The sequence below is a fragment of the Staurois parvus genome, unplaced genomic scaffold (assembly GCF_062004578.1).
Source record: "Staurois parvus isolate SC_StPar_1 unplaced genomic scaffold, SC_StPar_1.0 ptg000184l, whole genome shotgun sequence".
Lineage (NCBI taxonomy): Eukaryota > Metazoa > Chordata > Amphibia > Anura > Ranidae > Staurois > Staurois parvus.
The window spans coordinates 4,187,203-4,331,381 of record NW_028317980.1 but is presented as its reverse complement, the minus strand read 5'-3'; the positions used below and the strand labels follow the sequence as shown (position 1 = coordinate 4,331,381).

Sequence of the window (144,179 nt, the reverse complement as noted above, 5' to 3'; positions counted from 1 at the left end):
GGCTGACAGAAGCTTTATAATGCTGAATAGGGTGCCCCTAGAATATGATAGAAAACAGGAGGATAGAATAGAATAAAATAGAAAGAATATAACCATTTTCCAAAATCTGAATTTTGAATGGAATAAATTCAATATTAAATGCCGATACTTTTCGATTCGGTCAAATTTTATTCAACTAGACCGAACTCGAAAAATGTAAATTGAATTTGAATAAATGAAAGAAAACGCAATGAATTCCAAAAACAAATAAACAAATTTAACTAACTGAAATTGTTTAAAGACTGAAACAAAACACATTTTTTCATTCTGCACATGTTTATTTATCACAGTGCTATGGCATATTTTGTATGCACACTACACATCCCAAAGTCCAACTTGGTAGCAAACAAGAGAGGGTGGCTATGTTCCTACATACAGCAAGTCCACGGAAAACAAACAAAGCCACCCTTATAAAATGTGTTAATATAAGCTATATCACTATCTGTAATAAAATATGTACATTTCCAGCCTTGACTGTGTGTCTTGGCTCAGCTAGAGAGAAGGGCTGACAGAAGCTTTATAATGCTGAATAGGGTGCCCCTAGAATATTATAGAAAACAGGAGGCTAGAATAGAATAAAATAGAAAGAATATAACCATTTTCCGAAATCTGAATTTTGAATGGAATAAATTCAATATTAAATGCTGATACTTTTCGATTCGGTCAAATTTAATTCAACTAGACCGAATTCGAAAAATGTAAATTGAATTTGAATAAATGAAACAAAACGCAATGAATTCCAAAAACAAATAAACAAATTTAACTAACTGTATGTCTTGGCTCAGCTAGAGAGAAGGGCTGACAAAAGCTTTATAATGCTGAATAGGGTGCCCCCAGAATATGATAGAAAATAGGAGGATAGAATAGAATAAAATAGAAAGAATATAACCATTTTCCGAAATCTGAATTTTGAATGGAATAAATTAAATATTAAATGCCGATACTTTTCGATTTGGTCGAATTTAATTCAACTAGACCGAACTCGAAAAATGTAAATTGAATTTGAATAAATGAAACAAAACGCAATGAATTCCAAAAACAAATAAACAAATTTAACTAACTGAAATTGTTTAAAGACTGAAACAAAACACATTTTTTCATTCTGCCCATGTCTATTTATCACAGTGCTATGGCATATTTTTTATGCACACTACACATCCCAAAGTCCAACTTGGTAGCAAACAAGAGAGGGTGGCTATGTTCCTACATACAGCAAGTCCATGGAAAACAAACAAAGCCACCCTTCTAAAAATGTGTTAATATAAGTTATATCAGGTCTGTTTTATTTTCACCTCTTTACCAATTTAGCTCATTCTTTCGGCTTATTTATGGATATGAAACATAAAAAAGGTTTCCATCTTCTAAATAAACAACAAATACATTACCTGAACAATATGTACTTTGATTGCTGCAAAAAATAGCCCTGTCACATCACAGGCACCATCTATGCCCTGCTATTTTCAGGAGGAAAAAAGAAAGAAAAATTACCAGTAAAATAACACACAGCCTACATGTCAATTACTGTGCGGTACATTATACAGTATAAAGATTTATGCCAGACGTCCAGTGGTTGTTTTCTGCTGAGGAATCTCTTTTATGCTTCCTACAAAAATATAATTTATTGTGTACAGTTGTGTACTGTACATCCGTTCCTCGCCTATTGCATAAGGCACTTTACTTTAAATTGTTTCAAATAACTGCCAACTGCCAATTATGTGTTCTTTTTTTTCCAAGAAGTAAAAATAAGCCATAAAGAAAAAAGAGAAAATTGATACTAATCAGAAACAGGTTAATAATGTTTGCAGCAATATTACAGAAGAGCACCTAAACATGCGTCACTCATTTTGCTGCAGTTTGGAATTTACAAGCAGAATCATGCCAATTCTGCCCCATGATTCCAAATTGCGGCAAACCACCTGACAGATGTTTGGGTGCCATTCATTGGCAAAATTGTACTGCATTTTGGGTGCCTTTGATCTTGAATTGTACCCCAAATGCAGCACGATTTTGCCACGACTGTCACATGACAAAACGCTCGAGAATCGTGGCAAAATGACCATGTAAAATTATCTGGCTCAGGACCAAAATTTGGACCCTGAGCTTCTTTGGTAAGACAAATGCACACAGGGTAGCCTATTTAAGTGAATGGGCTGCCTCATGCGGGACACAAAGAAATGAGTGGGAATTGCTCTTTTAAAACCGCGAGTAAGAACCTGTGATATGTAAATGGGGCCATATTGAGAGCTTTATCAGGAACACTACAGTACAAGGGTGGACTGATCATTTGGAAACTCGGGCACTGTCCGAGGGCCCGGGGTCAGTAGGGGGCCCCATGAGATGCCCCTGGTACCTTTTTCATAGGCTTTTTTGAGTTTGGGCAAGGACACAGGGGCCCCATGATCCCCTATTGCCCGGGGCCCCATGAGTTGTCAGTCCACCCCTGCTACAGTATTAGTATTATACAAAATACATACTGTATGAAGCCTTAGAAGCCACCTTCCTTGTGGCAATGATCCAATATAGTGGTATAATGGAGTGGAGAATGATGTTTTCTTGGCACACTTTGTGACTGTTAACCAATCAATATTCAAGTGATAATAAAGGCAATGTTTTGATTTTTTTTAATAACAAACATGTCATATTTACCGGCTTTGTGCCATTATTTTGCACAGAGCAGCCCCTATCCTCCTCCACTGGTGCTTCTGGCTCCTCCCTCCTGTTGAGTGTCCCCAGAGCAAGCAGTTTGCTATGGGGGCACCCAAGTAGGCTCACTCCAGAGCCTCTGCTCTGCCTGTCCATTCACACACAGAGTCATGGCTCGGTACTCTCGTTATCGGCTCACTGGCTGTGAATGACAGCAGCGGGAGCCAGTGTCTCCCGCTGCTGTCTCAGCCAATGAGGAGGGGGAGTCCCCAGAGAAACAAAGCTCTCATGCACATCCCTGGATCACGATAGGGCTCAGGTAAGTATTTTGGGGGGGGGGGGCCTGCTGCACACAGAAGATTTTTTTACCTTAATGCATAGAATGCATGAAGTTAAAAACCTTGAGCCTTTACAACCACTTTCAGTTCAATGCTGTTGACCATGTACATCCTTTTCTGGCCACAATTTAGGGGTCTCTTAGCAATGCATTCACCCAAGATTCAAAAAACTGTTATCTAAGACGTATGCATTTATCTAATTGAACCTTATGTGAAAAATGTGTGAATCTGGGGAAAACATTGACAAATGGACCTCTTATATATATTATATTGTACTAATATACTGTATACTCATATACACGAGGGCTGTATCGAAAGTAATGGAAAAGTAGCCATCATTTTTTTATCATGTGTATTTTCAGAAATTCGAACAACTGCACTCCATGAGAATCCATCTTTATTCGGTCATAAAAGCAACCTACACAGCAGCAAAACACTGTGGGGCATAAGGAAAGTCTACACATTTTTTGCTACATCAACCCTTAATCATGATGTAGTGTGAAACGCGTAGACTTTCCTTGACTGAATAAAGATGGATTCTCATGGAATGCAGCTGTCCAAATGTAAGTAAATACATATTCTTTAGTTTGACGAGCTGAGCTAGCACCCATCTGGAGTATTATGTGCAAGACCGTGATAGCAGACCAACCTGAAGCAAGATTACAGGACTGAACTTTTTTATCATCTTGCATAGGTCGTTGAAATATCACATGTTGGTAGAGTAATGATGGATTCCAAACAGAAGCAATGCGCCATCATTGAGCTCTTGACAAAGGTATACAGGCTGTCTGACATCCACAGAAGGCTACAGAATATTTACGGAGATGACACCATTGACAAGAGCAATGTGCATAGATGGATGGAAAAGTTAAAAGAAAGGGAAACCAGCACTGAAGACAAACCATGCAGTGGGAAACCGTCAACTGAAACCACTCTCTGCACCCCTCCTTCATCAAGAACTCAATGATGGCACATTGCTTATGCTTGGAATCCATGATTTACCTGCAATGAAAAAGAAGGAGAAGAGTTAATATAGAGCAAAAGTTATTCTATTAATATGTGAAATTTGAACAACCTATGTAAGTTGAAAAAGTTATTCTCGTGATCAATGTTTTCGGGGTTGTGGCCATCGTGGTGATGTATTGCATATCTGGTGGTCATGCCCGAGACTGTTTTGTTTTGGTCTCGTGTGTTTGGCCTGCTTTTCACCTTGTTCCATCTCTCCATACGCCGGGATGCTCAGTATGCTTTGCTTCATTGCCCCATACCAGGTCTCTTGGCTCACCAGCAGAAGTTGGCTTCCTATCTGTTTTTATCCACCACTAGAACAATTGCTCAGGCCTGGAAGAGTCCGTTTGTCCCTCTTCAGGTAGTGCGGGATCGTATGACCACTATGATGCTCAACGAACAGATGTTGAGTATCCGCAAAGACTCCCAACGTAAATTTTTGAAAATATAGGAGCCGTGGCTGCAATATGCCTTTCCCTCACTCCCCCCGGCTAGTCTGGGGATGTAATGGCGTTCGGTATTGGCGCTCTTGGACCCCTGCTCTTTGCCCCCCCCCTTTTTTTTTTTTTCTCCTCTTTCTTCCTTTTTCTTTCTCTCTCTGTTTTTGGTGTGACTGGACAGCTGCATTTAGTTGTTATAGTAAGTTACATTAATGTTTTGTAACTTATGTGCCATTGATAGCCCCTGCGTGGGCGTACCTTTTGCCCTGTTGGCGTTAGAGCACTGTTTTTCCCTTTTTTTTAATTTTGCATTTTGTTTGCATCTGTGCAATTGATAGCCCCTGCGTGGGCGTGTTTTATTGCCTCTGTTTTATACTGTTTAAAAAAATTAATAAAAACCATTGAAATAGAAAAAGTTATTCTCATTTTTGCATTACTTTTGGTACAGCTCTTGCATATATTAGTATATATAGTATAGATTAGAGGGCTATTTATCAATCAATTTAATTAGATAAATGTTTGAATCTTAGGTAACAATAGTATACATCATGGGTGAAAACATTCCCTTGGCCTCCATGACTCTGTTCTGTTCCGGTTCTCCTCTTACTTATCTCAGCGCACTTTCAATGTTACAACACCATCTACACTGCTCCCCTCCCTCTTTCTGTTAGGGTACCCCAGGGCTCTGTCCTTGGGCCCCTCCTATTTTCACTCTACACTTCTTCCCTGGGCTAGTTGATAACCTTCCATGGCTTTCAGTACCACTTCCATGCCGACGACTCACAGATCTATCTCTCTACTTCCCAACTCACCCCCTCGAACTCCTCCTGTATCACCAATTTACTGAGCGACATATTAGTATGGATGTCACACTACTTTCTCAAAGTCAATATTTCTAAAACTGAGCTTGTAATATTTCCTCCTCCCTAATCCCTCCCTCATGACTTTACCATTGAGATCAACAGAACAACCATTAGTCCCTCAGCACATGCCAGGGTGGTAGGTGTAATCCTAGACTTTGACCTCTCCTTCTGGTCACACATCCAATCACTGGATCTTGCCACCTCAACCTCATCAACATTTCCAGAATTCTGGAATTCTGTATAAAACTTGTATAATAATAATAATAATAATAAAAAAGAGATCCCTAAATTGTGGCCATAAGGGATGCACATGGCCAACACTATGTAGATATGCTCTGATATTGAACAGATTATTGATTGATTAACCATCACAAAGTGTGCCAAGAAACCATTCCCCACACCGTTATACCAGCAGACCGTACCATTGACTCAAGGAACGTGGTTTCCATGGATCCATGTTACGCGTGCCTTAGCATAAATTGAGGTTCATCAGACCAGATCACTTTTTTTTTCCAGTCGTCAACTATCCAGCTTCGATGAAACTAGAAACAACATCCAGTTTTGCTGAGCCTGTGCCCACTGCAGCCTCAGCTCTCTATTCTTGGCTGACAGAAGTGGACCTGAAGTGGTCTTCAGATGTTATAGTTCATCTACCACAAATTGCAAAGTTTGTGTATTTGGAAATGCATTTCTGGTCCACACAGTTGTAAAGAGTGATTATTTGAGGTACCATAGCCTTTGTATTAGCCCAAACCAGTTTGGCCATTACCCCCCTGACATCTGGGGGTTTATTTACTAAAGCTGGAGAGTCCAAAATCAGACTCCCTTCTGCATAGAAACAAATCAGCTTCCAGGTTTCATTGCCAAAGCTTCATTGAACAAGCTGAGGTTAGAAGCTGATTGGTTTCTATGCAGAAGGGAGTCTGATTTTGGACTCTCCAGCTTTAGTAAATAAACCCCCTGGTGTCAAGGCATTGGCATCAAATAACTACCATTCACTGAGTGTTTCTGTTTTTTTCAGAGTAAAATTGCAGGAGATCCGCAGTCCTATAGACACAACATCAAGTTAAAGCAAATTTCCCCAAAGTGAACTAAATTTTCTATTAGACAGTTGTCACTGGAACAGATGTTGAAAGTCTTCCCTCTCTATTTCTGTTTTGGTGCCAACTCAAATCTTACATTTTTAATCACTTTCAGTCCCAATAACAATGGTCGCCAGGATTAAAAGAGAAAATGAAACTTACCCACAAGGACACAAACAGCAATATCAACCTAACTGGAGTTCTAATCCTTTCACACCCTATCCAAGATAAGCTTTGTCCTTAGTTATATTTTAACAGTACATGTACCTGCTACAGGCTAGGTGACGGACCTGTAAGTCGCTGCCCGTTTCCTTGTTTTTGTGCATACATGCTTACCTGTGCTGTGATTGGACAAGTGATTTTGGCTGTATACCTGCTGATCTGCTGTGGCTAATCACAGCACAGAGTTCTGAGTTTACCAACACACAAAACTCTGTACACAGAACAGTGATCTGGCTGTTTCTTCACCGTGAAATCAAATCAGGGAGGTAAAGCAGCCAGATCTGTGAGTAAAATCAGCACACATTGCACTTGTTAGACACACAGTTAACCCCTTGATTGCCCCTAGATGTTAGCCCCTTCCCAGCCAGTGTCATTAGTACAGTGTACAGTGCCATATCTGATCACTGTATTAGTGTCACTAGCAAAATCAGTGATAGTCAGTTAGTGTTTCACCCAGCCAGTGTCTGTTAGCGTCAGATTGCCCACCACCAGGGGCGGACTGACCATTTGGAAAATCGGGCACTGCCCGAGGGCCCGGGGTCAGTAGGGGGCCCCATGAGATGCCCCTGGTACCTTTTTCATAGGCTTTTTTGAGTTTGGGCAAGGACACAGGGGCCCCATAATCCCCTATTGCCCGGGTCCCCATGAGTTGTCAGTCCGCCCCTGCCCACCACACTATCACAATCACACTATAAGTCGCTTATAACTGCCATTGCAAGTATAACGTCTATAGTGGTGTAAATTCCAGTATATATACCATAGTTTGTAGATACTATAACTTTCACATAAACTAATTAATATTCCCCTTTTGAGATTTTTTTTTATTGGAAATGTTTTAGAACAGAAATTAGGAATTTAATTTACATTTTTTTTTCTCGTTTATATGACACTAAATAAAAAACCTGTGGTGATCAAATACAACCAAAAGAAAGCTCTATTTGTGTGAAAAAGATATATATATATATATATTTCATTTGGGTATAGTGTTGCTTGACCGCACAATTACCAGTTAAACATGCTCTGGTCATGGAGGGGGTAAAACCTTCCAGAGGTCACGTGGTACATGAATGTATTATTATATTTATTTTATTAAATGTATTATTGTTATATTATATCTTATTATATTAATTATTAAATATGATTACGTCTATTATTATACACTAGAAAAAAAAACTATGTTGAAGGGCCTTGAAGGAACCCCCTCCTTAGGGAAACATTGCCATGTTTTTCGATGCACTTCAATTGATGTAAAATACATTAGGGAGTAAAAAATGCTTAGCAGATATTATAAAGTTATTGTGTGTTATGTATATATTACTTCATTTGTTTGTATTGCATGTTTTATTATATCATTAAGACTGTCTATTTAAAAAGACACTTGGAATACGCAGCCCCCAAGAACAGTAGAGCATTAGACAGATGTCCCCTTTGCCCATATGTTAAATTCATGACTAGTTCTAGTGTTTATTTGTATTTTAAGACAGACACTCCTAGAATACGTTTCCAGATGGACTACTTACCGCACACAAGAAACACTCACCATTTGCTGCCTTTAGATTAGACCAAATTGCTGCAGCCAAGATGAGCTGAAACAGGACAGCGTCTGAATACTAAAGACTTCCTCTCAGCCTATAAACTTTGAACATTTTATTGCCCTTGAGCCAAGCAATGATTTCAGGTGATTCCAAGTTTTTATGACAAACTATTAAAATTACAACGATTAAAAAATAATTGGAAGCAAATGGCTAGAAAAAGGAAAAAGGTAAAAAATAATATAAAAATAAAATAAAAATGTCATTATAGTTGAGGATAAAATGCCAAGATGGTGGCAGATATATGCTGTTGTTACATGAGGGAAAAAATAAATAAAAATAGAATTTTATTGGATAAAGTTAAATTACTTGTCCAATGCCTTAACTAAAGAAAAAATATTACAATGTTCTGGCGATCCGAAATGATCAGGCGAACAAAAGAAGATGCATCTGTTTGTTAACCAAAAAAGAAAAGCTAAGAGTGAATACTGAGTTTTATTTACTCAGTCTATTTATATAGAGACAATATATATTTCACAGTGCACAGAATCTTTCACACCAGTCAATGGTCCATTGGTCATTACAATCTAATGTCTTAGTGTATATAAACCTAAGAACAAAAGAGTTATTGTATTATATTGTAGCTTACCAGTCCTTACATGAGGGCAGCTTTCTTAACCTTTTTACCCCAGAAAGCCCTTTTCAAGTCTCCCTGCTAGAAAAATATCTTACATTGCTCCTTACATTGGTGGTTGGTGGGAAGAATACTTCTTACATTGGTAGTCATTGGGAAGAATGTTACTTCTATTGGCGGTTAGTGAGAAGAATGCTCCTTACATTGGTGGTCAGTGGGAAGAATGTTTCTTACATTGATGGTCAGTGGGAAGAATGGTTCCTTCTATTGGTGGTCAGTGAGAAGAATGTCTCTTACATTGATGGTCAGTGGGAAGAATGGTTCCTTCTATTGGTGGTCAGTGAGAATGTCTCTTACATTGATGGTCAGTGGGAAAAATGGTTTCTTCTACTAGTGGTCAGTGGTAAGAATGTTCCTTGCATTGATGGTCAGAGGGAAGAATGGTTCCTTCTATTGGTGGTCAGTGGTAAGAATGCTCCTTGCATTGGTGGTCAGTGGGAAGAATATTCCTTCTGAGGGTCAGTGGGAAGAATGTTCCTTACACTGGTGGTCAGTGGAAAGAATGTTCCTTCTATTGGTGGTCAGTGGAAAGAATGTTCCTTCTATTGGTGGTCAGTGAGAAGAATGCTCCTTACATTGTTAACCAGTAGGAAGAATGTTCCTTTTATTGGTGGTCAGTGGGAATAATGCTCCTTACATTGGTGGTCAGTGAGAAGAAAGTCCCATACATTGGTGGTCAGTGGGAAAAAAGTCCCTTTACAGTTGTGTTCAGAATTCTTTCCTTCATACAGCTAAATAAATCATTGTTGACTCTGCCAAGTGGCCGTGGCCCATTTGTTCACCCAGGCTTCAGCTTCTATAACAGGGTACAGCAAGCTTTTGCAAAGCTTCAGCAAGCATTGGGTAAAATAAGTATTGAACACGTCACCATTTTTCTCAGTAAATATATTTCTAAAGGTGCTGCTGACATGACATTTTCACCACATGTAGGAAACAACCCATGCAATCCATACATACAAAGATATCAAAACAAACAAATTCAGAAATTAAGTTATGTGTAATAAAATGAAATGGCACAGGGAAAAAGTATTGAACACGCTAACTAAATTTATTTAATACTTCGTACAAAATCCTTTGCCGGTATTTTGTTCACCCAGGCTTCAGCTTCTATAACAGTGTGCAACAAGCTTTTGCAAAGCTTCAGCAAGTTTCAGAACCCTTGATTGCATGTGGATGGTCTGTCCTTGTCACTATCAGGATGCCCAACAAACACAATGAGCTTTGTGTTTGTTATGAACTGGGGTCAGGTCTGAACCTGGAAGTCAGCTGTCATTCTTGTGCCAATCAGCAGCTTATGAGGCAATCCCTGCCTCACAGCTGATGTAGACATAGTGACATATTTGACCTATTCTGGTCACATGGCCATATTACGTCAATGCCGTTGACCTAACATGGCCAAGTGGCTATATAAGGTCAATAATGTCATGAGCATCCCTGTCCTTTTGTATACATGCATTTGCGTGTTGGGCAATTTCCCTCCTTCAGCCAATTGGCCTAGCAATGAGAGCTAAATTCCAGGTTTAGACCAAGCCCAAGCTTGTTCCTAACACTGGAGCAGAGCATGTGCATGTAAACAGAAAAGAAAGAGACTGGAGCAGATCAGCAGCACTGAGATGCAAAAGGATGAAAATAAAAGTGAAAACCAAGTTTTACAAAAATATAATATCAATTGTTTATTTCACACAGTGCTCTAGCGAACAAAAACCAGTTTGGGTTTTCTTTAACTCCTGTCTTTGTTTATGGATCCCTACTATCAGGAATGGACTTGCCAATAATGGTGGGACTCACCTGCCTTGTGGGCTGCAGTACCAGCGCTGGCCAGCGGGTGCTCTCAGCAATCAGAGACTCACCCCTGCAGTCAGCCAAACACCTGAAATTGATTGCAGGGGTTGTATTTAAGGAATGGCCAGACTCACAGTCAGGGCCTTGGTGTGTGTTTTTCCATGGGCCCCTGTATCTTGTATCCTGTGTTCCTGTTCCTGCCTGACTTGTTGCCGACCCTGTCTGATCCTGACCTCTGCTGACTTCTCCTGCTTGATCCCTGGCTTGTGACCCTGACCATTCTCTGCCCGACCCTCTGCACCGCGCTGCCCGTGAGTTACTGAACCCAGCTTGTGACCCCGACCACTCTCCCGCCTGTTCCTGGTACTCTGTTTGCCCGTTTGCTACTGACCCGGCCTGCCTGACTACTCTTGCATTGTATGTATTGTTATCTGTAGGTGGTTTTGTTTGTTTGCACTGTGTTTATATTTAGTTTTGCACTGCGTTTTGTATTGTTAGTCTTAATAAATCATATTGTTTATACCATATCTGAAGCCTGCATTTCCCTGTGTCAGTCCACACACCTCTGGTCATACCTGGAGCCTTGACACCTACCATCGTTCTTGGATGTGACGCTCGTGTAGAAAGTAGGTTATGCTTGACTCTAGAGTTGTGTGTCATGGTTTACTTATTGAATGCAGGCAATAAGGAGAGCTAGTAGTGCTTTATGGAAGTTTAACGTTTATCTTACACCTCAGGAGAATTGTAGTTACTGCGCAGTACGCTCATCCATCACTGCTGGGCCAGAAGACGATGGCTCATTTATTAGTGACCTGGGAACTTGCGATTTCTCTTCTGCGGATCCAAGCATGGCTGCCGTGTCAGCACCAAACTGGCTCCCCTTTTGAAGGCGTAAAGGTCTCTCCTCCTAAACTGCTCTAATGAGCTATTTACCGACTTCCAGTAAAGACACCCAGCAACATTTCTCACTCATGTTTCCTGTGACTTTTCTTGTTCAGTTTAGGGGAAAGAGAGACGTTTCATGCTGCAGCTCCAACAGGCTGCTGAGAATTTCAAAATTCACAATTTGCAAGCAGTGGAGGAAAAGAATGAAACTTACAGTATAGGTACTGCTGTGTGTGAAAGTGCTAATAAACTCTTTAACCTCCTCGGCGGTATGATTCTTTCCGATTTTTTGTGCTGAAAGCGGTACCATTTTTTTGCATGGAAATATGTAGTTTTTTTATTGTAGGCTGTAATTTTTAGGAATAACTCACTGAAATCTGTACGAAACAAGAGTCTAGTAAACATCCCGGGTAGGATAAAATTTGAAACACGAAATCATAAATTATAATTTAATAAATAATCATAAAAAATAATAATATAATAATAATAAATTTAATTCAATAAAATAATCAAACCAAAAACACTGAAATTTGAAATACAGAGGCAAATTCGCACATAGCTGAGCAAAGTCGCAAAATCGTTTTCAGTGTCTGATGACGAAATTTCCCCCACAAATCATTATCACTCAATTCTGCAAGTGGTTCTGATTTACTATCGCTGTTCTCTAGCTGGTCTAAAACCGCTTTTGACCTAAAGGGACGCTTTTTGGACGCCATGGACTTTTCTAAGTTTCCAGGCAGAAAGAACAGTAAAAATGCAGGCAGGGCGCAGGACAAAGCACTCGGGACAAAATGTATGTGAAATGCATTGAAACAGCAATGTTTTACTATGTAATAATCATTTTTAAAAAAATGAAATTTTTTAAAAATTTCAAATTTGCCACCGGTTCCGGCGCTTGTACGTCCCGACGTCACAGGGACCGGAACAAGGAAGCCAGATGCCGGCATCGGCCGGAGGAGATGGCCAGGGACGCTGCAGGGGACACATCGTGGGAGCGAAGGACAAGGTAAGTGATGCAGGGACTCCCTGAGCAACGCCGCATGGTAAGCCCGAGTGTAGCTCAGGGTTACCGCTTTTGGTACTGACATTTTACCCCGAGCTACACTCGGGAATACCGCCAGGGAGGTTAATAAGCCCGCTGAACTGCCTAGCCTCAATCAATACACAGAGATTAATTAAATCCTTAAATGTTGGGCGGCACAGTGGCTTAGTGGTTAGCACATCTGCCTTGCAGCAAATGGGTCATGGGTTTGATTCCCAACCATGGTGCCTCCTGCATGGAGTTTGCATGTTCTCCCTGTGCTTGTGTGGGTTTCCTCCCACACTCCAAAGACATGCTGGTAGGTTAATTGGATCCTGTCTAAATTGTCCCTAGTATGTGTATGTATGAATGTGAGTTAGGGACCTTAGATTGTATGCCCCTTGAGGGTTAGGGACTGATGTGAATGTTCAATATATATATGTGTAAAGTGCTGTGTAAATTTACAGCGCTATATAAGTACCTGAAATAAATAAAAATGTAAGCTGTACCTGTTTATTCGTAGTTCTCTCACCTCCACAACTTTCCAAAGTTCATAGTATAACTGGTATTTCTCAGCTTCAAAGAGGCAGGGGGAAGGAATCTGATGCCACACTCTACAGAGTATAGAGCTGAGTGCAATAGGAGACCTTAGTGGAGGGAAAGGACACATCCACCTCTACATAGCCTCATATGGGAATATGCACAGCTGAGGCTTTCAATCACCTGCTGTTTTCTGGGAAGGTGGGGGAGTCACCAAGGGTTGCCTGGTATCTGGAAAAAATTTCAGAAGTGCCTCATATAGACAGCAGAGGGAGGAAAGTGCAGAAATGTATTATGCTAAATGCTGTGGACTGAGACAAGTTAACACTATTTAAGGATATACTTTGTTCATTTTTAATTTCAGAGGTTTAAAACCATTGCAAAGTGTAACTTCAAGCAAAATTAAATCCCAAGCTAAATGCCTTTCAATTATAAAGTGCTTAAGGTTCAGGATAAACACAAGTTTAGAGTGAACCTTGGCTGTTTGGGCATTTGGACATATGCCTGAAGATTTACTCAATGCAAAGTTCATGTATAATAGCGTTTTACCACCACGATTATACATGACAGCTTCCCGCTATTAATGGTTATTAAGGATTTCAACGGATGCAGGCACTGCTGGGTCCTTAACAACTAGTGACATCACCAACCCATGGCCGGTGCATGGGGATTCCCCAGTAATTCATACCAGGCCCTTCTGATCTTGTACAAATGTTAAGGGGGACCCCATGCAAAAATGAAAAAACATAAACAACATGAGGTCCCCCACAAAATCCACACCAGACACCAGACAATAATTCCAGCATGTGAGTAGTGGGAAGACGATGAGCAGGGCAGTCTTCAGAGAAGGCTGGCCTGGAATATTGAGAACAGAGCTGATATCATAACACTGTGAATGCTGTGTGCTACGGTGATAGGCGTATAAGCAGGTGCTTACAGGTTTGTGATGTAAAATACAGTTCACTATTTTTTTACTGTTCTGTTCAAGAGGGATATAGAATATTTATTGGTAAATATGTTATAGCAGTATTATGTTAGTGGGTTTGCAGGCTGCCCTAGAGTTAGGAAGGGGTTAAGTCTGCCTACTTCAGTGTGTTTATAGCTCTTCCCCCTTGTTGTGGGACTATAAATACAAGAAGAGGCAACCTTTCTGGGCCTTGAGTTGTTGGGCCTCCCTCATGGGGACCGGTCTGAAGGTATGCTGCATAATGTAGCTCTACAGTGAACGTGCTCTGGGGTACCCAGTTGGGGTGGCAAAACCAGAATATGGACCTTCCAGAAGGTACTCTCCTTTTATTAAAGGTATGATATGGGCAGCCTTGTTTAGGAGGAATTGGAACTGTCTGTAATGAACTATGGGAGAGTATATTGTATTAAATCTCGACTCGCAAGACGCTTCGGGGAGTCTTGCTGCATAATATAGCTCTACAGTGAACGTGGTCTGGGGTACCCAGTTGGGGTGGCGAAACCAAATATGGACCTTCTAGAAGGTACTCTCCTTTAATTAAAGGTATGATATGGGCAGCCTTGTTTAGGAGGAATTGGAACTGTCTGTAATGAACTATGGGAGACTATATTGTATTAACTCTCGACTCGCAAGACGCTTCGGGGAGTCTTGCTGCATAACGTAGCTCTACAGTGAACGTGGTCTAGGGTACCCAGTTGGGGTGGTGAAACCAAAATATGGACCTTCCAGAAGGTACCCTCCTTTAATTAAAGGTATGATATGGGCAGCCTTGTTTAGGAGGAATTGGAACTGTCTGTAATGAACTGCGGGAGACTATATTGTATTAACTCTCGACTCGCAAGACGCTTCGGGGAGTCTTGCTGCATAATGTAGCTCTACAGTGAACGTGGTCTGGGGTACCCAGTTGGGTTGGCGAAACCAAAATATGGACCTTCCAGAAGGTACTCTCCTTTACTTAAAGGTATGATACGGGCAGCCTTGTTTAGGAGGAATTAGAACTGTCTGTAATGAACTATGGGAGACTATATTGTATTAACTCTCGACTCGCAAGAAGCTTCATGGAGTCTTCGGTCACACCAAATTCGACTTTGAAATCGCATGACTTCAAAGTTGGATGTCAGTGGGACTTCACGTGCAACTTGGAAGACATCTGTGATACTTCATGCACAGATGTCTATGCAAGTCACACCTGAACTTGCAAAAAGTAGTGCATGAAGTACTTTCAAAATCGGTGCAACTCTGATGGGGTCAGAATCGCGTGATATGACCGCTTCCATTGCGGACAATAGGATGCGACTTGTCATGTGATTTGAAACTAGTGTGATCGGGGACTAAAGGTTCCTCAAAGTTACCAAATGCCTGGTCTGAAGTTCCTACAAAGGGGTGCTTGTAATGGCGTATCAAAAGAACAAGGCTTATATCACTGGATGAGCACTACCATAGGTTCACAAGTGGAAAATGCTGCAAGTAAAAGAGCTGATTGCTTTTGCCATGAGTAACCAGAAGAGTGTTTGGTGGTAAAGTTGCCAGCCAGCGTGTGCACGGTTTGACTAGGCAAGGATGACGATATGTTCTGGTAGCGAGGGAGTTTCTGGGTGTAACTTCTTCCCCAGCAGCCGGTGCCCTATTGCCGGGCCTGCGGCACAGAGCCCATATGTATCTAGCTGTATGTCACGTGGAAGTATGAGAGCGAGGATTTTTAGGAGTACAGAAACTCAGTATATTATTACAAGAAGCATGTCACTGCTAGGGAGGTGACATCAAAGCTTGACTGGACAGTGGGATACAAGCTCTGTGGCATCCCCTTGGAAGTGCTGGACCATGGAAGGTAGGCTGTGTACAGTTAGTCAAGTGTAGCGTCCCCATAAAGTGAATGGGACATGAAGAGTTAATTGTGCCACAAAGCTGTGCTTGCTTCTAAGTTGGAGTACCAGGTTGCAGATTCCTCATGACTGTGGCCTCCGCTGCACTGTTAGGCATTAGTGACCAAAAAATCTAGAGTTTCCCTTTAGGGCACCTTAAGTTCTGTCCACAGGTGGGTCCATGACACTCTGCACTTACCACTTACTTGATGTCCTCAGTCTTTTAGGTTGAATGACAATGAGGACTCTTGAAGAATGATGACATTTAGTGGTAGAACAAAATTAAAGCAGGGGACATCAACGGAGAGGGGTATTGTAGAGTCATTTATTTAATACTTCAGAGGAAATTATTAAAATAGGTTCCTATTAAACAAGATAATTCCAAAGTACATCAACTTTATATTAGTACCAAGGAAAAAAATCAATCTCTCATTTACCCCATGTTCACTGTATTGTTTTTAAAAGTTCAAAATGGAGGTGAGCTTTTAAAACAAGCTATAAACTAGTGAAAATGCCTATAAGAATTTGAGCTGTTGTAGAGCATTATTCAATATCAGCCGTAGGATGTTTCTCCACCAAAGACATGTTCTGGAGGCCCTGACTCTTACTCCTGAACAAGGTCTCAGAGATGAATGGCTGTTTTATCTTTTGTCCAAAACCATTGTTTTTTGATATACATGAATTCACTTTACAGTATAACTGCATTAGCTTTTGTTTTAAGAGAAGGCATGGAATACACTGGCAATGTTGCTGGGAAACAGATGTTCACCCAATTTTTATCAAGTTGCTATGATATTTACTGACAGAAAATATTTGAACGTCTGTCCTCAGTTGGCCAGCACATTGACCTCTAGTAGTGTATATATGGTATATATTCTGGTGCCGAAAACAAATATTCAGGATGCACTTGGCTGAAAACTGAAACAAAATGGACAGTTTTTAAAAATTAATATATATTTCAAAACGCAATTTTTTTTGAAAAAAAATAGACTTTAATCAATTCCCTACTGCGCTATAGCTGAGAGACGGCTACAGCATGGTTGTCAGCTCCTCCCAGAATACGCCCCCCTGTGCACACCCAGCGCCGCCGGTGATTGCTGTGTCCTACGGACACAGCTGATCACGTAATAAGGTAAACGGCCAATCACATTGGCCTTTTACCACGTGATCAGAGAAGTGATCGGCACTGATCAGTACAGCCCACCTGGGCCCATCAGTGCCACCCACCTGTACCCATCAGTGCCACCCACCTGTGCCCATCAGTGCTGCCCACCTGTACCCATCAGTGCCACCCACCTGTGCCCATCAGTGCCACCCACCAGTATCACCCTGCAGTGCCAACAATCTGTGCCCAGCAGTGCCTAGCAGTGTCAGCCACCTGTGCCTAGAAGTGCCACCCTAGTGCTGCCCAGGAGTGCCACCCATCAATGCTGCCCAGAAGTGCCACCCATCAGTGTCCAGCAGTGCCGTAAGTCAGTGCCACCCATCAGTGCCCATCAGTGCTACCTATCAGTGCCCATCAGTGCTACCTATCAGTGCCCATCAGTGCTGCCTATCAGTGCAGCCTCATTAACGCACATCAGTGAAGGAGAAAAATTACTTGTTTGCAACATTTTATAATAGAAACAAACAAAAACTTTTTTTTTAATTTTTGTTTTTTTTATTTATAGCGCAAAAAATAAAACACTTAGTGGCGAGTAAATACCAACAAAAGAAAGCTCTATTTGTGTGATTTTTTTTTTTCAATTTCATATGGGTACAGTGTTGCATGACCGCGCAATTGTCATTCAAAGTGCAACAATGCTGAAAGCAGAAAATTGGCCTTGGCAGGAAAGGGGTATAAGTGCCCAGTAGGCAAGTGGTTAATGTGTAAGAAAATCAAAAACACACTATATACTCCAATTTTTTTGTGCAATATGAAAGATGATGTTATGCTGAGTAAATAGATACCCAACATGTCATGTTTAAAATTGCTCACGCTCGTGGAATGGCGTCAAACTTAAAAATCTCCATGGGTAATGCTTTAAAAATTTCTACAGGTTAACAGTGTAAAGTTACAGAGGAGTTCTAGTGCGAGAATGATTGCTCTAGCTCTGATGGCGATACCTCACATGTGTGGTTTGAACCCTGTTTACATATATGGGCGTGGCCTATGTATGCGGTCACCACTACGCATGAGCACAAGGGGTCAGCGGCACTTTAAACTTTATTTATTTTTTTATTTTTATTTAGGTTTTTTTTTACACTTTTCCTTTAAAAAAAAATTTGTAATTACTTTTATTTCAAACATAAGGAATGCATGCATCTTCTGTGATAGAAATAAGTAGTGACAAGTCCTCTTTATGGAGAGATGTGGGGTCAGTAAAACCCCACATCTCTCCTCTACAATGTAAAGGCGTTCGATCAAAAAAATCGTTGATCTAGTGCTTTGTTTACAAGGCACCGGAACCAAAAGTGACGTCGTTCCTTCACTTATCTCTATGCCCAGTGCCGGGATCATTTGGTGGTTTCTCAGGTAAGGCTGAGAACCACCGAGTGGTGGTGGGTGGTGGTGAGTGGTAGCGCTCTGTGGCGGCAGCATCAGGCACGCAGCGGCAGGCAGTGAGGGGCAGGGTTATTTTTGGCACCTGCTTATTTTCATATTGGCCAAAGGTCCATAGGGGTGTTTTCATCCGAAACATTTCAGCCACCGAAATTTCGGTGCATCCCTAATATATATATACAGTATATATCAGAAATTTGGTTGTGTTAAATAGACACTGTCAGTTTATCATGCCCCACATGGATCCCCAGTTATCAAGTCATCCTGTAACTGAACTAGGAACCAGTTCTCAGTCCTGGTACTCAGCACATACACCTGTTCATGATGGTGGAGCTTAGACTCTCTTCTCCATCCCCAATCAACTGCCCACATGCCTAGAGCAAACTCTCATGCAGGGCCCTGACATTTTTATTGGTTGCAGGTCACGGCTTTGAATGCCTAAGGTCCATGAGACACAGGAGCCCAAGTGTCATATTCAGGGGTCAGGCTTGGAGGCCAGTAGTAGCTATAGAGGTAGAGAGGCTCCCACCAAACAGCAGGATAAGTGCACAAACAAGTCACCCTGGTGGATGATGTGGGCTCACCCAAGGTGTGTGGTAACTGGTATTCACCAGAGCTCCTGATAGTGGAGGTTTTGATGTATGTTAGTACCAGATCATGGTCCTCCCCATGAGGAAGTGAGTAAGATGAGGTTCAGTAGCAGCTATAGCAGGGATGGATCAAACAGAAGGGTAGTCGGTACAAAAGTCAAAGGTTGGCCACAAGTGGTTTCAGGTTGGGATCAAGTGGAAGCTTAGTCGAGGAACAAGCCAAAGGTCAGTAACGAGTGGTAGTGAAGATATGGATGGCAGCAGGATAAAACAAGAGCAAGAGATTGGCTGAAGACAGCACAATATTCTGGCAAACAGGAAGTGCAAAGGCAGGACTGTCCAACAGATTGTCAAGGGCTCAGTCTTGCATCTCAGGTGGCTTAGCAAGAAGAGACATAGCCAGACACAGCAAAGGTTGCAGGTTCAATCCCATCCCTGACACCAAGCCACCTGGCATGTGCTACACTGAGGGGAAGATCTTCTTGCAATGTCGAGAGGGTGACCATTTTCCATAACCAGTCCTAGGCCAAACAGGCTTGCGCTTTACACATAATGGTCTTTCCTCATCTCTGCAATTAATCACCTTTTCCTTGGGTGTACACTACATGAATTCTCTTGCGTACATGGACAATACGGAGGCATTGCAGTGGCTTTACATAACTTTACTGTACATTACAGTTTACAAACATTCTGTTGCATAGAGTTGTTAAGGGAACCATATGATTGGCATTGCAGTCCACTCCACATGCTAACACTTGCCAAAATATCACTAGGATAACTTATCAAAGCCTCGCTAATGCTATTCAGGAGGAGTTACTGCTGTGCTCACTTCAGGTCTTAGGTCTCATGGCATTTTATTCCTCCAAAGGGAAAATTGCTTCAGCTTGAATTTTTCAGTTTTCTTTGCACAGGACCCAAAAACGGTCCCACTTCCCACCTTATAAAGGAACAAGGTTGGGCAACTCATTAGCACATGTTAAGGGGACATGATTAGCGATGAGCTCAGGTGTGTTTGAGTCCTAGTCCAAGCCTGCCAGAGAGCTGTTACTGTACTGGGCCAGTCATAAGCTGCCAAGGCATTTCACGCATATATACCCCGATGATTTGTCCAGTACAGGTGGCAGACTCCTTGCAGACTTGCTCAGGTGGGTCCTGACTAGGATCTGAACACGACTGAGATCACCTCTAGCAGTGGTCACACATTAAAGGAGTACAAATTAAGGGACCCAAAACAGCCCCTCTTCCGACCTTATAAGGGAACAGGGTTGAGCAACCCATGAGCACACATGGTAGGGGAATGTGATTAGGATGAGCTCGGGTGTGTTTGAGTCCTAATCCAAGCCCACCAGGAAGCTGTTACTGTACTGGGCCAATCATAAGCTGCCAAGGCATTCCATGCATACATGCCCCGATGATTTGCCCAGTACAGGTGACTGCTTTCTTGCAGAATTTCTCAGGTGGGTTCCGAATAGGATCTGAACATGCCTGAGCTCACCCCTAAAAGTGATCACACATTAAAGGAGTACACCTGCCTACATACTCACCATACCAATGCTCCTTCCTCTGTCGCAGCCAACACTAATATTCCTAGTATCCACTGGTGTCATATTCTAAGGAGAGTAGGTCATGGGTCAGAGGACACACACTCCTCAATACATGGAAATATTTTATTCTCACCAGCAGCAATGGTGGAAGTAGCTCTGCTGGAGGGCTAGCAAAATGAGTATAATGTGGCCATGGTCATTTTTTAAAGAATAAAAAAATATACATATTAAATAAACGCACACACACATCCTACATAAAAAAAGACTCTTGCTGTAAAACCATCATGTTGTACAGTAATATAGATTTATCATCAGTAATGATGAACAACACCCCAACGACCCACCAACAAAAACATGGTGACCTGCGTACGACAATCCTGCTGCTGATAGACTCTCATCACAACTGACAGCTCCAAGGCTGGTTGCTCAGTATAAACAAGCTGACTGGTGATCCTGCCATATTTGGTCAATGACATCAATCAGGATACCAATGGACCAAGAAACCATTTCCTGCTACTGCTACTAACTTAACGACCTATGGCTGAAAGGACCAGCCAGAGATTCATTGCAGGTAAAAAGAAAAAAATTGGTAATTTGTTTTGCTTATTCGGGTCATACAGCTAAATATGTGTCCAACCCTTCATCAACCCAAACCCGAAGCTTATCCCTCTAAGCATTTATTTATACTTTTTTAATACCTACTTTTGCAGATATCTATATAAACTATTATTCCTGCGCCAACAGATTCCCACAGGTTCTATACTGCTGCTGTGCACTGTGCGAAAAACACAAACCACATTTCCGGTCTATAGCCCGTACGTCTGACGTCACTTCCGGTGAGTGGAACGCACGCTGAGCGGTGCGTTCCAGTGGCCATTTTCTGGGATCTGTGGAAAAGTCTTTCTCTGTATAGCTGCTGCTGTATCCTGAGCTGGGATGTGAGAGTCCTGAGGAGGCAAAAACAGTGTTCATAACTGGTCTGGAAGATGCTGGTTTTAAATAAACATGCCTTTTGAAAGAGAAATAAATGTGAGTGGTAATAATCCTTAGTTTGAATATTGATTTTAAGTGGCAATATTACACTATGTAAGTTTTTTTCTCCCTGGTTGAACGGTGGAGCCTATTTGTATAGTTGAAGATCCCTTTAGAGTGAACAGCAAAGAGGGTATTAGGATCCCTTAAATTCCTAAAAAGTGTCCCATTCACTTAAATCTGGTGAGTGTATTTGATGTTGGTTTCACGGGTGGAAGGTGAAAGTTCTTTTTGGTGTATTTGAAGAGTCTTTGGGAAAGAAGAAAGTCACTTGATTAATATTTTTTCACTTGATATTTTTTCACTTGATATATATATATATATATATATATATATATATATATATATACAGTTGCAAGAAAAAGTATGTGAACCCCTTAAGATTACGTGGAGTTTTGCATGAATTGGGCATAAAATGTGCTCTGAATGTCATCTAAGTCACAACAATAGAAGAACACAGTCTGCTGAACATAATACTACACAAATATTAGATGTTGCCATGGTTTAATTGCACATAACATGTAAACATTCACAGTGCAGGGAGGAAAAAGTATTTGAGGCCCTAGCTTAATGACTTCTCCCAGAGCTAATTGGAGCCAGGAGTGAGCCAACCTTGACTCCAATCAGTGTGATGATATTGGATGTGTTGCTGACAGCTGCCCTGCCCTTAAAAAACACACACCTGTTTGAGTTTACTGGTTTCAAGAAGCACTGTCTGATGTGAACCATGCCTCGCAGAAAAGAGCTCTCAGAAAACCTACCATCAAGAATTGTTGACTTGCATGAAGCTGGAAAGGGTTATAAAAGTATCTCCAAAAGCTTTGATGTTCATGTGTCCACGATAAGACAGACTGTCTACAAATGGAAAAAGTTTAGCACTGTTGCTAGTGTGGTCGTCCTGTAAAAATGACTGCAAGAGCACAGCGCAGAATGCTGCATGAGGTAAAGAAGAATCCCAGAGTGTCAGCTAAAGACCTACAGAAATCTCTGGCACATGCTAACATTTTTGTTGACACATCTACAATAAGGAAAACATTAAACAAGAATGGAGTACATGGGAGGACACCACGGAGGAAGCCATTGCTGTCCAAAAAGAATATTGCAGCACGTTTGAAGTTTGCAAAAGAGCACCTGGATGTTCCACAGCACTACTGGCAAAATATACTGTGGACAGATGAAACCGAGATTGAGTTGTTTGGGAAGAACACACAACACTATGTGTGGAGAAAAAAAGGCACAGCACACCAACATCAAAACCTCATCCCCACTGTAAAACATGGCGGAGGGAGCATCATGGTTTGGGGCTGCTTTGCTGCCTCAGGGCCTGGACGGATTGTTGTCATTGATGGGAAAATGAATTCCAGAGTTTATCAAGACATTTTGCAGGAAAACGTACGACCATCTGTCCTCCAACTGAAGCTCCGCAGAGGATGGGTGATGCAACAGGACAATGACCCAAAGCATACAAGTAATTCAACAAAACAATGGCTGCAACAGCACAGAATACGCCTTCTGGAGTGGCCCAGTCAGAGTCCTGACCTCAACCCGATTGAAATGCTGTGGCATGACCTTAAGAGAGCGATTCACACCAGACATCCCAAGAATATTGCTACACTGAAACAGTTTTGTGAAGAGGAGTGGTCCAAAATTACTCCAGATCATTGTGCAGGTCTGATCTGCAACTACAGGAAACGTTTGGTTGAGGTTATTGCTGCCAAAGGAGGGTCAACCAGTTATTAAGTCCAAAGGTTCACATACTTTTTCCTCCCTGCAAAGAGAATGTTTACATGTTATGTGCAATTAAACCATGGCAACATCTAATGTTTGTGTAGTATTATGTTCAGCAGACTGTGTTCTTCTATTGTTGTGACTTAGATGACGTTCAGAGCATATTTTATGCCCAATTCATGCAAAACTCCATGTAATCCCAAGGGGTTCACATACTTTTTCTTGCAACTGTATATATATATATATATATATATATATATATATATATATTTCATGGACAAAAAAAATCTTTTTGTTGTTTTCTGTGGACTTTTATTATTAATTTGTATTGATTTTTATTAATATTAATTATTAATTTTATATATTTTTTATTATTATGATGCACTTTATGTATTGATGGTGTGTAGAGGTCTATGTTTGCGCTGATTTTTGCAGATATCTACATGATGCCACAGGGTCTTCTTTCATTTTGTTTCTTCTCCAGCACTTGGTTGACATCTGCATCATTATACTGTGCTCCCATGAGAACCTACACTCACAAGATACGGGCTGGGCAACAATTTAAGACAACTCTTAACCTAGTAATCGGTGGTTGACATAGCCTAGCCACGAGGAAGGGAGTCTACCAGGTCTTTTGGCTGGGTGGACCAGAGTGTCCTTGTTAGAGCAGGCAGTTGCTGTTTACATTTTCCACTGCAGGTGGCACGTGTCCAGAATGGTAATGCAGCTGGGTAAGAAAGTCAAGAGAACTGGTTTTCTCTGTGAACCCCTTTGTACCCAGGAACAGCAATCCAGTTGGCTACACTGAATCCAGATGACCCTGGTGGCCATCTTGAGTCACACAGAGTCATTTTAAGTCCCTGTCCCCAGATATTGGCATGCATTTTGTGAGTGGATAGTACATGGACAAGATGCCTGTGTATCAGGGACAGCTTTAGTGGTAGGGAGAAGTTTTGGAGGCGTAAGGAAAGCATAGGGCCTACATCTGCAACTTAAGAAAGCTCCCCTTTGACGTTGGACTGGCCAAGCCGCATTCCACTCTTTTTGACAATCGCTCTTTTTAGCTTGGGCCTAAACATAGATGACTCTCCACTTCAACTGTTGTAAGTGCCCTAGTTGGGTGAGCTCCCTCTCCAGGCTTATTGTACTGTTTGACAAGTTCTACAATACATCCGTTTCTGAAATCTGGGTGCTTTCCGCAGCCTCACCATGCTGCACCTACCCATCACCCCAGCTGGGAGCCTTGTGCCCCTGGGGTCAGGAAAGATACTTCCTCGTCAGGAGGGGACCAGTGAGATTTTCTCCATGTCATCTCTTATTTTTGCCTTTTAGCAGGAGATACCCAAAGGCTATAGAAGTATATTTTGGTCCCCTCTCACTTTTTGGGACCCTGTGCAGTAGTACAGTCTGCACAGGAAGCATGTCTTCCCCTTCAAGGCAATCCCATGACGGTGTTGTTCAGAACAGAACAGAATGTTCCTGTAAATTATTATATCAAATCAGTTTCCATGAATTTCACTGCAGCACAAAGCCAAACTATTTTGCCTCCCAGTAGGAGTTAGATTGAATGGGGTCTTGCACTGCCATGTCTTTACTGTAGCTCCATAACAGCTCCAAAGAGACAGCCGCATTTAATACCAAAGTCATAAAGTGAACAATAACCCAGTGACAGTTTCAGAAAAAAAGTTAATAGATAATACACCATTGCCTTACAGCCTGTCTTCCTCATGTGGACCCAAAACACGCACACCTAAAAGACAATATGCTGTCAACAAACAATTCAATTAAATGGCCGAGTCATCTATCATCACGGTGCGGTGATTAAAATGTCGTCTGTTATCAACACCATAATCCATTAGCGAAAAGTCAGGCTACATTTAAACGTGGCGTCTCGAGCAAAATGAGGTGTGGCAAATCTGATTAATCAGATCCTATTTACTCAAATCTGGCAGAACATTTCAAAACAGGAGCAAACTAGCATGACAACGCAGCGCCGGGGAAAATCGACGGGGCCAAGTGACAGGTTGTTGCGTTGTCAGGTTGGAGAAGTGACATTTGCAGCCTGCGAGGTGTCTGCTTTGGGAATTAACCTTTTCATATCGCACTGTCTCTGTTCCTATCTGCACGCCTCGCGGGAGATAAAATTGAACCTGGGAGAAGAGGAAGAGTCAGAGAAAAACTAACTTATCTCCCATGGTGTTATAGGCATGATACAGTGACTATGGAATTAAAGGTGCATTTGTGTACCGTTAAAGGGAAATTACAGAAATTAAAAGGCTTCATTGGAAAACAGAAAATGAAAAAAAATCCAGGTGACAAAGGGTTAATGTTATCACCAGAGATGTATGTATTCATTATTGGAGCTTGTTTTTGCACTATGCACAGAGATCTCCTTACCTGTCAGTCACTGGAATGACATCTTGCGAGGCTTGCCTCCGGCAATGATACATTGTTACTATAGATAAGCGAATTTTGAAAAATTCGCATTGCTGTGGTTCACCGGATCTGCTCAGGTCAAAGACTTGATAAATTCAGTGTACCATTATTTTAAACACTTTTTTTTAAACTTTAAAAAAAAAAGCCTCTTCCCTTGGCATACAACATACTATGGCCTTATCTAAAGCATATCTTCCAATTGTTTCTCTTTTTTTTCAGGGACAGTCTTTTTAGATACAAATTCCTCTGTCCCCTTTAGTCTTTAAGTATGAACTCTGTCAGGATATAAGGCTCGCCAGGTGTCAGGAATGGACTCGCCAATAGTGGTGGGACTCACCTGCCTTGTGGGTTGCAGTACCAGGACTGGCCAGCGGGTGCTCTCAGCAACCAGAGGCTCACTACGGCAATTAGCCACCACCTGGGGCTGATTGCAGGTGGTGTATTTAAGGGATGGCCAGACCTGCAGTCTGTGCCTTGTTGTACTGTTTGCTTGGCCCTGGTTTCCTGATCCTGTTACTCCTCTCCTGACTCTGCTTGAACTCTGCCTGTACTGACCTCGGCTAGTCCTGACCACTCTCCCGCCTGCTCCTGGTACTCCGTTTGCCCGTTTGCTACCGACCCAGCCTGCCTGACTACTCTTGTATGTTTGTTATCTGTTGGAGGTTTGGTTTAGTTTGTTTGCACTTTGTTTATGTTTAGTTTTGCACTGCGTTTGTATTGTTAGTCTTAATAAATTATATTATTTACTATACCTGAAGCCTGCGTTTCCCTGTGTCAGTCCACACACTTCTGGTCATACCCGGATCCCTGACACCAGGTTTAGCTAGGCCTACAAGACAATGGCGCCCAGTCTCACAAAGGATAAGCAGACTGTAAAGCCAAATAATAAAGGAAAATGAGAATTGGCTTCAGCTTGGTTCTCCACCCATTAAAGAATCCCCCAAGGCATTTCGCCCAAATGGTACTTACCCATAACTGTCCCTACAAATAAGCCCTACATGGGCAAAATGGAAGGGGGGGGGGTGTTTCTTCTATGGGTGAAGCCAATTCTCATCATATTTTGGCATTTTGTCCTTACAGTCTGCTGAACCCTCTTGCGGCCAGGTGCCATTTTCTTGTTGTCTAAGCTAAATCTGATGAGCCTTATATCCCGACCAGCACCAGCATACAGTGTCACCAGCCACAGGACTTACCTTCTGGAGCATGAGAGCAGTACTGTTTTTTAGTTTATCCTACATTAGTGAAACAACCGTTAGCTTTCTCCCTCCACCTGCTTCCAGTCAATCGATCTGACAGCCTCAGCTTCGCTGTCCTTTACACCTTCAGCATCCTGGCTTTGCCTGTTCATTAGAGCCCCACAACGTTTTGGGACCATCTCCAATGGTGTTCAGAAGTAGAGACATCAGTATAGACTACAGAAGTCTATGAAGCATTCATGGGTAGGCATGGACAGGACACTTTTGGACTGATGATGGATGTAAGCAAATAATGGAACCGCAGAAGTATGTATCTTGGATATATGGATGGATTACACTAGGTCATGGGAAGGGGCCAAAATTTGTAAAAAATGCACTTTGTTTCAAAGTGCACTTATCCTTACTGCCTGTTTTAACCCCATAAACTACATACCACTGTGTATTGCACACGTTTGAAGGGTGCTTGTGGGGTGGCCTATTTTGACTTAAAAGTCAAACACTACTTACGTTTTGGGCAGTGTGCATCCAGGGACAAAGGTCCAGTACACAAGAAGTGTACTGTCCAGCTCCTTCAAGCTGCAGCTGCTGCCAACCTCTGATAGAGTTTAGCAGCCTTCCGGCAGCAGAGTTAGGCGGTGAGCCTGTTCCTTTTGCCCACACAGAAATGGCATGCAGAGGGGCTAAATGCCCAGTGCACCTAAAGCCCTAGGCTGCTAGACCAGTGGAAGAGTCAAGTGATAACAGACCATCAGTCAATGAGACCACTGGTAACAGTTAAGCTTTGCAATCATAGCAACATAGAAGCAGTCCACATGTCTGTAGGACATCAAGGTAACAGACCAGCTTTACAACTGATCTGTGGCACTCAAACTATAGTTATGACCAGGGGTGGACTGACCATTTGGAAACTCGGGCACTGCCCGAGGGCCTGGGGTCAGTAGGGACCCCATGAGATGCCCCTGGTACCTTTTTCATAGGCTTTTTTGAGTTTGGGCCCCATGATCCCCTATTGCCCGGGGGCCCCATGAATTGTCAGTCCGCCCCTGGTTATGACTGATAAAGGTCAGGAGATCTCTGATCCCTCTTGCTACACATCATATTCACTCTTTAACTCTTTCACTGTCCAAATTTATTCCTGTATTAAGCAATAACCCAAAATAAGGAGTTAAACAAATAGAAAAGAGAGAAGGTATTTGGTATAGGCAAATAATTTCACTCTTCCCTCCTTCATGTGGCTATGTAAGCCTGGAAAATCCAGCCCTGCAGCCAAATTTTCCAGTTTAACACAGTCTTTGTCACCTGTTTAACTCTAAGGAATCTTGAAATAATTTTCAAGTCATAGGGACCCCCTGCTAAGGATGATCAGTCAGAGGTTCTTGGTGGTAAGCGCACCCATTGAAGAGGTGGTCAGTATGTCACCCTTGCAGTCATTCCATATGGCGTTGGACCTGAAATAATAAAGGCACCATCAGATGGATGGTCAGTTAGCCACAGCTCAAGGAACCCCTAGTCACCTCTGGATGAACCCTTGGGTTCCACGGAATCCTTGTTGAGAATGGCTGGTTTAAAGTGGAAGGCAAATCAAAACCTAACTAAGCTTAAATCTACTCCCATTTTATCTACCCTGTAAAAGTAAAGATGTGTATATTTACCTATTCTGAATTCATTCTGGTCACATGATTTCCTCAACGCCGACTTCACTTTATAGGAGAGATCACCAACAACAGCTGCAGAGCCTGGGTGATTATGTCACCCATAGGCTTACTATGGAGAATCTGTTGTCCGATGTATTGGTTATGTGTTAGAGAAGACACTAGTAGCTTGAGATGAGGCAGAACTTGGTTTACTTGTGTGGCTTAAGTTGCAAACATACAAAACATTTCAGCAGACTGTAACAGCAGACATCTTGGTTATGAAGGGAGAGAGAGAGAAAAGAGGGAGAGAACCAACAAGTTTTACAGATATGCACAACTTGTAACCTTAGTGTACAGTGCCATCTACTGGTCAAGTGATATTAACACACAATACTGTATATAGTACATGCTGTTGCATCCCCAACACGATGTCTCTCCCCTAAACTTATGCCAGTGTTGACACCCGATCACCAGAGCAACTTCAGAATAGGTAGGTATAGGCATCCTTGCATTTACTGGGTAGAAAGAAAAGACTTAGAATGGAGGTGGGAGTAAATTTAATCTTAGTTAGGGTTTGACATGCTTTCCATTTTATCATTTTATGCATAAAGCGTTTGAATCAATTTGTATTTTTTCTTCTTTAGAATTCTCCTTTAACAACCTTGTTCTGTTTTCACCAATAATTAAAGCTTATAACTAAACTGGGAAAGGAGTTGGCAAAGTTACTTGATGCTCACTTCAAACCTCCTCCCCAGCAGTCAAAACACTTGGGATCCTGCGGGCTCCTTTGTGCTGCCTTAGCCAGCGTGAAAAACAAATGTCTTCCAAGTAAAAATTTTGTGCTCTCGTGAGCTATAAGTAATGATGGAAAAGTAACAATTACTTCTTGGGGGAAAAGGAAGAAAACATTACCGCTCGCCTATATAAATCTGAGCTTGGTGCCTGCAAGGGGATAGTATTTAACAGGCTCTCACCTCACTATCTCTTCTGCCCAGAAGGCCAATTTCTAATAACTGTCTCCTGGATTATATCTCTTGGGTTTTGCTTTTTTTTAACCCGCCTTTTGCTAAAACTAAAATTGGTTATAGCGCATTAAAGAGTCTGAGCAATGGTCGAAGGAAGGTTGATGATACAGGATGTCTTAAAGAGTGCCGGTCAAAAATATATGAAAAAAAAGCCAAAAGCTGAATTTAGAGATAAAATACACAGATGTGAATGGACATATCTGGCAAAAGATTCTGTAATCCTCTAAAGGATCTGTAAATTGGTCCAGCCACTTTTGTGAATTGTACACTTTTACCAGACAACACAGCCGGGAGGGTGCCTCAACTTTCTCTGCTGTTAGAGTTAAGTAATGGAGTGGTGTCCCTACTCCAATTCAGCTGATTGGACAATAAAGGAACAGCAAGAGGCCTAAAAATTGTCAGTTCTGCTCTTTCCGACATCTTGTCACCATGTTCCCTGTTAGCATATGTGCGTGCAGCAGAACTTAATTAGTTCCATCTACTTAATCTGTCATGAAGACCCCCATTAAGACATTTCTTGTTATAAAGTCAAAATGCTCTGTCTCCATTATCTAACTGCCCACCTGTTTTTCCACCTTGCCACTCATTCTACTATTGGAAACTATGAGAGGCCATGCCAACGGTCATGGCTCAAGCATGTTCTGCCATTGCCACCACAGGGGAAGGTGCCATGCAACGGCCCCTAAAGAGAGTGCCTATTGACTTGAAGTGCCTTTGGAGGCTGCAAGGTGTTTATAAGTTTCACAGTGATTTAGGAAAGTAAGGGACTGATTTATAATATAGCTGTCTGCTCTCTATTATATGCTCATAGAGGCCCATATTCTACAACTCATTCATAAAATTGGACCTGTGTGGAGCCTGTGGTGTCCCATGGATTTCTCACTGCTGAACACAGCAAAGAGAGAGCTCCGTGATTGGAGGAGAGGACCAACTGTCATGTGACTTTGAAAGGTTACATGACCAGGCTCTCAAGATGGCATAGAACAGAGAAGGCTTGGTGAAGGTGGAAGCATTGCAGTGCTGGAAGAAATCACTTTGTTAGGTAAGGGTGTGTAGGCAGGGCCATCTATACGTTGCATAAACAACACAGATACATGGTTCATATATGGCAAGAAGTTTTGGTTCTAGGTGCCACTAAGGCCTCATTACCCTTTTCTCGTGTTAGCATGTTCCCCTGCTCCAAAAGGAAGCCATTATGTGTACCTCTGCTAGCACATGTACAGTTCCATGCTCCACACTCTGCCCTGAAGGCTCCCCAGATAAATCATTTAACTGTTCCTCAAACAGACCAAGAGTAATAATTGAGGTGAGCCTGAAATACTTACAAAACTTTATTTTCCAACCTCAATGTGGACAACCTCAGGACATACACTTATAACATATGCAATTTCAGGGCATCCAGTTCCATAGTAAATATTTAAGTCAAATAACACTGCACAGCAGAGAATGTTCCATATTTGGCTTCTTACCCTGCTGTTTGACTGCAATCAGCACGTGTTCCTGTTGGGAAAACTGCTAATCCAATCCCCAATATTAGTCCTACCCATTGTGTCAGGACCTCACCAGGTATACCATACTCTGGAATCTTCACATCTTTGCAGGAAGGACCCCAAGTCCCATGGAGGTAAACTACACCAATACCAGTGGCAAGCATGCAGGGGTATGCACAAGCTAGCTGCTTAGTATGCATAACATTTAAGTGCATGTGCTCTTTTGCAGGTTTGGTAGTGACCATATGCACAGAAGCACATGCATGTGCCTGCATTGGTGCTGCTTTGGTGCGGAGGATTCTGGATTTCACATGTGATGTGATTTTTTTTTTCTTTTTGGTTGGAGCCATCAAGATGTCCTCAGCTCACGCCCTTAGCCCAGACAATAGAGAGATGGAGACTTGGAGGGGATACAAGGAGGAATAGACCCCTGGAGGTGAGAAGGGGAAATCCATCCATCCATTCATCTTTATACCACCATAAGAAACCACACACTGGAGAGATATCAGGTGGATAATCAGCAAAATTGCAGTGTGGAACCATCTGGGAAGGAGTTCAGGAGTAGCAGTCTTTGCATCTGTTCTTATAGGACAAACAGCTATTTCAGCCTATAATAAGTAGGCAAATAAGGAGGTGAGCGCATAATAGAGGAACAATTATCCTGAAGCCGTCTTATGTGTTGGAACAAATCCATATATTAACATTGAAGAACTATTTATTTGAATATTATTTTGGACACTGGTTGATGTGATATATCGTTTTTAGTTATGGGATTGGATGATTATTTAAGTCACTAATATACTGGTTTATATTTAGGTTAATTATATAGAGCATTTGTGGATTTGTAATCACAAGTGTAGGATTTATAAATTCAAAATTACTTTTTGGTACACTAATTTATATATAATTTTTAGTACATCAATTATTTAGTAAGGGAGCGCTGCACTATGATTTGAATATTTTGGTCTTCTTGTATTAGAATGCTGTGGACCTTCCATACAGAGTACTATAATGTGCAACTATGATGTCTAAAAAGCTAATTTGAGCCCCACATTTCTAATTTGCAGTTCAGTTTCACTTTTGGCAGCTGTGAGGACAAGATATAACTATACTGCTGCTTTATAAATCAGGTCCCTAAGGTAAAGAATATGAACAAGCCTAATAAGCCTTCTACCATTCTTCTAAACATTATTAAACGCTGTATTGGTGATATTCAGGAGTGTGAATATATACAACAGCCTTTCTCAACCTTGTTAGCCCAGAAGAACCCTTGAAAAAAATTTCAGGTCTGTGAAACCCATGCTAAAACCAATTTATTGAAAGTCAGTGGGGAAAATGTCTCTAATACTGGTGGTCAATGGAAAGAACGCATCCCTTAAAATGGTGGTCAGGATGTCTCTCTTAGGCTCTGTTCACACCAATACATTTTTAGTGCTTTTTGCAGAAACGCACTACAGTCCATTTAACATGGTCTCCTAAGGAACATGTTCACATCCAGGGGCGGACTGACCATTTGGAAACTCGGGAACTGCCTGAGGGCCCGGGGTCAGTAGGGGGCCCCATGAGATGCCCCTGGTACCTTTTTAATAGGCTTTTTTGAGTTTGGGCAAGGACACAGGGGCCCCATGATCCCCTATTGCCCGGGGGCCCCATGAGTTGTCAGTCCGCCCCTGTTCACATCTATGCTTCTTTGAGCTGCTGTGTTTTTGGAAAGGGTCAAGGACCCTTGCAGCTTTTTTGCTTCAAAAAAGTTCAATGGAGAAGCTGCTGAAATGCATGATAGAACGTTTTTGCCGAGTTTTGCATTTTGCATTTTTATTCTGCCCAGCAACAAAAAAAATTCCACTTTAACAAAAAAAAAAAACTGAACAAAACACGGTAAAAACGTGTCAAAAAAACAGGTCAAAAACATGTAGAAAAATGCAAAACAAACTGCAAAAAGCACTGGAGAAAGCATAAAATGCAAATTTCATATATGCGAACCAAGCCTAATAAACAGCTATAAAGGATAATTGGAGACAATTGGCTGGCTCTGGTCTTGGAACTTTGAAGACACCAATGGGAGGTCAATGACTTCTGGAACAAAATCTGGAGGAAATCTGGAGGAACCCTGGTTAAGAATGGCTGAAATACAACATCAATATCAACAATATGGTGATAAAAGACATGAACTAGGGTATATGGAATTTCTTTTATTATGTATTGATACATTTTGTAGCCTAACTCACTAGCTGTATATTTGATATAATAGAAAAATAGTGCAGCGCTCAAACCGAGGTAAAATATATTATATCAGATGACATATATATAATTGAAAGTGACCCACACAGCCGTACCTCTTATATAAATAAATGGGCTGGTGGTGACATATTCTCAAGCAACTTATTCATGCACTATAGTGACTAGAGATGAGCGAATCGAACTAGGCGAACCGGAATTCGAGTCGAATTTCAGGAAATATTCGATTCGTGTCGAAACCGAAATTTTGCCTACTTCGGGTGCGCGAATCGAACATTTCCCGATCAGCCGGCAAAAGTGTCCCTGCAGTGAGCTCCGCTATTTCTGACAGTTCTCTGACAGAAGGAACACATGTTTAGCGGTTGAAACATTGTATCTATTAGTTTACATTTAGGATACAGATGTTTCAACCACTGTACATGTGAAGAAGTTGTGAGAGAACTGTCAGAAATAGAGGAACTCTGCACATACACTTTTTGCCGGCTTGGAATTATTCTTCTTTTCATCCTACTTCTTCTTCTTCTTCATCCTCAGAAGAAGAGGATGAGGATGAGGATGAAGAAGAAGAAGAAGAAGAAGAAGAAGAAGAAGAAGTAGGATGAAAAGAAGAATAATTCCAAGCCGGCAAAAAGTGTATGTGCAGAGTTCCTCTATTTCTGACAGTTCTCTCACAGCTTCTTCACATGTACAGCGGTTGAAACATCTGTATCCTAAATGGAAACTAATAGATACAATTTGTATCTATTAGTTTCCATTTAGGATACAGATATTTCAACCGCTGTACATGTGAAGAAGCTGTGAGAGAACTGTCAGAAATAGAGGAACTCTGCACATACACTTTTTGCCGGCTTGGAATTATTCTTCTTTTCATTCTTCTTCTTCTTCCTCATCCTCATCCTCATCCTCATCCTCTTCTTCTGAGGATGAGGATGAAGAAGAAGAAGAAGAAGAAGTAGGATGAAAAGAAGAATAATTCCAAGCCGGCAAAAAGTGTATGTGCAGAGTTCCTCTATTCTGCAGATACACTTAGAGGAGCTCTGCAGATACACTTAGAGGAGCTCTGCACATACACTTTTTGCCGGCTTGGAATTAATCTTATTTTCATCCTACTTCTTCTTCTTCTTCTTCTTCTTCTTCTTCTTCATCCTCATCCTCAGAAGAAGAAGAGGATGAGGATGAGGATGAAGAAGAAGAAGAAGAAGTAGGATGAAAATAAGAATAATTCCAAACCGGAAAAAAGTGTATGTGCAGAGCTCCTCTAAGTGTATCTGCAGAGCTCCTCTAAGTGTATCTGCAGAATAGAGGAACTCTGCACATACACTTTTTGCCGGAAACCGCTGTATGGAGTGAATGTCCCAGAACTGTCAGAAATAGACTATTTATGACAGTTCTGGGACATTCACTGCATACAGCTGTTTTAACCGCTGTATGGAGGGAATGTCATGGAACTGTCAGAAATAGACTATTAATGACAGTTCTGGGACTGTCCTTCAATGCAGCGGTTGAAACATTGTATGTATTTGTTTCCATAAATGGATCCATTTATGGAAACAAATACATACAATGTTTCAACCGCTGCATGGAAGGACAGTCCCAGAACTGTCATTAATAGTCTATTTCTGACAGTTCCATGACATTCCCTCCATACAGCGGTTAAAACAGCTGTATGGAGTGAATGTCCCAGATCTATCAGAAATAGACTATTTATGACAGTTCTGGGACATTCACTGCATACAGCTGTTTTAACCGCTGTATGGAGGGAATGTCATGGAACTGTCAGAAATAGACTATTAATGACAGTTCTGGGACTGTCCTTCAATGCAGCGGTTGAAACATTGTATGTATTTGTTTCCATAAATGGATCCATTTATGGAAACAAATACATACAATGTTTCAACCGCTGCATGGAAGGACAGTCCCAGAACTGTCATTAATAGTCTATTTCTGACAGTTCCATGACATTCCCTCCATACAGCGGTTAAAACAGCTGTATGGAGTGAATGTCCCAGATCTATCAGAAATAGACTATTTATGACAGTTCTGGGACATTCACTGCATACAGCTGTTTTAACCGCTGTATGGAGGGAATGTCATGGAACTGTCAGAAATAGACTATTAATGACAGTTCTGGGACTGTCCTTCCATGCAGCGGTTGAAACATTGTATGTATTTGTTTCCATAAATGGATCCATTTATGGAAACAAATACATACAATGTTTCAACCGCTGCATGGAAGGACAGTCCCAGAACTGTCATTAATAGTCTATTTCTGACAGTTCTATGACATTCCCTCCATACAGCGGTTGAAACCGCTGTATGGAGTGAATGTCCCAGAACTGTCAGAAATAGACAGAAACTGTCACAGAACTGTCCTTCTTCTCATCCTTCTCCTTCTTCTCATCCTTCTTCTCATCCTTCTTCTCATCCTTCTCCTTCTTCTCATCCTTCTCCTTCTTCTCATCCTTCTCCTTCTGCTCATCCTTCTTCTCATCCTTCTCCTTCTTCTCATCCTTCTCCTTCTCCTTCTTCTCATCCTTCTCCTTCTCCTTCTTCTCATCCTTCTCCTTCTCATCCTTCTCCTTCTCCTTCTCATCCTTCTCCTTCTTCTCATCCTTCTCCTTCTTCTCATCCTTCTCCTTCTCCTTCTTCTCATCCTTCTCCTTCTCCTTCTCATCCTTCTCCTTCTTCTCATCCTTCTCCTTCTCCTCATCCTTTTTCTTCTCATCCTTCTCCTTCTCCTTCTTCTCATCCTTCTCCTTCTTCTCATCCTTCTCCTTCTTCTCATCCTTCTCCTTCTTCTCATCCTTCTCCTTCTTCTCCTTCTTCTCATCATTCTCCTTCTTCTCATCCTTCTCCTTCTTCTCATCCTTCTCATCCTTCTTCTCATCCTTCTTCTTCTCATCCTTCTCCTTCTTCTCATCCTTCTCCTTCTCCTTCTTCTCATCCTTCTCCTTCTTCTCATCCTTCTCCTTCTTCTCATCCTTCTCCTTCTCATCCTTCTCCTTCTCCTTCTTCTCTTCCTTCTCCTTCTTCTCATCCTTCTCCTTCTTCTCATCCTTCTTCTTCTCATCCTTCTCCTCCTTCTTCTCATCCTTCTTCTCATCCTTCTTCTTCTCATCCTTCTCCTTCTTCTCATCCTTCTCCTTCTCCTTCTTCTCATCCTTCTCCTTCTTCTCATCCTTCTCCTTCTTCTCATCCTTCTCCTTCTTCTCATCCTTCTCCTTCTTCTCATCCTTCTCCTTCTCCTTCTTCTCTTCCTTCTCCTTCTTATCATCCTTCTCCTTCTTCTCATCATTCTCCTTCTTCTCATCCTTCTCCTTCTTCTCATCCTTCTTCTTCTCATCCTTTTCCTTCTTCTCATCCTTCTTCTTCTCATCCTTCTTCTTCTCATCCTTCTCCTTCTCATCCTTCTCTTTCTTCTCATCCTTCTCCTTCTCCTTCTTCTCATCCTTCTCCTTCTTCTCATCCTTCTCCTTCTCCTTCTTCTCATCCTTCTCCTTATTCTCAGCCTTCTTCTTCTCATCCTTCTCCTTCTCATCCTTCTCCTTCTCATCCTTCTCCTTCTTCTCATCCTTCTCCTTCTTCTCATCCTTCTCCTTCTCCTTCTTCTCATCCTTCTCCTTCTCCTTCTTCTCATCCTTCTCCTTCTCCTTCTTCTCATCCTTCTCCTTCTTCTCATCCTTCTCCTTCTTCTCATCCTTCTCCTTCTCCTTCTTCTCATCCTTCTCCTTCTCCTCATCCTTTTTCTTCTCATCCTTCTCCTTCTCCTTCTTCTCATCCTTCTCCTTCTTCTCATCCTTCTCCTTCTTCTCATCCTTCTCCTTCTTCTCATCCTTCTCCTTCTTCTCATCCTTCTCCTTCTCCTTCTTCTCTTCCTTCTCCTTCTTATCATCCTTCTCCTTCTTCTCATCATTCTCCTTCTTCTCATCCTTCTTCTTCTTCTCATCCTTCTTCTTCTCATCCTTTTCCTTCTTCTCATCCTTCTTCTTCTCATCCTTCTTCTTCTCATCCTTCTCCTTCTCATCCTTCTCTTTCTTCTCATCCTTCTCCTTCTCCTTCTTCTCATCCTTCTCCTTCTTCTCATCCTTCTCCTTCTTCTCATCCTTCTCCTTATTCTCAGCCTTCTTCTTCTCATCCTTCTCCTTCTCATCCTTCTCCTTCTCATCCTTCTCCTTCTTCTCATCCTTCTCCTTCTTCTCATCCTTCTCCTTCTCCTTCTTCTCATCCTTCTCCTTCTCCTTCTTCTCATCCTTCTCCTTCTCCTTCTTCTCATCCTTCTCCTTCTTCTCATCCTTCTCCTTCTTCTCATCCTTCTCCTTCTCCTTCTTCTCATCCTTCTCCTTCTCCTCATCCTTTTTCTTCTCATCCTTCTCCTTCTCCTTCTTCTCATCCTTCTCCTTCTTCTCATCCTTCTCCTTCTTCTCATCCTTCTCCTTCTTCTCATCCTTCTCCTTCTTCTCCTTCTTCTCATCATTCTCCTTCTTCTCATCCTTCTCCTTCTTCTCATCCTTCTCATCCTTCTTCTCATCCTTCTTCTTCTCATCCTTCTCCTTCTTCTCATCCTTCTCCTTCTCCTTCTTCTCATCCTTCTCCTTCTTCTCATCCTTCTCCTTCTCATCCTTCTCCTTCTCCTTCTTCTCTTCCTTCTCCTTCTTCTCATCCTTCTCCTTCTTCTCATCCTTCTTCTTCTCATCCTTCTCCTCCTTCTTCTCATCCTTCTTCTCATCCTTCTTCTTCTCATCCTTCTCCTTCTTCTCATCCTTCTCCTTCTCCTTCTTCTCATCCTTCTCCTTCTTCTCATCCTTCTCCTTCTTCTCATCCTTCTCCTTCTTCTCATCCTTCTCCTTCTTCTCATCCTTCTCCTTCTCCTTCTTCTCTTCCTTGTCCTTCTTATCATCCTTCTCCTTCTTCTCATCATTCTCCTTCTTCTCATCCTTCTCCTTCTTCTCATCCTTCTTCTTCTCATCCTTTTCCTTCTTCTCATCCTTCTTCTTCTCATCCTTCTTCTTCTCATCCTTCTCCTTCTCATCCTTCTCTTTCTTCTCATCCTTCTCCTTCTCCTTCTTCTCATCCTTCTCCTTCTCCTTCTTCTCATCCTTCTCCTTATTCTCAGCCTTCTTCTTATCATCCTTCTCCTTCTTCTCATCATTCTCCTTCTTCTCATCCTTCTCCTTCTTCTCATCCTTCTCCTTCTTCTCATCCTTCTCCTTCTCCTTCTTCTCATCCTTCTCCTTCTCCTTCTTCTCATCCTTCTCCTTCTCCTTCTTCTCATCCTTCTCCTTCTTCTCATCCTTCTCCTTCTTCTCACCCTTCTCCTTCTCCTTCTTCTCATCCTTCTCCTTCTCCTTCTTCTCATCCTTCTCCTTCTCCTTCTCCTTCCTCATCTCCAAGGGCATTTAAATTAAAGGTACAGTGTTCTGCACTAATTTAAAGGCTCTCTGAAGCCTAGAAACCCTTTAAATAAGTCATCTTCGTAGCGGAGAAATTCGCATCGAATCGAATTTCACACTGGAATTCGCCGAATCAGCCGAATCGAATTTTTCATTTCTTCGCTCATCTCTAATAGTGACTATATGCATATTGCAGTAAATAGTGTCCATGTGCATAAAATTCCATGCAGGTGAAAGCTGTAAGTGCCAATCCTCAAATAGGTGAAGTGCCCCCTCACCTTCCTGCCCAGGCCCCTAGGGACCAATGAGCCTTTTGATATATGGTGGGTCTTGGGTGAATCCTTCAGATGATGGGTCCCTCGAGAAGTAATGGTGGGACTCTCCTCCTCTAATCTCCTATACCAGAGCGTTGGTGGTATCGAAGGTACCCCTCCCACAGGGTCGTCAATAAGGAGAGAGAACTTATATAGTGTAAAACCGCTTTATTATATGAGTGATAAAATCACAAAACTACTCACACATTCAATCGTAAAAAACGAGCCTTCACACCACTCAAAGGGTGTACTGCATTCAGGAACTGAGAGCACCAAGATGGCGCCCGCGCCGGATATGACGTCAGAACGTTCGTGTAAGCTCCTCCCACTGGCATATCTACGCGTTACGTCACTTCAACCACGTGACTTCATCAGGATATACGCCTATCCTGGATCCAGGATTCACCCAAGACCCACCATATATCAAAAGGCTCATTGGTCCCTAGGGGCCTGGGCAGGAAGGTGAGGGGGCACTTCACCTATTTGAGGATTGGCACTTACAGCTTTCACCTGCATGGAATTTTATGCACATGGACACTATTTACTGCAATATGCATATAGTCACTATAGTGCATGAATAAGTTGCTTGAGAATATGTCACCACCAGCCCATTTATTTATATAAGAGGTACGGCTGTGTGGGTCACTTTCAATTATATATATGTCATCTGATATAATATATTTTACCTCGGTTTGAGCGCTGCACTATTTTTCTATTATTTCTCTTGACTAATGTTGGTGTTGTGATTGTGACATCGTCAGTGCTGGCTGCTGAATAGTACCATTATACGTAGTGGCGCAGGAGATAATTTTATATTCCTTTGTATATTTGATATGTTTTCATGAAATGACACCTTATATAGAGTTTGCTGGGAAAGCCCCTAAAATGTAAAACATATAAAACACTCCTAAAACACAACTTAACTGTGTGAACTGGCCCTTAGGGCTCATCTTATACTTAGGGAGCCAAAGCTAAAAAATCTATTCAAAGCCATTGTCTTTGCTATTAGGCTGGGGTTTGTCAAACAAATGTCATGGGGGACTTTGCACTGACCTGGAGGACATGTACTAATGCAAACATTTTTCTTTTTAAATTCAATTCAGCCAGGAGCAGTGATTTTACCAATGCTTAAAAAATGAAAACTAAAAATTCTTAATTCCTTTACATAACCTGCTTGGGAATATCCTTAACTCACCAATGAAGTGCCACATTTGTATGACATATACAACCTACTACATCATAACTTACAAAAAGAAACTTACAAAGAAACAAAATGTTTAATGCGGGGAAATGACAGCTCCCTGCTAGCTTGTTTTTTTTTGTAAAAAATGGCACTGAATACCCAAAATATATAACAGACCCTTAAAGTGTTACTAAACCCCGCACCCTGCATTCACTATATCTGGTCTCCCTGGACCCTTCATTCACTATATCTGGCCTCCCCGGACCCTGCATTCACTATATCTGGTCTCCCTGGACCCTGCATTCACTATACCCGGTCTCCCCGGACCCTGCATTCACTATATCCGGTCTCCCCGGACCCTGCATTCACTATATCCGGTCTCCCCAGACCTGCATTCACTATATCCGGTCTCCCCGGACCCCGCATTCACTATATCCGGTCTCCCCGGACCCCGCATTCACTATATCCGCTCTCCCCAGACCTGCATTCACTATATCCGCTCTCCCCAGACCTGCATTCACTATATCCGCTCTCCCCAGACCTGCATTCACTATATCCGCTCTCCCCAGACCTGCATTCACTATATCCGCTCTCCCCGGGACCTGCATTCACTATATCCGGTCTCCCCGGGACCTGCATTCACTATATCCGGTCTCCCCGGGACCTGCATTCACTATATCCGGTCTCCCCGGGACCTGCATTCACTATATCCGGTCTCCCCGGGACCTGCATTCACTATATCCGGTCTCCCCGGGACCTGCATTCACTATATCCGGTCTCCCCGGGACCTGCATTCACTATATCCGGTCTCCCCGGGACCTGCATTCACTATATCCGGTCTCCCCGGGACCTGCATTCACTATATCCGGTCTCCCCGGGACCTGCATTTACTATATCCGGTCTCCCCGGACCATGCATTCGCTATATCTGCTCTCCCCGGACCCTGTATTCATTATGTCCGGTCTCCCCGGACCCTGCATTCACTCTATCCACTCTCCCCGGACCTTTTATTCACTATATCCACTCTCCCTGGACCCTGCATTCACTATATCCGCTCTCCCCGGACCCTGCATTCATTATATCTGGTCTCCCCGGACCCTGCATTTACTATATTTGGTCTCCCCGGACCCTGTATTCATTATGTCCGGTCTCCCCGGACCCTGCATTCACTATATCCGGTCTCCCCGGACCTTTTATTCACTATATCCACTCTCCCTGGACCCTGCATTCACTATATCCGCTCTCCCCGAACCCTGCATTCACTATATCTGGTCTCCCCAGACCCTGCATTCACTATATCTGGTCTTCCCGGACCCTGCATTCACTATATCTGGTCTTCCCGGACCCTGCATTCACTATATCTGGTCTTCCCGGACCCTGCATTCACTATATCTGGTCTCCCCGGACCCTGCATTCACTATATCTGGTCTCCCCAGACCCTGCATTCACTATATCTGGTCTCCCAAGACCTTGCATTTACTATATCTGGTCTCCCCGGACCCTGCATTCACTATATCTGGTCTCCCTCAGTACACACAACATGGAAGTGCAGTTAGTTTAGTAAATATAAACTGCTAAATACCTTTTCTCATCAGCAGTATATAGCAGTCTTGTGACTTCTATCAGTGTCCAGCCCAGCAATAGCCAAAGCTTGTCAGAGGAGTTTTCTTTCTGCTCTAGGAGGATGCAGAACCCTGACCTCTGTCTGGACAGTGCTGGTTGGCCCTGTGCTAATCACATGCATACTCATAAGAAAAAAAAAAACCTCTCTAGCAATATACTCCAAACTGAGCATGTGCATGTGACCATATACAGACTGATTTTACTGTTGTGAGTTTAGTAACACTTTAAGGATTTGGTAAATATTTTGTGGGACCATTGGGGCAATGAAAAATCAATTACCGGCAATAAAGTTCCTAAAATGAAACACTAAAAATGCTCAATTCCTTTACATGGCCTGGTTTGTGTGCCCCTAACCCACCTGTGAAGTAGTAAATCTGTCTAATTTATACAACCTATGACAGCAAAACTAAAATTTAAATTTTTTTTAAATGCCAGTAAATGACAGCTCCCTGCTTGTTTCCCTTTGTAAAAAATGGCTTAGAATCTCCAAAAATATATAATGGACCATTAATGATCAGTAAGCATTTGGGGGGACCTTCGGGGTAGTGAAGTGTCATCTACAGGCAATTTACAGGTGTTTTTTTTCATTGTAAATGTCACATGGGACAGTACTTCTTCCATTGAAACCAATGATTGGGGGACTATTCTTCCCACTGATACCATTGATGGGGCACTATTCCTCCTACTGACCATCAACCCTGCAGCCATGTTTATTCTCACTGATGCTGGGATCAGGACATTTTCTATCCTCGCTGGCCATAATCTGGCCCTCCTAAAGTCTAAAGGGCAGTATACTGACCCTTTGTTTGAAAAGTTTGGAGACCTCTGCTCTATAAGGTGTACTTGTCTCAATCCAGAGCAGTATGGGGTTGATTTACTAAAGGCAATTAGACCATGCACTCTGCAAGTGCAGTTGCTCCAGAGTTTAGTAAATGGGCAGAAGGTCTGCTGACTGCCATGATCCAATCGTGTGCAAGCAAAAATGCAGTTTTTTTCCTTGCATATGATTGGGTATTCTTGTCAAAGGGAAGCTTTACCTCATTTATTAAGCTCTGGAGCAACAACACTTGCAAAGTTCACAGTCTATTTGCCTTTAGTAAATCAACCCCTCAGTGTAAATATCTGTATGCTGCCTTGTGCCTCTGCTAACAGCATGAATCACTTCTGACACATTTTCCTGACACCAAAAAGACGACAGGAGAGGAAGCTCCAGCAAATAGCTTGTGATTGACAGCCTCAGCGCTGTTCCTATTTGCATTGTGAAGGGGTGTGAAGGGGAGGGTGTGGCCCTTCCCTCCAATCAGCTCTCAGAGCACTCCTCACTGAGCTCTGCAGTGTGTAATTCCAGATACCTGCCCCCTTATTTTCTCAACTCTCACACAAGCTTTATAAATTCTGTATGTTGAATGGATGTAGAGAAGAGAAGACAGAAGATAAACAGGTATAACTTTGGTAGGAGGATTTGTTTCTTCTCTGCGTACACCTGAGACTTGTCACTTCCCTGGATATATATAAGGGTTTCTAACCACTTGGGGTGGGGTGTAAAATTGCAGCTCAACCGCCTCTCATTGCCACCCTCCAAAGGCAAGTGTAAACAAGCCCTAAGGGCCAGTTCACATTGGTGCATTGTGTTTTACCAGCAGAAGGGTTGGGTATATATTTTTGGGATGGGGGGGTCTACAGTTTGTTTTTTTTTGTTTGTTTGTTTTTTTTTTTATTCTTGCTGGAGTACATCCATGCAAAGCAGTGTGATTACAGTGAAGCACAAACGCAGCCCAGTATGTAAAACAGCACACAGTTAACCCTTTGGTTGCCCCAGATGTTAACCCCTTCCTGTCCAGTGCCATTAGTACAGTGTCAGTGCTTTTTATTAGCACTGATCACTGTATTGGTGTCACTGGGGATGTCAGTGACACCAAGTCAGTTCCCTCCAGTGTCAGAATGCCCGCCGCAGTCCTGCTATAAGTCGCTGATCACTGCCATTACTAGTAAAAATTAAAAAAAATGAAAAATCACAGTATATATACCCCCATTTGTAAACGCTATAAATTTCACGTAAACCGATTAATTTACACGTATTGGGATTTTCTTTTTAACAAAGACTTGGAGCAGAATACGTTTTGGCCTAAATTTATGACAAAATTTGATTAGCTAAATTTTTTTACTGGATATGTTTAATAGCAAATATATTGTTTTTTTTTCTCAAAATTTTCAGTCTTTTTTTTCTATAGCTCAAAAAATAAAAAAAAAACGCACAGGCGATCAAATTCCTCCAAAAGAAAGTTCTATTTGTGGGAAAAAAGGACTTCAATTTCATTTGGGTACAGCGTTGCATGACCGCGCAATTGTCAGTTAAAGTTCTTGGTTATGTGTTACAGAAGACACTGGTAGCTTGTGATGAGGCAGAACTATGACTTTACTTGTGTGGCTTAAGTTACAAATAAAAAGGTTGGGAGAACCACAATCGGGCTCAGGGTAGGATTTCTGCTGCTGTTCCTAATTTTGAGATATGGATTGCGTGCACGCCGGAAAATAATTACACGGACAACTGTCCAGTACAACCACTTTCACATCATCTCATCTCCGTTTATTGCAGGGCGGTGCTTAACCTTTTATACATAGAGAACAATAGAGTATACGTCACTATTACGTATATACAGTCACATTCTGAAAGGCACATTTTGCTTAGTTGAAATATAGGAGAAATGTAGAAACTTGATGCTTGCTTCTCATCCCGTTATCTATTCACTCCCCTTCACATTCCCAAAGTCTAAGTAAAAGGTCCTCTCAGTGCGAAGGGAGGGGTTGAGAGCATCGCTCTGAACAAAACAAGTTAAGGAGGACTGCAAAGCCCAGCAGACAAAATATATATATATATATATATATATATATATATATATACGCACAACACATATATTTAGAAATATAAAAAAGTATAAAAGTAAATATGTATAAAATGTATATTTTAAACAGAAAACAGAATAGGCATTTTACCAAATCCATCACAGTCCCCCCTTAAAATGACTATTTTACTCTGTCCCTATAAAGCCTAGCTCATCTGTCCTTATGTACCTTGGAACTCTTTTATGCTGTACGTTAGACGGGTGATGACTATTTCATCACCTCCCTTGCCACAGACTTTGTACATAAGGAAGTCAGATGCTATCCCTACAAAATTGTGAAATTGCTGTTGGCGGGGAGGGACCGTAGAGGAGTGAAAGGTTTATCCTCTTCCATCACAAAAGGGTCCTCCTCTTCTTGATGGAGAAATATAGGTGTTGTCTACAGCCTTGCTTATTAACTTCTTTACAAATGGTAGAATACAACATACAATCAGAGCTAAAAGAACTAGAATTATTAATACCGTTACACCTATTTGGGCGAGCACTTTTTGCCACCCACTCATCCAGCTAAAATATTGGTCCCACGAGTCTGTGATACCTGAGTTCTTTTTCAGCTCCACTAACAGACCTTCTAATTTCTTTATAGCCAAAGTAACCTTACCATTCCGGCCAGTATTGTCAGGAATATATGTACAACATGTTCCAGTTCCTTCTATCATTTTACAGACACCTCTTTTTTTCGCTAAAATCATGTCCAGAGCCATCTTATTCTGGAATGTCATGTAGGATGTAGGGGCTAACTGGTCAACGATTCCTTGAAGGGCATCCCTGGTGTAATTCACAAACCTCTATTAGTTGTAGTATATGTAATTTATCCAATCTACATTTTTATTAACAGTTATCATGGGGGGGAGGAGCCTGGTCATGGCGGCTGTGGGGAGTGAGCGGTGCTAGCCTTCGACTAGGTACCGCTCCCCGACCTCCCTGGTGACCCTTAGGAGCCGACTCACCGGAGTCTGGAGGGCCGAGGAGTGGAGTCCTGAGAGCCGAAGATGGGAGGCAGACGGGGGTTGCAGCGACGGACCGGCCTCTCCGGTCCTTGGTGAGAGAAGGACCCGGACGGCTAGAGAGCGGAGTGACGTGGCGGGGGTGTGTGACCGGCCGCAGAGGCTCTCTGGGAGAGGAGAAAGCCGGCCGGCCGCCTGAATTGACGGAGAGACGCCGGCTGCAGTGGCCGGCTCTCTGCTGCCCTCAACCCCCCGGCTGACTGCTGCCCATGGTCCCCGGCTGGCTGCTGTGTGCAGCCCCCGGTCTATTACTGCCTGGGGCCCCCGGCCAGCTGACTCTTTGATTCTGGGTCAGGGAGCCCGGGAGCGCCAGGAGACCCACCCTGCATCCCTGGGACGAAGCCCAGAGGCAAAAGGAAAAAAATAAAACGAAAAGAAACCGAGGTGCAGAGTTGGAGGCCCGGAGGAATCCCCCCCAGGACAGAGCTGCTGTGGAGACCTTCCGCCCAAGCTTGGAGCCATCATCTGGGGAAGAGAAGGGTGAGTGAGACCTGTTGGGGGCCTATTGTACTGTATAGTGGATTCCTGAGTGACAGTGGGGAACAAGGGGCCAAGGAGAAGAGGAGAGGATTCCCTGTGTTTAGAAGAGAAGAGACCCACGTTCCCCTAGGAGAGCACAAGTTAACTCAGTAAACCTGTCTAGATTACAAATCATAGAGGAGAGGTATAATCCCATCTAGAGAATATAGAAGACAAAAGACTTATTGAGGATATGAAGAATAAAGGTCCTAGGGGAGCAGGGCTTAAAGGGTCTCAATCAGGCACGATAAAGAAATTTACATCACATGGAAACATTACGCCAGAAAGGGCCCAAGGCGCAAGCGCCAAAGGGGAAATGGACACTAGCTCAGGAAACAGCCCGAGACTATCACTGGGTATGAACAGTAGTTGTAGCCAACAAATAGCGGATGGCCTGGGTCAAAAAGAACTTGATGGTGAACTACAAATACCGAATAAGAAGGAGATGACAGAAATGTTCCAAAGCTTGGAGAAAACGATAAAACATGAAATGACAGTAATTCGGAACGATTTAGGACATCTGCTAATGAGAATGGAAGAAACAGAGGAGAAAGTTAAAACCCAGGCCCAAACCATAGATAAGCTAAGGAAAAAAATAACCCATTTGGAGAAAACCCAGAAAAAACTGTTCTACAGGATGGAAATTCGAGAAAATAAAGAAAGAAGGTCTAACCTTAGGGTGAGAGGAATTCCAGAGGCAGCAAAAGGGGAAACATTACATGAACTAGTTAAAAAAATCTTAAACTCCATAAGAGACAGACCTGAAACAGAAGTGATTGAACTGGATGGAGTTTTTAGAATAGGAAAGTTCAAACAAGATACTGAGAGGGAAAGACCGAGAGATATAGTTGTACAGTTCCAGAACTTTGGGGTCAAAAATGAGATTTGGAAGAAGATCAAGGGAAGAACGTTAATCAAATATGGAGATTTGACTGTTCAAATTTTTGCGGATTTAACACCAGAGACTCTTTGGAGAAGGAGATCCCTGAGACCCCTGTTAGAGCAAATGAGAAAACAGAACGTGCAATATAGATGGGGCACTTCAGCATCCTTAATTGGCTGGAAGAGTGGGGTGACAGCATACCTGAGATTCCCGGAGGAACTGAGAGATTTCTGTGATAGACTGGGCCTGCAAAGAATGGAGATAACTGGGTGGGAAGAAGAAGAAGAAAAAGGAGACTCGGACGATGCGGGAGGGGAGGATTGGCGGCAGGTCGGGGGGAAGGGGAGAGAGGTCCAGGGGTTGAGGAGAGGGGGGAGGGAGAGGTGAACAGGAAAGAATACGTTTTTTTTTTTTTCTTTTTTTTCTCTCTCTTGTTCCCTTGCCCCCCCCCCCCCAGTATCCCCCTTTTTTTTTGAGGTGGAAGTCCCTCTGGAGGATCCGGTTGAGGTGGGGAAGTAAAGGTTTTTGCAGAGCCTCGTAGATAGAGAAAGGGGTACTGGGGAGGTCGGAGGAAAGGTGAGCCGTCCATGGGCGGAGTCTACGCCCAATATTTTAAATCAACTGTGGAAACAGTTCCACAAATGATTTGTAGGCAGTTTATAAGCCTAAAAATGGGTAGGGGAAAAGTAAGAGAGGGGGGGCGGGGGTGGGGGGGGGAAGGGGGGGAGGGGGAGTGGGGCTAATATTCTGCAAATCATTCGGTCCTAATAGGAGGAGGCGATTTAGAAGGGAGATAAAAAAAAATCAAGAAGGATGGAAGAAATACAGTTTATAACATATAATGTGAATGGGTTGAACTGCCCTGGGAAAAGATTTAAGTTGTTTAAAGAGTTACATCATAGGGCAACGTCAGTGGTATTTTTGCAGGAGACACATTTTGAGATAGAATCTAATGTGAAACTAAAATCCAAATATTATCCTACATGGTATTATGCTGACTCTCCAATTAAAAGAGCAAAGGGGGTGGCAATAGGATTGGCAAAAAATATGAGATTTGAGTTGGAAGATAGAAGGACTGACCCGGAAGGGAGATTCCTGTTTTTGAAAGGTAAATTACAGGGAATTGAATGCACACTAGCCAATATATATTGCCCCAACAAGAACCCTGAGATCTTTCTGAAGGGTTTGCTAAAAAAATTGATAGATTTTAAAAAAGGGCGTTTGATAATAGCAGGAGATTTGAATCTCTGTATGGACCCACAAATGGATGCAACCTCCCTTGTGCGGAGAGAAGGGGGTAGGTCGCTGAGAGCTTTGAGGAAGGCGATCCACGAGTACCAACTGGTGGACACCTGGAGAATAATGCATATGAAGGACAGAGACTATACCTTCTTCTCTAATGCACATGAGATATACTCGAGACTGGATTACATTCTAATAGACCATCAACTCATTGAAATGCTGGTTAAAATAGAAATAGAGATAAGAACGTTTTCGGACCATGCCCCAGTCGTAATGAAAATAGGATGGGGAAAAAGGTGGACGGGAGGTTTAGGATGGAGGTTGAATGAGGCTCTTCTCTTGGATGAGGATATTGTGCAGAAGATCAGAGAAGAGATTAAGGTATATTTCCGGGAGAATGAAACAGAGGAAGTATCGTCAGCTATAGTATGGGAAAGTCATAAGGTATATATAAGAGGAATCCTGATTGCGATGGGAGCAAGGAAGAAAAAAGAAAGAACAGAGAGGGTTAGTGGACTCTTAAAGGAAATCCTGGAATTGGAGCAGATACACAAGAAAAAAATAACAATAGAAACAAGACAGAAGTTAAGGGATAAAAAAGATGAATTAGAGAGACTGATGGAAGAGGAGAGGAGAAGAGTATATAATAAAGTATTAAGTGAAAGATATAGATGGGGTGATAGACCAGGAAAATACTTAATGAGAGCCCTGAATAAGAAGAAGAACAGGAATTATATAGAAAAGATAAAAAGCCCTAAGGGGGAGATGGTCCACTCAACTAAAGAAATTATTAAAGTATTCACGGAGTATTATAGAAAGTTGTATAATATCAGTAACCAAGGATCACCAAAAGAAATGCGGGAAGGTATTAACGAAAAAAGGAGGACATATTTAAAAAATGCGGGATTGCCAAAGCTTAGTGAAACACACTTGAACTCCTTGGATGCAGAAATCTCTCAGGAAGAAATAGAAGCAGCATTAAGAAGTACAGGGGGAGGGAAAAGCCCAGGCCCGGATGGTTATACAGTTAAGTACTATAAAAAATTTAGTGAAGTACTGTTACCAAAGTTAAAGAAATATATGAATGACTTGGGAGGTGGGATGGAGGGGAGGAGGGAATCCCTTCAGGCCCATGTAGTTCTCATCCATAAGGAGGGAAAAGATCCCTCTCAGTGCTCTAGCTACAGACCAATTTCATTATTAAACACTGATACTAAGTTGTTCGCAAAGGTCCTAGCAAACAGGCTGAAAGATCTAATGCCCGAATGGATTCATGGAGACCAGGTGGGCTTTGTTCAGGGGAGAGAGGGCAGAGATAATGGCTTGAGAACTCTGATGCTTATCCAGAAAAGTAGAAAAGGGAAAGCCCCGGTAGTGCTCTTGTCAATTGATGCCGAAAAGGCGTTTGATAGAGTGGACTGGGGCTTTATGATGGACAAGTTGGAAGTGTTGGGGATTGGAGAGAGAATGCGTGAATGGATAGGTAAACTATATAAGGAGCCCACTGCAATCATCACGGTAAATGGGGAAAGAGCGGAATCCATTGGGATGTCCAATGGAACAAGGCAAGGATGCCCATTGTCCCCCTTGCTGTATGTATTGACATTGGAACCCCTGCTATCAATAATAAGGAATAGTGGAGCGGTAAGGGGAATCCAGATAGAAAATATAGAACATAAAGTAGCGGCCTTTGCGGACGACCTACTGTTTTATGTAGGCAACCCCCGAATAACACTACCAAATATTATGAAGATCCTGAAGGAATACGGTGAACTATCTAATCTAAAAATTAACCCAACAAAAACTGAGATTTTGAACATCAATATACCAAAGAGCGAAAAAGAAAAGCTACAAAAAGAATTCCCCTTCATTTGGAGAGAAAACGATATAAAATACCTAGGAATAAAACTTGCTACCTCATATAAAAAACTGTATAGATTAAACTATATCTCTCTGATAAATGAGATTAAGGACGAACTAAAAAGATTAGAAGGAGGAAATCCATCATGGTTAGGACGTATGAACCTAATTAAAATGGTAATTATACCTAAAATACTCTATAGATTTCAAATGATCCCGATCAAACTCCCAGAGGCGTTTTTTAAGATAATGAGAAAAATGTTAACAAGATTTATATGGAGGAATAAAAAACCAAGAGTATCATATGAAACACTAAGTAGGACTAAAGAGAAAGGGGGGATGGGACTACCTGATGTCAAGAGATATTACAAAGCAGTAATGTTAGCAAGAATTTATGACTGGACTTTTAATCACAAGGGGAAAAGTTGGGTAAAAATGGAAAATGATCTGAGTGGAATTAATTTGAGTAAGATGATATGGGTTCCAGCACACTATAGAAGAATTAAAGAGGACACAAGCACCTACACCTTAACTGTCTTAAGGATATGGGATAACTTACATAAACACAAGAAATGGGAATTCAATTCTATATTAATGCCTCTTGCAAACACGGAGTTTTTCCCCCCAGGAAAAGATGAGATATCAGGGAGATGGTTTAAAAAGGAAGATATCCAATTGAGAGACATATTGGTAGAGGGGGAATTGAGAACACTTAAAGAATTAAAAGAGAAGGGAGGAGATATGTTTACTAAAATAGATGAATGGAAATACCATCAATTAAAATGTTTTATAGGAAATCTCCCAAAACCCTTGAGATTAAAAAAGGAGTGGAATATGTTTGAAAGGTTATTAGAAACACGTAGAGATGGGAAACACGGTGTTACAAAAATGTATAGAATACTTACAGAACTAGACACAGACACAAAGTTAATTTTCATAACAAATTGGGAAAGAGATATGGGGGTGGGGATAGATGAAGAGCAACAGAATAAGATATTTAGATTAGTTCACGAGAATGTTAGTATGAGAGACGTTGAGAATAACTATAAATGTTTGACACGATGGCATATTACACCGAGCACTGAGCACAGGATGAGGGGGGAGAATTCAAAAATGTGTTGGAGAGGATGTGGGGAAGAGGGCACGGTGTTTCACATATGGTGGCAATGTCCAAAAATTCAGGTTTTCTGGAAGACAATAGTCAAATTAATAGAAATAATAACTGGAAATGACATAGGATTAGACCCAACCATGTGTCTCCTACATAGTGTCGAGACAACAGTAAATAAATATAAAGAATCAGGAGTATGGTATTACCTAAGTGCAGCAAAAGGGTTGATCCCCAAATTTTGGCGGAAGACAGAGGTACCAACGGAGGAGGATTGGATCAATAGGGTAAACCAGATTAGCAGAATGGAAAAATCTTATCATATGCAGGAAGACAGGATGAAAATATACTATTCACGATGGGAAAAATGGGAAAAATCTGGATTAAAAGAGAAATATAGAAAACTCTAAACTAGGAAGCTATTCAAAGTGGTTGGGCCTAGAGAGACTGGAGATTTTGCAGAGGGGAGGGAGGGGGGGAAATGGTGGGTTGGGAGGGAAGGGAAATAAAAGAGGTAAATAGAAGGGACAGAGTAGAAATGTACTGATATTTATAAGTATTGTGTCTCTTCTTATGGAAATTTTGTAATAATGTGAAAAATTAATAAATATTTAAATTAAAAAAAAAAAAAAAACAGTTATCATGGGAATCAGGGATTCAAAGCCTGCTTTTACTTGGCCTCTGGCTTTAAATCTATTAGGCACCCCCCTTGGGACTCGAATAGCATCTATATACACATGTGGGTCAAAACTTCCAGAAGGAGCTTTTCGTTTCCTCCTACGGCCAGGCGTTGGGTCAGGGGTATTTTCTGCTAGGATGTGGAGAGGCATAATGACCTTTGCAAGGGCACACTCACCAGTCGAAATCCCTTCCAATCTGGTTCTAATCTTTTGGTTCCCAGTAATCATCCGTGACACATATGTATATTTGCTCACTACTATCAGAACATGCTCATTATGTCAAGATCATATAGAATATGGTCATAGCACCACATGGGATCTATACTACAGAAATCAAAGGTGAAAATAGCTACATGAGTATTGGATAAATTGTACCAAAATATAGTGGTGTCATCTATTTCGGTGATAGCCACCTGTTGAGCCTCTGTCAGACTTATAAGAAAAAGGATATACAACATAGTTGTCATGGTGTAGATGATGCCTTTTCCTCAGGGTTTGGGACTTTCTTGCAGTGAGAGGCGTGTATCCAAGTGTTCTTCCCGGACACCTTGACAGAAGTGGCTGTGGTCAGCAGAACTTGGAATGGACCATCATATCTTGGCTCAAGGGAATGTTTCCTCATAAATGTCTTTACTAATACCCAATCTCCGGGTAATAGGCTGTGAGTTCCTGTATCTGACTCAGAATCTGGAATGGAGAAAACACTTGGACATAGATACAGGTTAATTCACGTGATAATGCAGTCACATAATCAATTAACACATCAGATTGTAATTGCAACTGTTGCGGAAAGTAACAGCCAAGTCTGGGGGCTGAACTAAACAAAATTTCTTAAGGGGACAGGGCATGTTTCCCCCGGGGGGGTGTCTGACACTAAACAGAGCAATAGGCAAACTGTCTGGCCAACTCATGTTAGTCTCTTGGGCCATCTTTAGCATCCTGTTTTTTAGAGTGCCATTCATCCTTTCTACCTTCCCACTGCTTTGAGGGTGATATGGGGTGTGTAGGGCCAACTCGACCCCCAGTGCTGTCCAAATCTCTTTTATAAGGGTTGCTGTGAAGGCTGGACCCTGATCACTCTCTATCACCTCTGGGACCCCGAATCTACAGACTACCTCACTCAGTAGTTTCTTAGCCGTGGTCTTGGCTGTCATGTTTGTAACAGCATAGGCTTCCGGCCAACCAGAGAACATGTCCACCACCACTAGAGCATATTCATATCGGCCACTTTTTGGCATTTGTATATGATCAATCTGTATCCTCTGGAATGGATAGAGGGGTTTTGCCAGATGTTTCTGCGGTGTCTTTTCCGTCCTCCCCGGGTTGCATTTTGCACATACTATACACAAGGCTCAGTAATTTCTGGTTAACGTAGTTATCCCTGGAGCCCAGTAATACTTGCTGATCAGTGAGTTCATTAAGTTCTTAGAGAGATGTGCATGTCCATGCGCCCATTGGACAATTGCTGGATACATATATTATTTATTTATTTATTTATTTATTTATCGAGTTTATATAGCGCCAAAGGGTTTGCTCAGCGCTGTACAATAGAGGGGGGACAATACATGAAACAGTACAGTAACATCAAACAGCACACAAGGGGTAAGAGGGCCCTACTCTTTCGAGCTTACAATCTAGGAGGGAGGGGGTAGAGGTACAGGAGGAAATGGCTGTGGGGGATGGAGTGGAAGGAGGAGGGAAGGGCAGCGGCTGTTAGGTGAGGGTGGGGTAGGCTTCCCTGAAGAGGTGGGTTTTCAGGGAGCGCCTGAAGGTGAGGAGGGAAGGTGACAGTCTGATGGGTTGGGGTAGTGAGTTCCAGAGGATGGGGGAGGACCTGGAGAAGTCTTGCAGTCGTGCGTGGGAGGAGGAGACCAGGGAGCAAGATAGAAGGAGGTCCTGTGAAGAGCGAAGGGTACGGGTAGGGTGGTATCTGGGAATCAGGTCGGTGAGGTAGTTAGGGGCAGTGTTGTGAATGGCTTTATAGGTCAGAGTGAGCAGTTTGAATTTAATGCGTTGGGCAATGGGGAGCCAGTGGAGGGAGAGGCAGAGGGGGGTGGCAGAGGTGGAGCGGGTGGTGAGGTGGATGAGTCTGGCAGCTGAGTTCAGGATGGTCTGAAGCGGGGTGAGTTTGCACTGGGGTAGGCCGGTGAGGAGGGAGTTGCAGTAGTCAAGGCGTGAGATAATCAGGGAGTGAACGAGTAGTTTAGTGGTGTCTGGGGTAAGGAAGGAGCGTATCTTGGAGATGTTCCGGAGGTGGAGCCTGCATGAGTTTGTGAGAGATTTGATATGAGGTTGAAAGGAAAGGTTTGAGTCCAGAATGACGCCAAGGACCTTGGCTTGCGGGGCGGGATTGATGGTGGTGTTGTTGGTAGTGATGGAAAGGATGGGGGGGGGGGCACGGGAAGGGGGAAAGACGAGAAGCTCGGTTTTGGAGAGGTTGAGTTTGAGGAAATGGAGCGACATCCAGTCAGAGATGTCGTTTAGGAGGTGAGTGATGCGGGCGGAGAATGTGGGGGTGAGGTGAGGGGTGGATAGGTAGATTTGAGTATCATCAGCATAGAGGTGGTAGTTGAAGCCGTGGGAGTGTATGAGTTTGCCAAGGGAGGAGGTGTAGATGGAGAAGAGAAGGGGTCCAAGGACAGAGCCCTGGGGGACCCCAACAGAGAGGGGGAGGGAAGAGGAGGTGGCGCCGTTGTAGCAAACGCTGAAGGAGCGTTGGGATAGGTAGGAGGAGAACCAGGAGAGAGCGGTGTCTCTGTTCATATATTTTATATCATATATTTTGGTAAACAAGTTTTTCCTTTCATCGAATACAATTCTCCATCGTAGTCTGCTCCTTTATCAATCCATTCCAGCCTTTCCTCTGTATAAGCGGCCATTTGCATAGAAATCAGGTATTGCTTGTCAGATGGCACATGCACTGCCAAAAGTATCTGTACTGAGGTCTCACTCTCCTCTTCAGCCACCTCAGCTGTTTTTCGTTGGTTTTTTCGCTGCTTCTTTGGCAGCTATATCCGCCAAGTGGTTCCCTCTGGCCTCTTGAGAATTCAGTTTACCATGTGCTTTAACTTTCAAGACAGCCACTTGATCAGGCAGAAGCAGTGCATCCATTAAATCATTGATGGCTGGGCCGTGTTTTACCGGAGTTCCAGCCTCTGGCTTTCCAGATGATACCGAAGTCATAAGCTACTCCAAAGGCGTACCTTGAGTCTGTGTAAATATTGGCTCTTTTACCTTCTGCCATCTTGCACGCTGTAGTGAGGGCTTGAAGCTCTGCTTCCTGGGCAAATAAAGTTGGTGATAATGCTCCTGCTTGTAGAATTTCAAATTCCGAGGTCACAGCATAACCTGTGTGGTACTTGCCTCCTTCATCTGCATATCTGGAACCATCCACAAAAAGTGTGTAGTCAGGGTTTTCCAGAGGAATTTCACTCACTGTAGGGAGATGTGTGGTTCCCATGCGCATCATTTCAAGGCAGTCATGTGGAGTAGTGCAGGGGTCTCCTTCTTCACCTTCTTCTCCCCCCTCGAAAAATGGCAAAAGGGTGGCTGGGTTGAGGGTGAGACACCTTTTGGAGGGTCACATTGTCAGGAATGAGGAGGGAGATTTGCAACCGTAGATGTCTGGCCGTGGACAGGTGTCGGGGTTGTACCTGATTCAGGATGGCAGCAATGTCATGCGGTGCCAGAAGAAGCAGGGGGTGTGCTAAAACGAGATCTGAAGTTTTGTCCAACAGTGCTTGAGCAGCGAAGACGGCTCTTAGACATGAAGGACCACCCCTAGCTATGGGGTCCAAATGGCAAGAATAGTACCCAATGGGTCTGGTTTGCCCTCCATGTTCTTGAGCTAGGACCTTCGTGGCATAAGTGGGTGCATAAGCATCGATGCATCAGGGATCCATGCCCTGCAGTAGGATATGAGTCCAAGAAAGGCATGCAGTTGTTTAGCTGCTTTAGGTTGGGGAATATCCTGGATTACAGCTACACGGTCCCCCAGTCTTGTTCGAGAATACTACCATAAGAGGTGACACGGGTTTGCCCATTTCCTAACGAGAGTTTGGGGCGTGGTGGTTGATTTTCACGCTGCCCTTCCCGGGGGTCCCTGTCTTATCTGGGATATCTTGGGGCTCTGCATTCTCTTCTAAAGTGTCCCCGTTTCCCACAGTTATAACAGGTGATCCTTTCCCTGATATTTGGCAATGGTGGTGGACGAGTGTAGGTGGGATCTTTGTCATTGACCACCATAAGGGGCGCTGGTTATTTATTTATTTTTTTTTTCCCTTTTTGGTTTTCTATGCCTCTGGCCACCAACAGTAAGTCCGACATCTTCACAGAGCGGTATTCAGGGCGGGCCACCATCAGACCTTTCCTGATATCTTCTTTGAGCCCTGAGACAAAAACAGTTGAGAGCATGTGTGTATGTGCCTTTTCATATTGAGAGAAGCCCAGATCGTCAAAGACCTGTATGAGTCTGGCATAATACTTCTCCACAGACTCCCCTTTATCTTGGGTGATGTCTTGAATTGTGGTAGTCTGATCCGCCAATTTCTCCTTTGTTTAGTCGTGGAGCTGAGCACAGAACTCTACGCCTGAAGAATAGGAAATAACACTTGTCAGGCAGGCATCATTGAAGGCCGTCTGCATAACTGGCCAGAAAACATGTCCTGCTTTAATTTGGCATAGATTGAGCAGGTCTTTCCAAGCAGCTGAGTAAGTTTCTTGTATCTGCACTACCCTGCGGTAAAAGGGTATTGGCTGTTTCTCTGGGTCAGGCAGACTCGTCACTAAGGCCGCTGCTTGTGATGGGGTAAAAGCGACATACATTACCGGTGCCCCTTCCGGTAATCTTGAATGTCGGTGTTGTCTTGTGTACTGTTCCTGTTTAGGTTGTACTCCACTGTGCGTGGGTTTGGGAATCAAATCTATTGGCGCCCTTGTCACTTGCAGCTGTCGATCACTCCATTCAGATGCATTGTCATTCAATTGGACATCTGGCATAGGTTTGGGAGTCATACCTATCGGCATCCTTCCTGCTTGAGGTTGTTGATCATCCAGCTCAAACGCATTGTCATTCATGTATCCGGCTTGTGAAGGTGACGCTTCCATATTGGGGAAAACGGGAGTGTGGTAGGAACCATCCTGGTTTAGAACAGGGAGAACTGGATAAACTCCTTGTTTAGGCCTTCCGGGTGTACCAAGATGGCCACCGGACGGAAGTGCACTGGGCTGGGCAGGAAGTGACAACACAGGTGTAGCAAGATGGCTGCTAGCAGGAAGTGTACTGGGCTGGGCAGGGCAGGGCTGTCCCTCCCCTCCTCCACCTGTCTTGGAAATTCGCTTTAACGAATTTCTCCTTACCGTGAGTACTCGCAGTTGGATGCGCAGAAATCCCCCATAAAGCTGTGCGAATCTTGCTTACCACGACTGCAGCCAAACTACATGATTCCTGCCCATCCAAATACTTTGGCTCTGTTGAGATGTGGGGGAATTAGAGCTCTGTTACCCTAGAATGATCAAACGACACTTTCAGGATGGTGTTGCAACTCACATAAGGGCTGGTTTTAGACTCAGCTCTCTGTTTTATTAAAAATACACACATGCCCCCCACATGAATAAAGTCAATCCCCTCCCACCAAACAATGCAATGGGGAGTGCCTATACACAGGATGTATATTCCAATTGGAGCATAGCCTTTCCTATTATCTATCACTGGTCCTCCCCCATGAGTCTTCTGAGGTCAGCAGACTTCCTCCCCTTCCCCCCCATGAGCCATCTGAGGTCATATTTCCTGTCCTACTAGCTTCTATTGGTATGTCCATTCTCTGCACAAGCACTCCCTAAAAATATCAGTCTGTACCTGGATGGGCCCGATACGATCTTTATTAAAACACATCCATCCAAGATACAGTTTCAAGTTGGTAATGGGTTGTAAGATATGCATAAGCCTACACGCGGAGTTCGTACCGCTTGGCGCCTTGCGTTATGAAGCCCACGTGGTACTATGCTGCTGATATGTGGATACAGGCCCGCGGTCTACTGCCAGCGACATTCGCATCGAATGCCGTGGTGGTATACACGCCGGTCTATAAGCGCAGATCTGCCATCTCATCCATTACCAAGCTGAGTACTGTAATACATACATTGTACATGCGCATGGCCCAATTGCAGCCTTCAGAGCTTTAATTAAGCCACACGAGAGACATATGAATAACACGAATATATGACACATTTAAAGTTCGACCAACAATACAAAATTTCCATGACACACCCCACATTCCAACATAGGGCGGTGGTTTTAGCACACTTCCATTTACAATTTTGTGATACACATACATTATACAATTGCCATTTTCTTGAATTTCTTCCAATTATTCTTCTTTATGCAACGCTTTTACAGTTCTGTACCAAACCTCTGTCACGTTCAGCAAACCTTTATCACATAACATTCCTCTCCATTCCTGCAATAATTTATGCCAGGCAACGCTGACCTTCAGCTTACAAACTTTCGGTACTTTAGATAACTTTTTAACTGCTTCACTTCCTTCTCTCCTTTTTACAATATCACATACTAATAATCCTTTCTGTGGCTTGACTATCTTCTGACCCATCTTCCCCCCCTCTCTGGGTCACCCAACTTCTCACTCTGTTCTGTTCTTTCACCTTAGTCTCAGCTAACGGTTTCAGAGGCAGTGCAGGCAACTATTAGATTAATATCCCTATTCCGCTGCTTTCTGTCTTCTCAGAACAAACACTAATCCACAAATACACTCAGAACAGGACATTACACCTGCCGCCCCTCGCTCCGTGAAGCCTCAGCAGCTGAACTAAACCCTCAGGGGTCTCACACCGTCAACCCCAAGTCACCATCCGTAGACGCTTGTTGCAAGGTTCCGTCTTCCAGGGGCCCACAGCTCACCTGGTCAGGACACTCATTGCAACTTATCTTTCAGCCTACTGAGTTATCACAGTCGCACAGGACGACAGACATTGAACAAATACACAGTCAGCAGAAATCCAGTGGCAGGTTCGTTAAACAGCCCCAGGCGAGCAATAAAAATTACCTGCCGCTCTTGATGACCTCTGGAAGCCGACAAAACTGGCGCCAAGGCTGGACAGAAACAAATCGTACAGTGGTAAGTATAAAAAGTACCTACCGTACTCTCAGGGGTGCGCAAATCCCTTTTGGTCTGTCCTGGCCAGCCGCTCAGTCTCACGCGCAGACTTCCATCGGTCACAACCTGGGGCCCCACGTTGGGCGCCAGCTAAAAAGGTTGGGAGAACCACAATCGGGCTCAGGGTAGGATTTCTGCTGCTGTTCCTAATTTTGAGATATGGATTGCGTGCACGCCGGAAAATAATTACACGGACAACTGTCCAGTACAACCACTTTCACATCATCTCATCTCCGTTTATTGCAGGGCGGTGCTTAACCTTTTATACATAGAGAACAACAGAGTATACGTCACTATTACGTATATACAGTCACATTCTGAAAGGCACATTTTGCTTGGTTGAAATATAGGAGAAATGTAGAAACTTGATGCTTGCTTCTCATCCCGTTATCTATTCACTCCCCTTCACATTCCCAAAGTCTAAGTAAAAGGTCCTCTCAGTGCGAAGGGAGGGGTTGAGAGCATCGCTCTGAACAAAACAAGTTAAGGAGGACTGCAAAGCCCAGCAGACAAAATATATATATATATATATATACATATACACGCACAACACATATATTTAGAAATATAAAAAAGTATAAAAGTAAATATGTATAAAATGTATATTTTAAACAGAATAGGCATTTTACCAAATCCATCACACAAACATACACAGCACATTTCAGCAGACTGTGACAGCAGACATCTTGGTTTGAGATGAGAGAGAAGAAGAGAGAACCAACAAGTTTTACACATATGCACAACTAGTAACCTTTAGTGTATAGTGCCATCTACTGGTCAAGTGATATTAACACACAAATACTATATATAGTACATGCTGTTGTATCTCCAACAAAAGTAACGTAGCTCCGTAACGCAAAAAATGGCCTGGTCAGGAAGGGGGGTAAATCCTCAGGAGGGCAATGGGTTAAGCTGCAAAGTCAGCTAGGCCAATGTGAACAAGCCAAGCATGCAACGCTTTGTGGCCGTGGCGAACATGATACCTCCTGTCTCATTCAGCAGGCAGTGCAGTGTTTTCCTAGATAACAATTGCAGCTTAGTAAAAATTTTCACATTTTAACTGAAATTACGCTTTAAAACACTGGGGTATACGAGGTACGTCCTGGGTCCTAAACTGCTTAAAAAAAAAAAAAAAAAAAAAAAAAAAGCCTCATTAAAAAAAATGAATAAGAAATGTAATATCAGCTCTTTTTCCCAACCCTCGGATCATGCAAACATTTTTTTTCAAGCATAAAACTGTATTAGGATTGTATATATTCAAATGTTTGTCGGGATTAATGTATTAAGAGCCTGAATAATGCATCAAGCAGTTATGAGCTGAGATTACTGGTTACATTACAGAATAGAATTACGAGAACACTGTAAATTGCTTTATTTTTATGTATATGAAAAGGGGGCTTTACAGTGCTGGCTTACTAGCTGGAAGATCCTTTGCAGATTTAATTAGAACTTTCACACTTTTTATGTCAATAAACATTACGGCTGTCCCCGGATTATGGTGCTGAGCCTGTGCTTTAGTGCTGCGACAATGATGGGTATTGGTGATATTAACTTAGGAGTCAAGAGAGACGGGCATTGTCTGGGAGGACGGTGTGGAAGAAAATCGCAAAACGTAAATCATGTTCCCGTATGGCTGCCTATAGTTAGCATTCTTAGAGGTGGATTTTGAAAGTAAAGCGTAGAGTGTAGGAACAAAGAATAAAAATACTCATGAACAGGGGCGGACTGACCATTTGGAAACTCGGGCAGTGCCTGAGGACCCGGGGTCAGTAGGGGGCCCCATAAGATGGTGTGAATCTGGACTAAAGTGTTGATGTGCTTTTCACACTTTGCTTATTTTCAGTTCCACATTTTCATTGTAGCGCTACCCCTGCAGGGGCCGCTTGATAATGCTCGTCTCCAATGGTTGACCTGACCTTGCAAGCCTCCCGACACCTCTCACACTCTGGGTTCAGACATTTTTCAACAGTATAGGATAATAATGCAGGAGAGACATTTTTTTTTTAGTAACACACCCAGGGGCGGACTGACCATTTGGAAACTCGGGCACTGCCCGAGGACCCGGGGTCAGTAGGGGACCCCATGAGATGCCCCTGGTACCTTTTTCATAGGCTTTTTTGAGTTTGGGCAAGGGCACAGGGGCCCCATGATCCCCTATTGCCCGGGGGCCCCATGAGTTGTCAGTCCGCCCCTGCTCATGAAAAGCAAACTGGTAAAATGGGCTTTTTCCTTCCAGTTAAAGTTGATTAACCCTGTTAAGATTTGAGGCAATCTTGTCTGGTCACTATTAAAGCTGGCCACAGTCCAGTAGAATTTTGTTTGAAACTTCTGTTAGTTTCATTTCTTAAAGGGAAAAAATTGGAAAAAAAATTGTATTTTATTGCAGAGATTTATTGAATATGTTTGTTTTTTTTTTTTTTGCCATGACATATGCATTAAAATTTCCAGCTGCCATACAGACCTCAGCTGCATGGAAATCCAAAAGTCTAAATGCCATAGTCTTCCCAGAGGTGCCCATATGGAAGAAAAATATATTTGAAATATCTTTTAAAAATTTTCTTCCAAAATATATTGCCATATATTTGAAATACTGCAATTTTGGCCATATTCAATATATTTCAAAATATATTTATATATATATATAATTATTATACAGGATTTATATAGCGCCAACGCTGCTCAGCGCTGTAGGGAGTGGGAGACAATACAGCAACAATACAGTTCAATACAAGAGGGATTTGAGGGCCCTGCTCCTTGGAGCTTACAATCTAGGAGGGAGGGGTGAATGGTACAATAGGTAATAGCTGTAGGGGAAGGATGGAGTGGTTGGAAAAGTAGAGGATATATATATATTTATTATTATACAGGATTTATATAGCGCCAACAGTTTGCTCAGCGCTTTACAATATAAAGGGAGACAATACAGCAACAATACAGTTCAATACAAGAGGGATAGGAGGGCCCTGATCCTGGGAGCTTACAATCTAGGAATATATATATATATATATATATATATATATATATACACACTGCATGTTGAAATGTTTTTCTAAAATATATTCTTCAGATTTTTTTTAAACATATAAAAAAGTCATTTTAACATATATTTTTACATATATTTGTAAATGCATTTCAAAAATGTAGACTAAATGTATTTTCAAAGACATATATTTGAAAATGTATTTAAAAAACATTTTTCATATATTTTTAAATATATAAAAAAAGCCTTTCAACATACAGTGTGTGTGTGTGTGTGTGTGTGTATGTGTATGTGTATATATATATATATATATATATATATATATATATATATATATTATATATAAAAATAAATATATATGTATATTATTATTAATATTATTATACATTATTTATATAGCGCCAAAAGGTTTGCTCAGCGCTGTACATTATAGTGGGGGACAGTACATGACACAATACAGTAACAAGACAAAACACGAGGGGTTCGATGGCCCTACTCTTTTTACAATCTAGGAGAGAGGGGATAGTAGTACAGGAGGAATATTATATATATATATATATATATAGTGTGTGTGTGTGTATGTATATATATATATATATATATATATATGTGTATGTATATATATATGTACAGTATGTGTGTGTGTGTGTGTGTGTGTGTGTATGTATATATATATATATATATATATATATATATATATGTGTATGTATATATATATATATATATATTATATTGAATACGGCCAAAATTGTTGTATTTCAAATATATGTCAATATATTTGGGAAGAATATTTAAAAAAATATATATTTAACATATATTTTTCTTCCATGTGGGGATTTATTGAATGTTTATTTTATTTTTTTATTTGGCCATGATATATGCTTTAAAATTCCAGCTGCTGTACAGACCTCAGATGCATGGAAATCCAAAGGTCTAAATGCCATAGTCTTCCCAGAGGTGGGAAGATGCCCTTCGTATCAAGTAGTTGTACATGCACCAGACCCGACCATAGAGAGTAATGACTTCCCAGTGAAAGAGAGACTTTAATCACTTGCCTACCAGGCACTTATACCCCCTTATTTACCAGGCCAATTTTCAGCTTTCAGCGCTGCCGCACTTTGATTGACAATTGCGCGGTCATGCAACATTGTACCCATATGAAATTTTGATCATTTTTTTCTCACAAATAGAGCTTTCTTTTGGTGGTATTTAATTGCCACTGGGCGCTTTACTTTTTGCGCTATAAATACAAAAAGTGCAAAAAATTTGAAAAAAAAAAAAGTTTCTTTGCTTCTATTATAAAATTTTTCAAACAGGTAATTTTTCTCCTTCACTGATGTGCGTTGATGAGGCAGCACTGATGGGCACTGATAGGCAGCACTAAAGGGCACTGATAGGCAGTACTAATGAGGTGGCACGGATAGGCGGCACTGATAGACAGCACTAATGAGGTGTCACGGATAGGCGGCACTAATATGCAGCACTGATAGGCGGCACTGATAGGTGACACTGATGATGGGTACTGATAGACGGCACTGACTGGCATCACTGCTGGGCACTGACTGGCGGCACTGACTGGCACAACCCCTGGGCACTGACTGGTGGAACTGACTGGCACAAGTGGGTGGGCACAGGTGGGTGGGCACAGGTGGGTGCACTGCTGGGCACAGGTGGGTGCACTGCTGGGCACAGGTGGGTGCACTGCTGGGCACAGGTGGGCGCACTGCTGGGCACAGGTGGGCGGAGCTAGTGGGCGCACTGCTGGGCACAGGTGGGCGGAGCTTGCGGGTGGCACTGCTGGGCACCGATCATCAGGGCACTGATCATCAGTGCCCTGATGATCGGTGCCGATCCCCGCTCTGACAACTGCCGGTTCTCGGCAGTACTTTCCTCACGATCTGACAGCGTGAGGAAAGTGCAGCCGAGAACCGGCACTTGCATTTCCCTCTGATCAGCGTGTCATTGGACACCGCTGATCACGTGGTAAAAGGCCACTGTGATTGGCCTTTTACCACATCACGTGATCAGCTGTGTCCGTAGGACACAGATCGCCGGGTGCGCGCCCCCTGGGGTGCGCAGGAGAGCGCATTCTGGGAGGACGTCATATGACGTCCACCCAGAACTGGCCAGCCGCAGTGCAGCCGTCATTCTGCTATCTGCGGTCGGCAGGTAGTTAAAGAAGATCTCTGAGATAGGTAAAAAAAAAAAATCACCCATTAGTATACCTCCCTACACAAAACAGTTAATAAGATTTTGAAAATTCTTACCATTTAGGAGAAAAATGTCAAATTGTATTTTCATGACCTTATCTCTGTAATTCAAAAGATAACAGCATCTGCTGTGCCAAGAAGGAGGTGTAACAGGCGGTATTACATCATATCCTCTCCTCTCTCTCTGCAGTAAAAGGTAACTAGTAGTAGTGAATGTGAGTGGGTACACTAGGTCTGTACATGTTGAATGTGTCTGAGAATCTCGGTCCGCCCACCACTGCAAGTGGGACTGAATTACATCACTGCTTCCTGGAGAAAGAACTACAGAAGGGATGTGCCAAGACCAGTGGCTGGGGGAATAGGAGCCATAGCAGCCACTGGCCTTACAAACAGGAAACCAAAGAGAATTAGCAACTTGATCTGAAAATTAATAAGCTATTTCAGAGCAACTACTGAATGAACCAGAAGATGGATGACATATTCATGGAAGGTAGGAAATCAGCACCAAGGACATGTAAAGAAGTTTTTGCCCAGAATTCTGCTCTAAATACACTGAAAGTGCAAACAAAATGCTGACCTGTCAGAAATCCAGTGTTCTCCTAACTTTCTATTTGTGCTGACAAGCCAGCATTTTTTTTGCACCAAAATCCCAACAAGCATTGTCCGTCTGAACTTCTGGACTACAGAACTTCGCCTACCCACATGGAAGAAAAATATATTTTAAATATATTTTAAAAATACTTTCTTAATATATTCTTCCCAAATATATTGACATATATCAAATATTACAATTTTGGCCATATTGAATATATTTCAAAAATATATTTCAATATATTTGTGAATATATTATTAAAAATATATTCAGAACACATGCTGAAATATATTTCAAAGTGTAAAAAATAAAAAAAAAAATTTAGAAAAATTATAATTTGTGGTTTTAAACTAATTTGTGTTTTTTTTTTTTTTTTACTAAAAAGATAACTGAATAAATTTTGGCCAAGATTTATGATGAAATATTATTTATTTGCAAAAGTTTGTAAGAAAAACACTTTTTTTTTTCAAACTTTTTGGACTTTTTCATTTATATAGCAAAAAAAAAAATAAAAATCCCAGTGGTGAAAAAATACCACCAAAATAAAGTTTGATGTCTCAAAAAAATTCTAAAAAAATTCATATGGGTACAGTGTTGCTGACCGCGCAATTGTCATTCAAAGTGTGACAGCGCTGAAAACTGAAAATTGGCCTGGACAGGAAGGGAGTGAAAGTGTCCGGACTTGAAGTGGTTAAATTATTTTTTAGCTGTGTACAAAAAAAACTTTTGCAAAAATGGCTCTGGCAGTGATAAGGTTAGTGGGCTGATTTTTTTTTTTTTTTCACTGAAAAAGCAGTCATCCGCCAATAAAGGAGTAACAGGAGTCTTTGCTTATACAGGGTGCAGCAACATAACTTCCTTTTTTCAAAACGCAATAAAACCCATTTTATGAATCAGAATTGTTTTTATTGTCTTTAATAATGTAGGTACATATCTAAAGTTCTGTTTTACACAGTTTTGAAAATCATATCAGGTAGGTGACGCCCCCCATTGTCCATACACTGAATAAGCCGATTTCTGGTGGTTTTCATGACCCTTACAGCATAGCAGCGGGTATGTTGGCAGTTTCTGCGTGGATGTTGGCCTTCAGGTCTTGTAGGGTCCTTGGACGCTTTACATAAACGTGGGGTTTCAAAAAACCCCACAAAAAATGACAGATATGAGTACCGGCCCCCGTTGCTGGTACCATGTGACCTGCTGTGACCAATCACAGCAGGTCACATGACAGTTGTATACAATGGATGGCTTCATTCATGCCATCCATTGTATACTACTGCCTAGCTGTGAATGGTCACAGCTAATCACATGCACATGTCATGTGATTAGCTGTGACCAAATCACAGCTAAGCACAAAAAAAAAAAAAAAACCTGAATGAATCGATTTCATTCAGGTAAATGCTTGCTTATAGCAAAGTAATTCTTTGCTATGAGCAAATTGTGTAAAAAAAAAAAAATACTGATCACTTCCCCAAAAGTAGTGCAATGTTACTATGGTAACATTGTACTACTTTGGTCATAGTAAAATATGAAAAAAAATCTTTAAAAAAAATTAAAAAAATTTAATAAAAAATTAAAAATAATAAAAAAATAAAATAAATAAATATATATATATATTTTTTTCATACTGTCACCAGTCAGTGTCCCTGTTCACCGCCATGTCAGTTATATGATGATGCTGTACTGCACTGGTGACAGTATGTAAAAAAAAAATAGTGAAAATAATTTTTAAAATTTTTTCATTTTCCGAAAAATTATGAAAAAAATAATACAACTTCAAAAAACTCGCCATGCCTCTTATGAAGTACGTCGGACTGTCTACTCTGCAAAAAGGGGTCATTTGGGGATATCTGTACTATTCTGACATTCTTGGACCTCAAGAAATTAGATTGGCTGTCAGTACTTCAGGATTGATCAATATTCAGATATACACCATAGTTTGTGAACTCTATAAATTTCCTACAAACTAAAAAATACATCCTAATTTGGGTTATTTTCACCAAAGACATGTAGCAGAATACATCTCGGCCTAAATTTATGAAGAACAATTATTTATTTGTAAACTTTTATAACAGAAACAAAGAAAAACTTGTTTTTTTTTTTTAATTTTTGGTCTTTTTTTGTTAATTTAGCAAAAAATAAAAACCCCAGCGGTGATTAAATACCACCAAAAGAAAGCTCTAGTTGTGTGAAGAAAATGATAAAATTTTAGTTTGGGTACAGTGTTGTATGACCGCGCAATTGTCATTCAAAGTGTGAGAGCGCTGAAACCTGAAAAATGGCCTGGGCAGGAAGGTGTAAAATTGTCCGGTATTGAAATGGTTAATATTATTATACAGGATTTATACATCGCCAACAGTTTGCTCAGCGCTTTACAATTCATACCAGAGCCATCCTTTATTCCACAGTGGGATTGGGTGGATATTTGAAGATGAACACTATCTGTGCAAAGGAGGTGAATACTTCTGCTCATCGTCTGAATTTCAAATCTCTCTATATTTCGAATACAGAGGAAATAATTAGCGTGCCGCGCATGCTGCTTCTTATATGGGCACAACATGTTCTGTTTTCTGGCACTGCTGATGAACAGAGCACCTTGGGTGACGTGACACCCTCTGGGGAGGCCAGGTTTCAAAGCAAACAAACCCACCAACAACTTAATTACCTACTTATTGCCAAAGTCCGAAACTGTTTAATATTCACTTTGTGCGGATGCCGTTGTCTGATCATTAATCATGTTTAGTTGCACCTGCAATTATTTTTTTCATATCTTTAATATGCCAATTTTATTGCCAAGACGTCTCTCAGGAGGTTTGTAAGTGATTAAGCCGTGTTAATTGTTGCATGAATTTTCAGATTGTTTCAAAGTCAGCGTGATCAAAGCAGAAAACAAGGTTATTATTTTTTTTTTCCCCCCACCGATTGAGTTGTAATATGTTTGCAAAACCTTGAAAACGCCATGTTACAGTTTGAAGGCATTCCCGCAAGCTTCGGAGCACTCAGAGACGGCATGGTTTGGAAGTTTATTTCTTATGGAGCCAAAAGGAGTGTTTATTAATGAGCCTGTGGTCATTTGGAAGCCCAGCTCATTAACCACCTGCCCTCCTGGGGATTTACCCCCCCCCCTTCCTGGCCAGGCCATTGTTTTGCGTTACTTTAACTGACAATTGCGCGGTTATGCAACGCTGCATCCAAATTAAATTTGCGTCCTCTCTTTCCCACAAATTGAGCTTTCTTTCGGTGGTATTTGATCACCTGTGCGTTTTTATTGTTTGTACTATAAAAAAAAAGACTGATAATTTTGAGAAAAAACTATATTTTTTTATTATTTGCTATTAAACACATCCAGTAAGAAAAATTTTGTTGTAAATTTAGGCCAAAATGTATAATACGTGTATATTAATTGGTTTATGTGAAAGTTATAGCATTTACAAATGGCGGTATATATACTGGGATTTTTTTTTTCTATTATTTTACTAGTAATGCAGGCGATCAGCAACTTATAACGGGACTGCGGCTGGCATTCTGACACTGGGGGGGGACTCATTTCGTGTCAATGACATGCCCTTTTTTTTTTTTTTTTAAATTTAGAGAAGAAAACAGACCAAAGGAAAAAGTACAATACAAAGCTTAAAGTGACAGTACACCAACCAAATAAACAAAAATAATGAAAAAAACCTAAATACAAAGAGCCAAGAATTAAATTAAACTCTAAATACACCCCCCAAAAAACACTCCAGAAGCAATTTATAAATAAAGAAATAAAATAACTTGCGGATTAATGTTAGAAATTGAGAGTTTCTGTTTCAATAACATTTTAGCAACGGTGAAATATGTAATTTTGCATCAGAATCAAATTTTGCAATATTTAGTCTGCTCATTCCTAGTGTAAAATAGACATGCGCATGCCACAAATTTTCTTTTAGTTTCGGATACATTTGTTCATTGAAGAATTTTGTTTCATCATACTCGTTATGTTGACCCAATTCGTTTTCTAAATTTGTTTTGTTGGTCTAGGTGGATTTGAAAAATTTTGCAGTTTTTACAGAAGATTGCTATATTGCTATCGGACAGATATTAATCAGACAGATTTGATATTTTCTGATTATAGTCCATCCCACCAAGAGAAATGGCATGAGCTGATTGGACAACTTCAGATCTATTAGTTTTCCAAATCCAAATTATCAAATGAATTTTAAAATTGAATTAATTTCCCCATGGGTTCAAACTACTATCGCATCGTGTGATAGCTTCCAAATGAAACAAATGCATTCATTTTGTTATACTTTTTTTTTTGATTCATTGTCATTCATTTCTGTGTCCATTCAGAGATTTGCATGTATCCAAATCTCCAAAAATGAAATTTTCTTTCGAAAAATGAATCAAAATGAAAAGAATTGCACATGTCTAGTGTTAAGACATATGCACTAGGATAAGGCTTGGTGATGTTTTCAGGCATGTTCTAACAAGCATAGCTGGGATCCAACAAAGGCAAAAATGTAGGAAAATAATAGATACAGTATCAATTATTAAAAAAAATGGCTGTATACAACATGCTTTCAACATCTCCAACTTCTCATATTGACTGCAGTATAGCCCTGGCCAAAAGTTTGGAGAATTACACAAATATTAATTTTCACAAAGTCTGCTGCTTCAGTATTTTTAGATCTTTTTGTCAAATGTTACTAATTACAAGCATTCCATAAGTGTCAAAGGCTTTTATTGACAATTACATTAAGTTAATGCAAAGAGTCGGTATTTGCAGTCTTGACCCTTCTTTTTCAAGACCTCTGCAATTCGTCCTGATATGCTGTCAATCAACTTCTGGGCCACATGCTGACTGAAGGCAGTCCATTCTTACATAATCAATTTGTCAGGATTTGTGTGGTTTTTTGTTCCTCCTCTTGAGAATTGACTACAAGTTATCAATGAGATTAAAGTCTGGGGAGTTTCCTGGCCATGGAGCCAAAATCTCAATGTTTTGTTCCCCAAGCCAATTAGTTATCAATTTTGCTTTATGGCAAGGTGCTCCATCATGCTGGAAAAGGCATTGTTTGTCAGCAAACTGTTCTTGGATAGTTGGGAGAAGTCGGAGGATGTTTTTGGACCAGGGGCGGACTGACCATTTGGAAACTCGGGCACTGCCCGAGGGCCCGGGGTCAGTAAGGGGCCCCATGAGATGCCCCTGGTACCTTTTTCATAGGCTTTTTTGAGTTTGGGCAAGGACACAGGAGCCCCATGATCCCCTATTGCCCAGGGGCCCCATGAGTTGTCAGCCCACCCCTGTTTGGACCATTCTTTATTCATGGCTGTGTTCTTAATCAAAATTGTGAGTGAGCCCACTCCCTTGGCTGAGAAGCAACCCCACGCATCAATGGTCTCAGGATGCTTTACTGTTGGCATGACACAGAATTGATGGTAGAGCTCACCTTTTCTTCTCTGGGCAAGATTTTGCCCGGATGACCCAAACAATTGGAAGGGGGATTCATCAGAAATAATGACTTTACCCCAGTCTTCAGCAGTCCAATCCCTGTACCTTTTGTAGAATATCAGTCTGTCCCTGATGTTTTTTCCTGGAGAGGAGTGGCTTCTTTGCTGCCCTTCTTAACACCAGGCCATCCTCCAAAGGTCTTCGCTTCACTGTATGTGCAGATGCACTCATACCTGCCTGCTGCCATTCCTGAGCAAGCTCTGCACCGGTGGTGCCCCAATCCCGCAGCTGAATCAACTTTAGGGGATGGTCCTGGAGTGGCGCTTGTTGGACTTTCTTGGGTGCCTTGAAGCCTTCTTCACAACAATTGAACCTCTATGCTTGAAGTTCTTGCTGATCCAATAAATGGTTGATTTAGGTGAAATCTTATTAGCAGCAATATCCTTGCCTGTGATGACTGCATGTGTTCCTTGCAGGTAAATTAATATTTGTGTCATTCTCAAAACATTTGGCCAGGGCTGTATGTGGAATTAGCTGGGAATCTTGAACCAACAAGATCAAGAACCAAGTTTGTGACTCAACATGGTGGCATCTATGAGAATCGTCTATTTTGGATATTTTGTCCCTTTAACCTCCCTAGCGGTATGATTATTTTAGATTTTTGGTGCTGAAAGCGTTACCATTATTTTGCATGGAAATTTGGCGTTTTATATTGTAGGCTGTAATTCTTTGGAATAACTCACTGAAATCTGTCCGAACAAGAGTCTAGTAAACATCCCGGGTATGATAAAACTTGAAACACGAAATCATCAATTATAATTTTAATAAATAATCATAAAAAATAATAATATAATAATAAATTTAATTCAATAATATGATCAAACCAAATACACTGAAATCTGAAATAGAGCGCCAAGTTCACACATCGCTGATCTTAGTCGCAAAATCGTTTTCAGTGTCTGATGACGAATTTCCCCCACGAATCATTATCACTCAATTGTGCAAGTGGTTCTGATTTACTATCGCTGTTCTCTAGCTGGTCTAAAACCGATTTTGACCTAAAGGGACGCTTTTTGGACGCCATGGACGTTTCTCAGTTTCCAGGTAGAAAGAACAGTAAAAATGCAGGCAGGGGACAGGACAAAGCACTCGGGACAAAATGTATGTGAAATGGTTTGATACAGGAATGTGATTTTTGTGAATGTCACTTTTTGTCATTTTCAAATTTCCTGCCGTTCCGTCCCCCGTACGTCCCGACGTCGCAGGGAACGGAACCCAGATGACAGATGCCGGCATCCGCTGGATTACATTGCAGGGAACACTGCAGGAGGGACATCGCGGGAGCGCAGGACAAGGTAAGTGATCGAGGGATCGCGGAGCAGCGCCGCATAGTATTCAAGAGTGTAGCTCGGTGTTACCGCTTGTGGTACTGAAACTTTACCCCGAGCTACACTCGGGAATATCGCCAGGGAGGCTACGGAAATATAAAGCATTGCTACGTTAGATCTGGATTCCAGATAATATACATTTCCAAGGCATTGCTGTTTACCCTTCAGTGGAAGTCAGAGTTGATTATTAGTTTGACCGAACTAGATGTTTCTTTCTTTAACCTTTTTTTTCTATATATATATATTTTTTTTTTCTGTTCCATTCCCAATTATTATGTTGGAGCCAAGAAACCAAAACAAAGAGGAGAGAAAATCAATAGAAACAAAGTAGAGTGATGTATACAGAGAACAGAGGGGTGCCCAGAGCCCAGACTGGATACAGCGAAGGTAAGGTAAACAGAATTATTTTAACATCAATTCAACAGAGATCCATTTCTTTTCAGTAGATTAATGTGCATCTCAAACATACTGCAGCAAGAGTGTAGAAATACCACAGGCGATGTACCGCGAGTTGTAGACCAAGCCAGGACTGGCTGCCCAGCTCCAATACAGGCACATTTCTCCATGTTTTAACCCTTTAAACCTCTTGTTGACTGTTTAACCCTTTGAGGACCATAAGATTACGGAATGCCAAAAGAATCAATTTTTTTTTTTAAAGTTCGTACACTTCAGTTGCTGTAACTAAGCCATTTCATGAAATAATTGGCAAAACACTAGATCCATTTGTTGATAAGAACTAATATTTTGACTCAAACCAAAAAAAAAAGTATTTTAAGTTCTTAATCAGATGATACAGGCAATTAAAAACATGGGACAAATATGTCCCTTGGTCCTCAAAGGGTTAACGCACATGTGGGGCAGCAGAGCAGGCAGACCTTATAGTCATATTAAATCCTCAGTTTCTTAAATACTTTCAGCAGCTGATTTATTTACCTAGTATGGAGCTTCTTCATCTTTTACCTTCCCTAGCGGTCTGATTACGTCCATATTTCTGTGCTCAAAGCGGTACTTTTTTTGCATTGAAATATGTCTTTTTTTTTTATTGTAGGCTGTAATTTTTAGAAATAACTCACTGAAATCTGTCCGAACAAGATTACAAGAAGTAAACATCCCGGGTATGATAAAACTTGAAACACGAAATTATAAATTATAATTTAATAAATAATTATAAAAAATAATAATATAATAATAATAAATTTAATTCAATAATATAATCAAACCAAAAACACTGAAATTTGAAATATAGCGCCAAGTTCGCACATCGCTGAGCTTAGTTGCAAAATTGTTTTCAGTGTCTGATGAGGAATTTCCCCCACGAATCATTATCACTCAATTCTGCAAGTGGTTTTGATTTACTATCGCTGTTCTCTAGCCGGTCTAAAACCGCTTTTGACCTAAAGGGACGCTTTTTGGACGCCATGGACGTTTCTCAGTTTCCAGGCAGAAAGAACAGTAAAAATGCAGGCAGGGCGCAGGACAAAGCACTCGGGACAAAATGTATGTGAAATGGTTTGATACAGTAATGTTATACTATGTGATTTTAGTGTATTTAGTGAATATCAGTTTTTGACATTTTTAAATTTCCCTCCGTTTCTGTCCCCATGCGTCCTGCCGTCGCAGGGAACTGAACCCGAAGACGGATGCCGGCATCGGCCGGAGGACATTGCCTGGGACACTGCGGGAGGGACATTGCGGGAGCGCAGGACAAGGTAAGTGAAGAAGAGATCCCGGAGCAACGCTGCAGGGTATTCCCAAGTGTAGCTCAGGGTTACCGCTTTTGGTGCTGAAAATTTACCCCAAGCTACACTCGGGAATACCGCCAGGGGGGTTAATCCTTTCCTATTTCCTTGTTGAAACTGGTGCCCTGACCGCTGCTGCAGGTATTCTATTTCAGGTTGGACCATTTCTCTTGCAGCATCCCATGGAGCCACCCTTGTATGCAGGTGTAAGAGGGGCTTTGTGGTTGGCTAATTTTGGCGCCCAAGCACAAGGCCCTACCCCCATTCCAGCCCTGCTAGAACACTGTCCCTCCTGCTAAGGACACACCCTCTTGTGCCCTGCTCCTTGCCATACGCCTCCTTACAACACTCCCAGTCATAGACCTTTTTATCTCGAAGAAGAAATGTCCACACAATAAATACATTTACTGCAACTTTAATGTTTAGGGAGTGGTACTACAGTCACATCACAGGGACATACATTCCAGAGTGATACAGTCAATCACATATAGTGGATGATGCGCTGTAGTCGCAGGTGAAAGCAGCACCTCAACAGCTATCGCCCCACAGTTTCGTGTCTGCCCAGGGTTATCAGTACTCTCATGACTGTGTACTCTGTAGACACCTCCTAGCTGGGTACATCTCTCCCGTGAACCCTCCAGGGAAGCAGCCTCACACAGGGATCTCCAGCCTAGCCTAAAAGGCCTTTTGCATCCCACTCTTGACCCCACCTCCATAAAAGGACAGAATGACTACAGCCGACTTCTCTTATCTACAAGTGAGGGCTCTACCTAAAAGGGCCCTAACACCTCCTTTCACTATCTGTTGTACCAGGCACTATTCTTGTACAGAGTAACCTAGTGGCTAAGTGGCTAACTGCACCTGCCTACATAGAGACTAGAGTTGTGCCTCTGTACACTGTGTGCATTAACAGAAACACACCACTCTGTTGAATGGCAAGGCACTCCCCTGTATCTTCCTCCCCTTCCCCCTTCACTACTCCAAGCAGACATGCTGGAGGCAGCACTGTCCAATGTTAACTCTTTCCTGTGAGGACTGGAAGTTCTGGGAAGCAGCACTGAAAGAACAAGAGCAAGCGGCATGGAAAGCTTTAAATTGCAAGTGCTGGGTTAAGAATTGTAAAAAATTGTTTATTGGTGGTCAATGAACTGAGGATTTTAATACTATTTTAACCCTCACTGCATGCTCCCAGCATTCTGACTGCACTGTCGCCGACAGCTCCCTGGTTTCTCTTTACATTGAGGAGCATGTGGGAGGAGATCCCTATCATGTTACTGCTGTGACAGCCAATCACAGTGGTCACAATACCAAGAATTCCACCTCCCTTCATTCAGAATCTCTTAAAGGGCCAGAGGAGACGGCAGCAAAAGGTTAAAGGCAATGCAACTACAAAGAAAGATGAACATGCCTGTTACTGGACTGAAATCAGAAGAAATGGTGTCAACCCTGCCCTACTCAATCCCACCCCCTTCACTCATCTTCACAACATGGACAGTAATTGTTCTGTAGTCCAAGATAAGAACTAGAGAGGCCTAATTAGACTCTAGAACAGCAATGGGCAAACTACGGCCCGGCGGACCTTTTAATCCGGCCCGCGGAGCGTGATACTGTCAGGATGATCTGTCCCCCTCGATGTATCTGCGCATGTGCCGGAGATCGCCGATCGGCTGCTAATGCCTGAAACTGGCACATGCGCAGATACGTCGAGGGGGACAGATCCTCATAGGAGACAGATTTTCATGCTACACCGGAACTGCGAGAGGAACGCGCGGAGCAAAGGTAAGTGAATTGACACAGGGGGGGCTTGGGGACTTAATATGGGGGATGAATTAATATGGGGAATGAATTACTATAGGGGATGAATTACTATGGGGGATGAATTACTATATGGGGGATGAATTACTATGGGGGATGAATTACTATAGGGGATGAATTACTATGGGGGATGAATTACTATATGGGGAATGAATTACTATAGGGGATGAATTACTATGGGGGATGAATTACTATATGGGGGATGAATTACTATGGGGGATGAATTACTACGGGGGATGAATTACTATGGGGGATGAATTACTATAGGGGGGGTGAATTACTATATGGGGGATGAATTACTATGGGGGATAAATTACTATATGGGGGATGAATTACTATGGGGGATGAATTTCTATGGGGGATGAATTACTATGGGGGATGAATTACTATGGGGGATGAATTACTATATGGGGGATGAATTACTATGGGGGATGAATTACTATGGGGGATGAATTACTATAGGGGGGATCAATTACTATAGGGGATTAATTACTATATGGGGGATGAATTACTATGGGGGATGAATTACTATGGGGGATGAATTACTATATGGGGGATTAATTACTATAGGGGGGATGAATTACTATAGGGGGGATGAATTACTATAGGGGGGATGAATTACTATAGGGGGGATGAATTACTATATGGGGGATGAATTGCTATATGGGGGATGAATTACTATAGGGGGGATGAATTACTATATGGGGGGTGAATTACTATGGGGGATGAATTACTATGGGGGATGAATTACTATATGGGGGATGAATTACTATGGGGGATTAATTACTATATGGGGGATGAATTACTATGGGGGATGAATTACTATGGGGGATGAATTACTATATGGGGGATGAATTACTATGGGGGATGAATTACTATATGGGGGATTAATTACTATGGGGGATGAATTACTATATGGGGGATGAATTACTATATGGGGGATGAATTACTATGGGGGATGAATTACTATATGGGGGATGAATTACTATGGGGGATGAATTACTATATGGGGGATGAATTAGTATGGGGGATGAATTACTATGGGGGATGAATTACTATATGGGGGATGAATTACTATATGGGGGATTAATTACTATGCTTACTATGGGGGAATATTACTATACTTACTATGGATGACACATACACATCATTCATCTACTCTTGGTCCGGCCCCCGGGTCCAATATATGAACCCATTGCGGCCCTCAAGTCAAAAAGTTTGCCCACCCCTGCTCTAGAATGTCCACAGGATAAAATACAGCTTTGAAATGTTTTATTTATTTAATAGAATTAAAGTGTTACTAAACCTTGGACTCTGTATTCACTATATCTGGTCTCCCCGGACCCTGCATTCACTATATCCGGTCTCCCTGGACCCTGCATTCACTATATCTGGTCTCCCCGGACCCTGCATTCACTATATCCGGTCTCCCTGGACCCTGCATTCACTATATCTGGTCTCCCCAGACCCTGCATTCACTATATCTGGTCTCCCTGGACCCTGCATTCTCTATATCTGGTCTCCCCGGACCCTGCATTCACTATATCTGCTTTCCCCGGACCCTGTATTCACTATATCTGGTCTCCCCGGACCTTGCATTCAATATATCTGGTCTCCCAGGACCCTGCATTTACTATAGCTGGTCTCCCAGGACCCTGCATTCACTATATCTGCTCTCCCCGGACCCCGCATTCACTATATCTGGTCTCCCAGGGCCCTGTATTCACTATATCCAGTCTCCCCGGACCCTGCATTCACTATATCTGGTCTCCCAGGACCCTGCATTCACTATATCTGGTCTCCCCGGACCCTGCATTCACTATATCTGGTCTCCCCGGACCCTGCATTCACTATATCCACTCTCCCACAGTACACACAACATGGAAGTGCAGTTATTTTAGTAAATATAAACTGCTAAATACCTTTTCTCATCAGCAGTATATAGCAGTCTTGTGACCTCTATCAGTGTCCTGCAAAGCACTGGTTAAAGTTTGTAGGAGGAGTTTGCATTCTCCCCTGATTGCCCTATGAGGCTGCATGACCCTCTGTCTAGACCCTCTGATTGGCCCTGTGCTGATCATATGTAAAAAAAAAAAACTCTCTAGCAATACACACTAACCTGAGCACGTGCAGCTTGCCTCAGAGTTTATGTACTATCAGCAGATGGATTGGGGACAGTAGAAGGGGAGGATCCGAGCAACCAGGATCAAACAGCGTTTTTACACAACGCGGAGGATTAACCCCTTAGGTTCCACAGGGAGTATAACACGCATGCATTACTGCATCTACAGACTGATTTTACTGTTGTGGGCTCAGTAACACTTTAAAGGGAGCAAATAATAGAAGTTCAGGTTTACTTACACTTTAAGTGATGTTATTTTTTTCCTGACATATTTTTGACTGCTACTCTTGTCTACTATCCCTTTGAGTTACTTTCGTTCAACAAACGGTATATTTCTGTGCATCATAAAGATTTTGGAATTTTCCTAGAAGCCATTTCATCTGTACCCGCACCTGTTCTTTGTTCTCCATCCTATTTAACCTGTTTATTAATGATTTAGAAGCTAGAATGGAAAGCGGTAAATCAGAGTTGGCCGGTGACACATAATGATGTAGGGTTGTAAACGCAGAGAACAGTGGGCGGCATTTCAAAAAGCAGCGCGACTCAGCAATAAATGTGTCATCTGTGCTTTGGTGAAGAAAGGAATAAAAATGTTGAACAGTAACTTTTTACTGACTCTTTAAAGTTTTTCTGTTCCAGTTTGGGCAGATAATACTTTCCCATTCCATAAAATACAAGCAGATGCAAACGATCACTATGTAAAGTGTATCTAAATCCCAAACAATTTTTCTAGTATCGGGTGGAGTCAAGGCTGTTATTAGAAACCACAGGGCCCCATACAGCCAGTTCCAAGGCTGATCAGAAGAAGTGCCATCCTGATGATTGGCTCTTGTTGGTTGTTCAAGTGGAACCTGACAGTAAGGAATTCCAAGACTACACTAAGAAATTTAAAAAAGAAAAACTTACACTGGTCAAGATGGAGAGGATCAACTACCTATATCTGTCAAAAATCTTCCAGTCCAAAAAGGAGACAAATAAGAAAACCTCCCAGCCCGCCCCCCGCAAAAAAATCCCAACAGTTTACTATGCTTCAGTTATGAATGAACACAGCGAGTGATTGGTACTGATCACTCATTGTGTTCATTCAGGAAAGGAAATGTATGGTAAATGTAACATGCTTACCAGACCTTTCCCTTACTCTCCATCCTGAAGGATCCTATTGTGATTGGAACTGCCAGTGGGAAGCTGCAGCACTGCGGGGGTGAGGGCACACAGGTTGGACCTTGAAAGCATGGGGAAGCATATGGCTCACAGGGAGGATGGTGAGTGCAGCTGGGGGAATTACTGGAACCGATCCCCTGTATGGTTCCCTCTGCAGCAGCTGAAAGCCAGTGGGAGGGAGAAGAAGCTGGCTTTCAGTTGCTGAAGGGAAAGCCATACAGGGGATCAGTTCCAGTAATTGCCCCCAAACCGTGCTGACCACCCTCCCTGCCCATATCAAATTCACCCAGCTGCCTGGACCCCCTTGCTGGCGTGTGCCCCATACAGGAGGACTGGTGGTACCCCCTTACCCATGGCCCTGGGTGGACTATCCCACATGGAAGAAAAATATATTTGAAATACTACAATATTTTCCATATTCAACATATTTCAAAATATATTTCAATAAATATATATTTTTAAAAATATATTTGTAAAAATATATTTTTTAAGACTATGTTCTTTAGATTTTTTTAACATATAAAAAAGTCATTTTAACATAAATTTTTACATATATTTGTAAATGCATTTCAAAAATGTAGATTTGTATTTTTAAAGACATACAGTATATTTCAAATGTATTTTTAAAAATATTTTTCATATATTTTGTAATACAAAAACATTTCAACATGCAATATGTGTATATATATATATATATATATATATATGTGTGTGTGTGATTTTGCATTTCTGAGTTAGGGGGTGCACACGAGTCGCGTGTGCCCTACCCGCGGCCTTGGCTGTCAATCACCGGGTCCTGACTGCTGATTGCTCGCCTCCACCTAGTGATCGAGGAGCATTACAGACAGAGGAGAGAACTGAAAGTAAACAATACAGATCTCTCCCCTGTCAGCTCCTTCACACTGCTATGCATGGCTTTGGTAGGCCATGCAAAGCAGTGTGCTTACAGTGAAGCACACACACAGCACTTGGCCAATCACAATGCACTGTCAGAGCACAGTGCTTTGTGGGGTTCTGAGGGTGAACAGCCCGCCAAATGTCCTGACCATACCATAGGGCCACCTGATGTCAACCGGGTGACCCCACCCCCTTGTGACATTATCATGCACTGTGATTGGCCAAAGCACTATGCCTTGGCCAATCACAAAGCACTGTCAGAGCACAGTGCATAGTGGGATGCCGCAGGTGAACATCCAGCCAAATGTCCTTACCGTTCGTGTATTCGCGAACATCAAGCACAACATTAGTTCTGATATTGGACAGCCTTCTGGTTCCGGTATTCGTTGAGTTTTGGACCTGCATACTTTTGAGAAAAAGCAACTCTTTCAGGAATTTTCCGCCTACACATTCTCCTTTAAATATTTTGTTGTCCTGCATTACGGTTTTAATTTTGTTGAAAGGTAAAATGCGGCTTTAAGTTATTAGTTGTTGACTTAGCATATCAGCAGCTATATTGACTTTCTATCAAGCCTTTGTGGGCTTGTAGGGAAGCTTTAAAAGAGATTCTCAGCAACATACCTACACAGATAGATACAGTACATGGACCGTACACAGCAACATTTACCTATAAATAATTACTTTTAACACTGAATGACAGAAGCAAGATTGGATGACCCAGAATCCCTATCTACTGAGAACAGAGCCTGAAGTAGCAGACTCAGGGTGAACATTGTGTTTAGGTCAGCTCTAATCTCAGCCATTTCTAAGACTCTTGTTCTTTTATGACAGCGAAGGCTCTTGTATGTGTCACTGTCGAAGATTTTTTTGTTTACCGTGTCATTCACCTAACATGTGGCAGATCTCTTTGTGCAACTTGGAAATACCTTTGTTTCATTTAAGTTCAAGATCTACGCTTCAAGGGAAGTGACTTTGCAAGCCTGCAAGTTAAATTCTTAAAATATTCCGCAACAGTATACTTTTTTTTTATTATATCTTTTATTGGATTTTTTTTCCTTTACCCCCTTCCTGACCAGGGCAATTTTCAGCTTTCAGCGCTATCACACTTTGAATGACAATTGCGCGATCATGCAATACTGTACCCATATGAATTTTTTACCATTTTTTTGAGACAGATAAAGCTTTATTTTGGTGGTATTTATTCACCACTGGGATTTTTATTTTTTTACTATGTAAATGAAAAGTCCAAAAAGTTTGAAAAAAAGTGTTTTTTTTTATAAAATTTTGCAAATAAATAATATTTCATCATAAATCTTGGCCAAAATTTATTCCGTTATTTTTTTAGTAAAAAAAAAAAATCCAAATTCGTTTATAACCAAAAATTATAATTTTTAAACATTTTTTTTTACATTTTTATTTTTTTTTATATTATTATTTTGTATTTTTATTTTTATTTTTTTACATACTTTCACCCTAGCAGTAAAGTGTCACCATGGTGACACTGTACTACTTGTGGGGGGTGATGAAGATTTTTTTTTTTTTTTTTTTTTTTTTTTTTTACACTGATTGCTTTTACACCCATATAGGATGTAAAAGCAATCATTTCTCTTTCTCTCTGTCTGCATTCTTGCAGTCATTGAGAAGTACTGAGTGAGCTGTGATTGGTCACAGCTTGTCACATGGTACAAGGCTGTTGTGAATAGCCTTGTACCATGTGACCTCTGTGATCATTCACAGATTTCACACGTAGTAAGCAATGATGTCTCAAGTGACATCTTGCTTACTACTTTGCATGTGATCACTGATTCGCCAATCAGTGATCACATGATCAGGACCTCGTACAGAGGTCCCATCCGACGATCGGTGTTTCACTGTGTCCGGAGGGCATCGGATTGCGGTGCTGCGCGCTCCCAGGGAGCGCGCACAGCTAGAAAAGGCAGGTGCCGTTTATGAACGGCAACCCACCCCTGAACTTCCACCGCCCTGCCTTTTATAAACAGTAGGCGGACGGCAAGAGGTTAAAATACAAAAAAAGAAAAGGAATATCAAATGCATATAAGTTGGGGAAAAGAAAGCACATACAATAACAACATAAACAAGGTGCAGCGCTGAAAATACAAAGGAAATAGTCCGTGGTAGATATATAGTATTAAAGGTGATCCACTAATATATCCAGATCCCAGGATAGCCAATAAAAGCAGGTACCGATGGTAAAAATGCGCACTCACCAGACGCGCATGGATAATGCGCATATAAACAATATCCACTGGAATCCTTATGGTAGGCGAAGATGATGAAATTCCATCTATGGATCGTTCTGCCTGGAAAGATGTATTGCTAGGTCCAGAGGTCCCCTTAAGGATGGTAGTGTGCTCAGCCTGGATCCAGGGCTCCCTCCCTCTGGTGGTGGTGGATCAGAACTACAGGTATCCTGCAAGTTGATTTAGCTCCAAAAAGGAGCCAAAAAACAGGTGCCCATAGTGTAGTAGATTTGAAAAGTTTATTCTCAAAATGAAGATAAATACAGGGTAGCATAATGCTTCAGTGACTGTTTTAACAATGCAGAGAGTGCAGCAGTGATACTAACCCTTATTAAAAATGGCCGCCAGACTACCTCGTGGCTTCGGGCGGGTTATGACGTCATGCTCTGTCGGTTCCTCCTGAGGCCTTTCGTGCCCAAGCACATCATCAGAGGGGATACCAACATACAATAACAAGCTTCTCCCGTACATCCCAGTATACCGGTTCAGAAAAATTGTAGCTTTTTCCGCTATTAAGCTGTTTTTCAGCTCCAATTGCATGGTTGTGCCATGGCTGATGAGGTGTAAGTTAGCAGAATGATGTCATCACTTTGCTGCAGGCAGGAAGGAGCATTTCCCCAGTCTCCTATTAGGCCCCATTCACACTCAGAGTTGCAGGAACGCATGTTCTCTCACCGCAAGCGCATTGTGAGTTTGTAGCACGCGGGCTTGAAGGGGGCTTTACCTCTAGTGATCATACTGCAGCATTGCAACTTTGTAGCCAACCACAAGTTGTCAAGGTGGTGAATACAGCCAAGAACTGCACAGGCACCAGGATGAAAGGCGTCCAACATCAGCTAGCCCATTCCTCCCCAGACTTACTGCTTCTGGCCCACCCCTTTCATTCATTGGATTTCAGTATTTTCTATCATGGAGGTTAAACATCACATGTGGGTGTTGCCTAGGGTGATTTGCATGCAAATATAGCTTGCCTTCCTACATGGAAGAAAAATATATTTGAAATAGATTTTAAAAATATTCTTCCCAAATATATTGAGATATATTTGAAATGCTACAATTTTGGCCCTCACTATGGAGATCAGTGTCCTGCTGTTTCTCTGCCTCCTGCTGACATACCCCCTTAACTGGGAAGACTAGTGGGCTGCTGTTTCTCTGCCTCCTGCTGACATACCCCCTTAACTGGGAAGACCAGTGTGCTGCTGTTTCTCTGCCTCCTGCTGACATACCCCCTTAACTGGGAAGACCAGTGTGCTGCTGTTTCTCTGCCTCCTGCAGACATACCCCTTTATCTGGGAAGATCAGTGTATGGTGTTTATCTGCCTCCTGCTGACATGCCTCCTGCTCAGCTCCTCACTGTATATTTCTGTCTCCTCCAGTGGAATGCGGACAACCTAAGACAGGAAGTGTGTTACTTGAAGGATCACCAGATTAATATACAGGGAAAAGAGCTTGAAAAAATAAAGAAAATTAATGCAGCCCCCACATTTAAGGATCAGTAAGTTGCAATATATTAAATATTTATGGGGGGGGGGGGGTTAACACTGCTTTAACCTCCCTAGTGGTCTGATTATGTCCATATTTCTGTGCTCAAAGCGGTACATTTTTTTGCATGGAAATATGTATTTTTTTTATTGTAGGCCTATAAATTTTAGGAATAACTCACTGAAATCTGTCCGAACAAGAGTCTAGTAAACATCCCGAGTATGATAAAATTTTAAACACGAAATCATAAATTATAATTTAATAAATAATCATAAAAAATAATAATAAAATTAATTCAATAATATAATCAAACCAAAAACACTGAAATCTGAAATATATCGCCAAGTTCGCACATCGCTGAGCAAAGTCACAGAATCGTTTTCAATGTCTGAAGACGAATTTCCCCCACGAATCATTATCACTCAATTCTGCAAGTGGTTCTGATTTACTATCGCTGTTCTCTAGCCGGTCTAAAACCGATTTTGACCTAAAGGGACGCTTTTTGGATGCCATGGATGTTTCTCAGTTTCCAGGCAGAAAGAACAGTAAAAATGCCGGCAGGGCGCCAGACAAAGCACTCGGGACAAAATGTATGTGAAATGGTTTGATACAGTAATGTTATACTATGAGATTTTAGTGAATTTAGTGAATGTCACTTTTTGTCATTTTCAAATTTCCCGCCGTTCCGTCCCCCGTACGTCCCGACGCTTGCAGGGGACGGAAACCAGATGACAGATGCCAGCATCCGCCGGATTACATTGCCAGGGACACCGCAGGAGGGACATCGCGGGAGCGCAGGACAAGGTAAGTGAAGAACAGATCCCTGAGCAGTGCTGCATGGTAAGCCGAGTGTAGCTCGGGGTTACCGCTTTTGGTACTGAAACTTTACCCCGAGCTACACTCGGGAATACCGTCAGGGAGGCTACAGCAATACTTATCTCCTCCACCCCAATCATAATTTTCCATTTTACCTGTAGTGTTGCATTCTCTTCAAAACACATACCTTAACAGTTGTCCCGTTCCATTCCATCCCATTCCCATTCCCAATCCACTGTTCGGGTGCCATACAGCAAGTCCCATGCTGCCATCTTGATCCTTTTCAGCTGGCTGGCCCTCTCCCCTGGGCTGGACCACTCTGTATGCCGTCCTTGCATCCTCTTTAGAAATTGATGTACCGGTAAGTATCCAAGAAGGCTGCAGGAACAGATACACATCATCCTGTCCTAGGTCAGAATGGCATCAAGGGGTGGGGCCAAACATATAAAAAAAATTTAAAATTGCTAGAAATATTTTTAATTAAAAAAAAAATGAACCACCCTTCCACCGTGTATTGAATTCTGTAATTAAAGGGACTATATGATGATTTGCTAATTCATGTACCCAATTGTTATGTTCACATCATCTTTCCTGTCTGTTTTTCTTTGGATTTTGTTTTTCGTTTATTATTGTTTTCAGCATTGTTATGTGATGAAACCATGTATACTGTCTTGGAAATTCGCTTTTAACGAATTTCTCCTTACCGTGAGTACTCGCAGTTGGATGCACAGCAATCCCCCATAAAGCTGTGCGAAAGTCGCTTACCACGACTGCAGCTTAGCTCCACGATTCCTGCGCCTCCAACTGGTTTAGCTATCTCAGAATTGTGGGGAAATGGAGCTCCAGTTACCTGGGAATAATCAAACGACACTCTCAGGTTGCTGTTGGAATTCACAAAGAGGCTGGTTTCAGACTCAGCCCCTGGTTTTATTACACACACACACACGCCCCCCACATGAGTCAGGTCAATCCCCTCCCGCAGAACAATACAATGGGGAGTGCCTATACACAGGATGTACATTCCGATTGGAGCGTAGCCTTTCCTATTATCTATCACCAGTCCTCCCCTCCCCCCATGAACTCTCTGAGGAGAGCAAACTTCCTATCCTATTAGCTCCTAGTGGTATGTAAATTCTCTGTACAAGCATCCCCTAGATTAAACAGTGCCAGTCTGTATCTGAATGGGCCCGATACGATCTTTATTAAAACACATCCATCCAGATACAGTTTCAGGTTGGTAATGGCTTGTAAGATATACATGAGCCTACACACGGAATTCACACTGCTTGGCGCCTTGTGGTGCGAAGTCCATGTGGTACTATGCTGCTGATATGTGGATACAGGCCCGCGGCCTACCGCCGGCGGCATTCGCATCGAATGCCGTGGTGGCATACTTGCCGGTCTATAAGTGCAGATCTGCCATCTCATCCATTACCGAGCCGAGTACTGTAATACATACATTGTACATGCGCATGGCCCAATTGCAGCCTTCAGAGCTTTAATTAAGCCACACGAGAGACATATGAATAACACTCATATATGACACATTTAAAGTTCAACCAAAAATACAAAATTTCCATGACAATACTTCAGATGTATATCCCGACAGGGGATACTTGCATTTGCTGATACTATCCATGATCTGAATGTAACCTGTATATGTTATCATTGTGCCTCTTTTCTCAATAAAAAGTTTTTTGGAAAAAAAAAAAAATTCCAGCAAATCTGCATAAGAAAGAGGGAGTGTTAAAATGAACCTAAGTTCCGTTTTCAGTACCAGATCCCTCCATGTACACGTCGCAATGCAAATGTGGCCCCCTGCAAGAGACACAGCAGTAATTCCATTCCTGAGCAGAGCCCCTGTGATCTACAACATTATAGAGCCTCATCGCCAGCTACTGCCGAATAAACCGAACAATGAACAAAAAATGGAAAGCGTTCATCCATGTAACACATTTCTTTCACTTTCCCCAGAATATCTCCAGACAGCATGGCAGTACAGTACACTGCACTTTATCGTTTCATGACCAGGTCTAACAGACCGTAGAAATGAGTCCAGATTAGGGGGAGATAAAAGTCCTAAATAAGGAAAAGCAAGGGTTTTTTTTTTTTTTTTAAGCATTGTTGCTTCTTTCCTGTGAAATACTGTAGAGACTCTACTTTAAAAATTCCCTCTAGATAACAAAGTCAATCAAAATGGCTGTTGAGAGTTCACTCCAAAAAAGTAGAACTGTGGCCTGCTATTTAAAAAAAAGTGTTGCAGCACCTATTATATTTTTAAAGTTTTCTCTGCAAAGTATAGCTTTGGATGCGGCCAGTAAAGTCCATCTAAATGCAGCCTCTCAAGATAGGGTGGCAACAATGCTGCACTGCTCCCGAACTCAGAGTATAGTTGCCACTTTCATGTAGGCTGTACCAACTTGCACCAGCGTGGGAGAAGATACTGCAGCGCATGGCTATCAGCATTGTTAGGCTGGCCATACATGGGACCTAAGAATAATCAGACGATTTTCGCTCTGCTCGTGGGGCAATAGCACCGGACGATTTTCATGGTTCCTCCCCATTTCGTTTATCAGGCATGCTGGAAATACGACCGATTTTCGAAATCATTGGTGGCATCATCAGAGTACAGAACGAACAATGTTTTTGATTTTGCGATAGAAAAATTGTTTGGAATGGGACCCATGTATGGCCTGCTTTAGTACTGATTTCCAAGCTTGTAGCTTGCCAATCATAACATGGCCACACCTAGTCCTGCTCACTGCTTTCAGGATGTCAGAGGAGGAGGTCCCAGGTGGGGCTTTGTGTTGCTTGTCTGGAATAATAGGCTTCACCTATGTTGGATTTTACAGTGTGCCACCAGTTTCTTTACATTGGGTTTACAGATCTGTCGGGGGCAAGGATAAGCCCTTGCTTTGCTTGTACTCCCCATCAGCCAAGGGAATCACCCAGCACAGAAGGGCTTTGAGGTGGCAAATGATTTTCTGCCTGGGGGCAGGTCCATGACAGCATGGGACCAAAGGAAGTCAGTTGAATGAAGCTGACTGTCATTCCATCCAGAAGACTGAGGACACCGAGTGACACAAGAAAAAATACTGCAATGGACAGCTCCAAATTGAAGGTGCATATATTTTTTTTTATTGAATCTTTTATTGCCTTATGCTGTTTTTATGTTTTGTTTGTGTCTTTATTTTTTTGTTTGTTGCTGTTTTTTTTTACACTTTTTTTGAAGTAACCCAGCATAAAAGGCTTGGATGAGGCAAATAACTCTTCTGCCTGGGGGCAGGTCCATGACAGTCCAGAACCAGAGGAAGTGGGCTGAGTGATGCCGCCTGTCCTTCAACCTTGAAGATTTTTACTATCTAGTGGGGGAAAAGAAGTACTGTGGGGGGGTCATATTGAAGTGAAGGTGAGTATTCCAGGAACAATTACTTTTTATACTTTATCTTTTATTGGAGTGACCCAGCACAAAGAGCTTGGGTACAACAAATAGGTTTTCTGCCTGGGGGCGGGTCCATGACAGCCTGGGATAGGAGGAAGTGAGCTGAATGATGCTGTCATTTGATCTATAAGACTGAGGACATCAAGGGGCACAAAATAATTATTGCAGTGGACAGCTCCAAATGAAGATATATTTTTATCTTTTAATGTCTTATGCTATTTTTGTTGTTTTGTTTTTGTCTTTTTACTTTTTTTTTTTAATCTTTTATTGGAGTGACCCAGCACAAAGGGCCTGGTTGCAGCACATAATTTTTCTGCCTAAGGGTGGGTCCATGACAGCCTGGGATCATAGGAAGTGAGCTGCATGACACTGTCATTTCATCTAGAAGCCTAAGGACATCAAGGGGCACAAAAGAATTATAGCAGTGGACAGCTCCAAATGAAGGTATATTTTTTATCTTTTCATGTGTTATGCTATTTTACTGTTATTTTTGTCTCTTATTTTTTTTTTTGATGTTTTTTGTTTTTGTCTTTTATTGGAGTGATCCAGCACAAAGGGCCTGGCTGCAGCACATCATTTTTCTGCCTGGGGGTGGGTCCATGACAGCCTGGGACCAGAGGAAGTGAGCTGCATAACACTGTCATTTCATCTAGGAGCCTGAGGACATCAAGGGGCACAAAAGAATTATTGCAGTGGACAGCTCCAAATGAAGGTATATTTTTATCTTTTCATGTGTTATGCTATTTTACTGTTATTTTTGTTTTTGTCTTTTATTTTTTTTGTTTGATGCTTTTTGTTTTTGTCTTTTATTGGAGTGATCCAGCACAAAGGGCCTGGATGCAGCACATCATTTTTTTTGCTGGGGGCAGGTCCATGACAGCCTGGGACCAGAGGAAGTGGGTTGAATGATGCTGGCTGCCCTTCAGCCAGGAAGACTGGGAATATCTAATTCCCAGTAAAAGAAGTAATATGGGGCTAGTATTGGATTGAAGGTGAGTATTACAGTAAAGGTTGATTATTATATTTAATCTTTTAGTTTTTTTTTACTGGAGTACTGCTTTAAGACAGATATCAAAGTCAGTCAGAAAGGTCCTGACGCTATATTGAGAGTTCAGTCTAACTATCTTAAATTAGAACTATGGCCTGTCATTAAAAAAAGTGCTCTGGTACTTATAATTAGAGATGAGCGAATCGAAGCATCCGAAGTGGAATTCGAGTCGAATATCGGAAAAATTTCGATTCGTGCCGAATCCGAAAAACAGCCTAATTCGGACGCGCGAATCGAAATTTTTCCGAAAATGGCGGCTGACATGTGCGGCGACGGAGCGGGGATGTCGGGGAAGGCGCGCAGACAAGGCGCGCTGCCCCATAATGCATTCCTCAACGACATGTGATCGCATCAGCCAATCAGCAGCCAGCCAGCCAGCACTGTGTAATGGTCGAGGTATATATAGCGGCCATTTTGGAAATCTTCATTTGCCTGCAGTCATTGAACAGAGGCAGACCGCTCTGTACTAGGGACAGGGACAGAGTTAGGGCCACAGAAACGAGAATTGGGGACAGAGAGAAGTTACTTAGGGACAGAGAACCATTACTCAGGGACACAGACTTGTTAATGAGGGCCACAGAATCGTTATTTAGGGACAAAGAAACGCTAGTTAGGGCCACAGAATTCATACTCAGGGACAGACAGAATTGTTACTCAGTGCCAGAGAATTGTTACTTAGGGCCACAGAAACGTTATTAGGGCCACAGAATTTTTACTCAGGGACAGACAGAATTGTTACTGAGTGCCAGAGAATTGTTACTCAGGGACAGACAGAATTGTTACTGAGTGCCAGAGAATTCTTACTCAGGGCCACAGAATTCATTCTCAGGGACAGACAGAATTGTTACTCAGGGACAGACAGAATTGTTACTGAGTGCCAGAGAATTGTTACTCAGGGACAGACAGAATTGTTACTGAGTGCCAGAGAATTGTTACTCAGGGACAGACAGAATTGTTACTGAGTGCCAGAGAATTGTTACTCAGGGACAGACAGAATTGTTACTGAGTGCCAGAGAATTGTTACTCAGGGACAGACAGAATTGTTACTGAGTGCCAGAGAATTGTTACTCAGGGACAGACAGAATTGTTACTGAGTGCCAGAGAATTGTTACTCAGGGACAGACAGAATTGTTACTGAGTGCCAGAGAATTGTTACTCGCACAGACACAAAATTGTTACTTGCACAGACACAGAATTGTTACTCGCACAGACACAGAATTGTTACTTAGGGCCACAGAATTCATACTCAGGGACAGACAGAATTGTTACTGAGTGCCAGAGAATTGTTACTCAGGGACAGACAGAATTGTTACTGAGTGCCAGAGAATTGTTACTCAGGGACAGACAGAATTGTTACTGAGTGCCAGAGAATTGTTACTCGCACAGACACAAAATTGTTACTTGCACAGACACAGAATTGTTACTCGCACAGACACAGAATTGTTACTCAGGGCCACAGAATTCATACTCAGGGACAGACAGAATTGTTACTGAGTGCCAGAGAATTGTTACTCAGGGACAGACAGAATTGTTACTGAGTGCCAGAGAATTGTTACTCAGGGACAGACAGAATTGTTACTGAGTGCCAGAGAATTGTTACTCGCACAGACACAAAATTGTTACTTGCACAGACACAGAATTGTTACTCGCACAGACACAGAATTGTTACTCAGGGCCACAGAATTCATACTCAGGGATAGACAGAATTGTTACTGAGTGCCAGAGAATTGTTACTCAGGGACAGACAGAATTGTTACTGAGTGCCAGAGAATTGTTACTCAGGGACAGACAGAATTGTTACTGAGTGCCAGAGAATTGTTACTCAGGGACAGACAGAATTGTTACTGAGTGCCAGAGAATTGTTACTCAGGGACAGACAGAATTGTTACTGAGTGCCAGAGAATTGTTACTCGCACAGACACAAAATTGTTACTTGCACAGACACAGAATTGTTACTCGCACAGACACAGAATTGTTACTCAGGGCCACAGAATTCATACTCAGGGATAGACAGAATTGTTACTGAGTGCCAGAGAATTGTTACTCAGGGACAGACAGAATTGTTACTGAGTGCCAGAGAATTGTTACTCAGGGACAGACAGAATTGTTACTGAGTGCCAGAGAATTGTTACTCGCACAGACACAAAATTGTTACTTGCACAGACACAGAATTGTTACTCGCACAGACACAGAATTGTTACTCAGGGCCACAGAATTCATACTCAGGGACAGACAGAATTGTTACTGAGTGCCAGAGAATTGTTACTCAGGGACAGACAGAATTGTTACTGAGTGCCAGAGAATTGTTACTCAGGGACAGACAGAATTGTTACTGAGTGCCAGAGATTTGTTACTCGCACAGACACAAAATTGTTACTTGCACAGACACAGAATTGTTACTCGCACAGACACAGAATTGTTACTCAGGGCCACAGAATTCATACTCAGGGACAGACAGAATTGTTACTGAGTGCCAGAGAATTGTTACTCAGGGACAGACAGAATTGTTACTGAGTGCCAGAGAATTGTTACTCAGGGACAGACAGAATTGTTACTGAGTGCCAGAGAATTGTTACTCAGGGACAGACAGAATTGTTACTGAGTGCCAGAGAATTGTTACTCGCACAGACACAAAATTGTTACTTGCACAGACACAGAATTGTTACTCGCACAGACACAGAATTGTTACTCAGGGCCACAGAATTCATACTCAGGGATAGACAGAATTGTTACTGAGTGCCAGAGAATTGTTACTCAGGGACAGACAGAATTGTTACTGAGTGCCAGAGAATTGTTACTCAGGGACAGACAGAATTGTTACTGAGTGCCAGAGAATTGTTACTCGCACAGACACAAAATTGTTACTTGCACAGACACAGAATTGTTACTCGCACAGACACAGAATTGTTACTCAGGGCCACAGAATTCATACTCAGGGACAGACAGAATTGTTACTGAGTGCCAGAGAATTGTTACTCGCACAGACACAAAATTGTTACTTGCACAGACACAGAATTGTTACTCGCACAGACACAGAATTGTTACTCAGGGCCACAGAATTCATACTCAGGGATAGACAGAATTGTTACTGAGTGCCAGAGAATTGTTACTCAGGGACAGACAGAATTGTTACTGAGTGCCAGAGAATTGTTACTCAGGGACAGACAGAATTGTTACTGAGTGCCAGAGAATTGTTACTCGCACAGACACAAAATTGTTACTTGCACAGACACAGAATTGTTACTCGCACAGACACAGAATTGTTACTCAGGGCCACAGAATTCATACTCAGGGACAGACAGAATTGTTACTGAGTGCCAGAGAATTGTTACTCAGGGACAGACAGAATTGTTACTGAGTGCCAGAGAATTGTTACTCGCACAGACACAAAATTGTTACTTGCACAGACACAGAATTGTTACTCGCACAGACACAGAATTGTTACTCAGGGCCACAGAATTCATACTCAGGGACAGACAGAATTGTTACTGAGTGCCAGAGAATTGTTACTCAGGGACAGACAGAATTGTTACTGAGTGCCAGAGAATTGTTACTCGCACAGACACAAAATTGTTACTTGCACAGACACAGAATTGTTACTCGCACAGACACAGAATTGTTACTCGCACAGACACATAATTGTTACTCAGGGCCACAGAATTCATACTCAGGGACAGACAGAATTGTTACTGAGTGCCAGAGAATTGTTACTCAGGGACACCTAATCGTTGAATTAAATAGTATGTCAGACAACATGCAGAGGAGTGGCAGAGGAGGCAATGTTTTAGGAGCGAGCAGACGTGGCAGCAGAGGAAGGGGTCGAGGCAGCAGTATTCGCAGCCAGAGGCCAGTGCTCCCGGTGTCATCCAGCGGTCGTGTCTCCACCGACAACCCTGCCGTCATTGATTGGTTGGCTCGGTCGTCTTCCTCTTCCCAGGTCACCTCTGACACCTACAGCCAACGGTCGGTGGGTACGTCAGACACAACCGTTAGTTGGCATGGCCCGGGACCAAGCCCACTGAAATCACGTGTCCTCTACCTGCCCCTGTCCTTTGCTGTTCCCTCACCAAGCGAAGTATCGCATGCTGTGGGCTCAGCCCCACTGTACAGTGAGGAAGAGCTAACAGAGGGCGGTCAGGAACGGGGGGAGACATCGGCCTTTTCAGCAGCCAAGCGAACAAGTACTGGCGAGGAGAGTGGCTCGGTAGCCGGTCTAGAGACAGGTCTGTCTCCTGACCCAGACGCAGCCGAGGGGGCTAGTAGTGAGGCGGAGACCCTACTTGATGATGAGGAGGTTGATCGCACTTGGCAGCCTCGTCATCATCAGGCAATTTCTTCCGCATCATCAGGAGAAGAGGGTGGCAGCTTGGCAGCGAGCAAAACAGTCGGTGGGTTGCCCAGGAGACAGCAGCAGGGTCGCATCAGTGTCAGTGGAGCCAAACGTCCACGGAGTAGAGCACCAGCTCCACTGCAGCCTACCACCACGGCCAGTAGTGGTGCCGGTGCGCACGGAGGAAGTAGCAGTCAGCCAGTGAAGAGTAGCGGGGGCAAAGTTTCCTACTCGGTGGTGTGGCAATTTTTCCTCAAGCCGCCCGAGGAAGTAAACGTAGCCGTATGTCGACTATGTGGCCAGAAATGCAAGCGTGGCCAGGGGGCCCATGTTGGGACTACAGCGTTGCGTCAGCATATGCAGCGTCACCATTCGGTGGCCTGGGAAAACCGTGATAAACATACGGCGGTTCTGCCTGCCCCAGCCCCCGCTCCATCACCCGCTCCGTTACTTGCTCCGTCACCCGACGTCGTCAATCGCCCTCTATCAGCCAGTCAAGGCTCCAACACCTCTGCTGAGGGGAGTTGTCGCTCATTGGCATCTTCCGCTCGTTCAGATGCTCCTTCTCCTGCTACTCCTCTTCTCGGATTCCGTCAACAGTCTTTCTTGGAATCCGTATCCAAGAGACAACAGTTTGCGAGCACGCACCCGACGGTGCAAAAGCTGAACGTCCTCCTGTCCAAGTTGCTGGTGCTGCAGTCCCTCCCTTTCCAACTGGTGGACTCAGCACCTTTCCGAGAAATGATGGCTTGTGCCGCGCCGCGGTGGAGAGTGCCAAGCCGTCATTTCTTTGCCCAAAAGGCAGTGCCAGCCCTGCATTCACATGTAGAAGAGATGGTGGGCCAGTCTTTGAGCATGTCGGTCTCTGCCAAAGTGCACGGCAGCGCCGACGTGTGGAGCTGTAACTACGGTCAGGGACAGTACATGTCATTTACGGCCCACTGGGTGAACGTGGTGCCAGCACAGCCGCACCAGCAACTTGGACAGGTCACGACGCTTTTGCCTCCACGTTTGCACGTCCTTGGTCCAGCAAGCATGTCCGCCTCTACCACCTCTTTTTCCGCCGTGTCCTCAGCCGCCACCCCCGTGCCAAGTCCCATTACCCGACCGGCATATCACATGTGCAGGGCGCAACGGTGTCACGCTGTGCTGCACCTGGTATGCCTTGGCGAACGTAGTCACACAGGGGAGGAACTGCTGAGTGTAATGAACAGAGAAATCGACAGATGGCTGTCTCCGCGCAAACTAAAAATCGGAACCATGTTGACTGACAACGGAAAGAACATGGTGTCTGCTCTGCGTCAAGGAAGGTTGTGCCATGCGCCATGCATGGCTCACGTGTTCAATCTGGTTGTCAAGCGGTTCCTAAAATCCACCATCCCACTGCAAGACATCCTTAAAATGTCACGTAAACTGTGCATGCATTTCAGCCATTCCTACACCGCAAAGAACACCCTCATTGAGCTGCAGCGGCAGAACGGAATTCCACAGCATCGCCTGATCTGCGACGTTGCAACAAGGTGGAATTCAACCCTACACATGTTAGACCGCCTTTACGAGCAGCGAAAGGCCATCACCGATTTCCTGATGTTACAAGCGGATAAAGGTACTCCCCTGTGTAACTTAGATGTCAGCCATTGGCAGCTCATGCGTGACACCTGCCGCTTGCTCAGGCCCTTTGAGGAGGCCACGCTATTCGTGAGTCGGCAGGACTATGGGATGAACGACGTCATTCCTCTGTTGCACGTCCTGGAACAAATGCTGTTAACAATGGCTGGTCAGGGTGCGGTAGACGTGGCGCACAGATCTCAACGCCACATGACCCCTGTGGGGGCAGGACAGGAAGAAGAGGAGGAGGTAGAGGAGGACATTTGTGCTCAGGAATTATTGAGTGAAATGGGTGGTTTTTCCACTCAGCGGACAGGAGTGGAGGAGCAGGAGCATCTGGTAGAGGAGGAGGAGGAGGAGACAGAGGACCCAGACGCACCGTGGCAGTATGCTGTGGAGATGGAGGCAGGGAGTCCCTCGCATTCCTTGGCACAAATGGCCCATAGCATGCTCGGTTGCTTGCGTAGCGACAGCCGAATAATAACCATCAGACAGAGGGATGACTTTTGGCTGTCCACCTTGTTGGACCCTCGCTACCGGTCCAAAATGGTGGCCTTTTTCACACCTGCTGAGAGGGAGGCCAAAATTACGTACTATAAAAACCACCTATGTAGTCAGTTGGTCTCTGCCTTTGTGCGCCAACGTCCATCCTCAGACACTGTGGGCCCTGTGCGCTCGCGTTCCGCTGGCATGGCAGCAGGGGAGGGGTGGGGTGGTAGGAGCAGTGGCAGCTCCACCAGCAGCGGCTGCCTCAGTCTGCAGTCGATGATGAGTAGCTTTCTTCACCAGCGCAGTGAGGAAACTACTAACCAGCCGCAGCAGCAGCAGCAGCATCAGGTGGACCTGGAGCAGGAGCTCAAACAACAGGCTTGGGCCTACTTGGACAGCACCCTGCCAACCGAGGTAGACAATCCCCTTGACTACTGGGCAACGAAACTTGACCTTTGGCCCCAACTAGCTGAATTTGCCCTTGAAAGGCTGTCATGCCCGGCCAGTAGCGTGGCATCGGAGCGCGTGTTTAGTGCGGCAGGAGGTATTGTAACTCCGCGGAGGACACGACTGTCCACCCAAAGTGTGGAGAGACTCACGTTTGTGAAAATGAATCAGGCGTGGATTAGTCTGGATTTCAAACCACCAGTTCCTGACACAACTGACTAAATCCGCCATGAATCATGCCTCAAACATGTGCCACTTTCAGGTCTCCTCACACTGCTGGTGTGTTTAATTTTTTGACATAGGGTGCTGGCAGATTACGGGCCTCCTATAGCTGCTGCCAGGCCCCTAATCTGCCATAGGCCCCTATATACCGCCTCCTCATGCTGCTGCTAGGTCCAGAGTCTCTCATGGGTCCCTGTACGGCCTCCCATTGCTGCTGTCTCCATCGCCACACTCTGCTGCCATGTGCCACTTTCAGGTCTCTTCACACTGCTGGTGTGTTTAATTTTTTGACATAGGGTGCAGGCAGATTACGGGCCTCACATAGCTGCTGCCAGGCCCCTAATCTGCCATGGGCCCCTATATACCGCCTCCTCATGCTGCTGCCAAGTCTAGAGTCTGTCATGGGTCCCTGTACGGCCTCCCATTGCTGCTGTCTCCATCGCCACACTCTGCTGCCATGTGCCACTTTCAGGTCTCTTCACACTGCTGGTGTGTTAAATTTTTTGACATAGGGTGCAGGCAGATTACGGGCCTCACATAGCTGCTGCCAGGCCCCTAATCTGCCATGGGCCCCTATATACCGCCTCCTCATGCTGCTGCCAAGTCCAGAGTCTGTCATGGGTCCCTGTACGGCCTCCCATTGCTGCTGTCTCCATCGCCACACTCTGCTGCCATGTGCCACTTTCAGGTCTCTTCACACTGCTGGTGTGTTAAATTTTTTGACATAGGGTGCAGGCAGATTACGGGCCTCACATAGCTGCTGCCAGGCCCCTAATCTGCCATGGGCCCCTATATACCGCCTCCTCATGCTGCTGCCAAGTCCAGAGTCTGTCATGGGTCCCTGTACGGCCTCCCATTGCTGCTGTCTCCATCGCCACACTCTGCTGCCATGTGCCACTTTCAGGTCTCTTCACACTGCTGGTGTGTTAAATTTTTTGACATAGGGTGCAGGCAGATTACGGGCCTCACATAGCTGCTGCCAGGCCCCTAATCTGCCATGGGCCCCTATATACCGCCTCCTCATGCTGCTGCCAAGTCCAGAGTCTCTCATGGGTCCCTGTACGGCCTCCCATTGCTGCTGTCTCCATCGCCACACTCTGCTGCCATGTGCCACTTTCAGGTCTCTTCACACTGCTGGTGTGTTTAATTTTTTGACATAGGGTGCAGGCAGATTACGGGCCTCACATAGCTGCTGCCAGGCCCCTAATCTGCCATGGGCCCCTATATACCGCCTCCTCATGCTGCTGCCAAGTCTAGAGTCTCTCATGGGTCCCTGTACGGCCTCCCATTGCTGCTGTCTCCATCGCCACACTCTGCTGCCATGTGCCACTTTCAGGTCTCTTCACACTGCTGGTGTGTTAAATTTTTTGACATAGGGTGCAGGCAGATTACGGGCCTCACATAGCTGCTGCCAGGCCCCTAATCTGCCATGGGCCCCTATATACCGCCTCCTCATGCTGCTGCCAAGTCCAGAGTCTGTCATGGGTCCCTGTACGGCCTCCCATTGCTGCTGTCTCCATCGCCACACTCTGCTGCCATGTGCCACTTTCAGGTCTCTTCACACTGCTGGTGTGTTAAATTTTTTGACATAGGGTGCAGGCAGATTACGGGCCTCACATAGCTGCTGCCAGGCCCCTAATCTGCCATGGGCCCCTATATACCGCCTCCTCATGCTGCTGCCAAGTCCAGAGTCTGTCATGGGTCCCTGTACGGCCTCCCATTGCTGCTGTCTCCATCGCCACACTCTGCTGCCATGTGCCACTTTCAGGTCTCTTCACACTGCTGGTGTGTTTAATTTTTTGACATAGGGTGCAGGCAGATTACGGGCCTCACATAGCTGCTGCCAGGCCCCTAATCTGCCATGGGCCCCTATATACCGCCTCCTCATGCTGCTGCCAAGTCTAGAGTCTCTCATGGGTCCCTGTACGGCCTCCCATTGCTGCTGTCTCCATCGCCACACTCTGCTGCCATGTGCCACTTTCAGGTCTCTTCACACTGCTGGTGTGTTAAATTTTTTGACATAGGGTGCAGGCAGATTACGGGCCTCACATAGCTGCTGCCAGGCCCCTAATCTGCCATGGGCCCCTATATACCGCCTCCTCATGCTGCTGCCAAGTCTAGAGTCTGTCATGGGTCCCTGTACGGCCTCCCATTGCTGCTGTCTCCATCGCCACACTCTGCTGCCATGTGCCACTTTCAGGTCTCTTCACACTGCTGGTGTGTTAAATTTTTTGACATAGGGTGCAGGCAGATTACGGGCCTCACATAGCTGCTGCCAGGCCCCTAATCTGCCATGGGCCCCTATATACCGCCTCCTCATGCTGCTGCCAAGTCTAGAGTCTCTCATGGGTCCCTGTACGGCCTCCCATTGCTGCTGTCTCCATCGCCACACTCTGCTGCCATGTGCCACTTTCAGGTCTCTTCACACTGCTGGTGTGTTAAATTTTTTGACATAGGGTGCAGGCAGATTACGGGCCTCACATAGCTGCTGCCAGACATGTAATCTGCCATGGGCCCCCGTACCGACTCCTCATGCTGTGACGTTGCAACAAGGTGGAATTCAACCCTACATATGTTAGACCGCCTTTACGAACAGCTAAAGGCCATCACAGATTTCCTGATGTTAAAAGCGGATAAAGGTACTCCCTGTGTAACTTAGATGTCAGCCATTGGCAGCTCATGTGTGACACCTGCGCTTGCTCAGGCCCTTTGAGGAGGCCACGCTATTCGTGAGTCGGCAGGACTATGGGATGAATGAGGTCAAATCGGCCATGGGCCCCCGTACCGCCTGTTCACGCTGATGCTGGTCCCACAGTGTGACCTGGGTCCCTGTACGGCCTCCCATTGCTTCCACTCTGCCATGTGCCACTTTGAAATCTCCTCACACTCCTGCGGTTGTCCATTTTGTCATAGGTTGCTGGCAGATTACAGGCCTTCCATAGGTGCCACCAAGCCCCATATCGGCCATGGGCCCCCGTACCGCCTGGTCACGCTGCTGCTGGGCCCATAGTGTGACCTGGGTCCCTGTACCGCCTCCCATTGCTCCCACTCTGCCATGTGCCACTTTCAGGTCTCCTCACGCTCCTGCTGGTTTCCATTTTGTCATAGGTTGCTGTATGGCCTCCCATTGCTGCTGCCTCCACCGCCACACTGTGGCTCCAAACGCTGGTTTTGGCCCCGTGACTGGCCAAAGGAGTGAAGTGTGCAGTGATTCTAAGATCGACGGCACTCATCTGCATGTCATACTGACAGACAGTATTATTTCTCTTCCCCAGCAGACTCCAAGGGCATTTAAATTAAAGGTACAGTGTTCTGCACTAATATTAAGTCTCTCTGAAGCCTAGAAACACCCTTTTTTAAGTTAAATTCACAGCGAATTTATTCGACTCGAATCGAATATTGTCCACGAATTCGCCGAATCAGTCGAATCGAATTTTTCATTTCTTCGCTCATCTCTACTTATAATATTACAGTTTTCTGCAAAGTCCCATACATATCTGATGATCATGCCAGTGAAGTCAAGCTAATGCAGCTTTCTGCAATGAGGTGGCAACAATGCTGCACTGCTCCTGAATGCATAGAAAAGTTGATACTCTCGTGTGGCTGTGCCTGCTTGCACTACAGTGGGAGGTGAAGATGTTGAGGGAGGTGTGGCCACTACTGATACACACTTATCCCTGCCCACTGCTTTCCACATTGACAGCTCTACGTTTAATATAATAAGTGCAAATGATTTTTCTGCTTGGGGGCGGGTCCATGACAGCCTGGGGACAGCTCCAATGAAGGTGAGTATATTTTTATCTTTTAATGCTTTATGCTATTTTTGTTGCTGTTTTGTTTTTGTCTTTTACTTTTTTGTTTGTAGTTTTTTGACCCAGCACACAGGGCCGGGATGCAGCAATTTTTTTTTGTCTGGGGGTGGGTCCATGACTGCCTGGGATCAGAAGAACTGGACTGAATGATGCTGATTGTCATGCCTGCTTGTACTATAGTGGGAGGTGAAGATGTTGAGGGAGGTGTGGGCACTACTGATACACACTTAGCCCTGCCCACTGCTTTCCACATTGACAGTTCTACATTTAATATAATAAGTGCAAATAATTTTTCTGCTTGGGGGCGGGTCCATGACAGCCTGGGGACAGCTCCAAATGAAGGTGAGTATATTTTTATCTTTTAATGCTTTATGCTATTTTTGTTGTTGTTTTGTTTTTGTCTTACTTAATGTTTGTTTTTTTTGACCCAGCACACAAGGCCTGGATGCAGTAAATAATTTTTTTTTTGTCTGGGGGCGGGTCCATGACTGCCTGGGATCAGAAGAACTGGACTGAATGACGCTGATTGTCATTCAGCCTGAAAGACTGGGAATATCTAATGGGACAAAAGAAGTACTATGGGACCAGTTCTGAATTGAAGGTGAGTATAGCAGCAAAAGCTGCTAATTTATATTTAATCTTTTAAGGAACTATTCATTTTTTTAAGGCATCATAAGGTTCTCCTTTAAGGCATGCTAGGGCAGGACGCGGGTGGATGGATGAGCTCTAAATGAAAATGTTATTCGTGAGCGACACCTCCATTTGTATGCTTATTAAAAAGAAAAACGACTCTTTTGAAAACAACAACATCTCCATCTTTCATGCATACTGCCATATTAAGATACATTATAATAGCCGAGCGGGGTGTCTCATCAGCATGGAAAGAAAAAACAAGATTTCCCCGTAACTCTATGGACAGCCATAGAACCGGGCTGGAAAGCCATGAATCCTTTCAGCAACAAGGCCGTGTGAGAAAGGTTTATGAGGCTATAAAGTCAAGCGACCTGCTTCAAGGAAGCGATGAAAGGTCCTTTAATGAAATTGTGTTTTACACACAGACAACCGCAGTGGAGAAGGCGATCGGTATCATTGGGCTCCCTGGGCCCGCAGAAAGAGCTGCCTAGGCTGCCTCAGAATGTTTGCTAAAGGCCGAGCCTCATTTAAAGCTCCATTTAATCTAACAAACAGCAGTTGTAGACAATATGCAGATTTATGGAGGATTATGGCCCCGAAATTAAAGAACATTCTGCTACGGTGAAAAGATCTACCTTTAAAACTTAACTCCTGACAGATATAAAAAGCAGTTCTGTATTCATTAAAGTGACATTAAATGATATCCTTATTCTTCAAAATTAATCCATACCCAATAGCCTACTCTTTCTGTTTCTTCTCTTTCTTGCGTTAATATATTTTTCTGTATTGTGCTTTTCAGAAGTGCCTTGTTTCTACTTGTTGTTTTACAGTCTACTTTCATATAATAAAACCGTTTGTAAACAAAATTAATCCATACCCATCCACTACTTATTGGCCCTATAATCTATTTTTCAGGGAATTATTTTTTACATAGTTACATAGTTAGTCTGGCTGAATAAAGACAAAAGTCCATCCAGTTCAACCATTAAAAAAAAAATAGATATATTCCTATACTCACAGTCGATCCAGAGGAAGGCAAAAAACCCAGCATAGCATGATCTAATTTGCTCCTGCAGGGGAAAAAATTCCTTCCTGATCCCCCGAGAGGTAATCGGATATTCCCTGGATCAACTTTACCTATAAATGTTAGTATCCAGTTATATTCTGTGTATCTAAGAAAGAATCCAGGACTTTTTTTAAAGCAATTCACTGAGATGGCCAGAACCAACTCTTGAGGGAGTCTATTCCACATTTTCACAGCTCTCACTGTGAAGAAAACGGGAGATTAAATCTCTTTACCTCCAGACGTAAAGAGTGCCCCCTTGTCCTCTGTGATGACCTCCAGGGTGAATAACTCTACACCGAGTTCACTATATGAACCACTGATGTATTTATACATGGAGATCATATCCCCCCCTTATGTATTATACATGGAGATCATATCCCCCCTTATGTATTATACATGGAGATCATATCCCCCCTTATGTATTATACATGGAGATCATATCCCCCCTTATGTATTATACATGGAGATCATATCCCCCCTTATGTATTATACATGGAGATCATATCCCCCTTATGTATTATACATGGAGATCATATCCCCCCTTATGTATTATACATGGTGATCATATCCCCCCTTATGTATTATACATGGAGATCATATCCCCCCTTATGTATTATACTTGTTGATCATATCCCCCCCCCTTATGTATTATACATGGTGATCATATCCCCCCCTCATGTATTATACATGGTGATCATATCCCCCCCCCTTATGTATTATACATGGAGATCATATCCCCCCTTATGTATTATACATGGTGAACATATCCCCCCTTATGTATTATACATGGAGATCATATCCCCCCTTATGTATTATACATGGTGATTATATCCCCCCCTTATATATTATACATGGAGATCATATCCCCCCTTATGTATTATACATGGTGATCATATCCCCCCTTATGTATTATACATGGAGATCATATCCCCCCTTATGTATTATACACGTAGCTCATATCCCCCCTTATGTATTATACATGGAGATCATATCCCCCCTTATGTATTATACATGGAGATCATATCCCCCCTTATGTATTATACATGGTGATCATATCCCCCCTTATGTATTATACACGTAGCTCATATCCCCCCTTATGTATTATACACGGAGATCATATCGCCCCTTATGTATTATACATGGAGATCATATCGCCCCTTATGTATTATACATGGAGATCATATCCCCCCTTATGTATTATACATGGAGATCATATCCCCCCTTATGTATTATACATGGAGATCATATCCCCCCTTATGTATTATTATACATGGAGATCATATCCCCCCTTATGTATTATACATGGAGATCATATCCCCCTTTATGTATTATACATGGAGATCATATCCCCCCTTATGTATTATACACGTAGCTCATATCCCCCCTTATGTATTATACATGGAGATCATATCGCCCCTTATGTATTATACATGGAGATCATATCCCCCCTTATGTATTATACATGGAGATCATATCCCCCCTTATGTATTATTATACATGGAGATCATATCCCCCCTTATGTATTACACATGGAGATCATATCCCCCTTTATGTATTATACATGGAGATCATATCCCCCCTTATGTATTATACATGGAGATCATATCCCCCTTATGTAATATACATGGTGATCATATCCCCCTTATGTATTATACATGGTGATCATATCCCCCTTATGTATTTTATATGGTGATCATATCCCCCCTTATGTATTATACATGGAGATCATATCCCCCCTTATGTATTATACATGGTGATCATATCCCCCCTTATGTATTATACATGGAGATCATATTCCCCCTTATGTATTATACATGGAGATCATATCCCCCCTTATGTATTATACATGGAGATCATATCCCCCCTTATGTATTATACATGGTGAACATATCCCCCCTTATGTATTATACATGGAGATCATATCCCCCCTTATGTATTATACATGGAGATCATATCCCCCCTTATGTATTATACATGGTGATCATATCCCCCTTATGTATTATACATGGAGATCATATCCCCCCTTATGTATTATACATGGAGATCATATCCCCCCTTATGTATTATACATGGAGATCATATCCCCCCTTATGTATTATACATGGAGATCATATCCCTCCTTATGTATTATACATGGAGATCATATCCCCCTTATGTATTATACATGGTGATCATATCCCACCTTATGTATTATACATGGTGATCATATCCCCCCTTATGTATTATACATGGTGATCATATCCCCCCCTTATGTATTATACATGGTGATCATATCCCCCCCTTATGTATTATACATGGAGATCATATCCCCCTTATGTATTATACATGGTGATCATATCCCCCTTATGTATTATACATGGTGATCATATCCCCCCTTATGTATTATACATGGTGATCATATCCCCCCTTATGTATTATACACGGTGATCATATCCCCCCCTTATATATTATACATGGTGATCATATCCCCCCTTATGTATTATACATGGAGATCATATCCCCCTTATGGATTATACATGGAGATCATATCCCCCATTATGTATTATACATGGTGATCATATCCCCCCTTATCCTATAGTCTATTCCACATTTTCACAGCTCTCATTGTGAAGAAAACTGGAGATTAAATCTCTTTACCTCCAGACGTAAAGAGTGCCCCCTTGTCCTCTGTGATGACCTCAGGGTGAATAACTCTACACCGAGTTCACTATATGAACCACTGATGTATTTATACATGGAGATCATATCCCCCCCTTATGTATTATACATGGAGATCATATCCCCCTTATGTATTATACATGGAGATCATATCCCCCCCTTATGTATTATACAAGGAGATCATATCCCCCCTTATGTATTATACATGGAGATCATATCCCCCCTTATGTATTATACATGGAGATCATATCCCCCCTTATGTATTATACATGGTGATCATATCCCCCTCATGTATTATACATGGAGATCATATCCCCCCTTATGTATTATACATGGAGATCATATCCCCCCTTATGTATTATACATGGTGATCATATCCCCCTTAATCTCCTCTTCTCAAGAAAGAATCAATTCAGTTCCTCTAATCTTTCCTCATATCTGATCTCCTCCATGCCTCTTATCAGTTTGGTTGCCCTTCTCTGTACTTTCTCCAGTTCCCCAATGTTTTTTTTGTGAATTGGTGCCCAAAACTGAGCTACATATTCCAAATGAGGTTTTACTAATGATTTGTTCCGGGGGAAATGATATCTCTCTCTCTGGAGTCTATACCTTTCCTAATACAAGAGAGGATTTTGCTCACTTTAGAAAAAGCAGCTTGGCATTGCATGCCCTTATTAAGCTTGTGATCTGCCAGAACTCCCAGATTCTTCTCCACCATTGATTCCCCCAGTTGTACCCCCCCCCCCCTTGTATGTATGATGAATGCACATTCTTAGCCCCCAAGTGCATAACTTTACATTTATCGATATTAAAACTCATTTGCCACATAGTATTGAGGTCGGCTTGTAAATTTAAGACATCCTGTAAGGACGTTATTCCCCCGTACAGCTTGGTGTCATCTGCAAAGACTGAAATGGGATTTGTAATCCCAGACCCTATATCATTTATAAATATATTAAAAAGTAAGGGTTCCAAAACTGATCCTGGAGTACACCACTGATGACCCCAGACCATTCAGAGTATGAATCATTACCCACTACTCTCTGAATATGATCTTTTAACCAGTTTTCTATCCATTTATATACTGATTTCTCCAAGCCAGTAGACTTTACCTTACACATTAGCCATGTGTGGGGAACTGTGTCAAACGCTTTTGCAAAATCCAAGTATATCACATCCACCGCCACCCCTGTCTAAGGTCTTGCTCACCCCCTCATAAAAAGAAATCAGATTTGTTTGACAATTTCTGTCTTTCATGAATCCATGCTGTCTGTTGCTTAAAATATTTTTTTCCAGTAAGAACTCATCTACGAGGCCTTTTATTAAACTCTCCAATATCTTCCCAACCATAGAAGTTAAACTAACAGGTCTAGAATTACTTGGTAAAGATTTTGACCCCTTTTTAAATCCTTGAACTTGTTTTTTTGGATTTGATTAGGGGATGATAACTTGGATGGGGATGAGGGATACATGGGACGCCCAAGGAACTGTTTAACTGAGGACAACTTCCTGAAGCTATTTACAAGAACTCAGAAGGGTTTCCTTTCTTGGAGTGCAAGCCAACCTCTACTGATATAGAAATCCCTTGACCAGAGGATCTAGACTCTGACTTTTAAAGAGCACAGTCCATCTGGGGCTATTCAGGTTCCCCACCCAAATGCCCTCCCCCATGCTCCTGTCCAGGGGGTGTAGAGTTACTCACTGTCTCTCTTCTGTAGGCCACAGGTCAGTAGCCACTTTCAGGCCTTCTGCTGAGCTAGCTCCTTCCTTAGCTCCACAGATTGTCCTCTCTCAGGGGGCTGGTGAGTTCCAGCTTTCCTTCTGTCCACAGCTCCCCTGGAGGCAGGTCCCCTCCATGGGCCTCCTCCCAGGCTCCACTCTCTAGCTTCTACTCTCACATCTTTCACCCAAACTCTCCTGCTGCAGAGCAGGCTCAGCTATGCTTAATTCTGCCCCAACCCCTTGCCAAGCCTCCTGCTTGGAGATTGGTTGAGATCTTTTAAGCATACAGACCAACCACTCCTCATCCCCACCAAGTCTCCAAATTAGGGGGAGGTTTCACAGAGCTCATCTGCAGAGTCTTAGCCCTGACCCAAATTCGACCCCCCCTGGCTATTGCACCAGGCTGCTATTCAGCCTCTAACTAAAAAAATGATTAACTACCTCCCCCTAGTTTTCCTACGAAGGTGCTACAAGTGCACACCAGCATTCCTCATTTTCAAATGCTGTACATGCTCTCTTCTCAGAAACTGCTTGCCCCTCAAGCCCCCTCCATCCTGCTATCTGCAGGGCAAGCTTGACGCTACAGTTGTGCACCCCCTAGTGGCCACTTTGGCCCATTCAAATTACACGTATGTACAGTGCGTTCTATCCTTTTCTAGCTGCAGCTGCAGATGCACAGTTTGAACAGGTCAGAGCAGCCGCTAGGGGAGGCACACGGGTAGCATCCAGAGGCTGCAGCTAGAGAAGGAGAGAACGCATTGGGCATGTGCGCAGTTTGACTGGCTGGAGTGGCCTCTAGGGAGAATGAACGCTAGGAGACACACATTTGTAGCATCCAGCTAGAGAAGGAGATATCGTACTGCACATGCAAGCAGTTTGAACAGACCAGAGCGGCCTCGTTGGGGGGGCACACTTTTAGCAACCGGGGGCTGAAGCTACAGAAAGAGTACACACTGAGCATGTGCACCATTTCACTGGAACATTGCTAGAGGGGTGCACACTTATAGCATTCAGCAGCTTCACCCAGAGAAGAAGATAGCATATGGCCCGTGCTTGCAGTTTGAATGGACCAGAGCACTTGCTGGGGGGCACACACACTGCTTTGGGGGTGTTTTTCTGCTAAGGGGACAGGACAACTGCACTGCATCAAAAGGACGATGGACGGGGCAATGTACTATCAAATCTTGGGTGAGAATCTTCTTCCCTCAGCCAGGGCATTGCAAATGGGTCGTGGATGGGTGTTCCAGCATAACAATGACCCAGGGGCGGACTGACCATTTGGAAACTCGGGCACTGCCTGAGGGCCCAGGGTCAGTAGGGGGCCCCATGAGACGCCCCTGGTACCTTTTTCATAGGCTTTTTTGAGTTTGGGCAAGGACACAGGGGCCCCATGATCCCCTATTGCCGGGGGGCCCCATGAGTTGTCAGTCCGCCCCTGCTGAATGACCCAAAACACACGGACAAGGCAACAAAGGAGTGGCTCAAGAAGAAGCACATTAAGTTCCTGGAGTGGCCTAGCCAGTCTCCAGACCTTGATCTGATTGAAAATCTGTAGAGAGAGCTGAAAGTTTGAATTGCCAAACGTCAGCCACCAAACCTTAAAGACTTGGAGGGGATCTGCTAAGAGGAGTGGGCCAAAATCCCTCCTGAGATGTGTGCAAACCTGGTGGCCAACTACAGGAAACGTCTGACCTATGTGATTGCCACCAAGTACCAAATCATGTTTTGTGATGGGGATCAAATACTTATTTCCCTCATGAACATGCAAATCGGTGCATCATTTGTTAGACATGCATTTCTTTTGGATTTTGTGTTGCTATTCTGTCTCTCAGTATTACAATGCACCTACCATTCGATTTTTAGACTGATCATTGCTTTGTGAGTGGGCAAACATTCAAAATCAGAGGGGGATCAAATAATTATTTTCTTCACTGTACACTAGGAGATGCACACATGTATCATCCAGCAGCTGCAGCGAGGTGTGGAAGGCAAAATGTATAGAACTAATGGACAGATAGCAGAGATAATGTAATAAATACCCAAATCGATCTGTAATTACAAGTAACATAAATAAACATGAATTCTTATGTTTAATCAATGGTAATCAATAATCCATATCACTACTTTGACCTTGTAGTAGTATGGAAACCAAAAGGTCACTTTTATTCCAAAGGCCAGATGATGCCATTACCATCAATGATGGGAGACAAAGCATGTCTTTATTGCCTTTAAGAAAATTTACAGTCTTGCGGAGGTTTTTTTTTTTTAACCTCCTTTGGACAAGAGCAGTTTTCACATATCCACTATTGATTCTGCAATACATTTGTCATAAATTTTGATACCAATGCAAGATGCGGTGCAAGGCTTGTCGTTAGTCAAAGGGTTCTATACAAGCACCACTTGTCAAACTTCCCTTATTGAGTTCAATGGGGTTTTGCTGTACAATGTATGCAATTGCAGCCAGTAGTGCAGCATCGTAGGGTTAAATCAGGCAGTGAAGAAGAGATACAGAACCTTCTAAAAGTATTCATACCCCTTGAAATTTTCCACATTTTGTCATGTTACAACCAAAAACGTAAATGTATTTTATTGGGATTTTATGTGATAGACCAACACAAAGTGTTGTGAAGTGGAAGCAAAATGATAAATGGTTTTCAACATTTTTTGCAAATAAATATGTAAAATGTGTGGCATGTATTTGTATCCAGCCACCCGGAGTCAATACTTTGTAGAACCCCCTTTCGCTGCAATTCCAGCTGCAAGTCTTTTTGGGGATGTCTCTACCAGCTTTGCACATCTAGAGAGGAACATTTCTGCCTATTCTTCTTTGTAAAATAGGTCAAGCTCTGTCAGATTGGATGGAGAGCATCTGGGAACAGCAATTTTCAAGTCTTGCCACAGATTTTCAATTGGATTTAGGTCTGGACTGTGGCTGGGCCATTCTAACACATGAATATGCTTTGATCTAAACCATTCCATTGTAGCTCTGGCTGGATGTTTCGGGTCGTTGTCCTGCTGGAAGGTGAACCTCCGCCCCAATATCAAGTCTTTTGCAGACTCTAACAAGTTTTTCTTTTAAGATTGCCCTGTATTTGGCTCCATCCATCTTCCCATCAACACTGACCAGCTTCCCTGTCCCAGCTGAAGAAAAGCATCCCCACAACATGATTCTTCCACCACCATCTTTCACAGTGGGGCAGGGGGAATGGTGTGTTCAGGGTAATGTGCAGTGTTAGTGTTCCGCCACACATGGTGTTTTGCTTTTAGGCCAAAAAGTTCAATTTTGGTCTCATCTGACCCGAGCACCTTCTTCCACATGTTTGCTGTGTCCCCCACATGGCTTCTCACAAACTGCAAATAGGACTTCTTATGGCTTTCTTTTTGCCACTCTTCCATAAAGGCCAAATATGCGGAGTGTATGACTAATAGTTGTCCTGTGGACAGATTTTCCCACCTGATGTGTGGATCTCTGCAGCTCCTCCAGAATTACCATGGGCCTCTTGGCTGCTTCTCTGACCAATGCTTTCTTTGCTCGGCCTGTCAGTTTAGGTGGACAGACATGTCTTAGTAGGTCTGCAGTTGTGCCATACTCTTTCCATTTTTGGATAATGGATTGAACAGTGCTCTAAGAGATGTTCAAAGTTTGGGATATTTTTTATAAACTAACCCTGCTTTAAAAGTCTCCACAACTTTATCCCTGACCTGTCTAGTGTGTTCCTTGGCCTTCATGGTGCTGTTTGTTCACTAATGTTCTCTAACAAACCTCTGAGGGCTTCACAGAACAGCTGTATTTATACTGAGATTAAATTACACACAGGTGGACTCTATTTACTAATTAGGTGACTTCTGAAGGCAATTGATTCCACTAGATTTTAGTTAGGGGTATCAGAGTAAAGGGGGCTGAATATAAACGCATGCTACAGTTTTCAGATATTTATTTACTAAAAATCTTGAAAACCATTTATAATTTTCCTTCCACTTCACAATTATGTGCCACTTTGTGTTAGTGTATCACATAAAGTCCCAATAAAATACATTTACATTTGGTTGTAACATGAAAATATGTGGAAAATGTCAAGGGGTAAGAATACTTTTTCAAGGCACTGTATAACATCTCCTCACCACCTGTCAAATGCCCTCTGAAAAGCACTTTAACTGGAAGGAGAGAGTCTGAGATCAGTACAGCAGACTCTTCTGCAGTTCCTGACCTGGAGTGAAGAACAGGTGCATGGTTCCTGGGGTTACAGCGTGTAGGCGCTAACACAGGAAGAACTTGCCTGGGCAGCACAGTGGCGGGAGAGTGCCAGGATGTCTCCTAGGAAATATTCTCCCATTAGAACCAGGCCTGCAAGTCTGCATGAACTAAACCTTTCACAATATACAGCGGGCTGGGCAAATCGTGGCCCTGGGGCCACATCTGGCCCTTTGGCTGTCTCTATTCAGCACATTACTCTTCGGCCCACTGTCAGCATGCCTATCTGAGCTTTGAGACATCTCCTAGGCAATGCTCTCCCACCAGAACCAAGCCTCCCTGCTGTACCAATCAGCTACTCAGGCACTCTCCTTCCAGTTCTTGTCATGGTGTGAGGTCAGGTTCAGAGACCAGTAGCTATAGCAGCAGACCAACCAACAAGATAGGTAAACAAGGAGGTCACCTTGGGAAATGATGCCGGCTCACCTGAGGTGCGGGGTCTAAGCACTAAATGGTATTCACCAGAGCTCCTGATGGTGGAGATGGATTTTGCTGCGTGTTAGTACCAGGTTGCAGTCCTCAGGATTGCCCCACCAGGAGGTGAGCAAGCCAGGGTCCAGTAACAGATATGACAGGTAGGGATATAGCAGAAGCGTAGTCAGTAAACAAGCCAAGGGTCGGTAACAAGCCGTAGTAAGTTGGGATGAGGCAGAATCGTAGTCAAGGAACAAGCCAAGGTCGGTAGCGAAGGTATGGACAGCAGCTGGAGAGACAAAGTGAGATACTGGCTGGAAAAGGCAGAATAATCTGGCAAACAGGAAATGCAGACACATGGCTTTTATCAGGAATCTCATGGGAGGAGCAAGGGGTTCAAGGTTCAAGATAAACAAGGTCAAGGTAGGATCATCCAAATAATTGTCAAGGGAGCTGTCCAGCATTCCAGGTGGCTCAGCAAGAAGAAACATTGCTCCTCACCCCAGAAGGCCCAGGTTCAGACCCAGGCTCTGACACCATACCAACCTCTGTCAGTGTACATCTCTGAACCTGTCAGCTTCCTCAGTGTTCAAATAACAGACTCAGGCTCAGAGATGCATGTTGACAGATGTTTGTGCGATCAGCTACAAGAACTGGAATGAGAGAACCTGAGGCACTAATCAGTACAACGTTCTGGAGAGGGTTTTCTAGGAGATGTCTTGATGCTTAGAGAGGCATTCTGATTGGAGACATTGAGGGCCAGATAGGGACAGCCTAGGGGCCAGATATGGCCCTTGGGCCACAATTTGCACAAGTCCTCCTGTGAGAAGGGTGCAGCGTGGTGTGTTGGCAAACACTGATCATATAGATGCTGAGGTGGATGAGAACAGTGTATTTTCAGAAACTTCCAACAAAGTACAACCAGTGCACCAGAGCCACTTACGGAAACTGTAGCTGAGATCTGTTAACTTTGGATGATGCTGACAGCTTCTGCAATAACGAGCAGGAATGCGGCCTGGCTGGTCCACAACTGAATGGGAGGCTACTTTAAGCAGAGGATAGGCATAGTCCCTATACTGTCCCTACTCCAATGGAACCTCCTCCCAACTCTTAACACTTTCCCTGACAGATGGAGAACCTGTCTCTACACTCACCACTCACAAAATATGCACCAACCCAGGGAACCAGTGTCTTAAAGGGGAAGTCCACTTTTTACTTCGTACCTACAGGTAAGCCTATATTAAGGCTTACCTGTAGGTACAGTGAATATCTCCTAAACATGTGCCATTTAGGAAAAATTCACAGGGATGCAACCGGTGATGTCACCGTACATACCCATATGGAACCTTCAAAGCTCCGTGCTGGGACTCCCATAAGCATGGGCAGGAGTGACGTCATCGCGCCCCCTGCCATTCTTACAGTCGGAGCCAGTAAATCCAGAAGAAGGAAGTGCTGGGGAGCCATGACAGTGCTGTCTAGAGGGCTTTATGTCCAGGTCCTGTCATAATGTGCTAGTATGTGGTGCATTATGACTTAAACCTGCAGGGGCCTGATTTTTGTTATTTTTGTGGCGGTTTATTATCACTTTAAATCAGTACTGCCTGTCACGATCGCGGCGTCAGACCCCAGACCTTCTCACCAAACTCGTGACCGAAGGACTAGCCGATCTAAAACCGCAATGTCACGTGCGTAACAATGCCACACCCAGCTGCACCCTGCACAATGATTTTACAACTAATTGGACCACAATCGATGTACCGGCAGCCTGAGCGATTGTTACTGGGTCAGGTTAATTACGCAATTAACCCTTCACACTGACACCACCTCCTTTTTGTACAGAGAAAGAGGAAACTCGGCAATATCATCTAAAACACTATAATGGTTGAGATAATCGTCTGCATAATTGTCAGGAATGGGCTTGCCAATAGTGGTGGGACTCACCTGCCTTGTGGGCTGCAGTACCTGGTCTGGCCAGAGGGTGCTCTCAACAACCAGAGGTTCACTTCGGCAATTAACCATCACCTGGGGCTGATTGCAGGTGGTGTATTTAAGGGATGGCCAGACCTGCAGTCGGTGCCTTGGTGTGTGTTTTCCCATGGGCCCCTGTATCTTGTAACCTGCATTCCTGTTACTGTTCCTGTTTCTGCCTGACTTGTTGCCGACCCTGCCTGATCCTGACCTCTGCTGACTTCTCCTGTTTGATCCCTGGCTTGTGACCCTGACCATTCTCTGCCTGACCTCCTGTACCTACCTGCCTGATAGTTATCGACCCAGCCTGCCTGACTACGTTGTGCTCTATATGTGTATGTACCTGTGTATCAATACCAGTTAAGGTTTGGGTTTGTTTCACCTTGTTGTATGTATTTGTGTTAGCTTGGGGTTTGGTGCACTGCGTTTATATTTGTATTGTTAGTCTTAATAAATTATATTATTTACTATATCTGAAGCCTACGTTTCCCTGTGACAGTCCACACACTTCTGATCACACCCGCACCCCTGACAATAATACGGTCTCCACAGGCCGATTATGCAGAGGGTTACACAAACACAGTAGCGTCTCTTTAGAGGCAGGAATTCGTAAATTGCAAAAAAGCACTTTCAGAAGGAAAGAAATTTATTACTAAAAGGCCAAACAGGTGCAATAAAAATATTTACAGAAAAAGATGTAACTAAGATATATATATATATAAACATACAGAGACTAACAGCACAGCAAAGAGATATCAGAGAGAGGTGAAAGGGTTAAGGTACTTGCCAAAGTCCTGGGTTAGCAGATCCAAGTTTCAGAGCAAAAGGGCACAGGTCTCCCCAGGTGGTATTGATGTTAAAATGGGAGATGTCTTCAACTCCCACTCTTAGGCCTGACAGCCTATTTTGTAGTCCCCAGCAGGGGGTGTCTCTGAAGTCAAGGACCAATACCCCATTTAGGGCGTATAGGTATGGGTGGATACCTCAACTAGAGCCAAAATCTCCCATAACTCATATTTTGGCCCATAACTTTCCAGCTGCACAAGTGACATTCCACCCGCGGGTAGATTATTATGCAGGACATCTGAGGATTGATTAGATATGAATTATGAAATTATACACTGTATGGTTCACAAGATCTACTTTTCTGTTTTCCTATGTATCCGAGACAATGCGAGTGACCTATCAAACTGTTTGCCTGCTCATTGCCCATCTGACGATATGCCTGGTTTTTATGTAAGTCTCTCATATTCCAAGTTTCCATAGTGGAAAGATGGATTTTAACAAAGGTTATCTGATTCTGTCACCTACGCTGAGTTAGGCTTATTAGGTTGGAATCTCTTTCAACTCCTGGGAAAGCTTGCCTTATCTCTTCGGAGGTGTTACAATTTGTAGGTTCTTTGGACAGGGAGGCCCAGGCTCCCTTGGGTGGCTTTATAGCTCCTATGACCCTCCTGTGACATTCCTAACTCACACACATCTGGCCAAATGTCACTGGGTCTCTCTGATAGGGAGGGGGGGGGAAGAATGAGGGAGAAATATGAAGATTCTTAAAATGGAGGCTGCGTCAGTCTCTTTGTATACGCTTGTGTCAGGGCAGGGCTGTGGAACGGACAGGTAGGCCTAGTGGCAGGGTAATGCACTGGCTGACGACAACCACCACCAACAGACCGAAGTCCCTCAGGGCACGGAGTCTAAGTCCCAGGCTGCCCTTCACCAGGGCCCCTGATGGTGGGGATGGACTTGACGCAGCCAGGAACCAGGTCGCAGCCCCCGAAACACCCCGGCTGCGGAAATGGCCGCCAATGGCGTGTAGCTGGTGAGAATGACAATAGCGTAGTCAGGCAAGCCGGGTCGACAACGGGACAAAACAGTACAGAACAGCAGACAGAGAATCACAGGTCACGGGCCGGGTTCAGCAACGGAAGGTCAGATCGAAGGAAACCACAGAGAATGGTCTTAGTCACAAGCCGAGTCAAATACCAGAAGAGTCACGAGCGTATACACAGAGCTGTAGCAAGACCAAGACACAAGACACAAGTGCAAAGAGCATGTGCGGATCACAGGCTTATATGTACTCAGCCACACCCCTCTGGGGGATGGACCTCAGAGACCTGAAGGCATAAAAGCTTCCCACCATGCTCAGCAGAAATCCAAGATGGATGCCAGCACATGGAGTAACAACCTCTGGGAAAAGGTAGGACCTTGACAGCTTGTTACACTGCCCTCACCAAAGATGGCCATGGAGGTCAATCAAGGCACCAGCATCCAATCATACAGCTGCTTTCCTGATGACAGCAGGAAGTCGTAGAGGAACTAAGATCCCCACATTCTCCTTCTGCATTGTTGCTAAAGCCTAGCGCCACCTACAGAAGGGTGTACAGACTGCACCTGGCTACACGCTGTATACTGTTATATGTCTAGAATTTATTCTTGCAGACGTGTAAAGTTATTGAGAAGTCCACTTTAACCGCAGCTGGTAAGATCTAAAACTTTTAATCACATAGAGATCAAGCGAAGATGATGGGAAATGAGAGGAAAAGTACAAATATAGAGTTGGAGAGAATCCCGTGAATATGGAGGATATTTTTTTCTCTATCATTATATTTCCTATCAGGAGTCTGTAAGCTGACTAAGCCGGGGAAAGTTAAATCATGCAGATGTACAGGAGGTTGCAGATACATCAGTCGAGATATTAAGTGAGCAGATGAAAATCGCAAAATGCCATGTTTGCTTCCATCCTTAAAATAAGCTGTCAAGCCGCCCGTGGACGTCACCGGTGTTATATTCTAAGCCATCAGTGTGAAGATTGTTTCTCGTCTTCTCGGCGCTTACAAGGTTATGTCTGTTATAAGGCGACCGCAGATTCCATTGTTCTTTTCGCTCTTTCCCCCTTTTTCCAATCTCCTCCCTCCTTGTCGAGACAATCTGTCATCACCAATGTCTTCATTCCAACAGCTATAATCATCACTTGGACCAAATATCTTTACAGAAAGCCGTTACTCTCGGCGTAATGAGAATCTGTCTATGAATGTGGCTGTTTTTCTTTAGGACAGACAGAAAAAATAATCATAGAAGTTATTTCAAAGTCCCAGGTATTAGCTCTGAACTTCCACGGCCGGAGGCCCATGATTTAAAGAAGATTTGTTAGGCTTTAGTAGACACATGTGACATTTTTTTGTAGTAGTGGGTAACACAAAGGGCGATGACTGTGTGCAAAAAAGCAATACATTGTAGTAGTGAAAGGGTTCCTTCACACAGGTGGTGATTTTGTTTGGCACCTCTCAATGCACATTAGTGTAAGAGTTCATTTACACTTGTGTAGCACCCTCCTAGCTAGGAAAATTACGTTTTTGGCCCCTTCTGTAGTCAAGGCAGCGGTGACTGTTTATTCTGGTCTGTGCAGGGTTTCACAGGCTGGGAGTTTTATTGCTTTCCCCTGCGTCTGGAATGAGCTTCCAGAACATAGGAAAGGAGTCTCAAATGACCAGCCTGAATATTTTTTGTGCCTTAGTCAATCCCTGAAGAGAAGTGTCCAGAAGGTGGCTATGTGGGTAATAAATAGTCTGAAGCTTTGGAGAGATTGTTCTTTCCTCGACAGGGAGGGTTGCGAAGGCCAAGGGTTTGCTGCCATGAGGCAGCCTATAGATGGTGTTGCTGTTCTTGAGATCTCAGCTGTGGCAGAGGTGAGGACCTTGAGAGATCTTCTGAGGAGCTGGCTATAGGACTATACCAAAAGAAATCTGGTCTGGAGAAGGATTGTCTCCCTCGCTGGACCATGTTTGGAGGAAGCTGGAAGGTGGCAGCTGTCCTGGGGACTGGTGAGTAAAGACCCTGAATTGATTTCTGTTGTCTTTGTGCCTTTTGGGGATATAAGTGCCAAACCTAGCTTGGACAGAGATGGCTCTCATAAGGTCTCAGAGTACCAGGCATTCCCCTGTCCTCAGCAGAATTCTGGAGTGTGAGCCTAGAGAAATGTGTCCTCCTGTTACTGTGCAAGTGTTTTGGAGCATCCCATACCCTAGACCAGTGATGGCGAACCTTTTTGAGCCCGAGTGCCCAAACTGCAACCCAAAACCAACTTATTTCTTTCAAAGTGCCAACACTGCAATGAAACCTGAATATCGAGCTTTTGGTTTAGAAAAAACAACTCGTACAGTAGTGCAAACTAATTAACAGTACAGGGATGACCAGAGACTGCGGACAGTACAGGGATGACCAGAGACTGCGGACACAGTACAGGGATGACCAGAGACTGCAGACACAGTACAGGGATGACCAGAGACTGCGGACACAGTACAGGGATGACCAGAGACTGCGGACACAGTACAGGGATGACCAGAGACTGCGGACACAGTACAGGGATGACCAGAGACTGCGGACACAGTACAGGAGATGACCAGAGACTGCGGACATGGTACAGGAGATGACCAGAGACTGCGGACACGGTACAGGGATGACCAGAGACTGCGGACACAGTACAGGAGATGACCAGAGACTGCGGACACAGTACAGGGATGACCAGAGACTGCGGACACAGTACAGGGATGACCAGAGACTGCGGACACAGTACAGGGATGACCAGAGACTGCAGACATAGTACAGGGGATGACCAGAGACTGCAGACACAGTACAGGGATGACCAGAGACTGCAGACACAGTACAGGTATGACCAGAGACTGCGGACACAGTACAGGGATGACCAGAGACTGCGGACACAGTACAGGGATGACCAGAGACTGCGGACACAGTACAGGGATGACCAAAGACTGCAGACACAGTACAGGAGATGACCAGAGACTGCAGACACAGTACAGGAGATGACCAGAGACTGCGGACACAGTACAGGAGATGACCAGAGACTGCAGACATAGTACAGGAGATGACCAGAGACTGCAGACACAGTACAGGAGATGACCAGAGACTGCAGACACAGTACAGGAGATGACCAGAGACTGCGGACAGTACAGGGGATGACCAGAGACTGCGGACAGCACAGGGATGACCAGAGACTTCGGACAGTACAGGGATGACCAGAGACTGCGGACAGTACAGGGATGACCAGAGACTGTGGACAGTACAGATGACTGCTGACCTTTGGGGAGGGAGGGGGAGCGGGTACCTGAATTTGACAGGTACCCGCTCTTACTTCCGCGGAGTTGTCCTTTGATCTTACCTGTTCCTTTATCCAGCCGCGTGCTGTCTTCCCGGCTTCTGTAGTGTGGGCGCTCGTCGGACAGCCGGATGCCCAGTGCGCATGCGCGAGAAGCGCTGCGCTTTGTGATTGGTCCGGCGGCTTCTGGGATCTGTCATGTGTCCCAGGTACCGCCTTACCATTCACAAAGAGCACTGCATCTTGCGCATGCGCACTTGGGATCCGGCTGTCACGCACACTACAGAAGCCAGGAAGACAGCGCGCCGCTGGATAGAGGGACAGGTACGGTCCCACTGCAGAGCGTCTTATGGAGCGAATATAAAGCGGCCGGCCCGGTATTCTGACACGGCGGCGGTGGAAATACCGGACCGGCCGCTCTATATTCGCTCCATAAGATGCACTGACATTTTCCCCCCTTTTTTGGGGGAAAAAAAGTGCGTCTTATGGAGCGAAAAATACGGTATTCTCCTGGCGTGCCCACAGATAAGGCTCGGCGTGCCACGGGTTCGCCATCACTGCCCTATACCCTCTCCTGTTCTTCAAGTAATAATTTTCAAGAAGACATCCCCTAGACCACGGGTGTCAAACTGGCGGCCCTCCAGCTACAAGTACCATAAGGTACTGCGAGATTGACAGTTACAAGCATGACTCCCAAAGGCAGGAGGCAAGATGGGACTTGTAATTTCACAACAGCTAGAGGGCCGCCAGTTTGACACCCCTGCCCTGGACTGTATTATTGAAGCCAGTGTGTGTGGACCGGGTGTTTGTGGTGGTGGGCAGCCTTTGTACTGTTAGGGAAGAACCAGCTATTTTCAGTGGCTCAAATGGGAGTAGCGCTACACTTGCCATTGGGGGCAGTACAATCATGAGGGGTTGCATTTTTACAGCCCTCCCCATCAACTCCCCCTTAAGCTGATGGGGATCTACACAAATATGATGCTTTGCTTTGAGGCCACGCAAGTATTACACCCCTCTGTCACCTTAGGCGGGCTGTACTGCCCACTGAATGTGACCCATTCATGTGTGATGCAGTTATGACAAATGGTGAGGAGGTGACATATTGCTTTCGTATCACCTTACCAGGGGCGGACTGACAACTCATGGGGCCCCCGGTCAATAGGGGATCATGGGGCCCCTGTGTCCTTGCCCAAACTCAACCTATGAAAAAGGTACCAGGGCCCTCTACTGACCCCCGGGCCCTCGGGCAGTGCCCGAGTTTCCAAATGGTCAGTCTGCCCCTGCAACTTACTGCCAATGCCTTGGAAACCTATCCAATCACGGGGCTCTATCATAGGTACATTGAAAATAGGCAGTTAGGTAGCTTTTTACCACTTCCCAACTGCCTCACAAGGCCACTTAACCACTTTCTCCAGAGGATTTACCCCCCTTCTTGACCAGGCTATTTTGCGATACGGCGCAGTGTTACTTTAACTGACAATTGTGCAGTCATGCAACGCTGCACCCAAATGAAATTTGTGTCCTTTTTTCCCACAAATGGAGCTTTCTTTTGGTGGTATTTGATCACCTGTGCGGTTTTTATTTGTTGCGCTAATAACAAAAAAAGACCGACAATTTTGAAAAGAAAACATTTTTTTACGTTTTGCTATAAAACATGTCCAGTAAAAATTTTTAAAAATGACATTTCATCATAAATTTAGGCCAAAATGTATCCTGCTACATGTCTTTGCTAAAAAAAAATCCCAATATGTGTAAGTTAATTGGTTTAATTGATTAATTTTTAATTGATTAATTTTTATTTTTCATTTTTTTATACTAGTAATGGTAGCGATCAGTGACTTATAGCGGGAATGCGGGACTGATGCATTCTGACACTGGTGGGAAACTGACTAACTGCCACTGAAATCCCCAGTGATACTAATACAGTGATCAGTGCTAATAAAAAGCACTGACACTGTACTAATGACACTGGGCAGGAAGGGGTTAACATCTGGGGTGATCAAAGGGTTAACTGTGTGCTGTTTTACTATGTGGCGCGTGTGTTTTACTATGTAAGCATGCTGCTTTGTATTGCTCTGCTATGCAGAGCAATGCAAAGCAGCATGCTGGTGCTGACATGGGAGAGAACTATATTGTTTGTGCACGTCCCCTATCCAGAAATACAAAACCATGTATATACATGATTTTGCGCAGCCCTGCCACTCTGTAGTAGTAGTTCTGCTATAGGATGGTCAGGAAGAGGTTAAAATTGTTAAAATATGGAGAGGTAGACACTATAGAATTTGCATTGCCTTAAATCATGGCAAGGCAAAAAAAAAGCTACCTGCAGAGTTCGGACTCGTTCACACTTGCGGTTGGGGAGCGGTAAAACCCCACAGTTGATTTGGCGGTCACAGGTCTTCAAATGCCATCAAGTACATTGTAGAACCCATAGCCCTGCATTGGAGGTGAGGATGCCAAGGAGTAGTCTACTGCCAAAGTGGAGTAGAGTAGAGGAGCACAAGCAGACAAGCATTTAACCTTTGCAGTGCAGTGGCAGCCTCTCTTCAAGGGGGTAGGGGGTCTTTCCTGGACATAGGCTTTACTTTGCTTTGTCATTGGGGGAGGAACAGGATGAGCTGAGCTGCAGAGTTACATTTGGAAAGGAGGAGAAAGGAGAGCTGAGATGCAGAGTTACTTTTGGATGGGGGGAGCAGGAGTTGCTGAGCTGCAGAGTTCTGTAAGAAAGGGAGGAGCAGGAGGAACTTAGCTGCAGAGTTAATTTGGAAGGAAGGAGCAGAAGCTGAGCTGCAGAGTTACTTTAGAAAGGGAGAAGCAGGGTGGACTGAGTTGCAGAGTTACTCTTGGAAAGGAGAAGCAGGAGGAACTATGCTGTAGAGTTAGTTTGGGAAGGGAGGAGCAGGAGGAGCTGAGCTGCAGAATTATTATGGGAAGGGAGGAGCAGGAGGAGCTGAGCTGCAGAGTTACTTTTGGAAGGAAGGAGCAAGAGGAGCTGAGCTGCAGAGTTACTTTTGGAAGAGAGGAACAGGATGAGCTGATCTACATCGTTACTTCTGGAAAGGAAAATCAGGAGGAGCTGATCAGCAGAGCAACTTTTGGAAGGGAGGAACTGATCTGCAGAGTTACTTTTGGAAGGGAGGAGCAGGAGGAGCTGATTTGCAGAGTTGCTTTTGGAAGTAAAGCGCAGGAAGAGCTGAGCTGCAGAGTTACTTTTGGAAAGGAAGAGCTGATCTGCAGAGCTACTTCTGGAAAGGAAGAGCAGGAGCAGCTGATCTGCAGGGTTACGTCTGGAAGGGAGGAGTAGGAGGAGGTGAGCTGCAGAGTTACTTTTGGAAGGGAGGAGCAAGAGGAGCTGAGCTGCAGAGTTACTTTTGGAAGGGAGCAGCAGAAGGAGCTGAGCTGCAGTGTAATGCATGTAAAAAAATGAATGTTCATAGTATGACCATGGTTCTTTTTCAAAGCAGAAATCTAGACTGAAAACAGTGAGATAAAATGAATGGCCTATTAAAAGATAAAATAACAAAATACACTTTTGCTGCAAAATTCACTTCAAATACAACGATTTCTTCCATTTTTTTTCTTTTGTTGCTAGATCTACTCAGTTTGACAGCCAATATCTTCAATCCACTTCTGAACCCAGAGGCTGTGATGGGTCATCCTGGACCCACTACATCCAGTGATTGGATAGTAAAAGAAGAATCAGCATGATGATGATTTCATCTTTTGCCGTGCTTTTTCCTCCTATCAGCATTCTTCTTGTCAGCACATGAACGGATTGGCCCCCTGAGCTGCTTCTTCCTCTCACTCTTCAGCTCTACTGTACAGGAACTGCAGCAGGCTGATACCAGGTCAGATTCAGTTACTTACACTGGTTGCATTTAAAAATATTGAAATACATTTAATACATTATTCAATTAATGATTATAGAGCTGAATAGATTTGTGAATTTTATATGTGCCTTGAGTTAAGCTTTGAAGGTTGTTCTGTTTATTCATCTATTTATGTTTTTTAACATCGCTATTGTCTGCATGACAAGCAAATCAAATGAAATTATAAGCACCTACACTTGATACTTTCCTAAAACTTTTTATATAAAACATGGACAATTATAAATTTGATATAAACGACACAAATTATTCCTGTGCTGTTTTCATGAATTACATTATTAAAATTAGTTTTAAATACAAGTAGCTTCAAGGTAAGCTCACAGTTTCATGAAAAAAGAAAAAAATGTACTAACTCCACATATAGTGATCACCCCTTTGGACCCCGCTGCACATAACGGACTTGATGCTCTTGCAGTTCATACACCGTACACCAGGACTGCTGTTAGAAGTCACAGGACCCCATACAGCATACCTGACAGGCAGGGCTGCTGTTAGAAATCATGGGGCCCCATACAGCCAACCTGACAGGGCCCTCCTTAAAAAAACCCCCCCACAGTTTACTATGCTTCAGTTATGAATGAACACAGTGTACCAATCACTGATTGTGTTCATTCAGAAAAAGGAAGGGGCTGGTAAATGTGACATATTTACCGGACCCTTCCCCCACTCTCCATTCTGAAGGATCCTATTGTGTGACTCATGAGCAGAGTGGAACGTGGCTTAAATTCATACAACCCGCCGCACAAAATGTTTAACCACCAGCTGCTCATGAGTTGTGGCCAGACCAGTAAGTATTTAAAATGGGGCACTCTGGAGGACCAGGACATAAGGGGGCACTAAGGGGTACTCTACAGGAGGATGTAAGGGGACATTCTGGAGGTACTAACTTAATACCTCCAGAGTGCCCCCTTAGAACTTCTAGAATGCCTCCCTACATCCTCCAGAGTTCTCCCTTAGAGCTTCTAGAATGCCTCTCTACATCCCCCAGAGTGCTCCCTTAGTACAGTTTTACTAAGTGGGCACTCTATAGGTAATAACCTAGTACCTCCAAAGTCACCCTCCTTTCCTTTCCCGCCAGGAGCAGCTGCAGGTAAATCTGTCTTTACTATGCTTCAGACTATGAATTGGCAGGAGCCTCTGTCTTTTATTTCTTGTTTATTCATCCGCAGTGCAGCTGAGTCTCAAAAATGAGACTTCATCAAAACCCCCTCCCCAACAGCGTTGTAAAAAATTATTAAATTACAATTAAATATCAACATAAAAAAATAATAAAACTGTAAAAGAAAACAAAACTGTAAAAAAAAATCTGACTAAAATTTCTAAGCAGATTAACCTCCCTAGCGGTCTGATTATTTCAGATTTTTGGTGCTGAAAGCGGTACCATTATTTTGCATGGAAATATGTCGTTTTTTTATTGTAGGCTGTAATTTTTAGGAATAACTCACTGAAATCTGTCAGAACAAGAGTCTATTAAACATCCCGGGGATGATAAAATTTGAAACACGAAATCATAAATTATAATTTAATAAATAATCATAAAAAATAATAATATAATAATAATACATTTAATTCAATAATGTAATCAAACCAAAAACACTGAAATTTGAAATAGAGCGCCAAGTTCGCACATTGCTGAGCAAAGTCGCAGAATCGTTTTCAGTGTCTGATGACGAATTTCCCCCACGAATCATTATCACTCAATTCTGCAAGTGGTTCTGATTTACTATCGCTGTTCTCTAGCTGGTCTAAAACCGCTTTTGACCTAAAGGGGCGCTTTTTGGACGCCATGGACATTTCTAAGTTTCCAGGCAGAAAGAACAGTAAAAATGCAGACGGCACAGGACAAAGCACTCGGGACAAAATTTATGTGAAATGGGTTGAAACAGCAATGTTTTACTATGTAAAATTTGTTTGGAAAAAAATGAAATTTTTTAAAATTTTCAAATTTCCCGCCGGCGCCCATACGTCCCGACGTCACAGGAACCGGAACACAGAAGCCGGATGTCGGCATCGGCCGGAGGAGATGGCCGGGGACGCTGCAGGGGACACATCGTGGGAGCGAAGGACAAGGTAAGTGCTGCAAGGAATCCCTATGCAGCGCCGCATGGTAAGCCCGAGCTACACTAGGGAATACCGCTAGGGAGGTTAAAAAGCCACTCCCAGTATAATAATTCAGCATACACATGAACATCCAATAAAGAGGAAGTTTTGAAATGCGTTGGACATGATATTTGTGATGTATAGATTGACCATCCCTACTAAGGAGCAATCAAAGCAAAAGGGGTCCTTTTTACAATGCCTTCATACATGGGGGGGGGGGTGCAAGAAGCTGGTCTTGCCTAGGGCACAAAATAGTCTAGCACTGGCCCTGCATGTTAGCGTATTCATGTTGTACGTATTATGTAGCCAACGATTTTCACTGCATTTGGATGACATCGAGCTACCAACTAAAAGTATTTATTTTGTCTTTCCTTCTCCCCTTTGGCTGGGATGGGAACACATAGAGTGACTTGTTTTTATTTAATTCTTGCAGGCTACTTCTCCACAAATTGTGTCTACCATCTATCTTCCTTTTTTGTTCATTGGGCTGAGGAAGAGCAAGTTTTGAAACGCGTTGGGCATGAGGACACAACATTTTTGATGTATGGATTGCATATGTTGGTATATGTTATGACACAATTATATACTTGCCGTCTGACCCATGAACATAAATGGCGGACGGGAGCAGTGCCGAAGCGAATAGCCGTTTTTTAAACGTCCCCCCCCCGTTCACTGCCTGTGCTCAGTCCCTGGGAGTGCGCTGCACTGCACAATAGCTGTACAAGACCTCTGTGTGAGATCCTGATCATGTGATCAGTAGTAAGGAAGATGTCACTTGTGACATCATTGCTTACTACTAGTGAAATCTGTGAACGATCATAGAGATCACATGGTACAAGGCTATTCACAACAGCCTTGTACCATGTGACAAGCTGTGACCAATCACAGCTCTCACAGTATTTATCAATGGTTGCAAGAATGCAGCCAGAGAGAAGGAGAAATGATTGCTTTTACAGCCTTTATGGGTGTAAAAAAAAAAAAAATCTTCATCACCCCCCACAAGTAGTACAGTGTCACTATGGTTATACTGTACTGCTAGGGTGACAGTATGTAAAAAAAAAAAAACATAAATAATAATATAAAAAAATAAAAAATGTAAAAAAAATTCCACTGACAGCTGGTGAAACGGGCTGCGGTGAGCACAACATTGAATCATAGGACAGGTGAGTGGCTGGTTTTTAAAAGTCAGCAGCTACAGTTTTTTGTAGTTGCTTTGATTTTATTTATTTTTTTGACTCAAGCTCCACTTTATTTAAGTGCTTTATTCACTTTCTTATATGATTTCTTGATGAATTTTTTGGTCTTAAAGGAATAATCATTACAAAAATACTAAGTTTTCAGCACAACACATTTTATTTTCATAGTCCGTCTCGGTGGAGAGCGAGAGAGGGTGGATATATTCCTACACACAGAGGGACTACAGTGAATGAACATAGCCATCCTAACAGGAAGCCAGATCACAGCAGCAAAAAAAAAAAAAGAATTTGGCGATTTGGAGGCTGAGAGCAAAAGAAGGGACTTTTCAAGTTAAAGAACACATATGTGAATAGAATTTTTTTTCACCAGCGTTTAATGTCACTTTAAGTGCTGATATTACTAATGAAAAGTTATAATTTTTTTGGTTATAAACTAATTTGGGTATTTTTTTATTTTACTAAAAAGATATATGAATACATTTTGGCCAAGATTTACAAAGAAAGATTATTTATTTGCAAAAAAACAAAAAAAAAAGAAAAACACTTTTTTTTTTCAAAATGTTTGGACTTTTTCATTTATATAGCAAAAAAATAAAAATCCCAGTGGTGAACAAATACCACCAAAATAAAGTTTAATCTGTGTAAAAAAAATTCATATGGGTACAGTGTTGCATGACCGCGCAATTGTCATTGAAAGTGTGATAGCGCTGAAAACTGAAAATTGGCCTGGACAAGAAGGGGGTGAAAGTGGTTAATGCTGGCATCGGTATTATTATTATTATTATTATACAGGATTTATATAGCAACAACAGTTTGCTCAGCGCTTTACAAAATGAAGGTAGACATTACAGTTACAATACAATTTGGTACAAGAGGAAACAGAGGGCCCGGCTTGTTAGAGCTCACAATCTAGGAGGAAGGGTCGAGTGATACAAAAGATAATAGCTGTGGGGGGGATGAGCTGACAGAGGAAATAAATGGCGGTTTACTAGGTAGAAGCAGGACCAGGGGCGGACTGACAACTCATGGGGCCCCCGGGCAATAGGAGATCATGGGGCCCCTGTGTCCTTGCCCAAACTCAAAAAAGCCTATGAAAAAGGTACCAGGGGAATCTCATGGGGCCCCCTACTGACCCCGGGCCCTGAGCAGGATAGACATCTTTAACCTCCTTAGCGGTATTCCCGAGTGTAGCTCGGGGTAAAATTTCAATACCAAGAGCGGTAACCCCGAGCTCCACTCGGGCTTACCATGCGGCATTGCTCAGGGGGTCCCTGCAGCACTTACCTTGTCCTTCGCTCCCACGATGTGTCCCCTGCAGCGTCCCCAGCCATCTCCTCCGGCCGATGCCGGCATCCGGCTTCCGTGTTCCGGTCCCTGTGATGTCGGGACGTACGAGCGCCGGTACCGGCGGCAAATTTGAAATTTTTAAAAAATTTCATTTTTTTTAAATTACTATTACATAGTAAAACATTGCTGTATCAAACCATTTCACATACATTTTGTCCCTACTGCTTTGTCCTGTCCCCTGCCTGCATTTTGAATGTTCTTTCTGCCTGGAAACTGAGAAACGTCCATGGCGTCCAAAAAGCGTCCCATTACGTCAAAAGCGGTTTTAGACCGGCTAGAGAACAGCGATAGTAAATCAGAACCACTTGCAGAATTGAGTGATAATGATTTGTGGGGGAAATTCGTCATCAGACACTGAAAACTATTTTGCGACTTTGCTCAGCGATGTGCGAATTTGCCTCTGTATTTCAAATTTCAGTGTTTTTGGTTTGATTATATTATTGAATTAAATTTATTATTATATTATTATTTTTTATGATTATTTATTAAATTATAATTTATGATTTCGTGTTTCAAATTTTATCCTACCCGGGATGTTTACTAGACTCTTGTTCGGACAGATTTCAGTGAGTTATTCCTAAAAATTACAGCCTACAATAAAAAACTACATATTTCCATGCAAAAAAATAGTGTGGCTTTCAGCACAAAAAATCAGAAATAATCAGACCGCCGAGGAGGTTAAAGAGAGAGGTTTTCAGGGATCGTCTAAAGGTGGATAGATTAGGAGACAGCCGGACAGATTGGGGTAGAGAATTCCATAGGATGGGAGAAGCTCGGGAGAAGTGCTGGAGGCGAGCATGGGAGGAGGTGATACGATTTACTAGGTAGAAGCAAGATAGACATCTTTAAAGAGAGAGGTTTTCAGGGATCGTCTAAAGGTGGATAGATTAGGAGACAGCTGGACAGAATGGGGTAGAGAATTCCATAGGATGGGAGAAGCTCGGGAGAAGTCCTGGAGGCGAGCATGGGAGGAGGTGATACGGGAACTAGAGAGCAGAAGTTCTTGGGAGGATCGAACAGAGCGGTTTAGTTGATATTTGTAAGAGTTATGTGATGTGTAACAATTTATGGCTTGTGAATTATTTTTCTGCTGTATATTTTTAATTTAACAATAATGATTCTTTGTTAATTTTATATATTGGTTGTATAATATAAGGTAAAAATCCCCATTGGGATCTTGGTGGCATGTATAGTTTCAAGCAGGGGCGGACTGACCATTGGGGAACTCGGGCACTGCCCGAGGGCCCGGGGTCAGTAGGGGGCCCCATGAGATGTCCCTGGTACCTTTTCATAGGCTTTTTTGGGTGTGGTTTGAGTGTGGGTGAGGACACAGGGGACCCATGATCCCCTACTGCCCGAGGTCAGTAGGGGGCTCCATGAGATGTCCCTGGTACCTTTCATAGGTTTTTTTGGGTGTGGTTTGAGTGTGGGTGAAGACACAGGGGCCCCATGATCCCCTACTGCCCGAGGTCAGTAGGGGGCCCAATGAGATGTCCCTGGTACATTTCATAGGCTTTTTTGGGTGTGGTTTGAGCGTGGGTGAGGACACAGGGACCCCATGATCCCCTATTGCCCGGGGGCCCCATGAGTTGTCAGTCCGCCCCTGGTTTCAAGTCACGCAAGTTCTAATAGAAGTCGTGATACAAAATAATAACATCTTGTGTCTGTGTTGTCTATTCCTCTTTATTATATGTACTGTGAAGATAAGAATACATTTTAATTGCAGGCTAAGGGGATAACGAGTGACGGTTGGATAAGTCATGGTGCGGATCCTTTCCTCGGAATGTACACTGGAACGTTAATACGCCGTGTGATTCATCTAATGCTTTAATGACTTACAATGAAGTAGGTAGATAAACAGCTGGGAAATGGTTTGCAAACATGTGTAATGTAGATTTTATTCACTGGGCTCGCCATTAGGAGTCATTAATGTTGATTTGCACACATCCCAAGCAAGGCAACTCAAGACTCCCTCCGCCATAAAGAGGAAACATGATTTATCCACAAAGAGAAACACTTTTAATGAAGTGAACATGATAGGACTGCAAAAAATGCCTGTTTATGGTCTTCAGATATCTTTGTCAGTAAGATTGGTTTAATGCAAATTATATTATCCATGGACCTTCCAGTAACTTTGCATGAATACATTCCTGGCATGTTGCAATATATTGTACATATATCTTTTTTTTTAATATCCTTGAAATCTAATGTGATTTTTGCCTAGGCTAAGACGATGTTGTCAGTCTGCTGCAGAAAGGAGGAGCCTTTGCCTTAATCTCCTCATCCCCAGTCTGCAACTACTAAAAGGGGAAGTTTCCCCAATGGTTGTGGAGCATTTGTTCATCAAAAATGGGGTTAAAACAGGAGGCGTCTTGTTGGCGTCTCACTGACTGTCAATTGCAGATCACTTTTCAGAGTGGTGGATTTAGGTGCATGTCTTAACCTAGCCTTAGAATTGATTTGCACTTTAAAGTGGTTCTAAAGCCTGAAAGTGTTACTAAACCCCGTACCCTGCATTCACTATATCTGGTCTCCCCGTACCCTGCATTCACTATATCCGCTCTCCCCGGACCCTGCATTCACTATATCTGGTCTCCCTGTACCCTGTATTCACTATATCTGATCTCCCTGGACCCTGCATTCACTATAACTGGTCTCCTCGGACCCTGCATTCACTATATCTGGTCTCCTTGGACCCTGCATTCACTAAATCTGGTCTCCTTGGACCATGCATTCACTATATCTGATCTCCCCGGACCCTGCATTTACTATATCTGGTCTCCCTTGACCCTGCATTCACTATATCCGGTGTCGCTGGACCCTGCATTCACTATATCTGGTGTCCCTGGACCCTGCATTCACTATATCCGGTCCCCCTGGACCCTGCATTCACTATATCCGGTCTCCCCGGACCCTGCATTTACTATATCCTGTCTCCCCGGACCCTGCATTCACTTTATCTGGTCTCCCCGGACCCTGCATTCATTATATCCGGTCTCCCCGGACCCTGCATTCATTATATCCGCTCTTCCCGGACCCTGCATTCACTATATCTGGGCTCCCTGGACCCTGCATTCACTATATCTGGTCTCCCCGGACCCTACATTCACTATATCTGGTCTCCCAGGACCCTGCATTCACTATATCCGGTCTCCCTGGACCCTGCATTCACTATATCAGGTCTCTCCGGACCCTGCATTCACTATATCCGGTCTCCCCGGACCCTGCATTCACTATATCTGGTCTCCCCGGACCCTGCATTCACTATATCTGGTCTCCCCGGACCCCGCATTCACTATATCTGGTCTCCCCGGACCCCGCATTCACTATATCTGGTCTCCCCGGACCCCGCATTCACTATATCTGGTCTCCCCGGACCCCGCATTCACTATATCTGGTCTCCCCGGACCCTGCATTCACTATATCTGGTCTCCCCGGACCCTGCATTCACTATATCTGGTCTCCCCGGACCCCGCATTCACTATATCTGGTCTCCCTGGACCCCGCATTCACTAGATCTGGTCTTCCCGGACCCTGCATTCACTATATCCGGTCTCCCACAGTACACACAACATGGAAATGCGATTACTTTAATAAATATAAACTGCTAAATACCTTTTCTCATCAGCAGTATATAGCAGTCTTGTGACTTCTATTAGTGTCCAGCAAAGCACTGGTTAAAGCTTGTAGGAGGAGTTTTCGTTCTCCTCTGACTGTCCTATGAGGCTTTCATGACCCCTGACCCTCTGATTGGCCCTGTGCTGATCATATGTACCCTCCCAAGAAAAAAATAACTCTCTAGCAATACACCCTAAAGTGAGCATGTGCAGCTTGCCTCCAAGCTTCTGTACTATCAGCAGATGGATTGAAGACAGTAGAAGAAGGGGAGAATCAGAGAAGTCAGGATCAAACAGCATTTTTACAAAATGCAGAGAATTAACCCCTTTTATCAGTATCCAGCTGAGCACTGGTTAAAGCTTGCAGGAGGAGTTTTCAATCTTTAAAAATAACAAAAAAACTGAAATATCGCACTCCAAAATTTAAATTAATTAAATATCTCCAAAGAATTCCCAGTGAAGTAAATAATTGACTAAATATATACTCAATTGTGCCTTGTTCCATAATTACCATCAATTCATTCATGTGATAAATATTTCAATTCATTTGTAAAATTATAAAAATGAATTATGCCTTATTAAAAATTATTATAACTTAAATGTGATAAACTCAAATAAATAAATAAATACATCAGTTTATAATTGTGACAGTCCCATAAATCATGATTGTGATCCAAAATCGATATTTTCAAAATCTTGTGTGCTCCAATTTGTGACAATAATATACGCTCACCTCCATGTATGCCTAATATTAAATGTAGGCAGACATCACTTTGTGTCCATATTTTAATCCTGCTGTATTCACTCGCTGAACCATTTGATGGATAATGGGTATCCCTTGGGAGCTCCTTACTGATCATCTCCTTGTCTGCAGATATCAGTGTCAATCAGTGCTGCCTATCAGTGCAGCCTCATCAACGCACATCAGTGAAGGAGAAAACTTGCCTGTTTGCAAAATGTTATAATAGAAATATTGAAAAACTTTTTTTTTTTTGCTCTCCTTTTGTTTTTAGTGCAAAAAATAAAACACCCAGCGATGATTAAATACCACCAAAAGAAAGCTCTATTTGTGTGAAAAAAATTATAAAAATGTCATATGGGTGCTGTGTTGCATGATCGTGCAATTGTCATTCAAAATGTTACAGAGCTGAAAGCTGAAAACTGGCCTGGGCGGGAAGGGGGTGAAAGTGCCCGGTAGGCAAGTGGTTTTAACCACCTCCCGTTGTATATAAACGGCTGGACGGTGGCAGTGCAGGGCCGGGTGGCCATTTATAAACGGCCTCCTTGCACCCTGCTTGTGCGCGCTCCCTGGGAGCTCGCAGCACCGCGATCCGGTCCCACTGTGTCCGGAGGCCGTTGTATATAAACGGCCGGACGGTGGCAGTGCAGGGTCGGGTGGCCATTTATAAACGGCCTCCTTGCACCCTGCTTGTGCGCGCTCCCTGGGAGCTCGCAGCACCGTGATCCGGTGCCCGCTGTGTCCTCCGGACACAGTGGAACACCAATCGTCGGACGGTACCTCTGTAAGAGGTCCCGATCATGTGATCACTGATTGGTCAATCAGTGATCACATGCAGAGTAGTAAGCAAGATGTCACTTCTGATATCATTGCTTACTACGTGTGAAATCTGTGAATGATCACAGAGGTCACATGGTACAAGGCTATTCACAACAGCCTTGTACCATATGACAAGCTGTGACCAATCACAGCTCACTCAGTAGTTCTCAATGGCTGCAAGAATGCAGCTAGAGAGAAGGAGAAATTATTGCTTTTACAGCCTTTATGGGTGTAAAAGCAATCAGTGTAAGAAAAAAAAAAAATCTTCATCACCCCCCACAAGTAGTACAGTGACACTGTACTGCTAAGGTGACAAGTATGTAAAAAAAGCAAAACACATAAGTAATAATATAAAAAATGTAAAACAAATGTTTAAAAATTATAATTTTTGGTTATAAACTAATTTGGGTTATTTTTTTTTTCTTTTAACTAAAAATATAACGGAATAAATTTTGGCCAAGATTTATGATGAAATACTATTTATTTGCAAAATTTTATAAGAAAAACACTTTTTTTCAAAATTTTTGGACGTTTTCATTTACGTAGCAAAAAAAATAAAAATCCCAGTGGTGAATAAATACCACCAAAATAAAGCATTATTTGCCTCAAAAGAATGCTAAAAAATTCATATGGGTACAGTGTTGCATGACCGCGCAATTGTCATTCCAAATGTGATAGCGCTGAAAGCTGGAAATTGGCCTGGACAGGAAGGGGGTGAAAGTGTCCGGACGGGAAATGGTTAAGCAGGGAATGCAGACAACATGATATACTGATGACCACTAGAGGGAGAATTTACAATTCATATGGAATAGGATGATTGAAAAATCCCACAGCAAGTGAAAATGAGAAGGTCTCAACATGCAGTAAATGGCTTTTAGACGAGTGTTGCAATTGTGATTTAGCACAAACGAAATTTCTTTAAAGACTCACATAACAAGTAATGTCAATAGGTGAACTGCTTAGAAATCCATTCTGTATATGGGATCCTTTCTTCTAAAAATATATATTTTTTCCTGCCTGGAGTTAAAGCTACACTCTGAGCTGAAATGAGAACGCCGACTAATGTGAGTACGTCGTCATATAAATGAATCTATCTTCAAAAATAAAATGTTTAACCACTTTAACCCGCACACCTGTATACCCCTTATGGACTAGGGAAATTTTTTACATTTCGGCTTTGAGCCTATTAATTCGGCAATAGCTTTGTCATTACATAAAGTGTTACTAAACCCACAACAGTACAATCAGTCTGTAGATGCAGTAAAGCATGCTTGGTATACTCACTGGGGAACCTAAGGGGTTTATCCTCTGCATTGGGCAAAAAGGCCATTCGATCCTGTTTTCTCTGCTCCACCTCTTGTTCAAATGCCCAAGCCTTATCTCCTGCTAAGACAGACTGAACAGTAGCCATTCTGCACATGCTCAGTTTAGTGTGTCTCAGGCATCAACAGCGAGGCTCTTTCTGTCCATACATCATACATCAGCATCAGAGGTTGGTCATCAGCTCTGAGGAAAGGGATTCATCCCCGAAACGCGTCAGACATTTGACCGCACTGACAGTGAGAACACCTTGCCCGCCGTTGTGGCCATTGTCATTTTTCTATGCTTTTTAGATACATGCTTCGTCTGTGAGTATGTTTTTATTATTTCACTCCTTACAATAAACCTTGGATAATGCACTAGGTGTGTGCGCCACCTGTTTTCTCTCTATCCAGTGGCTGATTTCCCCGTCTGAGGAGAGCTGCACCCCTGGAACATTTCCTTTGGTTGTCGCTGTCCTGGTACCCTTGGCTTCCCTTTTGGCTGTGCATATCCTGAGGCGCTGGAGAGTACATACAAAGTCACATCCATGTCACACCTATTCACAGTTGCATCCAAGTCGCACCCAGAGGCGGACTGACCATTTGGAAACTCAGGCACTGCCCGAGGGCCCGGGGTCAGTAGGGGGCCCCATGAGATGCCCATGGTACCTTTTTCATAGGCTTTTTTGAGTTTGGGCAAGGACACAGGGGCCCCATGATCCCCTATTGCCCAGGGGCCCCATGAGTTGTCAGTCCACCCCTGGTCGCACCCATCCAAAGTCACATCCAAGTCACACCTATTCACAGTTGCAGCCATGTCGCACCCATCCAAAGTCACATCCAAGTCACACATATTCACAGTTGCATCCAATTCGCACCCATCCAAAGTCACATCCAGGTCGCACCCATCCAAATTCACATCCAAGTCACACCTATTCACAGTTGCATCCAAGTCGTACCCATCCAAAGTCACATCCAAGTCGTACCCATCCAAAGTCACATCCAAGTCGTACCCATCCAAAGTCACATCCAAGTCGCACCCATTCAAAGTCACATCCAGTTCGCACCCATCCAAAGTCACATCCAAGTCACACCTATTTACAGTTGCATCCAAGTCATACCCATCCAAATTTGCATCCACGTGGCATCAAAGTCAATACTCTCCTATTGGCAAAAACCCCCGCAAAACGCATCAAAAACGTGCTCAAAAAAGCAAAACGCACTGTAATATCGCACAAATCTGCATAGATGTGAATCTATCCTAAAAGAGAATCGCTGGTTGAAACTTTTGACAATTTTGATACCATTGCAACCCACCTTCATTCATAAACAGCGAAGAGACTGGAAGTGGTTAAACGAAAAGACAGCCAAGAGATGATGCCATCAACGTGCTGCTGCTCCTTGGTTATCCAATCAGCATGTTGGGATATGTCCTGGACTAAGCTGTACTGATTAACAGCTCAGGAGGTCAGGGACCTGGCTATGTTGTCTGTCTGAGTCCAGTACAAATCATTTGTCAGATTCTGCCCACGTACATATTATTCATCTTTGTACTTCGCTGGTTACTTGGAGTCAAGCTTAAAGCATTACATACTTCCACATTGCACGCCGTCTGTTTTATCCCCGACTGATTCTTTAAAAACCAATAAGATGGTAATTATACAATGGTGAACTCCTGACATTTGAGATTTTTTTTTTCCAAACTTCATCTCTTACTGCATTGAAGTTCCAGCAGAGATAATTTACCATACAATAGAAATAAATGATACAAAGTTACCCAAAATAGTAAAGTGTTAACTGGTAATTACTATTGATCTACTTGAAACCACAAAGCTGGAGAGAGCATCAAACACTGAAAAGCCGGATTTATCGTTAAAGTGGTATTAAACCTAAAAGCAAGCATTTATTATATTGCAGCTCACCAATTCTTAGAGGTGATGGCTGCATTACTTTTCTTCTTTAGTCTTTCTTCTATTTGTCTCTGATCCAGCCAGTAAAGCTGGTCATACCTGGATAGAAAACATTTATAAAAAAAAAAAAGTTCATTTTTAATAAATATCTGTTGAATGCATTTGCGATAACGTCTTCACTGTAAATATTCAATAGAGAAGATGGGACTTTCAGTGTACATGAACATGAATACAAAACATATTAAAAAGTTATATCACTTTTATTTCGTATTTTTGTAAAAAACACAAAAGGAAAAAAATACAGAAATAAAAAAACAATTGCAGTACTAAAAGTAAAACTGAGATTCAAACTTGGTTATGTAATTGTAGTTACTCCCTACATGTTTCGCCCTCACGTGCTTCTTCAGAGAAGATTTTTTTTAAAGAAAATTCTACCGCCGAGGCAGTCTAGAGATATATCAAAGAAAAACTATACAGTTACCAAACAACTTTAATATATCCAATACAGAGTATATTAATTGTGTGTGTATATATATATATATATATATATATATATATACACACACATACACATATATGGGACTCAATGGCTTAATTAAGTTTAACGGAAGATATGAAGAAGAGAACATAATTCATTGGGTTAAGGTTAACTTTGGGCAATTTTACCTGTTAAATGCTTTTGAAGAAACGCCATCACTGTGTTAAATTTTTTTCCCCCACTTGTCACCATATTATCGACAAAAAGTGGTACATTTTTTGTTGATCGATCACATGATCAGTGGAAGCGATGTAAAGATTTTTGACCTTTGTGAACCCTCCCAGTCTCAACCTGTATATACAGTTGTTGTCAAGAATGGACTCAGCACTGGTGGTGGGACTCATCTGCCATGTGGGCTGCAGTACCAGAGCTGACCAGCGGGTGCTCTCAGCAGCCAGAAGCTCACACGTGTAGTCAGCCAAACCTGAGGCTGATTGCAGAAAGGTGTATTTAAGGCATGACCAGGCCTGTGATCTGGGCCTTGGTGTATGTTTTCCCATGAGCCTCTGTACCTGGTATCTTGTGTTCCTGCTTCGTTGCTGATCCGGCTTGATCCTGACCTCTGCTGACTGTCTCCTGTTGAACCACTGGCTTGCCTGACCATCCTTCTGCCTGATCCCCTGTACCGCGCTGCCCGTGAGTTACTGAACCCGGCTTGTGACCTTGACCATTCTCTGCCTGCTCCTTTGGTACCTTGCTGCCCGCACGTTGCTGACTTGGCCCGTCTGACCACGCTAACTACTCTGCCATCCATCCATCCTGCACGGATCCAGCCGTACCTGCACATACCTCTGGCGGATCCCTCTACCACTAGCAGGTGTACTCAGGGGCCGCAACCTGGTTCCTGTCTGCTCCAAGTCCATCCCCACCATCAGGGGCCCTGGTGAATAGCAGACTGGGACTTAGACTCCGCGCCCTGGGGAATCCTGTCCTGGGGACCACTGGAGGTACCACCAAACGGTCATTACAGAACCCTACAGCCGGCCTGACCGTTCCACCTCTCCAGCCCTGACTACGCCTGTGTTCCTGCACCTACTAAGATTAGTGGAAGGTTGGTTTGTTCACTGTGCATTTATATATATATCTGGGTGGCTAATAATAAACTGTATTATTATACTATACCTGAAACCTGCGTTTCCCTGTGTCAGTCCACACCTTTCTGGTCATTCCTAGATTCCTGACAGTTGTGCTCAAAAGTTTGCATCCCCTTGCAGAAATCGTGAAGGTTTGATATTTATAATGAAAATACTGTATGCAAAGAAACAAAAAAGAGGGTGCACCGGCCTTGTGCATTACCTTTAAAAATTAATTTATTGTATAAAATCTCTTAGAGTGTAAGCTCCCAGGATCAGGGCCCTCCTAACCGTCTTGTATTGAACGTATTGTTGCTGTATTGTCGCCCGTTATATTGTAAAGCGCTGAGCAAACTGTTGGCGCTATATAAATCCTGTATAATAATAATATATAAATCCTGTATAATAATAAAAGGTGGTGATATGCTCACAAAGGATAAAATCGCAAAAGGCACATCAAGTGAAGTACAGCAAGATCCAATCCACTGGCTTCCGATTGCCCAACGGATCAAATTCAAAATGCTAACACTGACATACAAAGCTGTCCATAATACTGCCCCAAACTACATCACCGACCTAATATCCAAGTACCACCCAAAACGCACTCTCCGCTCCTCACAAGACCTCCTTCTCTCTAGTTCCCTGGTCTCCTCCTCCCATGTCCGCCTCCAGGACTTCTCCAGGGCATCACACATCCTCTGGAACTCCCTACCCCAATCCATCAGACTATTGCCTACTCTCCTCTCCTTTAGGCGCACCCTGAAAACCCATCTCTTCAGGGAAGCCTACCCCACCCCCTGTTAATTGCCAATCTCCTCCACTCTTCCTACCACTCCATCCCCCACAGCTATTTCCTCCTGTACCACTCTCCCCTCCCTCTTAGATTGTTAGCTCCAAGGAGCAGGGCCCTCAATCCCCTCATGTATCGCATTGTATTATTATTCTACTGTCTCATGTATTGTCTCCCATTGTAATGTACAGCGCTGAGCAAACTGTTGGCGCTATATAACTACTGTATAATAATAATAACTGGATGACATCTGTGTTGGGATTTGTAGACCTCTAAATGGCTGACGCGTTTCAAGGCTTAGCCTCTTCCTCAGAACCAGTCCAGAGCAGGAGTAGAAGCTTATGTTATTCTTCTGTAGTGGAGAACAAAAACAGAGCGCACAGACCTTGCGCATTACCTCAGTAAACAGTTAGATTTAGTGATTTAGGAGATATACTCACAAACGTAGTACTAAAACAGGCATATAAAATCCAATAGCGCATCCTACAATAAAGAGACACATGAGAATCCCATCTGAAGGGGAAATTATCAGAATGACGTTGACGCGTTTCGAAGGGGGAGTCTCTTCTTCATCAGAGCTTCCCCAGCTTTGTATTGGAGCTGCACAGCCTTTGATCGGTCTGGGATGAACTTCCATACAATCTTAAACTGTTGATGCATCAGCCCTCTACTGATCTGGGTCCCTGAGCGCAGGAGGTGTTGTATCTGTGTTCAATCTTATGCCATTCTTTTGTCAGACTTTTGAAAATACTGTATGACGGATTCTGCCAAAAAACTGTCTTTTATTTAAAGGTAGTGATCACATGAAGCCATTTATTATCACTTAGTTGTTTGGCTCCTTTTTAAATAATAATGATAACATGAATCACCCAAATGGCCCGGATCAAAAGTCTCCATCCCCTGGAATGCTTGGCCTTGGTACAGGCACACAGGGTGGAACACACAATTAAAATGGCAATTAAAGGTTAATTTTCCACATCTGTGGCTTTTTAAATTGCAATTAGTGTCTTTGTATAAATGGTCAATGAGTTTGTTAACGCTCACGTGGATGCACTGAGCAAACTAGATATTGAGCCATGGGGAGCAGAAAAGAACTGTCAAAAGTCCTGCGTAACAAGGTAATGGAACTTTATAAAGATGGAAAAGTATATAAAAAGATATCCAAAGCCTTGAATATGCCAATCAGTACTGTTCAATCACTTATTAAGAAGTGTAAAATGTGGGAATCTCTTGATACCAAGACAAAGTTAGGTAGACCAAGAAACATTGCAGCCACAACTGCCAGAACAATTGTTCGAGATCCAAAGAAAAAGCTACAGGTAACCTCAAGAGAAATACAGACTGCTCTGGAAAAAGACAGTGTGGTTGTTTTTAGGGAGCACAATAAAACAATACTTGATTTATTGCCTGGCCATGTGAATAGAGCCATAGGGTGGCAACGCTCACTCACTGCACTGCATCTACTGCGGAGCAGCGTTGGCACCCTAGGCTACTCACCTGATGTGGACTACAAACCCTTCTTCTCGCCTCTATTACACAGGGAGGATGGACTTTGTAGTTCAAAGATAGCTGGGAAAGTTGGTGACAGAGATAAACAAAAGGCCAGACTGAGAATTAGGGCAGAGAAAATTGACTTTTGAACTGTAGTTGATTTGCATTGATCTTGGGCTTACTATGAGGCAGGGACCAGTAAACTAGATTTGTTCTATTAACTGGTTAACTGGTAACGTGTTTCATAGACTTTCCAGTCCAATTACACCAACCATTAACAATAAGCCGAGGCTCCAAGTTTAGGGTTTCCCTGAGTGACTTCCAGTAATCCAACAAGATCAAATGAAGGTGCCATAGGAGGTTAATGGGGTGCGGATCCTAATTTCTCGTGCCATCACTAGCCTGAGAAAGTGGCATCCCTTCTTACTAGGGAGCTTTTAAATAAGGAAGTGTGATATTCCATTATTTGCTCATTACCAATGAAGAACCATAATATAAGGCCTAATGGATCAAAAAGGAAATCAATTTCTCAATAACTAAAATTTCCATTAAAAAAGTGTCCACAGTTTATGGAGATGATGCTTTCTATCTGCTTTAAAGTATATCTAAATCCTAAACATTTTTTTTTACTTTTAGAGTAGGAAAGGGCCCAATCCTCTGTTTTTTTGTTTTTTTTTATCACTGTCTGCATTTCCTCTGGTACAGGGTGTAGCCCAGGGGCGGACTGACCATTTGGAAACTCGGCACTGCCCGAGGGCCCGGGGTTAGTAGGGGGCCCCATGAGATGCCCCTGGTACCTTTTTCATAGGCTTTTTTGAGTTTGGAAAAGGACACAGGGGCCCCATGATCCTCTATTGCCCGGGGGCCCAATGAGTTTTCAGTCCGCCCCTGGTGTAGCCAGGTGCTTGGATGGGAATGGAGTGTGAGAGAAACACTGGCTACAGCTGCTCTCTGTTGTGGCTACTCTGCAGTGCTAAAATTGTTAATGGCTATATCAGCCAGAGGAGGGTGCTGCTGAGCATGAAGAGTTCAATAAACTGAGTCAGGTAGCACTGCACCTTGGGAATTGTAGTCCAGACAAGAGAAACTACTTCAATCAAGAGCTTTTGAACTGCATTTCAAGAAGGAGAGTGCTAGTACGAGAGGAAATAGCTGCATTTTCTCAGGCTGTACAGGGCACAGCTTCCTCTTGCCATAATGGACACTGGAGTGTGCACATCGCTGTCCAGTGTGCACCACCACTGCTGCATAATGGCGGCCTCAGTAGGATCTGGATTCCTGAGTCCAGGTGCGCTGACAGCCAGGGTCACCTGGGTGTAGAGTAGAGAGCGGACTAATCAGTGTGTGTGACTGGATGGTGAGCTGCAATATCACCAAAACTGGTGAGCTGCTGCTGTGGGGATTTACTACCCTCTCCTAGAGAGACTGAGCCATTAGAAACTGACCATACAGCCATCTAGTAGCCTTATTGCTGCCTGCAGGCTTGACTGGGACTATTCTCATGTACACCAATGACACAACCAGGGGTGGACTGACAACTCATGGGGCCCCTGGGCAATAGGGGATCATGGGGCCCCTGTGTCCTTGTCCAAACTCAAAAAAGCCTATGAAAAAGGTACCAGGGTCATCTCACAGGGCCCCCTACTGACCCCAGGCCCTCGGGCAGTGCCCAAGTTTCCAAATGGTCAGTCCACCCCTGGACACAACTGGGCCACGGTGATAGCCGGCTGAAGAGTTAGGACTAATGACTGCCCCTTTACAGCTGCTACACAGAGACCTTTACCTATTGCTTATGCTAAGAAGCTGATCTTTTTAGTTTTCTGTGGAGTGAGATTTGGACCACTTCTGTAAGAGGTGCATTGTTTCCACTTTCCACTAAATGTTAGAGTCATTCCCCCCCACTGATCCCCAATTAATTCATGTTAGCAGGGGTTCCCTGAGACCTGAAAATTATTTCAAGGGTTCCTCTGGGGCAAAAAGTTTGAGAAAGGCTGGTCTACTTTCTAAAAGGATATCCATCAATGTGAAAGTTTTCCTCTATCTGTTGCATGTTTGGGACAGAAAGTGAAAAGAAATCTAACCAACAGGGAACAGATGGCAAAAAAACCCTCAACTCTTCTACACTCTATAGAAAATAAAGTTGCTGCAGACTGGCAGTTGAAAACAACAGTATACACAGATGTCAGAAAAATGCAGCTCGATGCACACAATATACCTAGGTATTCCATTATGTAAATACATGCTTAGAAACAGCACATATTTACTACTGAACAAGAATACAATCAAAGAGAATATGAAGAAAAAACATATATGTATGAACAGAGCTGTCTGATGGCGGTTTTATAGAACACAATGTATGATCTGCAGGACTTCAAAGCCTCTTTTTTCTTGCTTTGATATTCTGTATTTTCTATCCATGTTTTTGTTTATGGTGACAACGGTAATAGTCGGTGAGTCATCTCTTCTGTGTCTCAGAGCCGACTGATTTCCACAGTGACCGAGAGGACACAATCCTGATATTAAGGTTGTATACAGATGGTAAGTGCATTGACTCACAGACAGGTAGGAGTGAAGGAAAAGGAAGATGAAGACAATGCTGCTTCTAAAAACAGGGAATAGAGAAAAGAATGGTATAGTTCATCCTCCAAGAATGACTGCAGATTGTATTCAGCAGATCTGCACATTGGGACAACAATATATAAAACAGATAAAATAACTGCTTCATCTTTGCACGTGGAACATTTTAAAATGTTTGAAGAGTGGCCCATGCCTACAGTGATGTGATGCTTTGCTGCTATTGATGTTACGCACATGTTTTGTCCCGAGGTCACACGTCCAATCTATTCTAATAAATAGATGGAACAAGCTCACCTAGGCAAAAGTATAGAGCACATGTCCGTGAAATCACAACCACTGGTGACCAGGATAAAGTCTCCTGTGTAATTTAATGCCGTGCTACATTAAGCAATACCCCACCCCCCCGCTAGGTAAGTGCTTCAGCTAAAAAAAAAAAAAAAATAGCTCCAAATACATACATCCATAGTCATGTGAAGCGCTGGACAGTAAAACTGTCTTCTTCAGATGTCCATGTTGCATGAGAGTCCTGCTTTAGATGTTTAGATGTCCACGTTGTAGGAAGTCCCTTCTTCAGATATCCACATTTTGAAGAGGGTCCTTCTTCAGATGTCCACATTGGAGGAGAGTCCTTCTTTAGATATCGACATTGTGAGAGGTCCCATTTTCAGATGTTCACATTGTGGGAGGATCTTTATTCAGATGTTCATGTTTGGGAAGCTTCTTCAGATAGCCATGTAGTGGAAGGATCCTTTTTCAGATGTCTACTTCATGGAATGGTCATTCTTCAGTTGTCCTTGTTCTTTGGGAGCCCTACCACAGATGTCCATGTTGCAAGGAGGGTCCTTCTTCAGATGTCCACAGTGTGTGAGGGTTCTTCTTCAGATACTCACATTGTGTGAGGGTTTTTCTTTAGATACTCACATTGTGAGAGGGTCCTTCTTCAGATGTCCGCAATGTAGGGGGGTCCTTCTTCCGATGTCCACATTGAGGGAGGGTCCTTCTTCAAAGGTCCATGTTTTTGGAGCATCCTTCAGATGTCCATGTTGTTGCCATGGAACATTGACACTTCTTTAAATGTCGACTTTGTGGAATGGTCTTTCTTCAGATATCCATATTGTAGGAGGGTCTTACTTCAGATTTACGTGTTGTAGGAGGGTCATACCTCAGATGTCCATATTGTAAAAGGGTCTTTCTTTAGATGTTCACATTGTGAGAGGACCCTTCTTCAGATTTCTACGTTGTGGAAGGGTCCTTCTTCAGATGCCCACATTGTAGGATGGTCCATCTTCAGATGTCAATGTTTTGGACACATACTTCTTCAAAGATCCACGCTGTTGCCAGGGGACATTGACACTTTTCTTTGGCTGTATAAAAGCACTGTCTGCACAAGTGCTGAAGACTTCAGTGGTGGCATGGTGACATCACAGTGTCAGAGAAAGGGGCTAGACTGTGGTGCTCCTCCACCTCCAATAGCAGAACCTTAAAAGGTGAAATGACAGCAGCATCAGATAAGAAAAAAACAGTTGTTGAAAGTCTTTTCTACATGTTAATAGTATGGCGAATGGGTGGGAAGGGGGTGGGTGTTAGATGCATATTATATAAAAGGTCCCCTAAAACTGTCAACGTCCAATTCCAGAGTTTAGTTTAGTTTTTGTAAGGAAATAGAAGCATTGCCATGTTTTGCTTGCAGTAGGTGGCTTCACTGTGGAGACTTCCTCTCACTTTCTGTTGGAACAGGAATTAGTGGTAAATCTCTGCAAGCGAGGCACAGACTTCAACAGAAAACTTTTTCAGTAAAATGGGCAAAGGTTAGAAACTTTGTTATGAGTTAATATTACTTTCTGTGACCTTTCCAGTGACAACTGCGCCTCACATTTCTTTCAAATTAAATGTATTGAGCGTACTGAAAACATTTATTTATGTATTATTGCGCTTACCCACTGCTTAGGTCCCTAGGTTCTTTCCCGGTAGTTTCACATGCAGCCAGGCATGCAGTCACAGTCACTGTCTTGGCTCAGTGGTCAGTCTAAGGGTATGCTTTTCTGATGTTTTATTCCAGAATTTGAACTTGGATGGGTATAGGGTAACTGTGGGATACAGGGTTCCTGCTTGTAGCAAATATTGGGCTCAGCTACATTGGGACAACAGGTATAATGTCCTGTTTGTACAATGAGGCTCTAGTACCAGATGGATAGTAGCATCACACAGTCACTGGGATGTCTCACAAAGGTCTATACTCACTAATGTCCTTAAATAAATGGATTCCTCCCTCCATTATCTTCCATGTACCTCTCCTGTGAATTCTTCAGACCAGATCTCAAAAAGAAAGTCCCTCAGTCAGCCCAGTAAAGTTAGGCAGAATAGGACCTCAGTTAGCATATCTGGGTCCTCGATGAGCAGCAGACACATGGCAGGCCTCCCCAAAAGGGCAGCAGCCCTCCCAGGTTTCAATCTTCTCCTCAAGGGCAAGAACCCCTCTGTTCCAGGCCCCAGGCTGTTTATGTTCCCTCTCAGCCACCATCTGGGCACCACTCCCCAGGGATTGGCCAGGGCCTCATAAATAATCAACGGCCAATTTGACTCTCCTAACCCAATGTCTTCTAGAACTCTTCAAGACAGATAGGGGGAACCAGTCAACCCTGTAGCTGTGAAAAAAGACCAAAAAAAACTCACATACAGCTCAACGGATTACAGTGAGCTAGTAACTAAATTAACCTCACGTATCTAGGAGGGTGCTACATCTTCATATCAGAAAGTTTGTATTATCACAGAGATCAGGCAGTAATTAAGTGTCACCAGCTATGGCAATGAGTTGTAAAGTGCCCAACATTGAATTAGAAGGCATAGATAAGGCACAATTCGTAATATAATACGGATACTAGGGTAGGGTTGGGTAATAATAGAAATGTGAGTATGGGCTATAATTTTCAAAGGGAATATGTTTGTCACAGCATCCAGCCTGACAGCAGGACTAGTTCCAAGAAAAAACACATTGTTCCATCTAAATAGAGACAAGATCAGTCAAATATTTCACAGAGAGCTCTCAGTGTATTGATTTCACTGACTGACCTTCCAGTATTTCCATTATGAGTTGGGGGCAAAGGTATGCCCTACGGTAAGGGTTCAGGGAGATAAAACTCAGTAGCCATAACTCTGTAGCAGCTGACATTTAAAAAATGAATTAAATAAGAACTCCAGGCACACAAACAAACAAAATTTTTTTTTATATATATATATATATATCTCACTGGTTCGCCGGATTATGGTGGTTTGTAAGTGTCACTCAGGTTTATTATCTACACATGCTGAGGAGTTCCATGGTTAATGACTGATATGGAGAAAATGAGCTTTCTGTTTTCTTAGAAATGTGCTTGTCTTGTCTGGGTCCTGGAGGCTTTGTAGGGCCAGTCATGTTGTGGCCA

The 144,179-nt window shown here is 43.1% G+C and overlaps 1 protein-coding gene across 1 annotated transcript; it reads right to left on the bottom strand.

Annotated features, from left to right (window-relative positions):
- Positions 1–46,437: 46,437 nt before the first annotated feature.
- On the bottom strand, positions 46,438–111,689 carry LOC149462147 (uncharacterized). The gene is made up of 5 exons (XM_089677365.1): positions 111,627–111,689; positions 84,336–84,526; positions 55,320–55,654; positions 52,993–53,289; positions 46,438–46,469 (listed from the first exon to the last, which is right to left on the bottom strand). The coding sequence occupies exons 1-5, from the start codon at positions 111,687–111,689 to the stop codon at positions 46,438–46,440; spliced, it is 918 nt and encodes a 305-aa protein (XP_089533491.1).
- Positions 111,690–144,179: the final 32,490 nt, after the last annotated feature.

Bases quoted from the DNA above. Each gene is read 5' to 3' on its own strand.
- LOC149462147 (XM_089677365.1), bottom strand. From the start codon at position 111,689: ATGACGTCACTCCTGCCCATGCTTATGGGAGTCCCAGCACGGAGCTTT. The intron at 53,290-55,319 runs GTAAAAGAGCCA...AATATGCTCTAG, and splicing joins AGCGTGCAAGATGGCAGAAG to TGGTGGTGGACATGTTCTCT. The intron at 46,470-52,992 runs GTTGGCCAGACA...TATATTCTCTAG, and splicing joins GGCCCAAGAGACTAACATGA to ATGGGATTATACCTCTCCTC.